At 41.5% G+C, this 121,896-nt stretch overlaps 9 protein-coding genes across 14 annotated transcripts; all 9 read right to left on the minus strand.

Moving 5' to 3' along the window:
• Positions 1 to 52,358: 52,358 nt before the first annotated feature.
• Positions 52,359 to 54,371, minus strand: hoxa1a (homeobox A1a). Its single transcript, XM_026156389.1, has 2 exons — positions 53,699 to 54,371; positions 52,359 to 53,303 (listed from the first exon to the last, which is right to left on the minus strand). The coding sequence occupies exons 1-2, from the start codon at positions 54,303 to 54,305 to the stop codon at positions 52,933 to 52,935; spliced, it is 978 nt and encodes a 325-aa protein (XP_026012174.1). The 5' UTR covers positions 54,306 to 54,371; the 3' UTR covers positions 52,359 to 52,932.
• A 3,587-nt stretch (positions 54,372 to 57,958) lies between these two features.
• On the minus strand, positions 57,959 to 60,513 carry LOC113014086 (homeobox protein Hox-A2a). The gene is made up of 2 exons (XM_026155381.1): positions 59,632 to 60,513; positions 57,959 to 59,012 (listed from the first exon to the last, which is right to left on the minus strand). The coding sequence occupies exons 1-2, from the start codon at positions 59,993 to 59,995 to the stop codon at positions 58,300 to 58,302; spliced, it is 1,077 nt and encodes a 358-aa protein (XP_026011166.1). The 5' UTR covers positions 59,996 to 60,513; the 3' UTR covers positions 57,959 to 58,299.
• Positions 60,514 to 63,509: 2,996 nt separating this feature from the next.
• Positions 63,510 to 95,423, minus strand: hoxa3a (homeobox A3a). 4 transcript variants are annotated; one of them, XM_026155377.1, is made up of 6 exons: positions 94,626 to 95,423; positions 88,196 to 88,292; positions 82,257 to 82,397; positions 72,210 to 72,270; positions 67,775 to 68,357; positions 63,510 to 65,271 (listed from the first exon to the last, which is right to left on the minus strand). In XM_026155377.1, exons 5-6 carry the CDS (start codon positions 68,238 to 68,240, stop codon positions 64,478 to 64,480), a joined length of 1,260 nt encoding a protein of 419 aa, XP_026011162.1. In that variant the 5' UTR covers positions 68,241 to 68,357; positions 72,210 to 72,270; positions 82,257 to 82,397; positions 88,196 to 88,292; positions 94,626 to 95,423; the 3' UTR covers positions 63,510 to 64,477. The 4 variants fall into 4 exon arrangements, with proteins under 4 accessions (XP_026011162.1, XP_026011163.1, XP_026011164.1 ...); XM_026155378.1 differs by lacking the exons at positions 82,257 to 82,397; positions 88,196 to 88,292; positions 94,626 to 95,423 and adding an exon at positions 77,111 to 78,353; XM_026155379.1 differs by lacking the exons at positions 82,257 to 82,397; positions 88,196 to 88,292; positions 94,626 to 95,423 and adding an exon at positions 73,654 to 75,999.
• On the minus strand, positions 78,751 to 81,534 carry hoxa4a (homeobox A4a). Its single transcript, XM_026155383.1, has 2 exons — positions 80,455 to 81,534; positions 78,751 to 79,929 (listed from the first exon to the last, which is right to left on the minus strand). The coding sequence occupies exons 1-2, from the start codon at positions 80,864 to 80,866 to the stop codon at positions 79,595 to 79,597; spliced, it is 747 nt and encodes a 248-aa protein (XP_026011168.1). The 5' UTR covers positions 80,867 to 81,534; the 3' UTR covers positions 78,751 to 79,594.
• On the minus strand, positions 89,190 to 91,861 carry hoxa5a (homeobox A5a). Its single transcript, XM_026155382.1, has 2 exons — positions 90,795 to 91,861; positions 89,190 to 90,124 (listed from the first exon to the last, which is right to left on the minus strand). The coding sequence occupies exons 1-2, from the start codon at positions 91,387 to 91,389 to the stop codon at positions 89,874 to 89,876; spliced, it is 846 nt and encodes a 281-aa protein (XP_026011167.1). The 5' UTR covers positions 91,390 to 91,861; the 3' UTR covers positions 89,190 to 89,873.
• Positions 95,424 to 95,488: 65 nt separating the features above from the next.
• On the minus strand, positions 95,489 to 100,134 carry LOC113014089 (homeobox protein Hox-A7-like). 2 transcript variants are annotated; one of them, XM_026155385.1, is made up of 3 exons: positions 99,008 to 100,134; positions 97,447 to 98,007; positions 95,489 to 96,656 (listed from the first exon to the last, which is right to left on the minus strand). In XM_026155385.1, exons 2-3 carry the CDS (start codon positions 97,811 to 97,813, stop codon positions 96,349 to 96,351), a joined length of 675 nt encoding a protein of 224 aa, XP_026011170.1. In that variant the 5' UTR covers positions 97,814 to 98,007; positions 99,008 to 100,134; the 3' UTR covers positions 95,489 to 96,348. The 2 variants fall into 2 exon arrangements, with proteins under 2 accessions (XP_026011170.1, XP_026011171.1); XM_026155386.1 differs by lacking the exon at positions 99,008 to 100,134 and having other exon boundaries at positions 97,447 to 98,204.
• An 805-nt stretch (positions 100,135 to 100,939) lies between these two features.
• On the minus strand, positions 100,940 to 104,343 carry hoxa9a (homeobox A9a). Its single transcript, XM_026157029.1, has 2 exons — positions 102,522 to 104,343; positions 100,940 to 102,065 (listed from the first exon to the last, which is right to left on the minus strand). Exons 1-2 carry the CDS (start codon positions 103,072 to 103,074, stop codon positions 101,824 to 101,826), a joined length of 795 nt encoding a protein of 264 aa, XP_026012814.1. The 5' UTR covers positions 103,075 to 104,343; the 3' UTR covers positions 100,940 to 101,823.
• Positions 104,344 to 106,610: 2,267 nt separating this feature from the next.
• LOC113015064 (homeobox protein Hox-A10) lies at positions 106,611 to 113,204 on the minus strand. 2 transcript variants are annotated; one of them, XM_026156980.1, is made up of 3 exons: positions 113,006 to 113,204; positions 108,860 to 109,854; positions 106,611 to 107,694 (listed from the first exon to the last, which is right to left on the minus strand). In XM_026156980.1, exons 2-3 carry the CDS (start codon positions 109,719 to 109,721, stop codon positions 107,420 to 107,422), a joined length of 1,137 nt encoding a protein of 378 aa, XP_026012765.1. In that variant the 5' UTR covers positions 109,722 to 109,854; positions 113,006 to 113,204; the 3' UTR covers positions 106,611 to 107,419. The 2 variants fall into 2 exon arrangements, with proteins under 2 accessions (XP_026012765.1, XP_026012764.1); XM_026156979.1 differs by lacking the exon at positions 113,006 to 113,204 and having other exon boundaries at positions 108,860 to 110,394.
• Positions 113,205 to 114,235: 1,031 nt separating this feature from the next.
• On the minus strand, positions 114,236 to 117,604 carry hoxa11a (homeobox A11a). The gene is made up of 2 exons (XM_026157248.1): positions 116,591 to 117,604; positions 114,236 to 115,662 (listed from the first exon to the last, which is right to left on the minus strand). The coding sequence occupies exons 1-2, from the start codon at positions 117,249 to 117,251 to the stop codon at positions 115,430 to 115,432; spliced, it is 894 nt and encodes a 297-aa protein (XP_026013033.1). The 5' UTR covers positions 117,252 to 117,604; the 3' UTR covers positions 114,236 to 115,429.
• Between the last annotated feature and the right edge of the window lie 4,292 nt (positions 117,605 to 121,896).

Genomic DNA, 121,896 nt, shown 5'->3' on the forward strand with positions numbered 1-121,896 from the left:
GAGACTGCCTTCAGAGGACCTTTGTATGTGTGTGTGTGTGTGTGTGTGTGTGTGTGTGTGTGTGTGTGTGACACTTTTATATAGGCTGCAGTGCATCCTGTGTGTGGGAGCGTGTGAGTGTGTGTGTTGATGATAAGGCAGGCTATAGGCTATCAGCGTTCACTGATGCATGCCTATTAACACAGCTCTAATCATCATTTTATCTTTGCTATCGCTGTGTAGTCTAATCTGACTTGTTCATTTGTTGTGCTAAATGTTATTACCAAGTTTAGGTTCCTAAAAGTGACATTAAGGCATGGTTAATGCGCGTGGAACTTTGGTCACAACACACGCACACATACCTTCCTGCCAGTTGGATGTGACCAGCAGCCACTGTTTGTCTTCTACTGCCATCTAGAGGCGGGTGATCAGAATAGTCAAATCCTTCACTAAACAGTAGGAAAAAAGAAGAAAAAAAATTAGTTTCATCTTTTCCCTTTACCCCTATCCACATGATCTTATACTATAGATCATGATCTGTCCACCACGCTTTTAACTTCCTCTCGTCCTTTACTTGCCAGCCATAAGTTTCTCAAAGCACACCTGTTGCCCTTTCTTCTGTTTCATTTTATTTTAGCAGTGCCATTATTGTTAATTGACATTCTGCGTCTCCTTTTGCCTTAACTTCCGAAGGAAACACTTCACATAGCATTCTCAACTTGAGAATGCGTGTTTTTGGTTTTCAATGCCACAAATAGAAGAAAAAAGCCAAAGGCAAAAACGACTGACACATTTTCTGTAAAAATTTACAAGCCTTCTTAGTTAGGTTCTGGGCAAAAAGTATTCTTCTGTGTTGTCTGTGCACTTTGACCTCATGCAAGTGGGGAAATTCAGAGAAAATACGGCAAAGGGACTGACCTGTTCAAACCTGAATGTAAATTTTCAGAAGTGCAAAGAGTTTGAAACCATTAAGTTGCAAGATAAGAGATAACGTTTGACCATCAAAGAGCATTATAACTCATCACAGAACACAACACAACACACACTGCTTACATAACCTTCATTACTGCAACGTGATATCAGGATGAAACAATGCGGTGATGTTCAGATGTCCTTTCAAAGATTTTGACTTGGGTCCAATAACGAGGATTAAGTCTTTGTTTGGCTGCATCATAAACAAATTACATAAATATTCCAGCATAAAATGCATCTCAGGCCACCTGGGGATCTCTCAGGAGACTTTATGGAGTGTGCGTGCGAGCTGCTGATCCACAGAACTGCAAATAAACTCCAAAAGACACACAAGTGAGTGCGTTACAGTAACACTCGTGTTAAAAAGGTGTGTAAATATTGTGAAGTTGGAGCGTGAGGAAAAAGCTCATGTCAAACCTTTTGTTGAGCTCAACAGAAGGAAGTGATAACCCCAACCCTGCTTCTCTGTTTGCTCTGAAAGCTTCAGTCTTCTGCTCTTCCATTCTGATATTAAAGTCAGAAAGTGCTTCACGCAACATTAAGAGTGAATTACATATAATGGTTAAATCCTTCAGTGCAAGATGAAATACTACCACCGCAGATTAAACTGTAACTGCCCACCTCTTTTCGCATTAAGTAGACAGTAACACAGTCTTTGGCCAAAATTACTGTGTTCAACTCAGTCCAACATAATGTGGCCTTGGCCTACATGTACAACCATCAGTAATGGGCAGTAACCCCCACCTCCTCTGCTCCCTTCTCTTTCAATCTGTCTCTCTCTCTCTCAAACACACACACTCTCTCTCTCACATACATACACTTAAACCCTTTTGCCTTTAGCCCTTTTAAAGTCAGGATAAGAGACCTGAGTGAGAGCAATAAAACTGGTCTAATAAAACACCCTTCTGTTTCTTCCTTTTTCCCGCTGCTCCTTCTCTTCTGTTGTATGCATGTGTACTGTATGCCCATTCTTATGTACTGGGCACTTTTTATGACCAGGCTATGACTTGTAAATGGTGTAAAAATTACTGAGATAACCACATTATGGGAATATTAGTTCACTTTCAGTTTATTAGCTGTGTTATTGTACCAGAATGTAAGTATACTCACTGCTCACCTACATGCAGATATTATAGCTGAAGGGTTTGTAATGAAACTAGTGGCCAAGGAGGTGACAAAAGATTTCAGGGGGGTTTTTTTGGTGCTTTTTTTTTCTCTTTCATTTAGCTAAATGATTTCAGACCTCATGCCTTAAAGCAGCTTGGGTACTGCTGGATTATACAGTCATGAAAAAGACCTAAGCTTTTGAATACCCCTTTTAGGGAGTTTTTCTTTTTAAAGAGGGCACTTTATGACTCACAATGTGAACATGAACGTTACAGACTCCAAATACAACATATTTACAAGCTATCAGTTAATATTCAGCATAATTGTAGGCCTGCAACTATACATAAAAACGTCAGGCAGCATCATTATAACCGGTTTCATATGAATATTATATTGACACGTATTGTACCAAAGAGGGCGTACGCCAACGTTTTCTGAATTCGCCATTGCGCTTTCCCGTCGGTAGATGGCAGGCTTGAATGTGTAATTCTTTCAGGAAAGGAGGCGCGCGCCCTGTCGCTCCAGGGAGCGCGCGGCCCGCACGCCTCCTTCCTGTTTGGATCCTCGCGTCTTCTCGCCGCCGTGCCGTTCCCCGGTGAAGAGTTCACGGTGCGGGCTTGTCGCTGGATGATGCGGAGCTCATGTCAGAGTTTAATCTCATTTCGCAGCGCGGTGAGAGCGAGCGACATGTTATATTACTGGGAATCAGGAGGGATACCCAAAGAAGGCATGCCAATAAGCAAAAGTAGCGGGCAGCCTGTCATTTATAACTATTAGGAACACTTAACTTTATGGTCGAGTTATGATTATAAATAAATCCAGTTGCCATTTACTGCCGCGTTTTATTGAGAGGCTAGCTACTGAATCATCAGTATTAGATTTGAGGAATAACAGATATTTTATTGGGCGTATTTGCATCTTTTTACTGTCCACTGCGACCTATGATGAAATAGACGTGCTCACCCTGTGACTGCACGCAAACACGCACGCGTATACAGACCCGTGCAAACGTTGAAGTGCACCGAATTGTTTCACGGTTAATGGCACTGATCAGACAGTTCAGAACTTATTCTGCAGTGTTGAGTGCACCTGTTCCCCGTGTCTTCTGAGAGAGAGCGAGCGAAAAAAGCTTGAATATTCCTCAATTTCGCACAGACACACACACATACACACGCGCATACAAAAAGCCACAAATTGTCCCACAGTGCCCAAACAGGCTTTGCTGTGTCCTTCAGTGTAAAGATGCACTTGAATGATAATGGCCAGCAGGGAGCACTCTGTGTAATCATAACGACCCATCTTCAATGAGTTATATCAGCATTGGTCCATATGAATCATGTTTCGACATCATATACATACATTTAGAATGATAAAGTTTACTCTTTGTGTTGCCACCGAGGTGGTTTTTTTGTGTGGGATATCTTGTTGTGCAGTAGAGAGAGATGAAATTGCCTCTGATATGAGTTGCACTAGTAACTGTGTTTGTAAAAGTTTTATTTCCACCAGCAAACTGTGCATATAAACAAGCTGTATCTTGGATATGCTTTGGGTAAATATAATTTGGTAGAGACAAAGAACAATAAACTGAAGAATTGCTGGTCAGGGGGATATTTAGTGGCATTTAATATGTTGGATTCTCCTATTGTCAAAAGAAAATATTTCTATTCTTTGAAAATATGATGGACAGAATCACTATAATATACAGCTGAGCCATGCTGCATTTATAACAAATCACTTTCTGGATGTTAAACTGCGCTATACAGTAAAGACTGTTTGGAATTTAAAACAAAAATCTTTGAACCGTCGGGGAATTTAAAGGAAAACATTACAATCAACGACTTACAATGACTGACCCCTAGAAGTCCTTGACAAAGCCCTCCACTATTAAATGTGATGCTTTGCCTTTTTAAATTAATATTTGACTGGAAGCACAGAGGTTTTCTGGCAATATGAACGCATTGGAACAACGTGCTTATTTTCTCTCCACAGTGGCTAAGAAAAGAGCAAAATGGAGAGGTCCCACAAGTGAGAAGATCATGAAAGGAGGATCTTTCATATTCACTGTGAGTTTCTGCTGTTCCTCATTTTCTCCAGTTGTTGGCAGCAGAGGACTAAAGCTGTGATTCATGTTCTTATCCCAGCACTCACTTATAACACCTCTGCTGCTGCGTCCTCACTTCTTTAAGTGCATCCTACCTGCAACTATGCAGCGTATAATTTTTCTCTAACTAATTTAATCGAGATACAGGGCAACATTTTTATTCTGACAACTTGCTGCAATTGTACTGCTTCATCACTTAACCAATTGTTCAAACTGAAGATATAAAAGACTAATACTCTACTGTGTGAAAGGCTCAAAAGCCTTGCTGTGAGCAGACTGATAGGGACTAATTGCAACTTGAATATTTTAAATACAAAGTCTGTTTTTCTGCTTCTGTGCTGACTGCACGACTGTTCTGTCACACATACACACACATCCAAATCAAATGCAAAAGAGAACTGGAAAGACACTAAAGGCTGCTCTGCATGTGTCACCAGTTTGACCCAGACTGCACTTCCTTCTCACCAGACAACTATCGACCTGCACAGACAAATGCACCCACACACACAGACACACACCCACTGCTAAGAGAGCCAACGCCAGATGGAGGTGCTGATACAGACAGAGCTGATAACGGGGTTACCCTCATCATTCCCACTTACACCCTGACGACTGTGGGCCTCACACGCACACGTACCCACACAGCCACACGAGCGAGTGTGTTATCTGTGGTCATCGGCCCCCCGCTCGCGTCACACTCCTGTCGCCTTATCGGCACTTCTTTGCCCTGAGCTGTAATGCTCATTCTCCTGAGGGAAACACGGAGACAGTGAGACACCGGGAGTGTGTGGATATGTGTGTGTCTGTGTGAGTGTGCATACAGTATGTGTGTGTTGAAAAAAGTATAGTTTCACTGGATGGAGGAAATGTGTAAAGATAGCATGGGTGCAGAGGGCAGCAGACAGACACCCAGCCTGGCAAAAGAGTTGGTGTGAGTGAGGAGGATGTGTGCTCTGATTACTGAGGTGAAAGTGTTGCCAGCCAGATGTGCTACACCTCTGTTGCTCTCGCTCGTTTCTCCTGCAGTTTTGCTCCAATTCTGTCTCCCCACAGCCGTCTCTACTCCTCTCCCTAGCTTTGACTCTGAGCCCTTTGCTCGCCTGTATCCTTCCTGCCGCAGGGCCCCACATTTCTTCATTCCCGACCAGAGCTGCTCTCACTCATCTGCTGTGTTCACATCCGTTTTTCTTTAACTGTAAAGAGAAGCTGTAAGCTGCATGAGCATCTACTACGTCTTTGTTGCTCTTTTTACTACTTCTTACACCTTTTAGAGCTTGTCTTGCTCTCCAGTCTCCACCTCCCACCTCTCTCTGACCATTTAGCTCTAACAAGTGCTCTCATAGTTAATGAAATTTCCCTGTCTCTGCTCAAATTTCTGCTATTAATCTTACTGTCCCTTCTTCCACTTTTCATCCTCTCACCTCTTAATAACACTCCTTCCCCTCCTCTCCACAGAGAGTCACGGATTCCTGCCCGCCGTCCCTCCTCTTGCTTTTCGTCTCTGCTTCTCCCTCTTCCTCCTCACTGATTCAGCCCTATATTTTAATTTGCTAGTGTTTAATCATATGCAGAAAAGAGGAGGGCAAGGAGGAGAACAAGGAAGAGGAGGAAGGAGGAGAGCTCGGCCAACATTTGCCTAAGGCTCTGCAGGCTGGATCAATAAGTGGTCTTAAGTTTATCTGATTTTTATCAGCGGAGCTGACAGAGGGGCAGGTCAATGGGCTGTGCCCGCGTCAAGTTGACCTTTTCAGGGACGATGGTGAGAGAGCTCCCCCCGGGACCCACACGGTCCCCTGTCACAGTCTGACTGGCACAAGTCTGTTGCGCTCAACGACAAAGTCTGCAGAGACGTCTATATCAGCGCTTGGTGCGGCTGACAGGGCCTGGCTGTTGTATTTATAAACTGTCCTTTGGCCGTGACACTTTGCCAATGATCGGGTCCTAATTTATGCAGGCAAATCTCCTCGGTGCAAAAATGAAAGCTAATAGAGTCATTAGCCGCTAATTCGTGCAGGGATACCTTGTATAAATTGGCTTACTTTGTAAAGCCCTCCCCTGATAATACCTCACCTCCTCAACCCACCCTCTCCCACCTTCTCTCTCTCTCTCTCTCTCTCTTTCGTCTCTCACTCAGACCATAGCATACCATCATACACACGCTGAGCACGCGTACATTATTTTAGTGCCTAAATGGTTGATGGTGTGTGTTTGTTTAATGGTGTGTGAGGCAAGACATTTAATGTGTGTGTGTGTGGGTATGGCGCAGAGCGGCAGTTCGTTCCACCTCCGTGGCTTTGTTACATAAAATATACATACTCAATGTACCAGAGATGTAACACTAAAGCTGTGCACTCTGTGCATGCATTAGTGGACGAACGTGTGCGTTGCCATCCTGCTGTCGCTGCCCAAAGCTGCTGATGTGTTATTGTGCCGCCTGATGGCTGATTATGACATTAAATGTTTATGAGCATTGATCAGCGATAGCCCCAAAGTGAGAGCCATTTCATATCCTCACTGGCCAATGCTTAACGGCATACTGATGGATGCACAATGATCTCCGATACGACGCAACAGGGAGACCTGCGCACGTTGCATACAGACACAGTCACACATACTCATAGTCAAACACACACTGGCTAATACACACACAAGATGTATGCATGGTCATGCTGTAATGCACAGACATTAGAGGATCCATTTTTGCCATTACCTTCATTATAAAAATTTGTAATATTATTTTATTTGCGTGGCAATTATGGGGATAAAATCATTCTAGGAAAAAATGATAGGAGGGCAAAACTAGCGGGACACTTGATGAAGAATAAATGCACATTACATGATGTGTTTACAACTCTTAACCTTTTAAAAGACTAATTTAAAAGTTACGCATTCAGTGGATTCTGCACATTCATCATCAAACACAAATGTGGCATACCACTACTTTCTTTGATTTCCTTTCCCACTACAAGACGTTTATTAGTATTGGAAGGCAGTGTGCCTTCATGTAGTAAGTATAAAATATTAAGGTGAGTATCCAACAAGTCTCACTTTCCCGTAGGAGTTTGAATTCCATTTCCTTTCACCAATTTGTTTATTGTAAGTGTTTCCCAAACTTTAACCAGGTGTTCAAGATGCCTGAAGATAATCAGAGTTTATTTTGCATAATTCCTAATGTTAATTGTTGTGTAACTGCAGTGCAAAGATAATGCAATGAAAAGCAGAATCTGAATATGAACTGCATGCAAGTAAAATGTATTTATATAGCACTTTTCTAAGTGCTTGACAACAATAATCAACAAATAAAAATACAAATAATAAATCAAAACAATAATATCCACTAGTTCAAAGCAAGCCTATTCAAATCAGTCTTGAGTTGATTTTTGTTACTTTAAGTGGAGTGCTCAGATCTCAAAATGCAAATGCAGTGTTTCCATAGTTTTAGGAGCAACACAACCTTTAATGCCTACTTTAGTTTTTAGTCTTGAATGAGGAACCACCAACAGGTGTGATCAGAAGATCTCAATGACCTGCATGGTATACGTGAATGCAGGAGTTTGCTAAAGTAAGCAGGCATTTGACCGTGGAGAGCTCTGAAAGTGATCACCAGAATCTTAAACTGAAGTCTGAACTTCATCTGGAGCCAGTGCAGTGCAAAGATGAAAAAATAAGCGTCACACGAGACCAGTTAGAGGACTTAGTAAATCTTCGCAGCTACTGGGCTTCTAGATTTTTTAGTTAAAAAACACAGGATTGCTCAGGGCTATAAATATGTTTATCAAAATTAGAAGCCTGGTCAAATGTAACACTGAGGCATTTAGGTGTGGACATGTTTCCACTGTGCAGAATCTTCTGGTATCAATGTTTTGGAGTGGCAGTAGTTATTTTGTACATTAGTTTATGTAACTTGTCCTTGACGTTGTGTATTTTGATGTGATCCAGTTTGCACTAATTAGGTCCAAAAGTCAACACAGCGACAGACAGAAGACAGACTGGAGCGATTTTAACAGCTACTGATTTCACAGGAAAATGTTTTAACTCTTGCACACTGTCTGCAGAAATGGGAGACAGTGACTCTGTGTTATTTCTGCCACAATAATGGCCAGTTGTGAAATACTGTTATGGCAGCCTGTAGCTCCCAGGTGTAAGTATGGTGGTGAAAAAAACACACAAAGAAATAAAAGGTTGTGACTTATTTTATTAGTGTTTCAGCAGACCTAGATAAAGTGATGATATGTAGCAGGAGACCTCGGACTGGGATTTGCAGACATGTTCGCGAGTGCTATACATCATTAGCAGAATGATCTCCAGTGATTTCCAATAACTACAAATTTAAGGTTTTGCTTAAAAAGCTGGCCAAAAAGAACCAACATATTATTCTTTCTGTAAAGTTATGGGAAGTCTGAACAGGTTTTCCGTATAACATATGCAGGAGCTTGTGAAGGGTGACAGCTTTGTGAGAGAAAATCCAAAATTGCTGCATGTTTTACCTGGACAAGCTCCCATTCCTTCCAGCAGGTCCAGGAAACCTCCCACACACCCTCTTTACAGAAGGCAGCAGATGGATAGGACAATGTGGAATCAGAAATTTTTAAATTCCCAGATGTTCTGGGAGTCATATGTGGGAATAGGATCACAGGCTTAACTCGCCATTAAGATAGTTAATCATCTATATTGTTATTAACAAAATGAAAAACAGAAACAATTGTGTTTGGTTCTCTTAGAGCTCTTAGACATGCCACCCAGATGGTCATAAATCTGATCATCTAAATAACAAATCATCCCGCACTTTCATTTCATCACATGGAGAGATTTTCTTTCTGTGACTGGAAAAAGCTTCCATGAAATGTGCCAAAAAGAAGTAAATTATCAGTTTATATGATCTGGATGAGAGATAATTTCTCACTCGTACTGGGATGCCTGCTCCAGTTCGCACTGACTGAGAATGAAAACACAGCTCACCTCATCACCGACACCCCCCCCACTTCCTCGGCCCCCAATTTCAAAATGTAATCAAACTTTTCTCCGACTTCAAGGATTGAGAAATAAATAATTAATTCAGCCCAATTACTTAATTAATTATTTCATTAATCACGGGCTCACAAATTTCCTTCCCCTCCATTCGTCATGCGGCTCAATGGCTTCATTATGGATCAATGTGGAGCTGTCCCCATCAAGAGTCGCACTGTCATCGTCAAGATTAATCAAGATGCCGCCTGCATGCAGAATGGGCCTCAAAGCCATCTCTATGGTAACTAGCATTTAACACTGGGTGCAATCTGAAATTGCTGAGAGATGACAGGGACTAAATGTTTACGTGAACCTGATGATGTTTAAACGGAAAAAAAAAAATCCACTTTTTCCCTCCTTGTTCCAGGTCTGTGTATTTTGGGATTTTCAAAAGTAAATGACGATGATTTTTATTCTTTGTTTCATATGAATAACAAAAATGAGAAACTGACAAAAGAGTCCTTTTAGCTTTCTACCTGATAGTTAATGGTGAATAAAAGCTGCACCACAAAGCAAAATAGGATAAATACGTAAATAAAACCAACTAACAGCGACAAACAGACACACACACACAAAAAGAATCACGTGTCATTTTGTAGGCAGCATAAATGCTCACAGCATAATCCAGTTCAGAGAGGAAACCTGAAAGGAAGCGAGCTGGCTGGAGCAAATGTTTGCCACTAAAAGCTGGATGGTAGTTTGCATTCCTGACTGCAGTGAGAAAATTGCTCCATGACTGGAAAATGGGAGAGTGCATTGGAAATTATTTAAAAAAAAGAAAAGAAAAAAAACATTAAATACCACCCTTATTAAGTGCTTGCAATTTGGTCTTCCAAGAAGACAGACATCTTTAACCAGAGAACTTTGAGAACAATTTTGGGCTCCAATATAAAAACATAATAGACATAGGTGCTCTAAAAATGTCCTTCCTAAAACAAAAACTTAATCGTACTTAACAGTCTTCATGGACCAGTTTTATTGCTGAGGGAGTTCATGATCCACTGTCTATATGCACTCATTCAATGTTTAATCACAGAGGAAAAATTTACCACTAATGCCAACTGTAGATGGTTATTTGCTTGAATTATAGAAAAATAACAAGAAATAGCAGAAAAAGTCCTACTGGGGAGAGCAGGTGAACAAATAATAAAGTGAAGACAAAACAAAAATTACATCTCCTACAGACACATATAGACACATGGGTATTGTAGAGTGTAGACTATTGCAGTGTCTGCATGCTTTTCCTCTAAACATCCTTTTGAAAAATTTCAGTAAAGTAAGTTGGGTTTGAAAGAAGCTCAGAAGTTCAAATGACAATTTCATGATGTTGATGCTTTCTGATGTTGTTGTTTATGTTCTTGTCAACTAGCTAACATTTTCATTAACACCAGTTAATGGACTTGTTAGCTAGTTGAAGAGATCCATGCCTCCATTAGTGAAGAAAAAAAATCGGAGCAGCAATGAGCAGAATACAGGGTGAACAGCAAGTTCATTAGTCACACTACAATTTCAAAGCTGTAGCTGGTACTGCTGAAAGAGTAGGCTTCGAACTGTGTGAAGTTTAATGGGAAACAGGTTGCTTGACTAATATTTGGATATAAATATTTAAATTATGTCATGTATTTCATGGTTTAAAGCTTTACTTTTCATTACTCGAGTTCCAGGAGACATCTGGTCCAGAGGAAAAAAAAAAGACTTTCTCACTGTGAAGAAGTTAAAGCTTTGGAACTATTCACAGTGTCACAAAATAAAAAGTCAGTGGCTGAATCTCAAAGCAGGTCTGAGTTTGATGGACTTTGCCATATGACTGTGCAGGTAGCTGCTATCTTTGCACTAATGCTTTTGTACATGCATAATTGGACTTTTGTGTGTGCTTTTTGTCTGAAAGCGTCTGTGTCCCAGAGAGGGCAAACACGGGAGCTGCAAGACAAGAGAAGAGACAAGAGAGGAAGGGGGAGATCTTCCCTGTTTAAGTCTAAATTCCTCGTTTATTTGTTTGATTAATTTGCGCGACGGCGTGCTGTAACCTCGTTCTGTCACACGCCTCCTTCACAAGGGTTTATTTTAGCAGGGCGGTAAGTGGCCCCATAATGTCACCGTAATACTGGGTCAGGCTTTTCCAAATGGAGGGATGGGACTGAGTGGGGGAAAGACAGAACAAGGGATTTGAAAGTGTGAGATGAGAAGAGGAGGAGGAAAACGTCCCTCGTTCATCTTCCGGAAAGTGAGTGCTAAAATAACACCTGGCCTGAGTGAATTCACTGTGGGTGTGCTGGAAGTATCTGCACATCAGGATAAAAGGAGGTGTCAGTGGATTTTCATGCACACACGCACATACGCACACTCACTTATTGAGGAGGAATGCATGGAGGAATGCAAAACTGGAGTTTACGCTAGACGTTAGTGGCGAGAATTCGTCTCGCTAGCACACATGTGAGGGAGCTGAATCTGCAAGTCTTCATCTGTCAATATCCTTGGAGGTCAACGCCGCTTTGTGAAAATGCAAATGGGTGAAATTGTACCATTTCACAAGGCTGTATGTGTTTTGTGAGGGCATGTGTGTGTGTCCATTTAAGGTAGCCCTGACAGGGTTCACAGCTATTAGATGGTAGAGGGATAGAGGGAGAGACAGCTTGCATATTCAACGCTCTGTCGCCTGGCTGTCATCGGCCAAGTGAGCGCAGAGGAGATAGGGAACTAGTCAAATTACCGGCCGTGCTCGATTCTGTCTTCTGCACTGACAAGTCTGTCAGAGACGGGATTTAATCTCTTAATAACCAACAGGGCCGGGGATGTTCTTTTTCCATTTCCCCCTCCTCTAACTCTTTATCCTCTGACCGTTTTCTGATCATATCTGGTTATGTCGACAAATCACACACGTTTCAGAAAGAGAAATATCCATGTCTGAATATCTTAAAATCCCTACTCTCTCTCGCTCTCTCTCTAACTCTCTGCATCCATTCCTCCATCTCTAAAACAAGCTGTCATTCTAGATCATGATTGATCAGGGCCTTAGTGGCCAACACCAGCTCGCTCTCTCTCCCGTGGAAATGAATAGGGATCAGATGCGCTCCAGCTATGAAGTTGGAAGCTGAGTTATTGGTGACACAAGCTGGAGAGAGGGGAAGAGGGAGAGATGGAAACGAGGATGCCTCGGATGACACTAGTTAAAAAAAAGTCTATTTGTCTTCATTCTTACAAGTTTTAGAACTTTCAAATAGCTTGAAAATCATACCTTGTGATAAAAATAACCATTTTAATGTCTCTCTCTCATAATATTTTTGTGCTTCTTTTCCTTAAAACTGCTAGTTATAAAACAGTATTACACCCCTGTGAGGGATATGGTCTCATTCCAGAGCATCCAAAACTGCTCCTAGCATCTGAGAGATATGCACAAAGTCCCCTCTGGCATTGGTGCCGCGACCAACCGGTAACCAATGCATCTTGGCACTGACACCAAAGACAACTTTAATTAATGGGTAGTATTTGATGAGCTGGGATTGAGAATGGGCTCTGCTAGAGTAACTGTACATTTAACAGTAGACATAAAATTAAATAAAGTGAAACTTAATTTTTAAATATAGTTGTTGAAAAAAAACAAGTTGACTAATTAGCTATTAAATATTAAAAAAAACACCTTTAAATAGCAAAAGAAAAAAACACACACTTTTAAGATTTTAGCATGTAAAATACACTGGGGAGGTAGAGCATTGTGGGTTGGTGGTTTGATTCCTAGCTCATCTGCATGTCAAAGTTTCCATGAGTTGACAATGTCTTTCATTTCTTTACCATCTTGTTACCTACGAACATGTAGTGAGGTCTTCTTGGGATCACATGTGAACATAGTAGGACCATTGAGAGTTTTTTTCTGTGGCTTTTTTTGTATCGTAAATCGAATCAAACTGCAAGTGAAATAAAAAACACAAAAACCTCAACGAGGACATTAACCATCTTTCAGCCACTGACACCTCATTCATATCGTTGGATTCTTAACATATGACAGAATGATAATTTTACAGTTTGCCTTTGTTTTCCTGTTTAGCTCGCATAAAAGTCATATTCACTAGTGCAACAAAAAGAACAACATCCTTGCTTTCTTTTGAGCCAATTAGCTTGAGTTATGCGTTCACCTTGTTTTATTACTAGCTGTTGGATAATAATCATGTTTTTGTCGCATACTTTCCACGTTCTTCAGAAAAACCGTGGCACATGTTTCCAGTCCCTCCCTGCCATACCTGCCGGCTGCTAACTCACACCTCTCACCCTGAGGGTTGCAGCCTGTTCCTCTACTCATTCTTACATGGCAGTCACTATGGTGACAGTTGTAACTCCGATGATTAATGCCGCAGGAAATGAAAGTGTTGCCAGGGACGATGTGGGAGCATTGTAAGTTCCTGTGTTATGCTGGAGCTGGAATGCTTTGGTGTTCGACATCGAGCCTTTAGCTAATTAGCTAAATCAGCTCGCTGGGGCTTAATTAGAACCAGCTCGCAGACACACCCGTGTCCTGGGGCTCTTTAATTACCCTCAGGTTCATTAGGAGAGAAGGGCTTCAAGCTCTAATTAACTGGCTCTGCGCACCTATAGGTGTTTGTGTGTGTGTGTGTGCTTTTGCTATGTGTGTATGATAGCATGTTTGTCACCCATATGAAAACTAAAATTTAGGCCCACAGGGTATGCTAATACCTTGTTAAACTGTGCAGCAAATATAGAAAACACAGTACAACTTTTCATTTAGAGCCAGAAGGAGTGTGGGTATGAAATAAGAAAATGAAAAAGGGTGAGGAAGAGGAGTGAAAGAGAGGTTAGATAACTGGATAAGAGATGTGATAAACCTTTCTGCAGCTAGTGAGTGACAACTTTGTGGAGGAGCAGAAGGAGAGTGGTGAGGCAGAGTGAAGGAGCGTAACAGAGTGTGTGAGATGATGGGATGAAGATGGAAGGACAGAGATGGTGCCAGCCCTGAGTATTTTATCTGTTTATTTTATCAGTCATGGTGGTTGCCAGCCAGAGACACCAAATGTGCCCACTTCGTCTCACCATGGGTGTACAGCATTAATTAGAGAGGTGGAAGGATGAAGAGTGTGCAGTGCACGTGCAAAAAAACATATGCCATAACAAAAAAGATTTCAATCAAAGGACCTGAATGAATTTCAAAGTGTTTTTTTTTTAAAGGACCCTTTTGATGCCAGACATAAAAGTGCAGCAGATTTAAAGTTTTAGCTCTGTTTTGTGTTGGAGTTTTAGTGTTACTCTTCACAAATCCTATCATTTATTTAATATTACAACAGTGTATGCTTAAACATGACCAACATTTTCACTAATGTAAATAGTTTTGACTATTGGCTCTTTGATAACAAAGAGAAGGGTTAGTACAATAACTTTTATAGCAATATTAATATGAAAAGAGAACTGGTCCACAGACAGAGCCTTGAGGTACCACACATGGGAGAGAAGCAGATGTGACTTACGTGCTATGATGACAACCTTTTGCAAGCAGTTACAGAATACGAAAAAGGCAAAATTTTGTCAACGAACCTTCGACGTTTTACTGTGGACCCACTGTAAAAAAACCCCCAAAAGAAATCAGTCATAATTGTTTATCTTTTACTTTATTACTTTGGTGTAGCATGAATGGCCAGGACTTTATCAGCAGGAAAAGCTGCAAAATGTATAAAAATACAATTAAAAGTCCAAAATGTATGCCCTCCTTTTTATTTTCCAAAGCCTTCCAGTGGGCCGGTTTAGAGTCTTTGACAGGCTGATTCTGGGCCTCGAACCTCATGTTTGACACTCCTGGCTTAGAATATGATCATCACAGACACACAGATCTTTATGTGAGAACAGGAGCGCTATTCAACAGTTGTTCAAGCCTTCTCTTTGGGAGGGACAGGCAATCAGAGGGGTTCTTCTGAGGCTGTAAGCATGAGGGTCGCTTTTACAGCGAGGACAGCTAAGCTTGTTCTAGACAGTTAAAGAACTGACAAGCTGCACAATAAGACGAGCTGGGATACATTTGAGTTGTAAATTGTGCAAATTCTGCTTCTCTTTAAGTATCCCAGTAAGCCATGACAGCGTGACAGTAGCTGAAAAATCTCAATTTAATGCAGCAATAATTAATGCAATTATTTACATTTGCTATTTTTCTACTGTGACATAATATGATGGCAGCTGTGAAAGAAGTCTTGAATACAATCTAGCATTTAACTGACACTGGCATTTAAATTAAATAATTGCTCCCATGTGCCACCATGGAAAAAACACCTTCTTAGCACATAAATTCCTGGAGAAATACAAATGCTGTTTTTTCGTCCAGAGTGTTTTTGCGGTTGCAGAAGCGTTTCCTGCCAGGAGTGAGGATAAACTGTGCCAGGGGCAAAACCAGTCAAAGCGCTTTGAAGGTAGCATGCAGAGCTGGTTCTTGTTTGTTGTTTGTCATTTTTTTCTGAAAAGCTGCACACAGTTTGAGGAAATGTTGATAGCTGTGTAAGGAGTGCCGGGAGTAAGAGCGAGACAGATTCAACAGGAAGCTGTCCTTTTTTCGTCTCTACGCTCCGTCTATGTCTGAACAGACAGACATAATTTTTTCCCAACAGTTCAGTTTGGCTAATTCGCTGTCAGCTGCAAAGCTAGTGGTTTTGGCTTTTTTTGTGTTTTTAAAAAGCTCCACTTTCAAGTGTGAAAAACACATGCTCGGTGTTGATGGAGGACCAAAACAGAGAGAAAAAGCAGGTGTTGCTTCATGTGGAAATCATCTTTGTCTTAAACATGAAAAACCTTTTTTAGTCTCTGTTTTCTCAACAGTGATTTCGGTCATTAGATGGAGAGTACTGTGCAAAAGTCTTGGGCCGACCCTCAATTTTTTGTAATTTGCTAGGAAAATGGGAAACAGGTGCAAATGTGTAAACATATATGGAACTACAATATATAGAGCAAAACCATTGTTTATGGAATTCTAACGAGTTTAAAAGTCAATATTTGGTATTACATTTATTCTTCATTACAGTCTGATCTCTCAAGCTTTCTTGGAATTTCTTTTAATAGTCCTCAGGAGTAGCTCTCCAGACCTTTGGAAGGACATGTAAAGCTCTTGTTTGAATGTTGGCTGCCTTTTTTGTCTGTTCTTGGTCAGGATGATCCTACACTGCTTTAGAAATCTTGAGTTCCAGGCTCCAAGGAGGCTAATCCTTGACCGATAGCGTTCCATTGTATGTTTTTCTCTCCATGTATGCTTTTAACACATTGGCAGTGTGTTTGTGATCATTGTCATGCTGAAAAATTAAGCCTCAACACTTTCCAGATGGTATTGCGTGGTGGATCAAAACGTCTTTTCTGCATTCATAATTCTGACAACATCCCCACCTCGATTGGGTGAAATGCAGTTCCAAACCATGACAGAACCTCCACCGTTATAGAGGGTGGCAGACACGCTCTGCTCTGCTTCTGTCAATTCGATACATAAATTTTAAGTTGGATTCATCACTCTATGAGATCTGTTGCTGTTCCTGTGTAATTTTGCATACCTCATACATTAGTGAACTGCTTGTGATGTGCAGTGAACAGAAGCTAGACCAACTAAAGGGTCAAAAGGTCTTGACTCAATTTTTCCCTCTTCCTTAAGGACATGACTTTCAGCATTAATTACTTTATCTGGTGTAGATTTTTAGGCCTGTCACTTCTTCTTTGTCTGCCACTTTTTGTTTTTTTTCAATTTTTTTAAGGATACACTCCTCAGCATGTCCAGATATGTTAGGTTTTCTGCTAATACCATGGTGGGAATCACCTTGTATCAGACTGTGTTGTGTTTGGCCTTTTTCACAAGCTGAAACTGAAATGGAAACAAAATTATGTTTTTTGTGACAGGCTGCTAGTAGCAAAGTACCTACATATACAAAGTTCTTTGCTAAGTTATCTGTTATGTGTAAACACAACACTGGTTCATCTCTTACCTTCAGTTAGGTGCCTGAATGAGTCATAGGTCAGTCTTAGGTGGTTAAACAAACAAAAAATATTCCTCTGAAAAGTTTACAACGTACAAGGACAGTTAGTGAAAATGCAGCCAAGAAAAACTTTTAAAGGCCTCCAGAAAGCCTGGAGAATTACTTCTCAAGATCATTTAAAAATATGATTGAGGGGAGGCTAAAGACTTTTTAACATGGTTTGGATTTGAAAAATGGACTAATGACTTTTATTATGGAATAATAGGGTTTCAAATATTTAACTGAGCAATGTTGACCCATAACATTCTGGTATCTGGTGAGAAAGTCCCTTTTCAGGGTTAGGGTCATCCAACTAAAACGGGTTGATTGAAGCCATTAATGTCAGTGTCTTGGTGAATGTATTGTGCACCTTTTAAGAAAGATGTCAGTACAAAAGCAAAAAACTGGAGCCGGTAACAGCAGGTACGGGCAGTTGTGGCTTCAGAAATTTGATGGGGAAAAAGAGAAAGGAACAAAACTAAACTAAAACAAAACTAAGCCAACTTTCAGATGTTTGTGTGACATATATTTTCTACTCAAAAAAGGTCCTTGATGAAATATTCCTGGAAGTCAAATTTTCATTTTGCAGATTTACTTCCAGTAAATCCCAGCTTCATATGTTTTCCACAGTAGCTTCCCCAGTTTGGTGAGAAGTTAGTCAAACTTGCTGTCAAATTGCTGCCACAGTGTTGTGTATGATGTATACGTAGCTTTCAATGCTCTTCACAAACTGCTGTGCCATACTCTGTCAGGCCAGGCTGAGACAAGCTTCGTATGGATTCACTGATTGACAAGATGACTGGAAGCTGCCAGGCTTGAAGCATTGAGTTGGCTCAGTCGATTTGTCCTTGGCTGACTGTGATGACACACGGAAAGCATGCTATTCAAACACAGAGCCAGTGTAACAGAGTACAGCACTGGAGAGAGAATGCATACAGCACGATGAGGAGAAGAAGTCGGATGTTTGACAATGGTGACGACAGGGATGATTAAGTTAAATGTAATGATTTTCAATTTTGCTTGTAGTAATGACGATGACGATGATGATAACGATGATAATATTGATAAAACGTTGAAGACAATGTGGATGACAGTTACTTTGTTAATGTTTTTGGATCATTTCATTCGTGGAAGAGACAAGATTGTTATCAGATAGTTGACACATAAGAAGTTTTGCACCATTGCTATGAAGAACTGCATGAAAGTGAAAATGCTGCGCGTAATGAAAAACTATGGCACCATAGCTGAATTCTATAAAAACTGCCAAACCTTAAAAATAAACAAATGTAAGTGTTTTCACCTCTCTCGGCTCTGTCATCTTTAGCCCTTGTGTGTCGTTATCAGATTTAAAATCTTTCAACTCGATTTCTTCTTTTCTTTCTTGCCACAATTACGTGAAACTTCAGTGTTCACAGTCTGCATCTTTGGCTTTTCGCTGAAGTAGCTAATGTCTTGTACCAGTATTCAGCTAATATACAGACAGTCTGTTTATCATCAATTAACAGTCTTGGTGAAAAAATGAATATTACTCCTGGAATCTTGGGCAATTCAGTAGGTGGTGAAGGTATAAAGAGCAGTGAGAAAATATGTTAAACCAAAGTCCTGGTCCAGAAGCAAAATTTTGTTTCGTCCCTCTAACATTTGTAACTGAGGTAGAATATTGGGTATAGTAGTCGCAGCTACTTAACATGTCACCAGGACAGAAAGGACTAAATGCTGTAGTTGTTTTAGACAGCAATGCCTAGAAAGTTATTAAAGGTTCAGGGGAGAGTCTATTTGGATATGGATCAAACCAAATTGTAGCTATATTTCAATGAAGCACCTGTTTGTTTACCAAAGTTTTATCTTAATGAAGATTTCTGTGAACACAGAAAGTAAAGCCGGTTTATCAAAAGCCATTATTGTTTTTTTAACAAATAAAAGAAACGCTAAGTGAGAGATTGCAATGGATTGCAGAATCTATTGGAACTGTGATTTTAATATATAGTTTAATATGTAGTTTGATAATTGTAATTGTGATTTTGATAAAATGATAATAATGACAAAAGTGATGAATTTAATGATGAATAGAAGGATATATATACCTGTGGTTGTAATGTTAATGATGGCGTGGTAACAATGGAAACGTTCAAAAGCACATTCAGCAGAACAGCGATGCTACAGTGATAGTTGTTGTCCGCGGTGTTTTGTGTTAATAAAATGTGGATAATGAGGTGACAAGGATCATGTCGTAAATGTGTAGGGTGACGTGGATATTGACTGTAATGATGATTATAAATACAGTAATGATTTTGATGAAGTGAGTGTTTAAGACTGTAGCCACTTTTCCAGTAATAATGATTATGATGGTGATAATGATAACAAAGCTGATGGGGAAGCTGGTGCTTGTATCCACATGTTTTTTTTGTGAAGAGTAGTAATTACATATTAGATGGTAATGCTATTTATGCTCCCACTGTGTGATCTAGCAGATCTGTGTGACTGATTAAACGCACACACAGCGCACTGTGGCAGCCTGACAGTCCTCGCTCTCCTTCCAACTGTAGAGAACGCACCTTCAGCCATTCATCAGTGTCACCCTGTCGCTGTCGGTTACAGCCCGGGGCCCGTCGCGTCTTCATTACGGTCCAAATAAATCTGAAATAAAACCACAGATGATTTATTAGCTTCCAATGGCGTCGCGCTGGTTAGCATGGTCTGCCGCCACTATGGCCTAGAGAGACAGTTTTCAGACATGAGCAGCAGAAATCGGATGTGACAAGGAGACGTTGGCGTGATGATATCAGTCTGTGATCACAAGTTCTGCCTGATGAGAGGAAGAGGGCATCCGGGAAACTGTCACAGACCAGTGACGATTTGCTGCATGTCTATGTGATACACAAGGTGCCTTTCAGAGAAAAGCATACAGCGATGCTGTTCCTCTGTGATTTTTATGCAAACCCTGAACATCTTTTTTCTTTTTTTAAACTTACCTTCGGGGCTCATAAATTATCTTAGTGAACAATAAAGAAGTGATAGTTCTTTTCGCAAACATGAAGTATGAGAAAGATCAGTTGACATAAGTTGATTTCTTTCTCCCACAAATGCTGCTAGATAAATTGCACTGGGCTAAGCTCATAATCATCATTTTAATCTACAAATAAAGTAGAAGTAGCACTTTGTAGTTGAATGCCTTCCAACAGCAAGTTCAGTCTCCTCGGATAAAAAATGTAATCACTTCATCATTTTATCTTAAGACATTCTTATAAAATTTTGCTATAATTCACATGTAAATCCACGAGTTAAGACCCTATAAATACTCTCAGAGGTCACAACATTGACTTTTGGCTGCTAAATTATTAGCAGGTCACCCTCGAGTCTAACTGGACTTTTGCGCCAAGTGTAATGATTCACAAGAAAAGGGCAGACATGAGATACTTGACCTTTGACGTTTTACTGCTAAGATGTAACCAGTTCGTGCTCAAGTCCAAGTAACATTTTTTCCAAATTCAAAGAAAGAGAGAGATATGTTTCACAAGAATGGGACGTACAGTACATACACGATAAGAAGACAAAAAATTAATTGTCCACTGTGTTCTCCTGCATAAGGATGCATTACTTTCAGTTCTCTCTGAATCAACAAGTTTAGAAAAAAATAGCAGTTACAAAAAAACCCAAAACTGCACAGAAATTGGTCAATTTCACTTGTGTCATTTCCAGCATTTTTTCCCACCAGTGGCTCAGCGGACCTCACAATCATCAGCACGATTTGCTGATTTTCTCCATTTTTGCCTACACAAAAACAACAACAATTGTCTCTTGATGACTGTTACAATGCATGCAACACATCATACTGGTAGTTTTCTTAGTAAATCCTTTTTCCACTCTGGAAAGAAAGCAAAACAAAACAAATAACATAAAAAGAAATCATGGCAACAAGATTCAACATCTTTTTTCTTTTTTTAAACTTACCTTTGGGGCTCATAAATTATCTTAAGGGAGGGAACAATAAAGAAGTGATAGTTCTTTTCGCAAACATGAAGTATGAGAAAGATCAGTTGACATAAGTTGATTTCTTTCTCTTACAAATGCTGCTAGATAAATTGCACTGGGCTAAGCTCATAATGTATTTCTACTTTCAAAAGACACTGAAATTCCTGTTAAGTGAACAAAAGAACTTCTAGCATCAGTAACACAAAACTTTACAGTTGCAACTTTTGGCTCCTCCCGTATTTCCTGCAGCAGATCAATCTGCCCTCCCATTTATCTCCCCCACCCCTTAGAAGCCTCCCAGCTGCAAACAGGGACCTTTCACTTTTGAGGTGATTGTGCTAACCCCTACACTATGGAAACACATAATATTTTGGTTAAGTTTCAGCTGTGTCCTCTTAGTTTATTTATTCAGTATTCCATATAGGCACAATTATAGCAACATAAATATCCTTGAACATTTAAAGCGTTTCAGTAATGTCAGGAGTAGCATGTTTGCTCTACACATTAAAAGGCCCAAGTTCACAACTAGAAGGAAATAAAAAACCCTGCATTGTGCACAAAGGGGATCACAGGCGTACTCCCACTGCCATTCCCAAGCCAAGATAAATGGGAAGGTTGGGTCAGAAAGGGCATAAAAATCAGTGCCAAACTAAAACTTTTATGGTTTAAAATTCCTCACTGAGATATTGTATTTTGTTGAAAAAGAAAATTAAAGTTGCCAGAACTATTGTAAAGTTGACAAAAACTGTCAAAAGTCAAAATGTCTCAAAAAGCTTTGAATTTTGCCTTGAAATGTTGCATTTCTCAACCTTTTCTTTTTTTGTTACAGTATATTATTCATATACATTTGGTTTACATTTGATTAAATCAGATATATATTTATATTATTTAAAACCAAATAATCAGAATCAGAATACTTGGTTAATCTCTAAGGAAATTATGTAAAACCAAATATTTATTTTAAAAGTGACAATTGTGCTGCCCCTGCTCAGTTTGTCAGACTTACCAAACTAAGTGCTGAATCCCAAACTATATTTATGCAGCCTATTTTTCTAGCTGCTCCACTTTATTATTTTAGGAGTTACTCTGAAAAGGAAAATAACCGAAACTGCCACAATGGGGTTTTTTTCTTAAGAGATTTGTTTGCCACCATTTCTGAATACCCTAGGATGGACGTCACATAATCTCTTTTGCTGTCCTTCACTGGGGCTTCATGTCAGGCTAAAAAGACAAAAGCTTAGGGATTTAGACTGATATGTGTGTTGTGCTCAGCCGAGCCTCTAACCTGGGATCAGTCCCAGAATGGCCATTTTAGCGGAGTCCAGTCCAGATGACAAAGCTCCAGCTGACTCCAGGCCAGTTCAGCAGGGAGAGGCACAGCTGAGACCTGCAGGTGTCACATTGTCCTGGTTGTCACTAACCCAATTACACCTGGATCACTGAGGACACACACGCACGCTCCAGTATGCAACAAGACAGTGCAGAAACACACACAAGACCCGTAATACATGCAGATGGGAGCGGTGTGAGGGAGCAATGAGGTAAGCCTATCCAAAATAAAATAAAAAAGCCTTCCAGGAAATTAATTTCTCCACTTGTTGTTAATTAATTATGCATTAGAAAAGGCAAATAGAGAAGATGATAGAATGAAAAATGAGACATTAAAGTAAAAGTGAATTTTCAATGCTCTCCCACATCTTCCATCCTTTCTTTGTTATTCTTTCCTTCCTGCTTTCTTGTACACCCAGGTTGAAGCAGTCCTCTAGCACTGATTCTTCGTCTTTTCTAGAGTGTGTCTGCCTGTGTGTGTGTCAAGGTGTAGTGAGTCGCCAGGTATAACTTATATTGTGGGGACCTAAACGTGTTTACATAGTGATATTACGGGGACTTGTGTCCTTGTGGTGTCCCCATAAATCAGTTTTAAGTAGACAACATTTTTTTAAGGTTAAATTTAGGCAACTGGCAATGGTTATGGTATGGTAGAGGTAAGCAATATTGTGGTTAGCGTTTGAGTAAGTCTCGAGAAAATTAACGTAAGTCAGTGTAATGTCCTTTGAAGTCAGGCATACATGAATGTGTGTGCACGTGCACGCTTGTGTGCTCTAATGGTGTTTAATGCCCAGACTAATGGTTTCAGCAGGGAATCCTTGTGCAGAGCTTTGGTCCAGGCCTGGGCTGATCGCTGGCAGGACCATTCCTCATCCTGATACCGCATGGAGGTGAGAGCCAGGGGAACAGACAAACACACACACACACACACACACACACACACACACACACACACACACACACACACACACACACACACACACACACACACACACTGTCTCTGTTTCCTACTAGCTTGCTTGATCACACACACAGTTTCTCTTCCTTTGTTTCCTCCTGACTTTAATCCTGCATGTCTTACATTCACACATATTCTGTTTTCTCACCTTTATCACATTTCTCACATCTGTGTGTGTAGAAATCCTTTGCTCATTAGTGGTTGTAATTTGATTTCTTTTGTATGTTATATTTTCATTTTCTCCTTTTTTTCATTAACAATGAACTGTATACTCTGCATGAACCTAATGTCTGATTAGGCCATAGAGGGTCACCCAAATGTAAAAACAAACAAACAAAAAAACATTGCCATAAAGAAATTGTACTCTGTAGTTAATTCTGTGGTAATTCGGATAGCTACATTACCACGTTTATTAAGATTTTTAAAAATGAAACTAAGGTCATCGTATCCTTCGTAGAGATTTTCATTATTTTGTCCCATTAGAAGAAAATTGACTTGTAGTATAATTGGCCCTTCGGCACTTTCCAGGTGTAATATCAGGTACCTAAGCAAATGTAATGTTGAGTTTGCGGTCTTTCGGATGAGCACTAGTCAAATTTTTGTGGGGAGGGGCATCTCCTTGTTGCTAAGCAACATCATTTGGTACTATGACATCATCTGTGGTTGTTTCACACCTCTTTGTGGCCTAATAATTATGTTACGAACTCAGGTAAAATCAGAGATATACTGGATATACATGTGATAACTAAAGTAGCAAAGAGGCAAAACTGATAGAGGCAAAATTGAAACTGTAAGGCAATGGAGTGCAGGGGAGAAAGTGAGATGAAGGCAGTGGCTATCTGTGTGTATGTGTGGTTGTCTGTAGAGAGGTGTAGGCGGTATAGGCATACAGTTGCTCAGGGCAGTAAGGGTAGGGGGGTGTGTCAGTACAGATGCTCTGTGACCGGGTGTCACAATTCGGGCCAGGAAGCTGAATCCAACGATTAATCACCGGGCCCCTCCGCTTGTAATCAAACGGGCTCTGGCCATGATGTATGAGCCATGTCACAATTACTGACTCACATTCTCATGCTTGCACGCACACACAGAACACTCAGAGTTGATCATGTGCACACATGTATGAGGACGTACGGACATGCACACGTACGCACACACAAACGGCGCGCAGAACAACCACCGGCCGCGCACTAGGATTATGGCTGTCTTCCAAAAGGCCACTGGGGCAGTCTTCAAAGACACAAACATAAACATCCTAACAAAGCCAACACATTATAATCTTAGTCAGCAACACAGGGGTAGCAGAGGGGAGAATGTCAGCACGCAGTGAGAAAGAGGAAAAGAAAAAAAAAAATAGAAACCGAGTCAGTGGGAGTTCAGGACTAATGAGTAAGACAGATATACTGAATAATGGGAGTAGAAGAGAGACAGATGAAACGAGCGGAGGGGTAAGAAGGACTGAAAGTAGGAGTGAGGGTGAAAGATGCTGTAGAAGAACGAGTCAGGGAAGAGCTAATGAGCGAGCGAGAGCAAGAAAAGGAAGTGAGGGCTGAGGAGGGGATGAAGAGGTGAATCCGCAGGGATGGAGGTAAAGCTCTTGGTCAGCGGTTTCCACAGAGATGGTGGACAGGCCAGCTGACAGAATGAATAATTTAGGACAAGGTGTGGACATCGATCCCACAATGCACTTCTGCCTGACCACACTGTCCAAGGCATACATTCTCAATAGCTGCCTATCTTTCTCTCTGTCTCTCTCTCTCTTTCTCCCTCACACACACGCATAAATTAACCTCAGTAGTTCCTCAGATTCCAGCTGACCGCCTCCAAACAAATGACCACTACTCACACACACTGCGTTAGTTACAGTATCGTTGTGTTAATATTGTTATATCTTTACTGTGATTTTTTTTTTACTTTGATAAAAAAAAATTGTCAAAAACAAACAAAAAAAAGTTATAGTGATATTTAATCTCGAACACAGACAAATAATACTTGGGCCTACATGCTGGCCTGTGCTAACAGACAATGATGGCTTTCAGTAGCCTCCTCTGTGTAAAGTCCTTCCTGTTTGGTTCACTAACTTCCTGTCTACTGCAACCTGATTCTTCCTTGTTGAATGAGATGTCTTTGACCCTGCTGGCCTCCTGTCCAAACCAAACACAGCCATTTCCACTTGAATTTTCCTGCAGGAAAGAATCAATGGACATATGACATATAGTGGGAGCAAATTTTGGATACTTTGTTTACTTGCAAAACCTCTCGTTGAGCAAATCTGCATAATCAAATGGCTAATATGAATATTTTATTAGTTTATTACTTTGCCAAGATTGATATTAAATGCTGGATATGATGAACATCCACTTTAATTGCAGTCTTACATTTTTTTTAGTAATGTTTCCCCAGCCTCTGGCATAACACAAGACCATTTTTAACCCCGTGGAACAATGTTTCTCCCAAATCTCTCTGGCTTTGCAGGCACCTCTCCTCTTCATTCATCACACAGCCTGAACAAGTGACCGGGGAATGACCTCGCAAGTGCGCAGACGCACATGTTGTACACACTCACACACACACACACACACACACACACACACACACACACACACACACACACACAAGCTGTTAGACACACAAGTCCGCAAACACAGATTCAGCTCACACACAAAAGCATGATTCATTTTTCACAAACGACGGATACCTTGGAAGCCATGCTCAAACATGCACATGCGTACACTTGCACATAGACACACCCCTAAATGTGCACGCTCATGCGTAGAGGTTCCTATCACATCCGTTACAGATGGGTTCTCCTCCTCCTCAGTCCTAAATGAATATAAATATGTCTGTTTGACATCATTCATCTGCCAGAGACAAACACATTTACCACATCTGGCCAAAAGAGGCAGTGTTACTCTCTACTTCGCTGGGGAGAGACGCATGCAGAAAATAGAAACTGAAAAGGAGAGTGGGAGCAGGGATGTAAAGGTTTCTAAAAATACACATGAAATCTAATAAGGTTTTTTCACAGCAGGGAATTAGTACATATACGTAATGCACTTTCTCTTTTCTTTTGTCTCTCACGTGCAGCCGTGCGGAAAAACAAACTTCCCTCGCTTTTTAAAATACATTTTATTCTGTTGCCGTCGCCCCCTAATCAAATCTGATCCTATCTCTCCCCTCTTGACAGGTTGCATTCACAATGAAGCATTTGAAAGCCCATTAGCTCCACTTTCCAGCATCGTAAAGCCAACAGCAACCTGATATCATCAGTAACAGTCCACGAGAAGATGACAGCCAGACGACAAGTGAGATGTGGACAGACTAAAGGAGCTGAGAGAACGAAGAGATATCGGTGATGGGAACAAATTGAAACAAAATGGCGGGCGATACGGTGCAAGGAGATGCTTGGGGAGATGTCATGTGGGCCAGTGGTGAGAATTTACGGCATGAGACGCATCATCATGGGTCGTCTTAGATAATGATCGCTTTTGAGAAGCAATCCTTGACATTTTACTTCTGCTGTTTCGGCAACGGGAAAAGAACAGCAATACACCTGTTGAGAGTCATTTACAGTGACATTTAAAGATCTTTCAGCTCATGAAAAGCTCCTTTTCAGTTATAATTTGAAAACCATTAAAGTTCACCAGACGTGACCTGTGTCCTCAGTCTCCACGTCTTCATAATGTTCTGCCCGCGAAGCCCTGAGGGAGGCGACAGCGGTTTCAAAGTGAAACGGCTCCTGCTGCAATCTGTGCTCCATATGTCATTAAGCCCATTAGGGAAACACTTGGTTAACATTAGAGCCAGAGTACCAGCCTTTGCTATGGGAACAGTCGTGGGTCGACATAAAAGCGGCGTCTCACTTGGTCTCGCTTCCTCTCGCTTCCTCTCTTTGTCTGGCTGCCTGTATTAACTAGCCATTGTCTTGTTTTTCACCCTCACCACTATGCTTTCTGAAATGCATCCTCCATTTCCTCACTATGAGTCATTTCTCTTTCACTCAGCTCTTTTTTTTCTGCCTTCAACCTTCACTGGTTATACATTTTGCCACTGGGGGCAGTAGAAGAAAAGATGTTGGTTTTGTTTGAACAGCATTTAGACCGTACTCTTTGTCAGTGTGGAGTAATGACAGCCTGTGTAAATGACCTTCCTTTTGCTGGCATGGAATGTTTTGTTGCTCCCTTTCCATTGTATCCCTGCATGATACTTCAAATAGAAAGATTTTGACTTTCGTGACACTGAGTAGTCTTCGTGGTCAACAAATCATAAATTTTGCTGGACTCAGGTGATGGAAGTAATCAAAAAAAGAAAGAAAAAGAAAAACAGCCTATCATAATGTTCTCTTGAGGAAACCAGGAAACCGATATGGCATTTTCACCTAGAGGTCAGGTGGAGGTCAGCATTGAGTGTCATGCCCCTGCTCTACACCCCCCCCCCCCCCCCCCCACACACACACACACACGCCCCTCCCTTCCCTTCTCTGCCTCCTTCTCCATTCCTGTGACAAAGAGAGCCAGTTCGGTTGCCAAGGAAACAGGCTTTTTCAATGGCGATGCTGGAACACGTGGGAAGGGCAGGGCGGCTTTGTTTCGCCCCTGTGATGAAGGATTCTCCCCATGCATGTTTAATCGCCAGACTTATGGTCCCAAACCCAACAGCCGAGCCCATCCACTACCGCCTGATTATGTTCAATGGAGCTTCTGACACCACCATTTTGCCAGCTTTATCATGCTGTGCAGCTCCCACCACGGGTACCTTAGCCATTGTTGCACAGCGTTCTTGACGAGTACAGCTGAGACCACAGATAGTCAGATCAAACAAGGAAGGCACACATGCGACGCAAACAGCAACCGAAAATACGCCTGGCCAAATAAACACACTTACTTTGCATACACACTTTGAAAAATACATAAGGCCGAGCACACAATCCTTTTTGTCCTTTTTCCGTATCTTGGCAGCCACCCACCACTGTTTGGCTTAGCACAGCAAGGGGGAGAAAAAAAATGGCTGATCACCATGGCAACTGTGTGTGCCGTTCTGCTACAGCTGTGATGTATGTGGTGACACTTTTGACCCTGTGGTGAACTCTATGAGCCGTAGAATGTCCGGATAGGCCGGCCTTGACTGTCCTGCCTCTATGTGTACCATATAGGTTCAGTTAATGCCCTGGTCAACATCCACCACCAAACACATTTTTAAACCCAGTCAGACAAGGTCAGGGCTGCATACCTTTGTCGTGGAAACAACATTTCTATGAAGTCTTAATCATCATCTGTGATCCGAGATTATATTTTTAATAGTCAGTGTTGTGTGAGCTCACAGATATAATATTTTGCAGCAAAACACCGCACTAGCAGAAAGATTTTGCAGATTTCGACATCAGATACAGGCAGATATCTGCTACATTCACTGTCTTCAAATCCACTTCAAAGACAAAGGCAGCCTGTGTTAGACCCTGATAGAATTCAAGGTTTGTTGCCCCTCATGTGTTTGCTTCCTGCCTGTCAGTTATGTGTGTCCTTTATTGTCACACAACAAAACACATCTTCAGATCTTCCGCTGGCTCTCCGCTGACATTTACAGATCAAGCACGCTGTTTCATATATATGAAAAAAAGGTCAAACACAAACAGCCTGTGCACAGATATCAAAGTGTCACAGAGTTTTCTCCAGCATTGCACACACACTCAGGAAGACACACATATTTTTGTGTGATGAGACAGACAGAAAAGTCACGTAGGCTTGCAATGCAATGCAGTACTTATCAACACAAATTCCCTCAGTCAGCAGTTGTCTCCTTCTGTCTGGTTGGTTTTGCAGAAATGTAGCACCTGTTCTGTGTTTCCACCACTAGGGGTGCTGCAGCTTTGCACAAAACCAGAGCTCCTAAATCTACCACAGCTGCTGCTGCTGCTTCACACTGAGCTGCTGTGGAGCAGAAGAAGGGGAGCTGACACCCAGAAAATGCCATCGAGCAGAGCAGCTTTTTTTTTCCTTTAAGGAACAATTGATTCTTCATTGTACCAGTGAACATATATAATGGGGCAAGCACGTTAAAAAAGCAGACCAGTAGATGTGGATAAAAACACTGAAAACATTTTGTTTAATGTGTTCTTTATAATAAATTACACCCAGTCAGAAAGCTGATAATCACAAAGAGAAAAGAGACAGTGCATATGAAAATAGCAACACAGAGCTGTTCTTGAGCTTTTACAGGTTTTACTGTTATCGTGTAATGTTTCTTATATAAACCCTTCTTCATTCTTTGCCAAGAAGTTTGGGGGGGGGGGGGGGGGGGGGGGGGGGGTTGTGTTGTTTCATTTTCTGCGCTCCTACCTGCAACTGCAGCAGGAGAAATTTACCTCCTTTTTACCAAAAACTGAAACTAAGCAAAAACAAAAGAGACATTCCATGTGCTGTTACAGCTCCTCAGCCCTGTTTGTCCAGGTCACACCCTCAGAGGGTCGTGACCTCCTTAGATGCACTTAGACCTGCCATACCACTGAGAAGTCAACTTGCATGTCTTAAAGACACAGATAACAGAAAGAAGCTTTGCTACTTGTAAAACACGTAAAGCTGCACCTATATGGTTCAATTTGAGCAACATTTAAAGCTGCGTTCATGCACCTGATTAATATTTTTTTCCATATCAGTGCATAGTTTATGTCTCTTATACGATCAGTTCTCTTCCATAATTTAAACTGGATTTGAAAGTTATGGATTCTGCACCAGTGGGGGATGTAATGTGTTCCAAAGTAATGCTACATTGTAAGTTGGTAATGCAACGTATTACCGGACGCAATTCAGTCATCACATTGCATTTACTAAGCAAACAATTATGTCATTAATTTCATTATATTGTTCTTTAATTTGCTGCATAGTGAGTAGAGAAGGCAAGGAGGGGGAAATGGTAGTGCAGTCTACAACTTCTAAAGAGTTGTCATGCTCTCCGGACAAGAGTCTTACAGTAAAGTGCCCACAGCAGAATTCCCAACTGCAAAACACAACACAGAGTCAGGCCTTTACCACTGTAGATTCCATTTCCACCCATACATGTGGCCACAAAATCTTCATGTAAAGTGCCTTTTAGGCTTTTTATTTATTTTTTACTAATTTTGCTGGCAACTTTGTATTAAGGCTTAAACAACAAGGCAAAGATTATGTGTGTGTCCTCATTACAATAGGGATTAGTGTCAGTGTGTGGGACTGCAGCCTAAAGTTTATATTGTTAACTGGTAATTATGTGACAGTTCATGCAGTGAGTAACACAGAAGTAATGTAAAGAATTACTCTATTCAGGGATTAACTATGTAACACAATTCATTAGCGTTGTCAGGCTTTCTATGTGAAATTTCTTCTCTTAAGATTTAAATGTACAAATTGCAAAACCCTTGAAGGTGAATTTGTTTTTTTGTGATTTTGAGCTATAGATAAAAAGTGACTTGTTGGAAAGTTCATTCAGTTCATCTGCACGCATTACTTTTCCAAGTAACGTCTTCTATCACACACTTGTACTGCAGGTTTGCATTGACCCAGGTGTGCCAACTTGGGTCACTCTGGCAGGAAGCTATCTGCTGGCCTTCATAGCTAATTTGAGTCACTGAACTGGAGTTCTAACTCGTATTTTTGGTGTTTGGTGCTTTTTAGCTAAATTATCTTGCAAACATTGTGGCCTGTTGTAAAGTGCTGCTCTTCCAAAGAGTGGTAATTGGTAAATGGTGAATGGACTGGTTTTTCTACTCTACTTAAGTAAGCAAAGCGCTTGATACAACATACCACATTCAACCATCCACACCCATTTATACATGAACTATGCTTTTTTGCAATGCAAATATAACCCAAACTCTTTAAAACCCAAAGTCCATACACACCGACTGGTTGAACTTTATTTGCTGTAGAAAACAACCTGATTAAATTTGTAAGAGAGATTATTATAATTAATACTATTTATAGATATTTTGTATAACTCTCAATAGTACTGTATCCCCATATCTCTTGTATTACTTCAGTTTTAACAGTGTTTTCACCACAAATCAAAAGGACAGAGAAAAAATGACCAAATTTAGATGAGCCTGTCAGCCTATCTCTGCATCTGTAGGTACATGGCCCTGTCAATCATGGTCATCACATTTGGGGACAGTCCCCTTCGTCTGTCCACCCCTCCCTCTCTCTCTGGTTGTGGTCCTGCCACTGATGTTGAGTGGGTGACCTTTTCTTTCAGCTAATCCACACCAAAAAGCCCTAATTACTGCTGCCGCTCCACCAGCCTCCCTGGCCCAATAATCAATACGGCCGATTGGCCGGCGGATCACCCCATCAGACACCAGCGCTTTACATGTGACTCAGAGTGCATATGTGTGTGTTTGTTAGAGTTATTTAGTGATGGTATTTTTATGGGAAAATGCATAGAACAAGAAAGATTGCACCAAAGGGCTGAAAAGACCTTATTTGGAAAGACTCCACAAGCAAAAGAAAGAAAAGAAAAGCAACCACACACACACACACTTGTATTTACACACATTCCTCACACCAAGCTGAATGTTGTGACACTAGTTGACCTTATTGAGCTGCTGTTGTGTAAAGAGTCCCTGATTAAAATATCTTCCCTTTAACCTTTAACAGAGTGACGCACCGCCCAAAAGCAAAGGAATATGCCACGGGTTTATGCAGGGAGGTAAATGTTTTGTGTCCTAATTTCATTAAGCTGTGGCATTTCACTAAAAGTCCTGAATGCATTGCTAAAAATGTTGCTTTTCAAAAACACTTCTTTTTCTTTACAGGTGTGTGCTTATGCTATGATGAGCTGACACTATAGCATGTATGCTGCCGTGAGCATTTCTCACCTCTATATTTGTGTGTATGTGATGCATCTGTCTGAGCAAAAACGCCTGAGGACGTTGAAGAGCAACCAAAGGCAGGATGCAGTGTTATCAGAAAGAAAGAACGAGTTTAATTTTAGGCAGTCATATCTGTGGAAAGAAGTAAGCGATCTCTCTTTCTCTCTTCTCGTCTTCTCTTTCTCTTTCCTTCTTTCACTCTTGCTGACAGTCTTTGATTGCATTAGACAAGTTAATGAAAAGCAACAATGAAGAAACGACTGGCAGCCCTTCCTGCAGCCCGCACCTGCCAGAGTGTACGTCTGTGTGCGCATACCTGCCAGTGCTTATGTCAAGTTGTCTCTTGGCCTCCGGCGTGCCAGTCACCACGATGATGAGATGGTAAGAGAGTGATGAGAACCTTGTTCATACCCTCAGGGTGAAGCTCTGCAGACGTGAAATGGTTATCAATATAAACTCCTGTTCCCACACCAGAAGTCATGAGAAAGTTGGAGAGAAATCTTTCTGAAGCGTTAAAAACTCAGCTATGTTTCAGAACCCATCATCACAGGCTTTAGTTAAAAGATGAGATACATTATTTGCTTTAATGAGGCTTGCTGAATCACTTGATTGACATTGCATACCTTTCGTTAAAAATTGTTGCAACAAGATGATCTCTTAATAGAGCTGCTGGCATATTAATGTCATTAACAGCCATTAACAGCAAATAGATTCTGCAGTCAACTCAAAAGGCTCTAAGTAACACGCAGCCACAATATTGTAATTTCAATATGCGAATTCAATCCTTTAGGAACTTACTTAATACCAAGAATCATTTCCAATGGCACTTTGAATTAGATATTAGATGATGCTGCACCTGAAGGTAAAGGCCCTACAATAACACAGAGAAAACTCCAACAATCAGAAATGACTGCCTAAAATTAACCTTGTTCTTTCAGGGATCACTGAATAATTTAAAATGATGCCCTATGAGCAAGCGGAAAGGAAAAACTCCCTTTTGGCAGGAAGAACCAGAACTCTGGCAGAACCAGGCTCAGGAATGGGCAGCTATCTGTCGTGATTAGTTGGGGGTGAGGGGAGGAAGACAGGACAAAACCATGCTGTGGAAGAGAGCCAGAGATTAATAATAGAAGATTAAATGCAAAGTGGTGTATAAACACACAGTGAATGAAAGAAGAAAGAAGAAACACTCAGTACATCCTGGGAAGCCCCCAGGAGCATTGCAGTGTAACTAAGGGAAGGTTCAAAGTCACCTGATCCAGCTCTAACTATATACTTTATCAAAAAGGAACATTTTCATGCAGGTAAATAAAACTGTATTGAAGATATTTTCCTAAAAAATAAACTAAAAATATACAAAATAGTTGCCAAATTTAACTTAACTTACAATAAGTTTTCCCTTACATACACCATAGTTTCCTTGATCTTATTTAAAAAAAAACCAAACTATACTACCCGTATTGATCAGCACTGATGCTCGTGTCTGGTGTCTGGGTTTTAGGATCTGCAGTGTTGTACTTTGTATTATGCCCTGAAATGGGCACAGGAAAAGTAATGGTGTTCATTGACTCAAATAAGTAACTAAATAATTTAATAAATGAAAATGTCCTTGATTAAAACAGACTTCCCTATCATGACACTGGGACTAATCATACAACTGAAAGAACAGTGATATCTACTTTATGCTGGCCCATTAGCAAAGACTAAAATTGTCCTTTAAATAGTGATGGTTCTATTGAGTAGAATTTTGCCACAAGCAATCTCTGAATAAATGATCTTTCCCAGTGTGCGACAACAATAGGCATCATAGTTTCTTTGTCAGTAAGTAATAGCTGCAGTTTGTTCGTCCATCACCAGAAGCCGATGACATGAAACCATTACAGAGACCTGCGGTCAGTTGCAGATAATCTATCATCTCTGGCTGGAATACAGGTCAGAAGGAGTCAATAACTTTTAAGTATCCACAGTTATGACACGCTATATCATATAAAGGAAAAACCTGAACTCTTGACCTCTACAGTGAGGGTATCCAGCAGTTTTTTAATGCTATGGGGCGCATTTTGCTGACATGGATTGGATCCACTTATCCCTTTAGCGGAAAGGGTCACTCCAGTCAATACAAAGTTGTTCTGAGTGATCACTTTTATCTGATCATGAAGCATTTTTATCTTGATGGAAGTGTTCCCCGTCCTTAAAGTGTGAGGGATCACTGAATAATTTAAAAAGTATGAAAATGATGTGAATCGTACTATATAGCTTACCACAAGCCAAACTGAGTGTTAACAGGAGACTTTGGTCTGAGGTAGGCAGAGTCGTCTACTAACATCATCAAAACATCCAATGGGGGGATATTTCAAGAAGACTGACGTTCCTTCCTTCTGGTAAAGATCCAGATTTTAGAGAATCAGTCGTTACAGATCTTGGTGAGGTGTTTCATATTGGCTTTTCCTTTAATTTATCACCTGTTTTTAGTTTTTTTTTTGATATGTAGTGTTTAATCTTGGTCGTTTGCTGTAATTAGGAAGTAGTTGTGAACAGTTGAAATGGTAGCTCAAATCCCAGCTCACTGAGGCCTGTATATAAAATTTGATGGGTGCATCAGAAGAAGGAAATGAGCGCTCTATATTTAAACTTCACAAAACAAAGGTTTTACTGTCCAACAGCACAAAATTACTGTAAAAAAATATGTGAATGTAAATACAAGCAATAGTGACATAGTGAATAGTGCAATTACATTTCCTGATTATCTTAACTTTAATTATACAATTTTAACTTCTTGGGCATTCCACGTGTGCAAGAGCCGTATTTGTGGGAGCTCATTTGTTTTACTTCTTTAAAACTGTGTATCATTTCCTACGTGTACGTCTGCCTGTGCAAACCTCTGTGCAAACATTGTATATGCAGTGACTGCATGTGTGTCTGAATGTGAATGCATGTCGGTGAACTGAAGACAAATGCAGTCCCACAGAGAGCTGCCCCAGTCAGCCTGGCCTGCTGAGTGAAAATCTGCGGTAATGTTTAGCTAAAGGGGTGAAAAAGAAGGTGAGTGGGGGAGAAGGAAGGGGGAAAGATGAGAGAATGACAGGCTAGGGTTCTGTGGGTAGAGAGTGAGTAGAGAGAGTGAAGAGGGTAGCGTCTGAACGAAGGGAAAGATGGGTCATGGTGCGGAGCGACGGGGAGAGGGAGGGAAGGAAGGATAAAAGGCCCAATCAGGATGGACTGTAGAGAGGTCCCGCTTGGCCTTGTCAGTCAGTCGTCTCCCTGACACCTGAACCTCTGCTGACCGGGTCGTGACTGCCTCTCTGGCACAGGAGATATCACTAGGGGAGCTGACCTTTGACCTTGCACCTCCTCATCTCCACCACAGCACTCACCCTGCTTTCTTAACAATCCCTTTACTTGCTTCCTTGCCTTCATTTGTTTTCAGCGCTTCCTCCAGTCTTTCACTAACAGTTTGGTTATCATTTACCAATTCACCATTAGTGGACATAGGGATAAAATACAGCATAAACAAGTAAAGACAGGCAGTTATAAAATACGTTATGGGAATTACACAGGAAGAAACACAGGATTAACCTGCAAACAAAGTACAGCTGTTTATTGAACTGGGGTTTCACTGGTAGCGGGTTGCCTCTAAATATGAAATGTGTTCCTACTCTCTGGGTGCGTCTAATCGAGGTTTTGGTAAGGAGCAGTGACTTCCTTGGATGTCTGTTGCCTGGAAATTTCACACGAACCACAAAAGGAGGAAGTTTCTGCACCTGGCCAAAACAAAATCTGGTATTTAACAATCCATTAAACCACTATGTGTGGTTTTGGTTATCAAGATATGATACAACAAAGCAGTGTGCTCAGCCTCAAGTCTTAAACCATGTATTGGGTGCTCAGTGTTGACAAATACAAAAATAAACAGAATAGTGGCATGTGGGACTATGTGAATGCGCAGTTTCAGCCAAAATACATTCATGTTTATCGTAATAATTAAAAAAAAAAATGCTAAAAACATACATTTATCATTGAGCTCAAGTGGTCGTGTTGATTTTTTTTATTATTTTTAGTCACTTGGTGGTTTCTTTCATAAATCAGTAGTCTGATTTTATTTATCTTTTATTTGCCTTGTCACAAAGCAGCCACCTCAAAGCACTCCAGTTCATAACAATATCAGAGCCACTGCGACCTTTTCAAAATGATAAAATTCTTCAGTGCAACAACTACTAATACCTTATGCATTCTGACAGGAGGCCTTTTGTAGCTGGCAAGCTGAATCAAACACACAAGCATGCGTGCATGTATCCCTGGAGATAGGTCTAATCCTGGGTTTACATTGTTAGGACAACAGGGATAATCCTGCTAACAGGGTGTTTATCTAGAAACTGCAACTGCTGAATCCCCAGCACGCACAGTATTGACCCGAAACAAAAAAGACAACAAGAGGGTGAGAAGGCACAGTAAAAAAAAAAAAAAAAAAAAGTTCAACAGGACAACAAAAAATCTGAATAAAGAAAACATGCAAGTCATGAGGAAATGGAAAATGGCTTTAAAAGGTTGCACTGGAGTAAGCAAAGAGGCAGATGAAAGAAAGGTCTGTGCTGTCAGGTATGCAGATGAGAGTGTGATGGCATCGATACAGAGGTGGACACAACCAATCCCTCAGGACTGCACTCCAGCCAGAACAAACACACACAGAGGAACAAAAAACCTTTATTTTAGGTGAATGTGCAGACACATAAACAGAACAAACGTGCCTATACAATAAGTTAATTGGGATCATTTTTATGGTTAAACACACAGTATACAACATAATCAATGAAATGTTAAATGACTGCAAACTTTGTCCATTTAATCCTATTTTACTCGCTTTTTACATATCAAGTATGTATTTTTATGGCAGATTTAACCTGGATATGGATGATATCTCATGAAACTCTACAGAGATGTTCTGTTACGCTTCACAAATCTTTTATGGGAGACTTTAAGTAAACCTGGGTGCAATTTGATGTAAATTTGGAGAAGATGACAAAAGATAAAGGAAAGGCTGATTGTGAATTAATCAGCGTGCCAAATAGCAAACAATAAGAGGCTAGGACATAGTCATACTGTCTTGTTGCGGGGACTACAACTGATAGAGTTCTTAAAAGGGAGGCAGTAAGGTGGCTGTAGTTGCCATTAGAAATTTGCAAACTTCAGAAAGATCTGTAACCACATCAGATTAGTGGGAGCTGGCTATCCTGTGCCTGACTTGGCTTCGATGTGACTCCTTTGCCTCTTGTCTGCTTGGCGTACGACTCGAGTGGGAGCAGGCTGAGCTGTAAAAGAAAGAGAACTAGTTGAGTCAAGAGAAGCAGGCAATTATCAAAGGTTATGGTTAGTGACAATCAACTATTTTGTCTGAAATGTTATACTTTTGCTCTAATTATTTGGATGAGGTACCCATAATGGTCAAAATTGTGGAATACAACTAACTCTTAATGGTCACCATCTTAGCTATGCAATGTAACGGGGAGGGGTCACCAATTACATCTACTAACAGTACAAGTATTTGAATTGAGACACAATGTACAATCTGGCAGAGGTATTGTGGTAGAGCTGATCTCAGTGAGATGGGATGACATGAGATGTTTGTAACTAATGTAATTACACTTCTAGGTTAAAGCTGCTACAACAAAACCAAGCGGGGACTGAAGAAAATTGATTGGTAAGAACAGACTACCTCTCAGACCCTAGCAGCCTCTTGCACTGGCAGAAAGTGAAACACTGGGATAATCTTACTGATAAGTTTGGACATTTGCACCCCTACTTTGTGCAATTTGTACTATGCCTGGCGTCATTTTGTCAAAGAAAGCCACTGTACCTTCTACAGGGAGTGCAGAATTATTAGGCAAATGAGTATTTTGTCCACATCATCCTCTTCATGCATGTTGTCTTACTCCAAGCTGTATAGGCTCGAAAGCCTACTACCAATTAAGCATATTAGGTGATGTGCATCTCTGTGATGAGAAGGGGTGTGGTCTAATGACATCAACACCCTATATCAGGTGTGCAGAATTATTAGGCAACTTCCTTTCCTTTGGCAAAACGGGTCAAAAGAAGGACTTGACAGGCTCAGAAAAGTCAAAAACAGTGAGATATCTTGCAGAGGGATGCAGCAGTCTCAAAATTGCAAAGCTTCTGAAGCGTGATCATCGAACAATCAAGCGTTTCATTCAAAATAGTCAACAGGGTCGCAAGAAGCGTGTGGAAAAACCAAGGCGCAAAATAACTGCCCATGAACTGAGAAAAGTCAAGCGTGCAGCTGCCAAGATGCCACTTGCCACCAGTTTGGCCATATTTCAGAGCTGCAACATCACTGGAGTGCCCAAAAGCACAAGGTGTGCAATACTCAGAGACATGGCCAAGGTAAGAAAGGCTGAAAGATGACCACCACTGAACAAGACACACAAGCTGAAACGTCAAGACTGGGCCAAGAAATATCTCAAGACTGGTTTTTCTAAGGTTTTATGGACTGATGAAATGAGAGTGAGTCTTGATGGGCCAGATGGATGGGCCCGTGGCTGGATTGGTAAAGGGCAGAGAGCTCCAGTCCGACTCAGACGCCAGCAAGGTGGAGGTGGAGTACTGGTTTGGGCTGGTATCATCAAAGATGAGCTTATGGGGCCTTTTCGGGTTGAGGATGGAGTCAAGCTCAACTCCCAGTCCTACTGCCAGTTTCTGGAAGACTCCTTCTTCAAGCAGTGGTACAGGAAGAAGTCTGCATCCTTCAAGAAAAACATGATTTTTATGCAGGACAATGCTCCATCACACGCGTCCAAGTACTCCACAGCGTGGCTGGCAAGAAAGGGTATAAAAGAAGAAAAACTAATGACATGGCCACCTCGTTCACCTGATCTGAACCCCATTGAGAACCTGTGGTCCATCATCAAATGTGAGATTTACAAGGAGGGAAAACAGTACACCTCTCTGAACAGTGTCTGGGAGGCTGTGGTTGCTGCTGCACGCAATGTTGATGGTGAACAGATCAAAACACTGACAGAATCCATGGATGGCAGGCTTTTGAGTGTCCTTGCAAAGAAAGGTGGCTATATTGGTCGCTGATTTGTTTTTGTTTTGTTTTTGAATGTCAGAAATGTATATTTGTGAATGTGGAGATGTTATATTGGTGTCACTGGTAAAAATAAATAATTGAAATGGGTATATATTTGTTTTTTGTTAAGTTGCCTAATAATTATGCACAGTAATAGTCACCTGCACACACAGATATCCCCCTAAAATAGCTAAAACTAAAACCAAACTAAAAACTAATTCCAAAAACATTCAGCTTTGATATTAATGAGTATTTTGGTTTCGTTGAGAACATGGTTGTTGTTCAATAATAAAATTATTCCTCAAAAATACAACTTGCCTAATAATTCTGCACTCCCTGTATTATTATTCATCATAATTTTTTTCTTTCAAAACTAACAAGAAATGGTTTTATAGTTTTATTTGCAGTAATAAAAGTATAAGAAGGAGCTTCCTGTTGTTGCTCCTGTCTCAAAGTAAATGAAAAAATACCACACAAATACTGCATGCTAATGCTAATTTAGCGTGCGATAGCACTCTGCCATGTAGGCTGCACCGTCTAGTGTTGGGGGTGGTTCTATCAACAAATGAACACCATAATTTTAATTTCAGAACAAACTGACAGTATTTTGATGGGCTGTCTACTGTGGTAACACTATTCCCCAACCTCAGATTGACTTATCAGGCCAAGAACAAGCATCTACATGTTAGCATATCCAGCTAACATTTACAGATATGCTACCATCACAGACTTTGATTCCTTTACACAAGCAGTCTTTAAGGTCACAGCCTCATCAGGTGCAGCAAACCTGCATTGTTGTGGGAAACAGTTTATTGACTGTAAGCAGAAAATCTCAATAATTAAGCAAATCACTTTAATGCTATCAGCTTCATTAAAACTTAAAGATGAAAAGGCATTTCCATGACATGCAACTGAAATCACTTACATTTTATACTTAAATGCTCAAACTTTAGTAACAAACTGCCACTCCAGTATCTAATATTGCCCTGGCTGGTGTTAACTTCCTGTCTGTGGAAGGTTAGGCGGGCAGGGTTGGGGGCTGGGGATATCGGCAAAACGGCTGCAAGCTTTAGCATGCATGTCAGGGCCGGGGGACGCTCTCTGAGCCAAATGCCAGTCTATAGATCGCAGAGGGGACTAAAGATCACATCATCGTCCACCCGGACATCGGTGACACCGGACAGCGGACGTGGGAGAGACGGAGGACCAAATGATCCCTGCCAGGACCAGGCATTATAGACAGCCGCTGTCATTACAGGGCAAACATGCACTAGTTTGAGTGCACAAATGTAAACAAACACACACACAGGGTAACACACACGTACACGAGCTGTGACAACGACATTATAGACAAGTGCTGTCATTAGAAGAGTCTCTGCGGAGCTCAAATGATAACGAGCACGGGGGAAGAAGAGCGGGGGGTTGACGAGGATGACTGTCCAGCTGTCTGCAGGTAAGCTTGGGGTGTTGGATGTTGCAGTCTTATTAGCTCAATATACACAAAGCATTTGGGTGTCTGATGAGTTTTCACTTTTTAATTCTTAATCAGCTAATGTCTGTTCAGCTTACTCTGTTCCTGCTTCAGTTATTCACCTAAGAGTGTACAGTAGCTTAAACTCGACAACTCTCAAAAGACTAATGACTTGTTGAATTATATATACAAATCTTCAACTGTAACGTTTATTTTTCCAGTTTTAATATTAACAATGTGAAATTGTATAGCTAAGTTTCTGGGCTTCTGTTAAAATAAACAAATACTACAGATTCAGGGGATTTTTGAAGTAGGAACTACAGTACTTGGCACTTACAACACATGCACCAAGGAATTATAAACACTGAAACTAAGGGCAAATGATTTTCTGCATCATTTTCTTTAACAAACAGAGTGAAAGCAGGAAAGCAAATCTGGTGTGCTTTGATCAGGTATATCCTATTGACAGACTTTACCCTTAAGCATAAATTAAGATCGGATCAAGTGATGACAGTTTGTGGGAGCTTCCAAAGGGAGTTCATGGCCAACAGGTATGTCTGGGTCATCAAAGCACTCCTATGTATCTATTAAACTAATTGTCAGGACTGAAGAATTCACATCAAGTATGTTGTGTGGGCCACATGACACCACAGAAAGCAAGGGTAGTAAAGACAATTTTTGTGCATCAAAGGGCAAATCGCCAATAAATGGATTACCTGATAACTTAATTGTATGAGATGACATTGACAACAAATGTCATCAGAATAACTTGTTGCTAACCCCAAGGCATTCTCTAAAAAAAGAAAAAAAATGCCAAAGAGGAAATGCTAGAAACCGCAGTTCCTCTAATGGCCACTTGTGGCTGGTCCCAAAAGTGAGCAAATCTCTATAGATTCTATGTAAAAATGCCCAGGTTTGCTAGGCTTTACTTCAGCTGAATCAAACCCCTGAACTCTACCTCTCATCTGTATTTGTGTTATTGGCACTGTAAGGAGTTTTTTAATTCAATTATCTTTTAATATTTTAGATTTATGTTTGGTTTATTGCAGAGCAGTGAGTCGCTGTTTCTTTTAAAATAAAACCTAATAGCAAAAATAGACAAAATTACAAGTGAATCAATGCAATGATTCATTTGTATATAGCCACTTGTTTGCGCCCAATTTACTGTAAATGACATAGAAAACTGAAAAGCACTTTTACCAGTCTGTGCAATGTACAGTCCACATTATACCACAACTGGATATGGAAATGCTCAAAGTGGTTCCATTGCCAAAAACACTGGGTATGCTTGAAAATGGGTTACTCATGACAAACTATATACAGTAAGCAGTTACATCAGATAAGCCAGGAAGGTCTTGAACCTGGAATACGAAAAAGGGAGGCTGCCCACTTCTGCTGTCAACATCTCAACACCAAAAGTGTTGTAAAGAAAAAGCAAAGCAAGTACTCTGTGCTTACACACAGTGTGTTAGAGATTTAACTGAACATTAATTTGTCTCACTAAGCTTACAGTTGGAAGTCTGAAATGTAAATTGCTCTTTGCCTGAAGGGGACAAGTCTATCAGTGCTCAGTTTCAATCCTGCTCTTCAACTCCCACAGTGTTATGCGCTTCAGGGTGTGTACATACTAGAGGCTCAGAGTTACCCTATGCCTCACATCTGTCACTTAAACATCTTCACATTAACAATCTTCTGTATTGCTGCTGCCTATTTTAACACCAATGCTTGCTTTACTGCTGTGTCTCTTTCTGGCTTCAAAACAGCACACTAACACTGTCGTGTAGTTGGGATCAACTCATCTTTGAGGGTATTGTCTGGCTCAAAAATATCAAAATATGGTGATTTCCCCTTAAAAAATGTAAGAGGAGAAATCTAAAAAACTCCAACAGCTGGGTCAAAGCATGCTGAAAAATGTCTTTGGTGTGACCTGATCTAGTAACTTATATCAGTAACTGTCAAAGAAGCTGAATACTCTAATTTGTGTCAGTTAACGCACAAATGGTTCCCTAATCTTCCTCATATTGTGTTACCAATGGTCTTCTATCACAGTGTACATGACTGCGATTGGGCTTCCTGTGGGCAAGACTGACAGGTGGTTTTCAGGTAGAATGGTGTCAGGTGAGCTCAAACATCCCGACAGTTGCTGACACAGCGGTGTTGAAACTTGTCTTGTGCCTTGAAGCTGTGTGTGTTCATATCTGTTTGTGAAAACTATGACTATAGCTCTGTGTTTTTTTGCTTTGATATGTTAGCAATTACCTGCTTGAGGCCGTTTCAGCATTTGCTACTTCATCTGTCTACTTATTCATGAAACCAAAGGCTCAAAGACCTTAATATCAAAGGCCTGGCTCAGGCTCTACTTTGTTATTGACAAGTGCTGCTGGCCATGCAGTTTAGATTATGGGATTATATTTTGGCTCTGTTAACCTTACAGTAACTCTTTGGCTCAGTAGGAAAACTATAAGATGCATAACAAAAGGCATGGGTACGCACAACATGTACAAAGAAAATGCATTTAAAATACATGTTTGGGTGATTGAGCTGAGCAAATAGGCCTAATAATTTCACATAGCCTACCTTGTGGTCTTACACTTGATTGGACTTTACATAATATTAAAAGTATGAGAATAATAAGTAGTAAAAGTAATTCCATTTTTCTAGGTTTAGAAATTCTAAAAGAATGTGGTGTCGCCTGATCACAGTAAGTATAGAAAACGTTTTGCCAGACATGAAATTTTGGCTGAATTATTTTCTTGTTTTCATCTTATTTCAGAATATCATTATTGCAAAATGTGTCTTCGGCAGATGTTTATCTTTTTCTGTGTGGGCAGATTTTGTCACCATACAGTGGACACAATGCAGTGACTGAACTTTAAATGTATACCTTCATGCATATAGTTGACACCAAAATGAAGAGCAGGTTCTAAAGTAGTTATAGTAAAACTCACATATCATTTCAGTTTTTGGAGTCTGCCATAATGAAAAAAATAGCAAACAAAAAAACAACTTCCAAGCAATCAGTTTTACAGTCTAGTTTGGCAGGTTCTGTCATGGGAAAAAGGTCTCTGCGCAGTCTTGTAAAAAAACTAAGTGCACCCTCACTTATTTTTATTTTTAGAAATTGAGAGTGTAATTAGCAGCCAGGTGCTGCTAATCAAATGCACTTGATAACTGATCAACAAGTATGACCGCCTCCATGAAAGCAGAGGTTTTGGCAGTTTGCTGGTCTGGAGTATTTAGATGTATGTTTGTACAATACCAAAAAGAAAATGCATCAGCAATGACTTTAGATCCTAACAGTTATAGGATCATTTTCAATCAATTCCAAAATGATTGGTCATTCTGCAGTGAGAAAGAGTGGAAAATGTTTCAAGATTGTCATCAGTCCTCTCAGGAGTGGATGTCCCAAAAACTTCACGCCAATGTAAGACTGCAGTTCTCAGAGAAATTGTAAAAAAAAACCTTCTCACTCAAAAAAACATGGCAGCATGGCTTAGGTTTGCAAAACTGCATCTAAAGAAACCTCAAGACGAAGAATGTCCTTTGAACACAAGATCAAAGTAGGGATGTTTGACCATAACACACAGTGCCACAATTGTAGAAAACCAAACTTAGCATATTTGCACAAACATCTCATACAAACTGTCTAGACCTGTGGTTGAGGGGTGATGATCTGGGCTTGTTTTGCAGGGTACCTTGTCGTTATCGTGTCGAGCATGAATCCATCTTTATGCTAGAGTAGCATTTGTGATATTCTAGAGTCAAATGTGAGGCTATCTATCTGAGAGCTAAACTTGGGTCCAAATTGGGTTGTGCAAAAGGACTATGATCCTGAGCACAGCAGCAAATCAACAGAATTACTGAAGAAAACAAAAGTTAAGGTGTTTCAAAGGTACAGTCAAAGTCCAGACCTCAACCTTACTGAAATGCTTTGGCATTATGGCAAAATGCAGTCAGACCAACTGTAGTGGGATCCACCACAAAGGCAGCTTTGACTATTTGGCAGGTGTTAACATGTCTCTCTATCTGTGGACAGATTTTGTCAGCAGAGTAGTGTCACAATCATCCTTTAATTGTATGACATCAAAAGATTTTGAAGATGACTAGTGTGAGAACTCGTGGTCTATGGCTCTCCATGGTCTATATATATGTACATTTTCAAGGTTCAAGGTTCAAGGTTCTTTATTTGTCACATGCATAGTTATACAAGTATAACACACAGTGAAATGTAGCCTGACACGCTCCTCGACATGTGCAAAAATGGGGGGGGGGGGGGGGTAGGGGAAGAACATATATATATATATATATATATACATTGGGTGAATGGTGAATGTGCAGTAGTAGCAGCAAGCAGGTGAATTCTGTACATTAATATGATTAGACATCTGACTATTTTACAGGATAGACAATATAAACATATTTAAAATTAAAGGAATTTGGAATGTACATTGTGCCTTGGTTTAGAGTGTCTGTAAGAGTCCTGTCTCAGTCAATTATAGATGATGTGAGAGGGCGGGTGTGTGTGTTTGTTTAGGGCCCGGATGGCTTGGGGATAGAATCTCCTCTTGAGTCTCTCTGTCCTTGCCCGGATGATGCGGAACCTTCTACCAGATTGCAGAAGTTGGAACAGTTTGTTGCCAGGATGGGACGGGTCCTTCAGTATCTGCGCTGCTCTAGTCCGGCATCTCCTGGTGTAGGTTTCCTGAAGCGGGGGGAGAGCAATCCTGCAGCAGTGTTCTGCTGTACGGATCACTCTCTGGAGAGCTTTTTGGTCCTTCACACAGCTGTTCCCAAACCACGATATCATGTTCTGTGTGAGGATGCTCTCCACAGCGCCTGTATAGAAAATCCTGAGGATCTTTGGAGAGACCCTGAACTTCCTCAGTTGTCGTAGGAACCTTGAACCTTGAATCCTGTGGGTATGTTGAACTTTCCAGTGCATGGCTCAGGAGAGCTGAGGGTCATATAGTCTTTTACAGAATAATACTTCTTTCTGAAACCAGAAGAATCGCCTCCTAATGGACATTAAATAAAATCCAAGTTTAAGACATCTCCATCGGCTTGATTTTTCAGACCCGAAAGCTACGTTCATCTTTGATATGCAGCCTATGCTTTTCCCATTCAAGACTCACCAGATGCCCACAAGATTACAACGCTTGTGTTCATTCAAAGTATTCCTGAAGAATTCCAAGTATGCTTTTACAGCCATAATATGAAGACCACAGGAATGTCCTCTCTTTTAATTTGAACATGACTACAGGCAACACAGTGATTGCTCACTGGTTTCAGGCTGAAGCCTGAGAAATTGTAAGGCTGGAGTTTCCAGTTCTGGCATGGCAAACACACAGACCATGACTTACCAGCCAATCCATCTGCTTTCAACCACAAATTCTTGCAACAACAGGACTGCAAAAAACCCAACAGTCCACATCATTTTCATATCTGCTCCCCATTTTTACCTGACTGACTCACAAAGCAATGACGAATTACTGGTCAGAATCACTGGGTTGAAGCAGTGCATGATCCTGTTATTAGCAAACAGAAAGATTTTCACTTTTTGCAGGTTTCATCTAGCCATTTCAGACATCAATACCCCAAATTTTGTGACAAAAATAAACCCATGTGTGACAGCACACGGTGTGATCAGATGGTGGCAGCAGCACAGTTTATCTGACCTTTGACATCAAGTGTGCATGACTGATGTGCATGACTGATTTTCAACTATTCTGTAGACTAAATAAACCTCTGTACTTAATTTTTAAAGGACCTAATATTTTGTACATTCGGCATGACTGTCCTTGAGCCAAGTCTCTTATTTGTAAGACACACAGCTACTGTAACTGACAGTTTTCAGCCAGAATGTTTCTCTGTGGTTATTCCTGTTTGATCTGAAGTGTGTGTGTGTGTGTGTGTGTGTGTGTGTGTGTGTGTGTGTGTGTGTGTGTGTGTGTGTGTGTGTGTGTGTGTGTGTGTGTGTGTGTGTTCACACTCCCTTTCAAAGGGGAGTGCGAGAGAGAAAGAGGGAGAGACAGACAGGATGAACAGCCTGTCTGTCAGGTGTTGGTACTCACATTAGTCATGTTTAAAACAAAGGATTCTGGGAAGAGATGATGGCCAACACAAAGAGCATCAAGGCTCCTCAGTGACACCCGATCTCCTATTTTTGTGTGTGTGTCTGAATGTGTGTGTGTGTGTCTAGATAAGTGTGTGCGTATGTGTGGTGGGGGGCTTTCTTTAGGGGGTTTGGGGGTGCCTCATTGGCTGCCATGCTGAGGTCAACCTGGGGTCAGGACTTGTGTGATGGATGGACCACTGTCTCTAGACTACTAGCTAGTCCTCACTCCTCCTGTGGGCCTCAGACCTGCTGAAGTATCCTAGCTGTGCTCTTCTATTTTCACATCTCTTTGTATAACTCCATTTGGCACTCGAAGTAGGAGTGCTTCATCAAACAAAAGGGGCTCAGCGAAAACTGCAGACATCTCTTTGAGGTGAGTTCTGTTGTCAAGATGTGGCTGTGCACCACTTTACCCAGCCTTTGTTACTCATGTAACCTCTACTTTTCCTACCTCTAATCATTACAATACACATTCTGCCTTCCCTAAACTACCCTAGCGACCATGGTCTAACATGCCTGGCATGACAGACTGTTACTAACCACATGATGTCACCTCTCTTCTTGTTCCCCTCCTTCTCTTCCACCATCATTCTGTCAATCCCTCCATCGGCTCCGTCCCTTTATCGGCACATGGTAATGCACATCTGTCGATGGAGGAATTCATTTTGGCTGCCAATCACACCAGGGGAGTGGTCAATGAGCGCAGACGTGCCAATACCTCGACTACCCTGATGAGTGACTTCTGTCTCTCTGTCTCTCAGTCTCTCTGGGTTTCCAACACTTTATGTCTGAGAGAGGCTCTCTGCTTCATTTGTTTTTTACTCTGTTGTGCCCTGTGTGTGTGTTTGTGTGTTTATCCACAGCTGACCATAAACAAACTCGACAAACTTGCTTGAATATGTAATAGCACAGTCTGCTTATTTCATTCATATGTAAAGCTCTGCAATCATCTTCACTGACCTTGAAAAGAATATTACTGTTTGTGGTCATATCCCCGCATCATTGTTTGCAATGCCTAGCTGATGTTTACTCTTTTTAATTTCCTGATTCTATAATGTATTTGATGTGTGCATGCAGGTGCACAACCACATGCACCCACTCTCACTCACACACATATACGCACACGCACACGCACACACACACGAACACACACACACACACACACACACACACACACATACACACACACACACACATTGTAAAAATGTGAAGATGAAATGAACTTTGCAGAGTGTGAGGACATGACAATTATTTCTGCAGTTATCTGCCTTCACCTTGTATTTGCATAGGCTACTCAGCAGTTTCTCTGACACACTGGAGGAATGGAACTTAATTACAAAGGTTTTGAGCAACAAATTTTTATATCAGTGTCCAATTAAAATTTGCAATGGATGGTGTAATGACCCAGATTTTGAACTTTCTATAGTGTGCTTATTTTGAAACCCCATCCCTCTATTTTCCCGATTTTATCAGGTTTATCATAAATTAATAGTCTTTTAAGACTAAGACTAAGTAGAGATGCAATCTTTGGAGTTATATTTCCATCTTTCGTTTGTGTTTGCCTATGTGTGTGTGTGTGTGTGTGTGTGTGTGTGTGTGTGTGTGTGTGTGTGTGTGTGTGTGTGTGTGTGTGTGTGTGTGTGTGCGCGTATGTGCTTGCACGTGCAAAATCATTCCTTAATGCTTTCAAACTGTCACATTTAGATTTCTTATATGTGGTACTGTGTTTCCAGGCGGATGTGTGTATAGACTTACAGATTTGTTTGTTCTCAGGTTTGTAGCCTGTGGGTCTTTTTTCATCAACTGCTTCTCTTTTGGCTCTCATAAATCATGCAGGAGGAAAGACACCGCCACAAATTATTTTTTATGCAACAATATAATGTAAAGTGAAAGCTTCAACAAGTATTTCAAAAGTATTTGTCAGTCACCACCAGGCAGTGTACTTGAGCCTTTAAACTAAATCACCTTTTAGAAATGGTCTGTTTCATAATTTATTTACAGTGTAAAAATGTAAAACATTTTTAAAAAATCCGAAGTGTTTAATTGGTTGCCGAAACAGTCTAAAATACACACTAATCACTAATTAAGAATCGCTCTCAATATGCTGCAGTAGAAGGCCATTAATACAGTTATTGTTAGTGAGAGAAGAAAACGTAAACAAAACAGAAAAAATGCATATTTCAAAATAAAATAGAAAAATATCTTTCAAATATTTTAATTCGGTTAAAATATAGTAAAATAATTAATTTTACTTTGATTTGAAACTGAATAAAAACGTAGACACTTTATTATTATTGTTGTCATGCAGTTTGCTTTAGAAGTTTATCATTTCTTGCTTATGTAGACTTTGGAGGGCTTCTTCATTGTTTTCCAAATTCACTTTAAATTTAAATATTGGTGAATGTTTGAGCTGATATTAATAACATTTTATTATTCTATTATTCTATCTCTTTTTTAAATGTTATGGTTTAATTTAATTATAAAATAAGTTAATCTTTTTCACAATTGGTGGATTATGTTTTGCAATGATAGTATTTCCCAAGTGCCTCTTCGTATTCGTTTACATTTATTTTTATTTATTTACTTATTTATTTTTTGTTTGCTTCGCAGTTTTCACAAAAATAAATTTAAAATTTGCGTTTATGTAGTTAGGAAGACACGCCAGATATTTCAGTTGAAATTCAAACTTATTTTTGTTTCTACTGTTATTTGAAAAGCTAAAAAAAAAAAAATGCTGTAATTAACTCAGTATACTGGCACAAATATGCTTGGTCGCATACAAGACGTCTGTTTCAGTCACTTAATAGGAATAGGAATCCAATTCCTGCATCAGTTTGTTAAGTCATAAGCTTTAAACCTTTAGTCATCCGCACCAAAGCCCTAATGGTTTGAGTTAAACATCTGTCATCGTCCACGTGTTTATCTCAGGTCCTTAATGGGAAACATCAGCCGCGCAGTGCTGGATTCTGACGGTCGGACCAGTGAAATCGCTCTATCTCGCTGCGCTGAGGTCATTTTTTTAACAGTTTAACACGGAGTCTGAAAGTGTTTTGGTCAAACAGGCCGTCGTAGTTGAACTGTGAATGCATTGTTAAGGTGCTTGTTTACCCAGTAAACTGTTGTTTAGCTTTGGGTGGTGCTGTGACAACAAAAGTCAAACCGTGACCGAGGATTGACCCTTTTTTTCCAGTGTTTCCCCCCACTCTGCATGGCTTCTAGAGCGCACGGGGTCGTATAGGGAGCTTCAGAGAACCTAAAAACTGGGGTCCAGGGACACCCAAGGGTCCTTGAAGGGATTTAAAGGTCTGCTTTAACATAGATACTTTTCTTTCAGTGACGACATGGAGGTAAATTGCGTAAGACAAAAAGTATATAAAAAGTAAAGTTTCTTCACCATTAACTTACAACATAAACTAATTTTAGCACTAAAGTCACACTTTTCACCCAAAACAAAAATATTTTAGGTAAAATAAATGGAGGTCAAACGTAAAGAATCACCGTGGAAAATCTGAGTAAGATAGCTTTTAAAAACGGCAACTAAACGACATTAGACATACTTATTAAAACCCTCCGTACATTCGTAATATTTTGGAACACATAGTGAATAAAGAAAGAAAATTAATTTAAGGTAAATAATACATTAATCTAAAGTCCGTTACAAGTTTTGGTGTTTCATAAATTGCAATTGAAATGTGTATTTCTATCTTATAAATAGTAGATCAGAAATATTATTTGTTTAGTGATTCGACCTTTTCCTCTAAACCTTCTCAGTATCAATAATAAAATATTTATTTTTAAAAATGTGTTCGCTTAAGCCATTTAACAAAAAAGCAGAATTGCGCGCATAATAAGGCACTGTAACTAACTACTTTTTAATTTAGTGTTATATGTTTCTTTGCGATCTCCAGTTAAAATCCTGGAAAGGGGGGGGGGGGGGGGCTGTCATTAGCGTTCATTTAAATGAATACTGAACGCTTGTATGCGGTTTTGGTAAATCTATTTTTTTTTTTTTTTGATAATAAAAATAAAATGAATATTTCCAGAGGTTCGACATTTTCCCTCCAGCCCTTCTGTTCTCGATTACACTGGTCTCCAAAGCAGGCCCCGAGCAACAAGTCTGTGTACGGATTATTTATACCGAAACAACTTCTCGAAAAGCAAAATGAGGGTACCTGTAGTTACCAAAATAACCTTGTTAGGTTTTACACAAAACATCCTTTGTCCTCTGTAGGAAAACGCGACGCACCGCCTGCCGACAATAAATAGACGAATAAAAGACAGATTGTCCACATAACTTACGCTCCTTCTCCGTGTTTGTTAGGGCTGAATTGGACAGAGTAGTCTGCGCTGCTGCCTCAGCAGGTCCCCGCAGCTCAAATATAGCAGCTCCCGCAGGTGGATCCGAAGGTAAAGGAGAATGTTGCTCATTAATCATGGCTCTTTTGGCGCTTCTTTGCCCTTTTATGGTACGATGGCCTCGCATCGTGCACACCAGGAATTAAAACAACAAAAGAACCAAAAGAACCCTCTTTTAGTTTGAAAATGGGGATATAGGTTAGCTTGAATAGAGCAGTTTAAAAAAATGCATCCAGTTTTGCTCCCACTTAAAATGCATCATTGCACGGGTCGTTTATTGCACTCATAGCGTGAGTTTATTTTCCAAAGCAACATAATCGATATCAGATTAAAACTCAAATGACCAAATAGCATATTTTTAAATAAGATGAGCCTGTCTCTCTCTTCCTCTGACAGCTGACATAAGCTTGAAATATAAATACTCTGGTCAAAGCAGTGTTGTGCACACACAATTATGACATGCGATGCTGCAAGTTGTCACAGTTCGGCTTGTCATCAGGTGGGGATGATGACACCGCCGTGTAACTTGTGGTGGTGGTGGGGGGGTGACAGGACCAGCGGGGGCACCATGCTTGTCAATACCCTAACCTCGATGTTTTAATCAATAGTTTCTTTTTGTCCCTTCAATAAGCCAAGTGCTCGATAAGGTTGTCATCACAGATGACGCTGACGTCCTCGCTCTCATCTTTGCCCTGGATAAACATGCCTTTCTTATGCCAGTAAATCTTTACCCCGGGGACAGTGGCGCGCATGGCTGCATACATTTAGAGACTTTGGGGTTGAGTCAAGCAGACGCGTGCAGCTTCTCAGCGGTTGGAAATGAACATAGGTTTGCTTTTCTGTCTGCTGGGTTTAGGAAAATTTTAACCCTATATGACAACGAATCGAAAGTCTGCAGCACACTCTCCCCCTTAGAAATGACACATAGGAAAAAAACTTTAGAGGTAAACGCACTTTAATACGCATGATTGACCCGTAAACGTCTCTCTGGACCAAACAGTTGTGTGCTTCACTCGATTTAACAGCTAGCAGGTTAAAGCTTCAAACGTACAAAGCCATAAAATGACTGATTCTGCAACTGATAAAACTCAGCTCCTCAATAATACATGAAAGCATTACGCATCATGCAAACCTCACGCAACAGACAAACAGTTGACACACACAGACCTGAAACACAGAAGAGACAGTGTTTAAGTGGCTACTGGAACAGTGTACTCATTAACGATTTGATAACCGAGGTTATCTCGTTGATTGTGTGATGCCTAATTGATGGCATCCGGTGCAATCAGACTGGCTGAGGTGCACAAGTTTGGCAAATCTGAGGTATTTGTGAGTGCAGATTTGTGACACTTGCCTCTTCAGAGGCAGACTTAAAGATGGCGCTGAGTGTCCCTTGAACAGCATAATTTTGGCGAATTGCAATTTCAAAAGCGAATGGACAGAATTTAACCAATGCACAGGGCGGCAAGGCTATAGATCTTGCAAACACAACACACAATATAAAACGAATATGGTCCAGAAGTGGTCCGTGAGTTCCCCAATAGTGCATTGTTCACATCATGTATGGGCACAACTGTCATCCATTAACAAATTTTTGCCTTTGATACACTTGTATGGAATTTGGTATACACAGGCTGCCTTGACCCATAGAAGTAAAGGGGTCACTTGACCCTCAGTTGGAGGCGAAAGGATCAGGCCCCGTGGAAGACACAGTGGAGGATGTGGGAGAAGGAGTAGATGGAGCTGAGATAGATTTCTCGGATGCTGCATCGTCCATTTTCTCCTGACTGCTGTCCGAGGATGTAAGTTTGGCTGGCAACAGCCCTTCTTTCTCTCGCTTTTTTTGCTTCATCCTCCGGTTCTGGAACCAAATTTTCACCTGAGTCTCATTGAGTTGCAGCGCGGCTGCAATTTCTACACGGCGCGCCCGGGTCAGGTACTTGTTGAAGTGGAATTCCTTCTCTAGTTCCGTCAGCTGTTTGGTTGTGAAGTTGGTCCGGACCGTATTCGGCTGACCAGCATAGCCATACTCACCAGACCTCCCTGCAAAGAGGAAAACAAATCACTGTAACTCTGAAGAAGAGGGTTTTTTTCTTCTCTGATCAGAGTACACATATGCCTTGAGACTATACTGTGTCTGTGCAACAAGGCTCAACTTTTAGGTACGAGCCAAATAGCATTAGCTACTCGAAAAAACATCCAACAAGGGCCTTAGAAGAGATTCAAATATTATACAACACATGTGTTATCACACAGGTGGATTACGTTAAAGTGAAAGGATCTAAAGTACTACATTAAAAGTTAAGTTCATATATTAGTGTTTCGTGTGCTTATTTTATTTTTTGAAAAACTTCCCAGTTTAAAGATTTTGGATCATTTATAAGACAGCATTTTTGTGCATCCGCACTTTCACCCACTATAGGCTACTTGGCACCAACCTGTTTTTGGTGGATTCCTCTTAACTTTCATCCAGTCAAAAGTCTGTGCAGACGATGCGCCCTCAGACAGAGGTGAACAGCAAGCCTCCAGATGAGCTGCATGCAGAGGTGACAGCGGATTTGAACACCCTGGATAAGGGGGCGCTTGCTCGTGCCCGCCGCTGTAGGCAGTGTGGCTATACTGCAGTTGACCCAGGGGGGCGGCACTGTAACCATGGCGATGCTGAGAAACCATGGAGGAGGAAATGTTACCAGAGTACATCAGTGGGCCGCACTGAGGGAACGCAGCTGCGGTGTCTACTTCCTGGGCGAGGGCATGGTGGTTATATGTAGTGCAGAAACTTTGGGGTCCATAGTTAGAGCTGCAGGCCGGGTGGGCCCCATAGGGGAGACTTAGAGAGCTGGCATTAGATTGGTACGACCCCGTCTGGTGAGAGACGCAGTCAGGAGAAGCTCTGCTCACCATGAAATGGTCATCCACCCCGCAGTTGTTAACAGTGGCCCCGCACGACTGGAAAGTTGTAATCCCGTGGTCCGAGTGAAAAGCCCTAACAGTGCATGAGCCACCTTCCCCGCTCATCACCGTGTAGTCTAAGAAACTGCTCATTGTAGCATTTTTTCTAACCGGAACGAGGGACCGTCCTCTGCACAGACAACCCCCTGATGTCTTCCTTTCTCCCCTCTTACCCCGAGTGACCGTGCCAATCTTTACCTATACTAGGTCTTATCAGAGAAGGGAGGGGGTCGCACGGGCCGATATCAATGAACGGGTTCTGTCACGTGGGCCCGGGTCAGCCAGTGAGGTACTTGTCCTTATCCCTTTAGCTGGTGACAGATTGGTGTTTGAGGGGCTATTTAAATTCCAAGCACTCGTCGATCAAGGTGACGCGCGTCGCCACTAATGTATTGGCCGAGCAAACAATGAGCTGCGAGGCAGACAGCGGTGGACAGCTTCGGGGTCGCATGAAGAGCGGGGCCACTGTTAAAACTGTTTCTTCTAAGCTCCACTGTGCGCTCTTCCACGACCACAGAGGGAGATTAACGTTTGTCCCTCTGCACCCTCGCCATGAGGACGACCTAGCACTCTGACCTCAGGTAGGTATTTTTGGAACAGAGACGAGAATAGGTGTGTGTGTGTGTGTGTGTGTGTGTGTGTGTGTGTGTGTGTGTGTGTGTGTGTGTGTGTGTGTGTGTGTGTGTGTGTGTGTATGTGTGTGTGTGTGTGTGTGTGTGTGTGTGTGTGTGTGTGTGTGTGTGTGTGTGTGTGTGGTGACACGTGCGCATAACAGTTACGATTTCATGTGTATAACGGTGTCATTATCTTCTAGTTGGATGGATGGGTGGATGGATGGGTGCGTGTCACTGCCACGGGCTATCTGTGGGCTATTAATGTCACATTCCCTTGCGAAATGTTTCACTTCATGCGTGAACATTGAGAAAAATATTGTTACAGAGTGACGGTGAAGGGAAGCAAAAGACAGAAAACGTATCTCCCGTCACAGACCGCCTTTTTATTTTGCACAACTTTGTTTCCCCATCAAGGTCGCATTAGACGTATATGACTGCTCGCTTTGCCGGGAGGTCACAGGTGATGAAGCGACAAGACAACACATAGAACATTAAGATGATGTGGTATTAATTTCTTTCCACCCTCTGCTCCGGTCATAGGGTCTGCTATCCACCCTGATTTCACTCCCACATGTATTCATTATGCATGTATAGTGATCAAATGATCTCATAACGCCAGGCCAGTCGTGGAGCTAATGCATCCACATAGCCCGAGGTGCAAGTGTGGGCTGATTATCCTGTTAAGTTCATCAAATAAAGCTGTTGGCGAAATTAATGCCCACGACAAGCGGCGTTGAGAAGGGGTAGAGCTTGTGCGTGGGAGACTGGCGGCAGCGGCAGCAGATGCCCAACCTCTCACTGAGGAAGCAAAAGGAATGAAGCGGGAAGAAGGGAGGGAGGGAGCGAGTGAGAGAGAGAGGCTCACACGGAGGGATGAGCGCCCCCAAAGGTCGCATGTGGTCATGCACTCGAAATCTCCAAATGTTTTTAACCTCTGGAGAAAATATATGATCGTATTCTTGGAGATATTTCATCGCTATACATTCCAGGGAACACTTTACGCAGCGGTGGTTATGGATCAAAGACAGCTGGTGTTTTTGTCACTGTATCAATTATTTACAATTCTTTGCGCTGCTTTGACTCCACTACATGTCAGAGGGGACTACTAGAGCCCACTGTTTACGCCTCACTTTTAATTAAATAATACAACAGTGTGTAAAGGCGCCCCACGTGGACAAGCACATCATTCAGATGATGCTTACTCGTTGTTAATAATAAGGATCGTGCAATAATGTGAGATGTTATGCAGCAATACCACATAATTACTTTTTTGGAGGTGTTCATTCACTGAAGTTGTTCTAGTTAAGAATTTGACTGTAGTCTGATATTGTGAATTTTAACACAAGTAAATGATGCGGATGCTTCTACCACTAGTATGGCAAATGAAATAGAAATGCATACCGGTAATCGCATAACGATGATACTTCAAAGTGTTTAAAAGATAAGAGGTGCAAACTTCCCACCAGTTGGAGGGAGGGGGGAGTAGGGTCAATACCCTCCACCCATCACTCCCCTCCCTTTCCTCCGTCTTCCCAGCTGCCTGTGAAAAAGTAGTGAGTGGGCGCAGTGGATCTTGCCTTGCCTGATTATGGAAACTTCGCCAGGCCTCGGAGCTTTCTTGGCTCTTTGTGTGTGAACGCATGTGCGCAGACAAGGCGCGCTCTCTTGGAATGATTTGGTTAAACTGGCCCTGTGGTTAGTCAGAGTGCAGGAGTGCAAGATCTGCCCCCGCTTTTACCCATACATCCCCTCCTCTCCTCCTCCTTAAACTCAAACACAGACCACTTGCTCAGTAAGACTAATGTCCAGCCAGTCAATGAGCTGCTTATGGCTTCCAGATTATTCGATAAACGTTGGAGCCTCTGAATGTCGCGCGTGTAGATGAGTTTCTGGATCGATCCGTGCAGGCAGGCTGCCTATGCGGCTTTCCCTTCTTTCCTTCTTTCTTTTTAAGCATGTTGCAGATAAACCTGTTTAAGTGGACTATAACTTTTTTTTTAGTTGAGCTCATAAGTGTTTCCCAAAGTGAAATCAGGTGCAATACAGCACAACAAGACACTTTATAAGCCCTTTAAAACAAGTGCAAAAGTGATTGTAAAATCCCCCCCAAAGTACAGATACTTTCTTAATAAAGTACGCCGTGATGGCCGACTCTGTTCAATGCAGCAAGCAGGCTCTTACTGGTAATTATTTATCTGATGAATCGCATTTAGTCCACGAGTAGTCTGTTTTGAGTTTAGTCTACTTTTAACACACGAGGGAAAGTGTGCGACTCATAACCTGAGCAGGCTGCTACCGCTGCTGCTGTCGCCGAGCCAGAGCCGTGTTTAAACAAGCTATAAAAATGAATTATTACCAAACGCATGCAGAGAATCAGCCCCTTTTAGCCCAGGAATTGGGGAGTCCCATATGAAAATGTAAGTGGGGTTTTATTTGTGCACATTACGCCACAATTGGTCTCCTTAATGTCCGTCTCATTCATGCCACGGAGTGATTTATGAGCTCCTGAAGGCAAACATGGCTCGCGTATTTGCCTGCAACATGCATACAATGTTAAGAGCTCTGTCATGCCTAGATTCGTGTTGCCATATTTGCTGCTTTTCCCCCCTCTCCCACTCTCTCTCTCTGCAAAATAGTTTGAAGGAGAAAATAAAAAAAATCCGTGTTGGTGCTTAATCAAACAGTGTAAAACCATCGTTTTATGTTTAAGTGTAAATGCGAATTATCCAAAAGATTTAAAGAAATGCTGCAATTTTTCAGTGTTTTTCTTTTCAGTTTGTGTACAATTATACGTCATTTGACTTAATAAAAAGTGTAACCTCCAAAGTTTTAAGATTTCAGGAAACTGATTTAATTTTTTTATGGTTCGGCAAACTTTTCAAAGAAATTTTAGTCCTAGGGAAAAAAAATTACACCGTGTGTGCCTTCAACGACACTTCGAAGTCTAGCCTATTTATATTCATTGCCAACCTGTTGTTAAATTTGCATAACGTCTCTATCTCTCCATGTCCTACTTCTTAAAAATTATTTTTATTTTGTATATTTTTCTACATGAATAATTCAAGCAAAAAGAAAAAGAAAAAAAGGAAAGTCTGGAAAATGGATAATAAATCACTCAAACACCAGAAAAAAGAAGATTGTAGCAAGTTAATTGTATTCTAACAAAAATATCCAAGACATTGGAAGCTATACAAAAATAAAAAGGACCAGGTTCCATAGGCCTAATATTGTATAATTATTCACAAACACTCATAATTTCCATTCCAAGAGAACAAGTTGTTATGGTAATTACAAGCCACGTTTAAGCTGCTTCAGTGATTTAATCTCATCCTTACCTTGTATTAATCGTCAAGTCAAATATCAACAGAATAAATGTGCCGAATATACAAATAACATCGGGGTTAATGTTGTTGTAGCCTGATATTTATTGTCCCGAAAGAAAGAAGGAAAAATGGTTATTTGATTGATTCTAGTTAATAGTTCAGATGCTGCAAGTCGATTGTAGTTAGAGACTCCGAGAAAAAATAGAAACTGTCCGTAGAAATGTCCACGGGGCTGTCCAGAGACTCTGACAAGCTCGGCGAGGCTGCATCGGAGAGCTGCAGGCAGGAATCCGAGGAGAAAGGTTGAAAATCGTGTAAAGAAACATCCAGGGCCGGGGGACTGTCGCCATTGTCCGGGCCAGATGCCGAGCCGGGGCCCATTGTTGACATGCAGCCCGGAACAGTGGGTGACGGGTTGGGAAAATGTTTCAGATTTTTGTCATTGCTGTTCAGCGGCGCAGCAGCAAAGCTCATCGACTCTCCATTGTGGAGCTGCTGTGTGTTGTTTTGAAAGGAGCAGGTATCTCTTTCCAGTAGGGCCCCGCTCTGCTCGTACTGGGGGGCCTCGTCCTCTTCCTCGCTGTGAATGCCGTCCTCGGCGCTCAGCCCCTTGCCGTCCCCGTTGTGGTTCTCCTTGCTCTGGGTCTGCCGCTTGTGCTTCATGCGTCGGTTTTGGAACCAGACTTTAACCTGCCTCTCGGTCAGGTCCAGCAGGGCCGCTATTTCCACCCTCCTGGGCCGGCACAGATACTTGTTGAAGTGGAACTCCTTCTCCAGCTCCAGAAGCTGTGTGTTAGTGTACGCTGTTCTCAGCCGACGGGAGCCCCCTCCTCCCCCACCGCTCTCCACGATCTCAGGCGAGCCTAGAAAATAAGCGGCACAGTAGCATGGGATTAAAAACGCAGGACCCAGCAGTTACATAACCCTGCTGCTCATAAATCTAACGTTATGGCTATCACAGTCCACCAGAGAGTGGCTCACAGCACGCTGCAGCAAAATGGCCGCTGGAGCTATACTGAACCAAACTTATACAGCGTTCACCACCCCCCTAAAAAAATCGTCGCTCTGTAAAGATCTTCATCAGATTGTTTTATAGATAAAATAAGGCTCAGCGTGAGCGTGAACTAAACTCAGTGCACTTTAGAAGCAGTGAGGTCCAGGCTGGTGTGGGATACTAATGAATGCTCCAGCTGCCCTCCTCGGCAAAGGCACTCCATCACTCTTCATTACTGTCACACATCAAAACTCTGCCTCGGCTAGGGGAATAAATCATCTTACATCACCAAACTTTACCCAAACTTTTTTTCGCTTCCTTTTATTGCTTCACACACAATAACTGCAAAGCAACAACCATAAATCTGCCACAATGAACCGACTTAAAGCCTATTTGTTGTTTTGAGGAAGGGCCTTTGCAGGTCTTCAATTTAGCACCAGAGAGTGAAGATAGATCACAGCAGCTCTTTCTGCTTTGAAATAACCCACCTTTCGGAGAGAAGCACACGGGTCCGTTGGAGATGGTAGTAGCAGTGGAAGTCGGCAGGTGGTTCCTCTTGGAGGCTTTCTTCTCCCGCATCCATGGGTACTCCGGGGGTAAGGAGGCGGTAGGCAGCGGGCTACATCCGTCGGGGCTGTGTCTAGGCCGGCCATGCCGCGGATGGCTGCCCGGGTTGAGGCTGGGAATGGTCTGCTCAAAGGGAGGAGGAATCAGTGTCGGGCGTGAAAGCGTCGAGCTCTTGATTGATGAACTTTGAAATGAATCAGCGACAGGGGGGAAAGATGTCAGGCACTCAGCAAGCGACGGCTGACTATTGATAAAACCGCTCTCTCGCTCGAATTCGTAATTCATCTCCTCTCCCTGAGAGCCGAGGAAAGTTTGCACGCGTATTTCTTAAAAAATATTGCAGCTCAGTGATGACGAAAAATTTAAAAAATCATCAAAAAAATCTCCTTGTGGTGTTTTTTTTTCTATTTCACTGATTACGGCCGTATGGGGACCGAGCTGCTATTAAACTATTGAATTCATGGAGACAAGGTTGAAATTGGACCGAATTGCCTGTCACATGATTACCTCTGCCCAATGACAATTTGGGGTTTAATCAAAAGAAGCCACTGTCTGCCTGATTGATCCAAAACTCTGGTGAAGAACGCCTCGCTCAGCTGGGGGGGACGACTGTTTATATTTACATCTTTGTCTGCTGAGTTTATCCTCCTCTCGCCCTGCAGTCCACTCCACTAAGCTACAAAATGTGTTTTTTAAGAATGGCTGACGCGCTCACTATTACAGGGAAAGAGCACAGCCTGGGTGCGCGGATTCGTGCACTCCTCTTTCTCGTCTTTCTCGTATTGTTTGAGGATGTCAGTGGAGAACGCCCCCACCACACACCGCACACACACACCGCACACACACACACACACACACTTCACGCCAGTAGCCCAGCTATTCATACAATCAAGAGTCAGCCTTCAGAGGTGGAAAAAAAAATGAAACGCTCAAAACTGATTTTGAGATTTCTCGACAGAAACAAACCACAACAATGAAGTCTGTTCACTGTGAGGTGAGTTTGGACACCAGGATGAATGTGATTCTTTAAAGGTTTCATAATAATGACATATGCAGTGCATCCGCTGGCATGTGCTGCAATAAAAAGGCCCATCCATAAAGTTAATACTGACAGATATGGCACGTTCAGACCATTTCACCAACCCATAACAGTGGATGAACATTTACAGCTATTGTGCAGAAATTTGCGCAGGGACACACAGGCATGTGTTATGCATATGCGCTCGCAAACAGTGTTATTTTTGTTATTATTATTATTATTATTATTACTATTATAGGCTTTTTATGCTGACTTGACAGATATGATATTAAGGCACATGGCAGTTTCGTTTATTCCACAAAAAGGTATTATAACGAGGTCATGCACGCCCGTGTACGTGCAGCTACTAACAAATATTATAGTAAACCCACAGGAGCTTTTTCTTTTATTATCATTGTTGGTGTTGGTCACAATTTTCGATAACTAAAATCTACCATAATTACTGCCTTTGCACATCTTTGAAACGGTTCCTTTTTCATATTAAGCAGGAAGCCACTCCACAGGCTAAGCCTGGATTTACTGGAAGGGCACTGGTTACAGTGCTGAGAAAGCCTCTCATTGTATTCCCATTATCATTTCTACCTGAAATTGCAATGAAGCAAACACAGTTACAATCGACCACTTACAACGAATCCATTTGCAGCGTTATTATGCGGATGGAAATGTTATTGAATTGCCCTTCCCCGCCGTGTTTGGTTTCATGCCTCTTCCAGAATAATCTGTGAAAACCATGTTTGAGATATTTTTTTCGTTAGGCAGCACATACCGTATTTTCATTTTTAAAAAAGTGGCTCGGTGAGTAGGAGATGGAAGAAGAGAAGTGGTAGGCTTCTCTCAGTTTGTTGCTTATATACCAAACAAAGAGTCCTGGAAGCCTGCGCGCGATCAATCTTACTCGCCAAAAGGTCTGACAGCTCGGTGCCCTCACAACACATTTAAGGCTTCTAACTCTCTGCCGGATCAAATGCAGGCAGGAAGCCGGTGAGAAACACTGGCCCCTCAGATTAGAACCAGTTTCTGTTCACAGACATAGTCTAGCTGTCGCTGGAGGGATATTTTTAAAGATAAATACAAATCCAGCTACACGAGATGCCACCATTTCCTTTTTTATGAGGAGGCGGTAACGCGCCAGCGGTGAGTAGGGCGAAGCAGCGTATTCACCTGGCTTTTATCTTTGAATTCTCAATGCGTTTTAAACTACATTCACTTTTCGTTTAAGTAGCATCTGAGAAAGCGGGGTGACGGACGGAGTTGCTAGGAGCAAAGACGGATGACTTTTTTCGGGGGAATTACGCACAGGCTTTGTGTGAAAGAAAAGGAGTGGGTGGCTGCATTTTAGTGGACCCCAGCCTGTCCTACACACTTATCTTTATAGCAGGACTGATTTAGAACCACTTTCCCACGGATGTAAGATGCCCAAGTCTTCTCTTTCACTTAAAACTATATCAGCGTGCTACCTATGGGTTAAATCTTTGCCTTGTTGTTAAAGCGCGTGCACGCGTGTGCGTGGATGTCTCTGTGTGTGTGGCTGTGTTGGATGCAGAAATACTCAATCCATCAGCTTTTTTTTTTTTTGCAGTGACACACCATGGTTCAATTGTTCTAGTTTTGCCTGCTAGCCATATGTCAGGGCCAGTAATGTTCATGCCCACTTAAATCAATCAGTTTGGCCTGAAATTATAATAATAATAATTATTATTATTATTTAGTGCAAAATTAAAGAGAGCAAATAATGTAGCAAGTGTAGAAAAAAGTAGGCTTGTAAACATTGGTTTCGAAATAAAAGGAGCATGTTAAACATAATGATGTATACACTGTCCACATTTAGTTAATTGCACACCCAAAGTGTAGTCTTTTAGCTCCAGCTGTGTCTCTGTTGTATACTGGAAATTTATAAATACTGAAAATGCCTGCAAAAATTCTAGGACAGATATTAAAATGATAATACTAACAATAATTCTTGTAGCACCTTTTTAATTTTATAAAAGTAAAAAAAAGAATATAATGTCCTGTCTTTGAAAAAAAAAACCTTTTAAATTGATAATTCCTTTTGTTGTAGCCATCTTCACAACGGAGCTGCTTCGTACCGAGCTGGCTTTACCACTCTGGCATCTGCAAATCTGTAGAATAATGAGACCAATAAGCCGCGTTATGATTCTAGTTCAGACTATATCCTCTCTGACCGCATTTGACTGACTGAAAATATCAGCGGATTATTTTTTAAACGATTTCTCATTTAGCTTGTTGTCTTCTTGCAGATTCTCCAGAAGGGCCCCGGTGACATTTTTATTATTATGGATGTGCCCACGCAGATGAGAGGAGGGGAGAGGGCCACCCTGGAGTTTTCTTCACCTCGAATCAAGTGAAGGGGAGGAAAATAAAATAAAATAAAACAAAAAAGAATGCATCGTTTATTACGCATTTTTACTATATCTGCCAATATTTGCCTGCATGTTATTGGATAATATTTATGGCCAATATTCCACGTTATGTTGTATGAAAAAATAGAAATATATTGCCACTTTATATGTGTGATAGGCTACTCTATGATTTATTATTGTTAAAACATTTTTGTTTCTTTTCTTTTACGTCTATTTGCCTGACTATATATTTGGAAACTGATTCGATTTTTTTTTCACCTCCATTTTATTGCAGAGAAACCTAAAGATGTGTATTTATACTTTTTAGTCCACTTCGTGATTTGTGATCGTGTGCAATGCTTCTGCCAAGTCTAAATTAAAATCGAAGGCTATGCTTTCGGTATATTTCAATTCTTTTATTTATTTGTTCTAACTGGAGCAGCATGGAATGTATGACATCGAAAAAAAAGTTTGTTTCTTATTACTTCAATAAAGAAACAGCTAACGTAATATGTCCTTCTTTTCCACCCTTATTGCATGACTGATTGACTTTTACATTCGCTGAGAAAAATAAAACACCTCCTTCGAAGAAGAAAAAAATGGAAACATAGCCTCTAACAGGAACATGGGTTTTCTGCTGCTGAGGAGCTAATACAGACTAACATGTATGGGCTGAAAAAGGGCCGAGACGCAAATTTTCCACCAACCTTCTACCCACACAAAGATGGAGGGGGTGTCAAATAATACTAAAGGACTCTTTCATCTTTCACACCAAACAAAATAAATAACATTAGAAAGTCCAAAAAATGGAAAAAAACACAAGCAAGGGGGAGGGGTTGCCTGTAAGCTTATGACCCTTGCTTTTGAAAACGTATTTTCCCTCTTAATTCCAACTCGTGGCTCTTGAAGGACGCTTACACATAAGTGCAACAAAATGCAAAATGCAACAAAAAAAAAAAGAGAGAGAGAAACATAATTCTTCAATTGCGGATAAATAAGAGGACGGACAAATTCACATTGAAAATTGATAACATGTGTTCATAATACCCTGTTTGAGTTTTTGATTAGAAAACATTTAAAAAAAGATTAAATAAGTCTATGCATATACTGCGCCCCCCTCCCTCCCCTCCCGCGTACAGCCCAGATAAAGGTCTCTGTGAGACAATGACACGAGCAAATTCAAGCAAGTCGTGATTATTTTTCCTACGCTACTTCACACACCAAAAAAATTAAAAAGGGGAAAAAACTATAGGGAACATAAACAAAAGTAGAGAGATTGTGGGAGCCGTGAGGAGGCGCATAAACAAAGCAGTAATATGTCTGGAGGTGGATAAGACAATGGGCGGAGTGATCCAGGCAGCGCCACTGCTACAGATGCGTCAGTTTGGGCGCTTCCTGGATTCTTCCCTGAGAGTAGTGCGGCGTTAGGTCTGTGTACGTCGGTGTTGGATCACACACTCCGTGATGCTGACTGTTACCCATTGTGATTGCTCCATTATACTCCATGTTTGCGGACGGTGGGTGCGTAAGGTGGGCCAGACCGAAAACAGAGGCCCCAGAACTAGGCATTGAGTCGATGTAACCTCCGCCGACATAAACAGGGCTGCCTTGCATGTGCGTCCCGTAACTGCCATTGCCTTGGAGGGGATGCGCGTCATACTCGGGCGTGGCAGAGTCGTTCCCGGGATACCTCTTCTGGGAGGGCGGGCAGTTGTTGAGGGAGTTGTTTAAAGGAGGGGGGTATGACGTAGGCATACCATATGCGTTTTGATGAGGTTTACTGTAAGAATTCGGCGACTGGGATTCATATGGAACACTGTTTACGAGAGAATGCATAGAGTTGAGGTATCCGCCTCCCACACCGCCAGCACCAGAAGCTGGGCCCACGGGACTGCGCGGGGACTGTCCACCGGGAGAAGGCATCATTCCGACGCCTTTCTGATCCTTCTTGTATTTCATCCTGCGGTTCTGGAACCAGATTTTGATCTGTCTCTCTGTGAGGTTGAGCAGGTTCGCCATCTCTACCCTCCGGGGTCTGCAGAGGTACCGGTTAAAGTGGAACTCCTTCTCCAATTCCACAAGCTGAGCGCTAGTGTAAGCTGTCCGGGCCCTCTTTGATGCTGCTGACCCCGGAGGGCTTTTGTCTCCGGGGCAACTCTCCACTGTCAGGATGAAGGAGAGGATGTCAGTCAGTAATTCGTTATACAGAGAGAGGTACAGAGGCAAAGACAGGAGAGTGAAGGCGACATCATGTGACAACACATAGCTGTTAGCAAACTCTGCGATCAGGAGGGGGCGGTGGTGTTGACTGGGGAGTTTACTAAATAAGTTTGCCCACTTAAATATGTATCATAATGATCACTAACACTAATAACGTGCGTATGTGCGTATGTTCCAAACATCTCAATATTTCTAATAAACCCATTCCCCTATGGCAAATCACAGGAGTTATCATCAAGGCTCCATGAGCCATGCTAGTTACATGCACAGCTTCACAGACTTCCAAAAATAAAAGTGCAACTGGACAATAATGGCTCAGTATCTGATATGGAATCAGGTAACCTCAGGTTTACTACTAAAACATCTTGACCCTAATTTCCCCCCACAGTTGCAGGGTAGCTCACACATAATGCAAACACAAGCATTATGTATTCCTCAGGGTGTATGTAAAACAGTTCGCCTTGCCCTCACTGATAAGCTTAAGAGGCTGGATCTTGGCTGCAGAATTGCAAGGTGCTAGTCTACTTACTGTTATGGCAGGCGGCCAACATTTAATAACTATCACTGCCTTTCGCCCAAATCTAAAGTAATAGCAATGCAGGATGACATAATCTGATCCATTGTGTTATGTTATGGATGAGAAATAAGTGATCACGTGGATTTGACGTAATGCCTTAGAATCACACGATTATTACCGGATCGGTTTAGTTTTACTTTTTTGACGACTTGATTGTCAAAAGGCCACTTAGTTTAGGTCATGCAAGATCCTAACTGTAACGTATGTGTCAAGCACTATGCATCTTTCCTACGTGAGTAACAGGTGCGTATAAATAATTTTCATGATAAATACTGGGCGTTCTTCGAACTCATTAACGCACCCTACCAAGCACAATTCAGGCTGAAACCAGTCTGCTTTGCATTTTAACTAAAAAAAAAACAAAAAACAGAGCCCTGATCCACCCGATCCGGCCTGAGTTGTCCAGGGAACAAAGAAGTTTCTGGAATTAGTATATGCGTAAAATGTAAAGGACTTTCCAAAGTTGTTCATAAAGCCTGGGCTTTTATATGTTGTATACGTCATGAAGACTTCTTAACAGCGTAACAAAGTTATGAACATTACGCATTAACTGAAGACTGCTGCTTAATTTATTAAGAAAATCCTCCAGCTCGCAAAAGGTCTTTGAAAGCAATTCTGAAATTAACTCTTCGTTATGGAAGTAAAAATAAGACTCTTCAAACCACTACAGTGTCTTCATCTTGACAATGAGATCTCAATAATAAGATTTGCCGTTCTTATAAACCTTGAACGTGCATCAAGGGTTTCCATAAATCGGCTATGTGATGCTGAAAACAAATTAAAAAAAAAACCTTTGGTGCACTTGAAATAACTAAACTTAATGAAAAGCGCCACACTGCCTTGCAGTTCAGCGATTGCACTTGGTAAGATCCTGGAATGTCATTAGATTATTACCCATTTATTTTTACAGAAAGGAAGAAGAGTTGACTACCCAGAGCTAAACTCAGAACCCCTGACCCCGAATTTCCCTGGCGCCAAAACAGCAGGTTCTACCTTGCGTGCATGAACGTGCGTAAAGGGTTGGGACTTGTTAAAAAACACACAAAAAAAACACCTCTCCTGATACTCATGAGCCACGCGCCTTTGCTTCTATTAGTGCACTATAACCTGCACACCGAAATTAAAGCATATAGCCACTGAATTTACAAAATAAGAAGTTCGTGGGAAGATGTGCATTTCGAAATGTTTAGCTTTCCTCTAAGTAAATACGGACCATCTCCCACACATGCACACTGACCCACAGAGTTTTTCGCTAATCAAAACAGCAGGACAAACTGAAACAACTGTTGTGTGTATTTGTTGTCTGTCCAGGACCATTATGAGATCAGAGGAGAGGTGTGTTTACAGTAGGGACAGGTCAGCTGCAGGGCAAAAGAGACAACAAATGGTGATATCTACTGTTAATGTGGCATACAGTTTTTCCGCAGTCTAAAACGTCATATTGCGCAAATAATTTGTAACAATCCTTACAGATTTTGACCAGGATGCAGTGTAGCCAGTCTGTCAGTTTACACTGCACTTCACTACAACTGCAGTGTAGAATAAATAAATGTAATAGTAAAGGGTATGTGTGGGATTATGGTAATTATACATTACAGCAATAGCAATGTAATTCAATGACACACTGATTATTAATGATTTAAAACATTTAACAACTTCCTGTCCCCGATGCAGAAAACACACCATTGTGACCTTCCCAGGGGAAGTATTGTTCTGTTGTGGGCCCACCCCCCTTTCCTCGTAAGCCCTTACCTGCTCACCCCCTTGTGCATTGCATCCTCTCTAAACCAAACTTGAGCAACTTTCTGGTTGCAGACCAACAAAGAGTGTGGATATTAGAGGAGCAGTCATGTTAATGCAGTGAGTACCTGAACTGGAGCTACTGGTGGGTTTCTGCTTGGTGTTCTGACGGGATTCCTTCATCCAGGGGAAGATCTGCTTGCTGCGAGCGGTAGAGGTCGGGGAGTCGTTCTTGGCACTGACTGGTTGGTTGGATCCGTTGCTTGTGTTTTGGCTGATAGCACCGGGGGACTGTGAGGGAGGGGGTGGGCCTGATACCGGCACCTGCGGTTGATTGCTTTCGGGATGAACCTTGGACTGCGCCGCCTGAATGGCTGTGGTCCTGTCGCAGCTCTCCGCCATCTCCCCGGGCTTTTGCAAAGCCACGGAGCCGTCAGGAGACTGCAGGGAGCAGGCAGGTCGATGGTACTCACTTTCCACATGAGAGGCCCGGGGATATTGGACCTGATTGGCATCATAACTGAAGCCATTTGCGCTTTGATATGGATAGCCACTGTAAATTGCGGAGCTGTCGTAGTAGGTTGCCTTTTGCATCTCGCCGTTTCCCAATATTTATTTCAGAAACTGACAGGGTCTTGACACCCTTGTAGAATAACATTGGCACCCCGTGGTCACGTGACGCCTCTCCGCCAATGGCCTCCTTGGGTGAACCTAGGGTTACAAGAAGCACTGTGAGGAGAAGAAATGGTGGCGATCCATCTTACTTTTCAATGCAGCCCTGACACAGGAGACTATGGAGGCAAGATAGGGCCAACAATTCTGTGGACTATTACCGTTTACCTTATGGCTTACACGGGGCACAGAGGCACGCACTAACCTTGTATTACCATCTGTGGCGAACATAAAACCATTTTAAAAGCATTTCAGACTGTCAAATCATTTAGAAACGCGAAAAGACGACGGGTGGCGTTTTAAAATATTTGATTCTAACTAACAGTGAAGCAGAATATAGTTAGAGTAGGCCTTATGGAGAAATGCGCTGTGGAAATAGCTTGTTAGAGGGTTACCACACAGGAAAATAATATTTCTTTTACACTGTTATTCTACCAACAGGGCTGTCAACGGTGTATCTAATTTCCTGTATAGCGAGTGAAAAACATACCGTCGGATCCACAAACCTTCAACCTTTTATTTTTTACTTTTAGAAAAAATTCATAATTTTTAAGAGAATAAAATATCCCTGAGCTTGCCACATAGTCTGTCTCTTTTTTTTATCCCCCCCCCCCCCTTTTTTTTTTTTCTACGTTTCCTCATAATAGTAGAAAAATTGTAAAGGCCCAGAGGAAACCTGAAAAACCGGCCGGCGTCCGTGCATCTCCATGCCCATGGTTTGAACTTTGTTCCATAGTAGGCCCATAATAATGGCTGCTGTCGCTGTCTGAGCGGCGGCCGGTCGCGGTGATATATGAGGGCGGGGGGGTCAGTGAGCCGGGACTGCCCGCTCGGAATGAGCGGCCCGGTGAGCAGCCAAGCCCTAACAAAGCAAGTATTAAGCAGACAGAAACCCGGGGATGGTACAGCTAGAGGCTGCTGCTGGAGCACCATAATTCATGTAGGTAACCTCGGGGAGAGACTATAAACTATGATAGACAAACATCACTGCTCTTTTGGGGGAAATCTTTTTATAATGGGACATTAATGGGACATTAACAATGAGACAGTGGATTGAACAGCTATTATTATTATTATTATTATTATTATTATTATTATTATTATTATTATTATTATTATAAAGCTAATGATTTTCAGTAGAAATAAAATATTCCCATTCATTTTCGCATTTGCTGTCTACTCTGTAGATTCTATAGATTTAGCCATTATACATCGTTTGAATAAAGCAAATAAATACATTAAATTATATATATATATATATATATATATATATATATATATATATATATATATATATATATATATATATATTGCATTTAACACAGTTGAGATTTTAACTGATGAGTCGGGTTGTTTTATGTCTGATAGCAAAAGTTACCCGGGCAATAAAAATGATTTAAAAACAGGGTTTAAAACAAAAAGGAAGCCCTCTTGCATGTTTCATAATCCATAGCCCCGAAGCAGACACATAACTATGCGATGCATCATCATAAAATGAGCACACGGAAAATGTAAATGTCGAGCAATTCTGGCCTGTGCCGTTCTGCATACAATAACAAAAAGCAAATCAGTTTCAAAATGCCCTCAGCGCTGTTAAACCGCAGACTGAAAGGACGTGTCTTCACCGTGTCTGCACTCGTGATGACCGGGAAAAGATATCACGAAGCTCTGTGGTGTGTATCTCCAGGCGAACCATTGCGATAGTCATAAACGGCAGAGAAAAGAGAGACAAAAGACAGACTTGAGCTCTCTGCGCAGCCCCTCCGCTCCACGCTGGAGAAATCCGGCCGCCTGACTGTGTGTGTGTGTGTGAACTCTTCCTGAACCGAGATCTAAGTCATACGGTGATAAATCACCGCGCGACATACAAACTCAGCCATTTACAACCGAGGGAGCCTATTCCTGGCCTGCTTACCTTATCCTCTTACGACGAATGCAGAGCACCAAGCAATATTTTCTCATTCAGCGACGAAATCGATCAAAGCAGTAATCCAGAGAAAAGTTTAAAGACAGGGCTGACTGGGTGAAGCAGCGGTAGCAGACTGCGCCCTGCCATACACCGAGCATTAGCAGCCACAACAACAAAAAAAAAAAAAAAAAAAAAAGGAAGAGCCAAGAGAAGCCCCCTTTTTTTCCTCTTTTCCTTTTTTCCTACTCGACGTGGACGGGTAAACCGAGATTACGAAAGCAGGCGTGAGCTGTCGGGTCAACGAGATAAGACTTATCTGGCCCCAAGATTGAATGTATCGTCCTGCTATAGAGCTATGACCAGGGCTTCATAGCAATATTAAAGTCGGCCAAGGCTATGCTGGTGTATGTGATCCTTCACTAGTACCATGCAGTCACCAGTGAACTGCCCCGAACCAGAGCGTCACCATAGACAAGAAAAATTATGCAAATGAAGTAGCGCCTTGGAAAGCCTGTTCAAATCAAGTGGTTGCCTCTCCTCCTCCCCCAACCAAATGAGGTAGTGCGTCTAGAAGAAAAAATATATACATATATATATTTATATCTCTACAAAAATAGCACAGTCCTTCCCTAAAGTGTTTTAAATCTTTTCTGTTATTATGTACTCCGTGGCCTGCAGTGGAATTATGAACCCAGTGAATGAGATGGGGGGAGAGAGAGAGAGAGAGAGAGCTGGAATACAAAGGAATAATCAGGCCCCGACCATGCTGCATTTCCATTTCCATGGGACATAAAGGGCTTCTATCCACGGCTTAATCATTAACCCGCATTTCTGCACATTTTGGCGAAAAAAAAGGAGACAACAGTGCGTTTTCATTTTCTGTGCCAGGTACGCCCTTTATGGCTTTTTAACACGAGAATAAAATAAATACCGAAATACACCGAAATACTGCGCACACGCCGAGACGCTCTCACACACGCACACACAAATATCTGTACATATAGTTGTGCTTTCAAATAGCTGAGATTTATGAAAGCATGGCTGATCAAAGCTGTATTCGATTTATATCAACCCCCTCCAGTAGCATGGTGTGAAAAATGGGCACAAGTTTCATCACCAAAAGGCAAAGTGGAGGACATGCAGCGAGGACCAGGGGAGAAGAGAGCGGCAGCAGGGGGAATCCCTCAGCATATTAATGCTGTCTTTTGCAGCCAAAAAGAAAGCCTGAGAAAAGTAGATTTATGTCCTCTCAGCTTCCCCGGGCTGTAAACACGTCCAGAGCTGCAGCTTCTCTGCTGGTTTCAGGCTCTGGGACAAAATTCAGTGACACAATTAGAAACTGTAGAACACACGGACGGCGTGGGAGGTTGAGTGGGACCCAAAAATTCACATGTGAGGGTTTTTTAAGCTAACTGCGCTTTTTTTGCCCCCCCCCCCCCCCCAACCAAAAGTAGCCAGTCTGTATAATTATTTACTTCTTTGTGTTGTGCTAAAATGCTGATTCGACTTTCTCTTTAATGTGGCCCTGAGGAGAGGGTTAAAAGTCAGCGGGGCTCGTATACTGCCGGACATAATAAGGCGCAAAATGTGGGAAGGAAAAAGAAAAGAGGAAAAAGAAAGAAAGGAATTTTGATAAAAGAAAAAAATATTTTCAAAAACTTCAGTTCTGTAAACTGTGGCAGCTAGAAGCAGATGGCTTTCACAGAAAGTGGTTTTTGAAATGAGTAAGGCACCGCTCCAAGAGCTGCGATTCCTCTCGTCACTTTTATAGTGACAAATTGCACCACAAAGACAAGTGGAAGAGAAGGAATTATTGCTCTCGGGCTGGTCATATTGCTGCTACAAGGAAATGTACAAGCCATAGGCTGCTTCTCTATCCCTGCGAGTGCTTCGGTGGGCGTGTGTGGTGCTTATTAGAAACTGAATAAGGATATCACCATCAAGCATTCATAACACAAATCAATAAAGATATATGGACTTACCGAAGGCAGTTCAAGGTGTCGGGGAGACCGTGCGTTGGCCAGAATTTACTAAGCTGGAATTCTGCAACGAGGAGTAGAACAAATATTAACATTTTCTCGGAGAATGATCCAACATTTCAACGATTTTGTAAATTAAATTAGTGTGGGTTTTATTTTAAATCCAGGGCTCCAATATACTGTTAAGATCGAATGTAATTATAAATAATAAGGCAATTGTTGTTATGCGTGCGTTGTTTAGGCCCGCGCGTCATGACTTAAAAAATTAAAGTCAAACATAAATCTTTAAAAATAAATAAATAAAAAAGAACAAATGAAATTAAGTCATCTTTTATTTGGGATTATTTGATTAAACTGCAAGATCCAATGAGACGGGGTTTTTTTTGTTTTTTTTAAACAAACTATTTTTAGTCAAGTAAAGATATCTTTACAGTTTAAAGGAAGCAGTCAATTTTAATTCATTTTAACATAAAAACACAGACTTACACACAGACAACGTCAGTCTATGAAAAACAAATACACAAAATAGAAAACAGAAAGTAAAAGGCCAAATTCTGATATTCTTCGTGGACAAACAGCGTTACAGCCACAAACGGCTGGTTATCAGCACAAAATCATAATAACATAAAAATTGGCCTATATGCAAATAACGCATTTGTTGTTTCCCTGCTGGCCGGCAAGCAATTTCTCCACAAATGGATCGAATAGTCATTAGCTCTGGCGCACCATCTTCCCCAAGTCCCCGCGCCCATAAATCAAGCAGGAGCGCCGTGACCTCAGAGCGGCCGCCCGGTCCTGGATGGCACTCCGTCTTCCATTATATCCTCGTTTCCCTGGCGGAGCGACACAACCCCACCGCTTTCCTATACTTTTTTCTTTCTTTCACGGATCTCATTTTGATGTATGATTTACGCACAAAAACGTAAAGCAACGAGATGTTTTGTTTTACAGAGGTGCCGAGCGCTTTGACTATTATTATTTATTTATTTAGCTTTTGCTTGGAAGCCGATATTTAAATGGCTGCTTTATTAACACAGGCCTCTTAATCCAAATGGTATAGCTCACGCTGTTAAAGCAGCAATTAATACTGAAATCTCCCCCCCCCCCCTTTTTTTTCGCGCTTCTGTTTAAAGTTTTGGACTGAAATTTAAGCTGCATTTATCACAGCGTTGGGCAAACAAGCATAAACTGGAACAATGTCTCAACCTTAATGACCCAGACAAATCCTTAAATGGTTATGCATACAATCTGTATAAATCGCTCTGGTCTAAGGTATTTGCTTCGCTCTGTTAGCTGTGATAACTGAGATATTAATACATAAATGAAGCTTCTTGATATGTGTCAATTTGATCTCCCTGCAAAAAGAAGAAGCCCTGGACCCTTTGTTACTGACCTCTGCCTCGCGCAGCAATAACTCACGACAGTAATGAACAATCAGCGGAAATACCTCAAAATAAAATCCATCCTCCCAAAGCTCGAGCTCTGACTCCGTCCGCGTGGAAAAACATATCCGTCCGTGACAGCAGAATACATCCACAAACCCGGAATCCTCTTTCTCTCAGACTGCCTCTACTTTCTTTTTTCCTCCCCTGGATAAACAAACTACAAAGCCAGGACTCCCCTCGCGGAAAGTGGGGGTAACCCGCATATAATCTGCATCATATGGCCAGACCGGGGCTCCGGTTTTCTTCCCAGTGCCATAACACCGCGCAGTATTATGCGCCGCGCTCACGTGACGCAACGTCAACTTAAATCCCTTTTATTTGAGCCCGTGAATCATTAATGGAGGCAGTCATTGCCCCCGAGGAGAAACGGATCAGTTTGGAGGGAGAAAAAAGAGGGGTATGTGACACTGCAATGTATCTGGCAGAGGAGCAAGCCTCTCGCAGGGCAAGCAGCTTCTTTTTTTTTCCACGTGTCGCCCATTCAGGGGTAAAGACTGTTCTGTCAGTTTTAAAGTGCCATATATTTGGTGCCTGTTAGCAGCTGAAAGAGCTAATCCTGCCGTATTATGCTGAGCTTCGAGTGCACAGTAGCCCCGAGCCACACTGTAACGAGAGTGTTTTGCGGAGTAATAATTCGCGTTATGTATGGGGATGGCACCCCCACTTCTAACACACACACACACACCTTACTAAAAATAATTTAAGAGTGGAATAATAATTACTCCTCGCTGGCAGTGAATGTGCTTTTTTTCCTTCTCTGTAACAACACAGTCAGGTTTGAGAGGAGCCTTGCAGAAAACTCAACTCAATATCGCCCCCCAAGTCCTAATTGTCAGACTCGTGCTTTGGCACCACTTAGTCAGCCTCTGGTCCTCCATCAGCAAAGTCTGCACAAATACAAACACGTTACACGTTTACCTGTCCTACATGAAGGAGGCTGAGCGTCTTGGTGGATGTGAGGGCTGCCTGTCAGTCAGCAGAGAGCGGAAAGCGGAGCTGAGGTGACCAAAGCGCGGCTGCTCGACCCCGCTGATCAGTACATGGACCCCCATTAGACCTACATGCACTTACGCGTTTCCTATGAACAGCTGAGTGATGGTTGAAATTACAAGCTGGCGCAAAGGTTAAGGGTTGTGGGGGGATTTTTTTAAATTATCATTCCACCATGTCTGCCTTGATATGAAGCAGTTTCTATATAAATAGTGTACCACCGTGAAATACATCCGCCTTCAAACATTCCAGGTACTGCCAAAAATCCCAGCCTGGAAGAGCTTTTGTACTTCACGGCACCGTTTGGCGCTTGTTTTCCGTCAACACTGAAGCAGCAGCGGGCGTGGAAAAAATTCCACTACAACTATTAATCATTTGGGGCGGACATAGAAAGCATCCCCACTCCCACATCAGCTTTTGTCCTCTCAAACTACAACTTGAGCGGTAAACTTTTAAAAGGCAGGAGCAGAGGAAGAGCCCCTCTTATTAGCTCACCTTCCTCACATTTAACATTTATTTTTTTAAAGAAAAATAAGGATAAGAGTTAAGAGAAAGAAGGCTAAATTTGCACTTTAGGCTTTGGAAGCATGAATGTGAAGAGATGGGCTCTCTTTCCTTTGTTAAAGCAAATGCTAATTTTGTTTAATGTCTTCTGTAGATTTGAAGCTGTCAGCGGATTTATGGCTTGACACGGCCCTGCTCTGGAAGACAACCCCTACGCCAGCTTTTGCCATCGCACCTGAACTTTTCCCTGACCCAGGACAGAGGCATGGAGTCTTGAGTGGAAAGTTATTTGGAGTTCAAAAACAAGGAGAAGTTGGAAATCAAAAGTCCTCAGCTGGTAGCCTACTGATTTCACTTTTTTTCCCCTAACCTACTACTTTCCAGATTTGCATTTAGTTCCGGAGAAGAAGAAGCAGCAGAAGAAAACAAAGCATAATAAAGCAGTTAAAACTTTCTCCTTGAGCCAAAAGTAGCTGATTGATTATGTTTTAAATCTCGGGCTGTTTTCGCATTAAACAACTGTATCAGAGGTATTTACACAAATCAAGGCTCCTTATCACTGTCAGCGAAGAGGAGTTAGAGGCAGAGACCTCTGGATATTAGCCAGACGGCGGTCCATATCTTCCCACAATGTTGACACTGGGAGCTCTTAACAGCCAGGCTTGGGTTACCGACACTCTCAGACCAAGATAACTCTTTCTGCGAGGTTTACACAGCCCAACATCAAGGCTAAAGCAAAATTCAACGCCTGAAGCTGAGGGGAGCCACCTCTGATGAGCCCACACCAACACTGTGGCGGATTAGGACGACTGACATGTTTTTGCATGAGATTGTTGTAATAAAGATATTTTAATTTACATGTTGAACAGACTCCTGGCTTTTTTTTTTTTTTATTGGAAATGACCCAGCAAGCTTTAGTTGCAAGTAAATTTTGGAAATAGCCTTATGTCCACAACAACAACAATAATAATAATAATAATAATAATAATAATAATAATAATAATAATAATAATAATAATAATAATAATAATAATAATAATAATAATACTATTGTGTTCACTCTCACTGAACTGTCCATTTATTTCTTACACTTAAGGGTTTAAAGCAATATAATCATAACGCTGTTTAATAATTGCTATCATCATTCCAGATTGCTATTAATATTATTTTACTTTTATTTATTTTTATTGGGATGCGTGGTTTAGTGCATGCAGTTATTTGGAGCTGAACGTTGCCAACATAAATACTGACTGTTTATTTTGGTTCATTAAAATTGTATTGCATAGAAGCGTCTCAGTTGCCACACACAGAGAGAGACACAGAAACACACGCAGTAGATTTTACCTCTGCACTTATATGTGTATTACTTATTTTAAAACAGATTTGTGTTCAGTATTTAAAAGCAAAGTTTAGACTGAATGTGACCATCGTAATGCTCTTGTTCTTGTTGTCCATAGGAGGTCCAGTAAGCAGGCTAAATAGTCTACACTTACGTAGCACTTGGTAAACTAAGCGCTTTTCATTGTCTTTGCAATTTGGCACCTAAGCTCCAATGCACGGTGCTAGCCTTCAACTGGAAGCAGTTTGGGATTAGGTGTCTTGCCTAAGGACACCTCGGCACGTGTGGAGGGGTCGGGAGATCGAACTTCTAACACTACGATTAGTAGCCCGTCTGCTCGAATACCTGAGCTACGGCAACCCTGTATGCCAAAGGCGTATATATGTATATTTTCCAAACAATACAAATTTATATGGATCCGATTTTAGAATTGATTTGAGGACCATAGAGAGCAAAACGCGATATTAACAGGAAAGGTTTGTTTGCATTGGAAAATGCAGTGACATGCACAAAAAGATCATGGCGCAAACTGCACTTCCGGGATATTGTATGCAAAATTGTGATATCACTGCAAAGCTAAAAAATAAATAAATAAAATAAAATAAGAAGCAACCATGTCTACTCACAAGTCATGCCGGTCTGTGTCCAGCGGACAGAGTTTTGTCAGAGGAGAAGAGATCTGACTCGCACCCTGCGGATCACTTCAAATGAAAATAAGTCAGAATTTCACATCTATTTCTGACCCCGGGGCATTCATTATTCAGCGAGTCACGTGAACGGGCGAATTAAAATTTCAGTACATTGGAAGTGACCTCTATTCGCGACTCAAATGACTTGAAATCTGTAATTTATGCAGAATTGGACTTCTTGGAGTCTGCGCAAAATTGGTGCCAATCAGCCTCAGCGTCATCTCCTGCACAGTTTCCATATCTGAAGCAACTGCTGCACAGTAATGGGGAGCTTCAGGATGTCTGCGGCAACATACAACACATTTTTTTTAATTGTGGTAACATTCAATAAGCAATGCATACACGAAAATGTACAACTATCTATTTCTCACTCTGAGGATTAAAAAAGAAAAACACTCCAATCAATTTTGCATTTATTTCATTGCAGACCCATCCTGTGTGCAGTTAGTGGCATAATCAGTGGGCTAAAACCATCAGTGCCAGCATACTAAATAACATCTATCCGTTTCTGCTCATATCTGCTCCCTTTCTTCGTCCACTGACAGGCACGTTTCAGTTATTATTTGCAGGAGAGCTGTCTCATGCCTCCGATTCACACTTACAATCACAGTTTTTGTTTCCGCGCCCTCTTTGGGTATCCCGTAAATGAGAAGAAAAAGCTCTTGGAGTTCTCGGTGCTGATATATGGTCTTAACATTGTGTGTGTCGAAAGGTCAAGGGTCAGAAGAAGTGCTCTAAGCCGGTGATTGGCCAGTGCCGGCCGTGTCCCCCAGCTGAACTCTCTATTGTTTGGATGTAGCAGGTAGTGACCAACACTCACACTCTGGTGCACAGCGCGTAATGGCAAGTAAGAACAATATGTGTTGCCGGATACATTTAACAGTTTGGGTTTGGTCTGATTCCCGTGTCAGTACAGCCTATAAAGCTTTGGAGCTATCAGCTGATACCTGCCTGATATACTCTGTCACAGCTCAGCCTAATCCACGAAAACGCGCACGGCGTTCAGAACACTCAGGAGTAACAAAAAGACATAAGACATGCCTTCACTTTGTCAAAGTTTGTGCATGGCATTGCATTTCTTAGGTTTCACTCTAAAGCGATTTTGCGCATTGGTAATGTGAAAATATCTTTTCGGATCAACCGTGAATGTATTAAAACGGAGGTGCGCAATACTATCAAATGAAACATTTCTGTAAAAAAAATTTATCGCAAATATTTTCTTTCTACTCTGGCAAAGTGTTAAAAAGTGCAAGAAAACGCAGCCACAATGTTGCCAACATGTTGCAAGGCAAATTGTTCGGGACTGCAACACAATGTGACCACTTTAAGTACGCATCTCAAATGGCTGGATTTCTTACCAAAAGCTTCAGAGCGCAATAGTCCACACACCGAATAGAAATTCAGTGTAAACCAAAATAAACAATGTGAGTTCAAAGTTTTAATTTCTGCAAAAAAAAAATAAACAAAAATATAAATGAACAAATGAGAATCAGTTTTTAAAAAAATGGCACCTTGAATGTCGTGAAAGTGAAATCCGTATTTGCGGTGACAAAACATCCGAAGCCATGTCAGCCTTATAAGTGAAGCACACATTTATTTCACAAGGACAGATTTATTCTAAACTAGCCTACATCACAACGGCCATTACTGAGACAACATATACAAATATTCACAGTTTAGAACACAGCACAACATGGACGCACTATAGCACAAATAAAACTAGACCATATGACACCAACAAACATAAACTTACTTTGACGAAACGCTTTTCTTATTGTGCCATCATTGTGATTTGTCTATGTACATTAGATGTGAAAGTCACCTGGACTACATTCAACAGTAAACCAACCCACTCGAACACACACATACTACACTGCTATACTCTGACTGATGCCATGCCTAAAAAAAAATTAAAAATTAAAAAATTGAGAAATAAAATGCCGTGTGGTTTTCTAACTGGCATCTATAGAGTCTCGCTAAATATCTTTCAAGTATATTAAAACTTTTCCATGAGCAACAATAAAGAAAAGAAAAGGAAATATCAAAGAGAACATTGAAAAGAAAAAATGAGGTCAAACTTACTTTTTTACCTCACTCACTTTTAACTGCAATTATACATTTCATCCAAGTTTGATGTGCATTATCCTTCTTTCATAATAATAAACAAATATATAAACACTTCAGTTGCCACCGTGGCAATTAAAGGTGAATTTCAAGCTTATATGATGAGGGCGAGGACGACCGGAGAGAGGGGTAAGGGCACAAAGGACGTGACAGGGGCCCAATAGCAGAGGCAAGGTGAAAGAGATAACACCATGTGTGTGTGTAAAATACTGAGAATCGGTCCATCAAATTCCACTTGTGTTATTTGCCATCTCAGTCTGGATTGGGGTTTTCAGGGATGGGGGGTTCGTTCATGCACTATAGACCTGCGGTGCACGGCGTGGGGACAAGCTGCTGGCCTGTTTTGATCTGCTGCTGCTGCTGCTGGGCCCCCGAGGCTGAAGCTGAGGCCGAGCTTGAGGATCGAATCTTAGTGTTGGGAAGCTTGTGCTCCTTTTTCCATTTCATCCTCCGGTTCTGGAACCAGATCTTGACCTGGCGCTCGGACAGGCACATGGTGTGAGCAATCTCCACCCGCCTGCGCCGGGTCAGGTACCGGTTGAAGTGGAACTCCTTCTCCAGCTCCAAAGCCTGCTGGCGGGTGTAGGCAGTGCGGGACCTCTTGGGCACTCCTCCATTGTAACTGGCATTGACTGGGAGGGGGGGGAAAGCCATAGACAGGGAGGCAAGCAGGTGTTACATGCAGGTTGATTGCGTTTACTCCAAAACCCTTAAATCCGCCACTGGACACATTCTAGCTTCGAAAATCGTGCAAGAATTTGTGGGTTTGGTGGAAATTTGCAGTCGCTTGTTCTACACTCTGTCTTGTTTCAGTTTACGGACATGACCTTAATGTGGAGATGCCGAGTGCACAAGTACTCGCATCCAGGGACAGATCAAGCTTAGGAAATGATTAACAAAAACAGCGGGGCTGAATATTACTTTGGCTCGGCTCCAGTGGTGGAGGTAGTTTGGGTTAAAAAGCAACAAAGGCACATGGCCCCGACAGACGAACACAGGCAATAAAATTTACGAGGGTCCTTAATTACCGACCCTGCTGCTCGATAGTCGTAAATTGCTGTTGTAAGGGCTGCTACTAGTGTTGCCTCAATAGGCTTGCGTGTGTTCCAGTGGTTGTTTCTCAGTGGTTCAGTTATTTAACCGTGATGATAACTCACCGGTGCTAACGTGGACCTTTTTCATCCAAGGATAGACCACCGGCTCCTTGCCCTTCGCTACGCCGGGATAGACTTCAGTGGCGAGGCTGCAGTCTTTGCTGGCGTTTGCGCCACCGTCTGGGGCCGCCGTGAGGCGAGGACCGTGGCTCTGTGGAACCGGTTGCGGTTGCGCGTGATGCCCATCGTTGAAATCGTCGAGTCCGGTGGCGGGGACGTTACCGTAATCGTATCCCGATTCTGTGTAGTTTGACCTCGGATAGGATGGCTCTTCGTGATGGGGGAAACCCGTATCTTTTGGCCGCTCGTAATAATCACCGGGGTTAGGGATGTATCCGCTCTGCTGATATTCGTCGCATGGAGGAAAGGAAGGCTCGATATAGTTGGAGTTTATCAAGTAGGAACTCATGGTCATTAATTTGTGAAGTGCAACAATACTAATTTTTATCGCGCTGTCGTTTTTCTGATCTCCACAAAACCCTCCTACTCCCTGTCAAATGTACAAAGTTGCCTGGTCACGTGTGAAGAGCCACCAATCACGGCGTGTCCTGTGGGCATCATGTAAACAGGAACCAATGGAAAGCATGGCACTGGTACCACCAACACTGCTTGGACTGGCTTACGTTAGTGTTTTCCTTATTAAATCACGGTATATAAAGCAAAACCAATCAACTAACTTGTTTACTGCACGGGACCAAACTTATGCGGGCGAGGCTTCCTGCGTTTAAAACAATCCGCCTCCCCTGAAACAGAAAGTGGATATGAAATTCAAACCCTTAAGGTTTTTTTCGTAAACAAAACGCCATTTCCAACAAACAGGGAAAGAGGTTGTTGGAGTTTTAATCTGTTGCATCCTAATAAAGAGAAACTGCAGTGGGGGTTAAAAAAAGAAAAGAAGGCCAGCACAGCAATGCAAACTGTAGTGTTGTGTAATATAACAGCCTTCAAATTACTGACAAAGGCACGGTGAATGCAGAAGCTTTACACCCAGCACTGACGAGCCGCTTCTATGCGAGCATCAAAGCCTGCGCATAAAGCTTGCTTGTCTATAAAAACCTAGAAGATCACACATAAGCTGCAAATTAAAAAAAAAAAAAAAAAAAAGCACGGGCTGCTCAAGTTGCACAAATGTGTATAAATGCACGACACCTCCTTTGGCAAGTGCTGTTACATTAAAAACTCGAAATTGCACCTTTCCCCTTATTTGCCAGCACATGGCAATGATCTGAAGCTATTCCTGGTCTGTTTGTTTGATAATATCACGTTGCAAACTTGGTAAGTGTTAATTGCACGCATTCTGTGGCTTAACAGCCTCTGCGCGTTACATGTCAGGGAAAAGCTCGTCCAAACAGCGGACAAACACGTGAAGGCACCTGTCTTGCATTACAGCCAGGTGCCAAAATAAAACATTGTGATTTTAAACCTCCACGTACAGTAAGACCTGCCAGCTCCAACTAGTCTGCACAACAAAAATGACTTATATCTGCGCATTTTTCTCTAATTCTGAATAAATTTGGAAGTATTTAAAACCGTTATAAGGAGCAGTTTGCACAGATTTCAGTGCAGTCCCGCGTTGTAACAGTAACAGGTAAAGAAAAGTCCAGTGTGCCCAGTATTACTAAGAAAGCTATAATAATAATAATAATAATAATAATAATAATAATAATAATAATAATAATAATAATAATAATAATAATAATAATAATAATAATAATAATAACCACACGATCTGGAATCATAGAACGTAAAGTATAATTTCTTGTTTTTTTCCTGACTGCATGTTAGATGATATAAAAGTCTCTGACCGTTCATCTCGCCGGCAGCCATCACGTCCAGGCCCAGTTTCCTCTCCACGTCCGAGGTGACTTCCACACTTTATCTGTGTTTCTTGAAGATGCAGCAGCTCTTCATAAAGCTGATCCACGCTGTCCACATCAACAAGGCCTCTGCATGGAGAAACCAGAGGCCAAATTTTCGGAAATATTTTAAGCTTTCTTTTCTCCCCCATTTTCTTTATCTTCTTCTTTCTCTCTCTCTCTCTCTCTCTCTCTCTCTCGTCCCCCCTCTATTCTATTCGCTCCCCTAAACAGAGATAACTTCTGCCTGACCCCATAGTGACACCGTTTCCATTTTGTTTCTGATTAATCTTGCCCATTGACAGTCTTTGTTAAACAACAAGGCGTGCCCTTTTTCCAAAGAGGCGACATTTTCATATCTGTTAGACGCAGTGACCCGGGGTTCACCCCGGACTTGGACTTCAGTTTTGCGGGCTCTGTTCAGCTTTGGGTAGTTGGGGTGGGGGGAGCACTTAGCGCGGGTCAGCGCCCAGGATGGTCCCCCAAAAGAGTTTTAAATGTGTAAAATTACCTAGAGCTATTTAAGAAGCTCACACGTCCAACTACTACTGCATTGCATGACATAGATCAGAAGATAGAAGTTTGCATTTAAAAGAGGGACCTCAAAACTAAAGAGATCAACTGCGGATCGACTGAAGTAGTATATGTTTTACTTTCTTTTAGGACTTTTTTTCTCAGCTTTTCTCAATAACTAAACTTCTAGATTTTGGATATGCTCTTGCCGAGGACTGAAAACTCGAAGGCCTTTTTTCTCTCTCGAAACAAATTGCCATTCTTTTCTTGTTAGCACACTGTTGCTGCAAGGCAAAGCTGCTACTTTATGAATCTCACAGGCTCTCCTGCACCTAACTCATTGTAAATGGCAGCTGCTGTACTTTACGCCAAAGATCCACTGTATCCTTATGGCCAAGAGACCACCTGAGAGGCAATATGTCAACATAATGTCAACGGGTAAGACGACTTCACATGATATCTAAATTTACAGTCCACTACCATTCTATTATATACATATATATATATATATATATATATATACCTTGTATAAATATGGGCCAGGTCAGATCGGCTATTATCCACTTACTGTAAGTTATTCTTGTGTGAAAAACGACTTCTGATGGACAGTTCATTCTACTTGTTGCTATATGTATTTTTATATTACTCTATGAAAGCCTTTTTGCATATTAAAGTGAATCAAAGTTTTGAGAGCTAACTCTTCATTCATTCACCAGTGGTCATAATGTTAGGCGTAATTGGTGTGTGTGTGTGAGTGATATATATATATATATATATATATATATATATATATATATATATATATATATATACATATATACATACATACATACATACATACATACATACATACATACATACATACATGCATACATACATACATGCATGCATACATACATGCATGCATACATACATGCATACATACATACATACATACATACATATATTGTAAGGTCCTGCTACTGTATAGTGTCAAAGTATTCAGTGGACAGTAGACTAATGGACAGTATTTGGATTACGTGATACTGACTTACATTGTACACATAATTTTGCATTTAAACTCCATTCTGTTTCAGAAATCTTTCCTTAATTTTATTCTCGGACAAAATAAGCTTTGTACAAGGGCAGGATGCTTTCAGAGCATATTCACGGAACTGAAGGCCTATTTGACCAATAGACATCTTTGCTGACAGTTTACTGTAAATTTAGATTATCAGAGAAGTGCCGTGACAATGGTGACAGATTGCAGATGGCTCTCACAAGGTTTCTTGTCTATATGGAGCTCTAAATGACGATGGAGTAAAAAAATCATTTCTACGTGCACGATGGGATACAGATTCGGGCAAAAAAACACATTTTTGCCTTTATGGAAACATTTGGATATGGGTAAACGCTCATAATAAAATATATCCTTAAGCACAGTGTGCCGTGTGCATAGCGTCCAAAGCCATAGCACAGAAAAAAAGAAAGAATTGGTTTTCCAAAATGCAAGGAACAGTCACTAACCTCTGTCTACCGTTGCTAATTTTGATTAGACTTAATCAGAGCTTAAACTATTGGAGGATTAATGGCTAAACGAGCAACTACATATTCCTTATTCCTCTGCGTGAAGGGGGGTTTGCAGTTGGGAGTAGAATTTCAGAACCTGAAAGCCAAGAAATATAATCCACGGACTCACTGCAGCAAAAAATGTTCAAGCAATTACATTTTTAAAGGTTAATTTATTAGACATGCATTTCAAGGAGAGCCACAGCAGCAAGGAATATACAGATAACCAATGTCTAACACTGAGTGTAGATATTTGCATAAAACAAACTGAAGACATTTTTAAAAAAAAGTTCAGTGCATGTTGTCATTTATGAGAATAAAACGTGTGTACAATCAGCATATGTTGTTTGTGTTTTTAATGCGAACGAATTCGCTGTCTGTCCGTCATTAATGACTTTTTAGTTTTCAATGAAATTATTAAAAAAAGACTTTGAATCAAAGAAATGTGGAACGGAGCTCATCCAATTGTTTTTGGACATTTAAACGCTCCTATCCTTTGCAAGGCGCAGATTTTTTTTAAGTAGATAAGCGACACATAAGCGTAATGTGTTGATTTTCTACCAGTCAGAATACGCAGGCCTGCAATTGTGTAGATTTTCCACTGATGAATTTTAATTCATTTTTAAATATTTGTGCCTTCAAATGTTTATCTTCTTTTCCCCCTCTTTTTAACACGTTAAAAAGGCACAAATATTTAAAAATGAATTAAAATTCTTTTTAACGTGTTAAAAAGAGGTTCCAGAGAAAACGAAAATGGTGATACATTCAGATTTTGTTAGTTCTTTTAAGAAGAATTGTTTTTTACACTGATTTTATGCTCATGTAATTGATTTATTTATTTATTTAACCTTTTTCTCTGCAATTATTGCTGACTGTGTATAATCAGTATTAAGATTAAAGGAAGAAGCAAGACCTTAATGTATTTTTTAAATTAAAAAATCGACATTTATTGTTATATGTTATTATTCTTGTCAATTGTCGCGTTCCCATTGTGCCCTTACAACTTTCACAAACCGTTCACTATTTGAACTTGCTTAAAATAGCGTTATTTCATTGAATGCCACTAAGTAGACCTTATGAAAAAAACCACTCAAAACTACAATATATTGATACTATATATCTATATATATATTAAGCCGGTCTATTTATGAGGCGCAACATCTGTGCCATTTCAGTTTTTTTAAAGGCTTCTATTCAGTTGATCAGGAAGAGTGGAGCTAAATGTTTTTTAAGGGATCCGGGGGCTCATGTTGGGGGCCGAGGGCCTTCGCATTACCCTGTGACCGGGTCGAGAGTATCAATCCTCAAAATGCTAATTTTGCCCTCGTCCCCAAACATATCAAATGCAATTTATTCAAAGGAAATTCACCAATCAGCCGCCCTAATAAAACGCCAACCACTCAATCTTGTTGCTGGGGACGGGTGGGGGGTCTCCTCCCCCGGTTTCAAACGCGAGGTCACTGCGCATCCAGGGTTCACCTGGAGTGCACCATGCAACATATGTAATGCAAAGCTATTCTGTCTTTTGTGTGGAGAGTCAAGATCGCTATTATAAGGCTGGCATCAGGCTCCGAGTGAACAGATGACGGAGAGTTGTTCAGCGCGTAAACTTTTGACCCCAATTTTTCCTCCTCTTCTGCAGCTATCTCGCTCTCATCAGCCCCAGCCCAGTGAGATACCCCCCCCCCCCCGCCCCCGCGCATCACTCCATACCGTTTGAAACGAAAAAGCTGATTTTAACAATGTCTACATTTCATGCCATCACAATGATCATTGTCAAAAAAATTTATAAGCAGCAAAGATGCCATCACAAGATCTAAAATGCAATTGTAGCTTTGTGATGTTCCCAAAGACGTAAGATAAATCCGGCGGGCTCCCACTCAAGACTAATAGGGCCGTAAAATATGCAAATCACTCATTAGTGTTAGAGCAACCACAGCAGCCAAAAGTCTTTGTTGAAGGCAACACTGCAAGTTTTCCTCCCACTATTCTTGTCTAGTCTTTTCCTCTCGTGCAGGATATTACCACAGGCTCTCCATCCTTTGGTAATTTCATTTTTACGCATTATGCTTATAGGCAACGCCAAGCAAACGTGTCATTAACGTGAGTGTGTGCATGTGCGCGCTACCGCGGATGTGCCACTGTGGGTTTTTCCTCTCTCTATGCAGCAGGGTGACAGTGAACTTGGCCTAAAGCGAGCTCTGCTGGTGGCTCAGAGAGGATGCAGATTTATCTTGGTGCTGTGGCTGACCTCCAGATGAACCTGCTGCGCTCCCCTCTTTCTCTCTCTCTCTCTCTTTCTCTGCCTGGCAGTATGCCGCACATGGGGCCCTGTCGAAGTATCTCCTTTTGAAATATTGGCAAGGATTTTAATTTCCAAACAGCCTTCCTCCACCCCGTCCTGCTTTATTTTCAATATGTCTCAAATCAAACTGGAAAAAGTATAAATTCGTGTTTCTGTTAGGCTGGCGTTTACTTTACACACGCGTGCAAAATACTCGCAAAGCACTGCTTCAAGGATTGGGAGAACAAAATGCAAATGCCGAATTTTTGGATTTCTTGATGATAATGATGAGAAGAAATCAAAACGATTTAAGCAATTCAAGACACTTTTTAAAGGTGCCAAGATTTTAAATACCTACCAGCACTGGTGAACATATACTAAAGTATAAACGATTTGAAGTCATTTGACGATATAAATATTTGTTTTCGTGTCATAAGGTTCAGAACTCACCGATGAATAAAAAACATGATGAAGGCCTCTGCACAAAAACAGAGAAACTTTGATATTTAAATTATTCAGACTGGCGGACAGCATGACCTTTGAAAACCCGCTGAATCAACAAATTCACCAAAGTTCATTCAGACATTCAGCAAGTTTTTTGGCTGGCAAAACATGATAAGACTTATAAAATCAAAATATTTTCAGTTTTATTCGATTTCGTGCGTATTTGCACCGGAAGTTTCAACGAAGAGAAGGCGCAGTAACACATCCTGTAGTGCGGGATAGGAAAAAAATGAATTAAATGAAAAAAAAAACAACAATATACAGTTTACACTTTCATTTTCAGATCATGTTTCTGTGAATCTGTGTCCACTAGTGACCCGTTTGGCCCCGACTCTGCTCGGACAAAAGATCACCACAAAGCGAGAGTGACTTTTAAGAGGTCATCTGAACTTTTCAACCAACTTGGTTGACACAAAACGGAATTCCTTTTAAACGTGTCCCTGCTGTTGTTTCTTCCCTTGTTGTGTTTACTTGACAGTTTACAGCCTGCCCTAAAGCCAAATACCGTGCCAACATGTGGCGCGCATGCAGCGCTCAGCATAACAACTGCAACTTTTGTTTTAGCGATGGACCCACAAGTTTCAGAAGTCATCAGCACATACAGAATCCAATCAAGCGAGCTGTAAATCTGTAGGCCTGCATTAACCCTTAACTTTATCAAGGAAATCTACACGCTCCACGAGCCCCCTGGAAACTTTCTGGCGCACGCTCTGTGACTTCTCCAATGTAATAAAACGACAACAAGTTGAAGTTTGTGGGGGTGGAAATGGACACAGATAATTATCCAAGATGTAAAAATGGATTATGAGTTACACCACAGATGGAGGGAAACAAGTTACACAGGGAAGGAAGCAATTAAATAGCCATGAGCTGGACCCAACCCTGCGCAACATCTGCCGAGACCAGTATTCAGCACTCCACAACTGACAAATTAGTGTAATGGACTAATAGGGACGAATAGAGGGAGCGAATACAATAATAAGGCTGTTTAACACAGACTGGCTGTTCTCAAGCTACCGTCTAGTCTGGTGAAACTTACCCACAGACGCGGTCCCCATCCTGGAGAACGTCCGGTCCATACTGAGGCAAGACTGAGCAATAGAGCTGGTCTGTACCGGTCAAGTAACACTTACAGCCTGCAAAGAGAGAGTCAGACGAAGCCTCGCCGTCAGTGCGATTATATGTTATGTGCAATATACTGTCAACTCCCCAAAACCATAAAACTTACTTTAATGGCTACCACGTGACCGTTTATGGCCAGTGAGCCTATCTGGCCGCTCTCCGGATGATTTTTACGATCGAATTCATAGACAAACCCCCCATTCATTTAGCACCCAAATGTCAGAGAACCAGAAACGGCCCTAATAAAGTTTACAGCAAGAAAAGTCGAGCTAATTCTCTGGGAATAGCTCGGGAGTCTGTGCGCAAAGGGGACCCACGGCCCCTGAAGTCAGTTAAGGACCCCAGCGCCTGAGCAAGGTGAGTAAAACTGGATGCTTTAATACGAGAGGACCTGTTGAATTCAAAGAGATTTGAGGAAACTTTGCCAGCTTGGTTTTTTCCTGAGAGCTCATACAAGTGGCTTTAAGATTTTTAGATCAACCAGCAAAACTCCCCAAATCTTCTCCGCCATAAAACAGCAGCCCTGAATCTGAAAGATTTGACAAAAACGTACACTCAGTGAGGTGTTGCCATTCCAGTACAAAGTTTATTATTCTGGCCATCATCGTCGTCATCATGAACATCATTATTATTATCATACTATAGTTTGACTTCCAGTCTTTTGAAAAACATTTACAAAAAAAAAAAAAGCTTATCACGATGGAGATAATACACATTGCGATAAGATTTACGGTGGGACCCTAAAAACAGCTAAAACACGCTTTTACTCGGATATTGCGCCCAGATGAAGAACGCAAAAAGAAAAAAATATAATAATAAAATAGTAAGGAAAGAAGGAGAATAAAAGCAGCTCCTGCAAAAAAAAAAAGAAAAAGAAAAGAAAAGAAAAGAAAAGAAAAGAAAAGAAAAGAAAAGAAAAGAAAAGAAAAGAAAAGAAAAGAAAAGAAAGATACAAGGCACAGCTAATGTACATACAAGGGTGAGTCGGCACCTTTGTCCACGTGTGTTCACAACACATACAATAACCACACAAGGCTTTTACTGCTGGTTCTACTTTTGGAAGCAAGTTATCTGACAACTCGGTACAATACACCAAACAAATAAATACATACATATACAGTACATACAGAGAAAAGAAAGGTCAAACACAAATGTAGCTCAACCTGAACCTTCTACTTATTAAGCTGTTATTGTTGAGTGCATCACACAGAAAATATGGATTTATTTGCGCTAGGCGGGTAGCATTTCAAGCTTTTATTTATTTAACTTTTTTTTCCGTCTGAACAAGAAATAATTTAAGCAAACATTTATTTTCATGTCTCTTTTTTTCATTTTCTAAATCTAGACAGAACTGTACATAATGCATTTTACTCACATAAGCATAACCACGGTAGGGATAAAAATGAAATTATATTGTTGGACATAAAGAAGGTTTATAGATAGGGTGACCCACTCCTCTGTCCCTTCTCTCACACAGCCCGCTAAGTCTCTGCGCTTTTTTGGAATAGGAGGAGAAGTTGATATGACAATCTTTGTTTTGTTTTTTTGTTTGTTTTTTGAAGTGCTCTTTTTTTCAGGATTAAAAGGTGTAAAAATCAGGGCCTATAGGCTCCTCCGCCTGCAGCCGCCATGCTCATGCTTTTCAGTTTGTTGTCCTTCTTCCACTTCATCCTTCGGTTCTGAAACCAGATTTTGATCTGTCTCTCTGAGAGGCAGAGGGCATGGGCTATCTCGATCCTCCGCCTGCGGGTCAGGTACCGGTTGAAGTGGAACTCCTTCTCCAGCTCGAGGGTCTGGTACCGAGTGTATGCAGTTCTGGCCCGCTTCCCCTCTGGCCCAGACAAATCTTGTACACACACACAAAAAGAGAAAACAGATCAGACGCAGAAGAATTAAATAATAATTTTACTTTTGCGCCAACTTTCCTGAACACGTTTCTTTCAATTTTACAATACTGTGTTTGGTAATATTATAGGTATGAATGTCTTAATCGCTGCCACACGACTGGCACCTTGTAGAGCTTGAATGGTTAAAACTTACAAGTAACAAGGTACCACACACTTTTACTACTGAGTCCATAGAAAGAGGGTTAATAGCAAAAAATATTTGAAGTATCCTCTTTTTATTTAAAGCCATTTTAAAACGCACATTTAGTAAATATCAAGTGTAGAAAAGGGTCAGATACATTTAACTAGTCTAACCTCGCATCTGTTGCTACACTATCCCGTACCTGATAGTCTAGCTAACCAAATATAAACCAAACAGGTGAGAGGTGCACATAGCGCCACATGCCCCTTTTCCAAAACTACGTTTATTTGTGCTCTTTCTATCACTTTAACGCCACAATGGCCAAAATTTGGCTTGTGCTCATAAAATGTCCTAAATAAGATGATACCACGTCCCTTTTCTTTCTTTCTTTCTTTCTGTCTTTCTTTTAAACAAACAGTCAGACAACAGCTTTTTGTTTTTTGCAAAAGATCAAAATCAGTACGATGTCATTAAACAAAGCAGTTTACCGTGACTTATGTGTAGTTTTCTCATCCACGGGTATATCTGAGGCTGTGTTGAGTCGGTTACATTTTGAGGAGTTGTCGGTGCACTTCCCGCGGGCTTCTCTTCCTCCAGAGGGGAAGCTTTGGACACACAGTCCCGGCTGAGCAGCAGCGTGGCTCCATTCGAGTTTGAGCACGGGGTTGAGCACGGGGTCGTTATGGAGTTTTTCACAGCTCTGTGCTGAGACTGTGTCTCGGTCACTGGGGACGAGCTGGCGACCGAGGAGCACGGTAGAGAGTCAGGTGGAGGCGATAGAGACGAGTTCCCGGTGCTGTTTGCGGACTGGTTGTACCTGACAGGCTCCACCGCGGGTGTTGTCGCCGCTGAGTGACTCGGGGAGTAGCCCGGTGTCCGCTCGCTTCCCACAAAGTGTCCGGTACTGGTCCGGCCGACTGTTAGGTCCATCCCGTTGTAGCCGTAGCCATACCTGCTGGAATGCATGGCTGTTGAGTCTCTATATTGCTCGTTTGCCGTACTGTGGTCTCCATAATTATGTAACTGGAAGTCCGCGCCATTGGGATAGCGACCGCAGAATGAGTTCACAAAATAGGAGCTCATTTGTTGACAGTTCCACCGTTTGCTTGTTGTAGGTATTGCTCTTGTTTTTTATGGTTATTTTTAGAGGTAAAATAGCATAACCTGTGTTCTTGATTTGTGGCTCTTATGCTTTAGCGCGTCCTATAGCACCCTTGCACAATTTATGATGAATTATGGAAATGAGTGGGACATGGACTTGATTCTCTCTTACGTAGGCACCCAAATATGGGGTATGGCGAAGAATCACGTGCTTTTGTTGACCAGTCGTAAATCCTGCTCGGTGACCTCCAGAGGTAAACTCGTGCACGCAGGAAATACTGGGTGGGATATAAAGGGTGCGCGCTTTCCCTGCGCTCGTGGCTAGGGCAAACTCTGAGCCGGGGCTTTGGGTGTTTTGGATTGTCGTGGTGCGCCATCCTCTGGTTCAACAGTTGCACTGCGTGTCTGCGGCGCTTTCCGAGGCGTGGGCTGCACACGGGGTCATTCGGAGGTTAACGACCATTGCGGCAAAAAAAAAAAAAAAAAAAAAAAAAAAGCTCCTGAACAATACAACAAGTGACATGCTGAGAGTGCAATCTCGGCGGTGATAGTGTACAGAAATAATTCGATCAGAATCTGTTATGCATGTTATGATGGGCTATGAGTGTAAACAGTCTGCGCACTTAATAGAATAAAAGCCCATTCGCAACAGAGCTGCGTTTTCTCTCATATGATATAGCCCTATTGTGAAATATTTGAACGACTTCAAGAGCAAAAAAAAAGACTAATGAATAAATGTTTGGGGGAAGAATAAAAGCTAAACATCACTTTATCGAATAAAGCCACAGAATGTGCTATCCGAGGCCTGATTTTTACGCCACTTTGAAAAATTAATAACTATAAATATGGGCTTTATATGAACACACGAATGTCGTTTATAAGCAGGTTAAAATATATAACTATGGGCCTCCATGGAACAGATGCTCAGATGATAGCTATTACAATCCTTTTGCGCCAAACCCGATGTTATTTTGCTCTTATTTAACGGCGACTCCTCTGCTATATTGACCTTTAAACAGTCAATCATGCCAAGCTGCAGTTTCTCGTGTTTTTATTTGTTTACATATAAGCTAAAGATTGATTATTTCTTCTTTTTTATAACATGAGAAACTACAAAGCCCGGGGCTTTGCTAAGTATGACTTTTGAATTTAATGAAATTAGTGGAGGGGTGGAAAAAATAGACTTTATTGCAAAAATGACACGGTGAAAGGATTTGCTGCTTAGGAGTGAATTTGATGCTTTTTAAGTCCTCGAAATGTAGAATACTCAATCAAACTTTAACATTATTTTGCGAGTGTGGTGAAAGCTGAACTGCATATTTATATTTTTAGGGGTTAATACAAAAAGCACATACGTATTTACGATGACAGAGAAAAGGCGATCTTGAGATTTTCTCGTCATTTGTGCCACTGTGATCATTAAAAAAATTCCCAAAACAATTTCTCAACACAACTCTGCAATCGATCAGTTAAACCGTCAAAAATATTATTGATAATAAACAATAATGTTATTTTTAGATATGTTAGAAGCTATTCCCTGCAGCAGTTATGTATCATTGCTTAATAAACCCCAGCCGATTCACCATTTGAAAACGGTTCGTCAGCTTTGGACTTTCTTTCAAATTAATTCACGAAGGAAATCACAAATTTTAAAAGAAGCGTAGCAGGCATGGCGCAGTCAGGCGCTTCCCGTTTGTTTTACTCCCTGTGGAATTTTTATGGCACCTTCGTCTCTCAAAGGCAGTGACTTGTCCTAAGGTTTCCTCCACATGCCGTTTCCCCGGAGCAGAGCGTTTGACCAGCACAAGCCCATTCCTGTGTTAGGATTGACAGGAACAGTGAGATGGATTTATTCAGTCCCAGGTATGTGTGTGGAAGAGAGAGTGCGTTAACACACTCCCAGAAGGCACGACTTTAGGAAGGGTGAATACCGGGCTCCTACACACCCAGTGTGGGCCCACAAGGAGAGGAGCGCTATGCGCGGAGTTTGTGTTGGTTAAACAGTCGAGCAACAACAGCTGATTTATGGTTGGCCAATGGCAACAAAGTTCCCACGAAAATTACTTCTCTGAGTTGAGCCAGGGACACACCCAGGAACTAAAACACAGGCATCGAAAAGAAAGGAGAGCAACGGAGTGAGTGCGCGCTGGTGTCTGACTTGTCGGGTTGAGAGAGGGGTGAAGGGGGTACGATGGTCACTGGTGAAGGGAGGGGGCGGTGCTATCCGACTTTGCAGACACACACACGCACTCGTAGTAGCTTTTGAGAAAACATTTAAAATCACTTTCTTTTTCGTGGCCTATAATCCACGTGTTACCCCAAGAAATTACGGTAGTTCAAGCAAAAAAAAAAAAAAAATCGAAAGGAAAGTAAAATCATACTCTTTATGCAGAAATGACTTACAACAGGGAGATTTATCACTGCATTTGATGCATTTAAATCACCCTGTTAGGACTGATTGGGGGATACATTGCATGCTTTTTTTGCATCGATGCATTTTATTAAATATTAATTGCAGTCTAGCAACATACATGACTCTCTGATTTTACTTTCGGCAATACCGCTAACAAGAGCATCTATGCAAAGAAACATTTTGCAATTAAAATATCTGATCATTTAAAAAAGCATTTTTAAGTTTAATAACGTTTAGTGGTTGTCATCCTGTTCATTAATTCCATGCACATCACGCTGAGGCCTAAATGCACACATACAAGGCAATAGAATAAAACACGTGGATGCACAGATGTCGACCTTTCTCATTTGCAGCAAAAAAAACAAAACAAACCACGACGAGCTGCAAGCGCGATAGCCCCACTGCCTCCACAGGAGGGCGTCAAAGAGCGCTTACTTTGCCCATCATCCACCCACCCGAAAGCACATCCCCATTTAAATCCAACAACAAATACAATCCAGACAGCCTACAACAACACTAAGATCACTGCAAAAATGAATAACCATGTTAAAATATTAGTAACGATAATAATTATCATCATCAAATAAGAGCTTGTAAATCTGATAAATCAGATTTAACACGAAGCATCAGTGATGGGAATCCTGATGAAGATCAAGTGTAACACGAAACCATTTCTTTCCAAGATTTCAGTCTCTAACCAAAATCAAAGCAGGAGAAACCATAAAGTAAGTTGCTTGCTTTAAGAAGATGCAAATAAGTACATTGTCAACCACATGCACTGGCTGACGAGCGTAAACTGCCTTACCTTGAGAAGGTCTCTGCATGTAAACACAGGGGGGGTGACTGGAGGGAGTGGGCAGGTGCAGTGACAGAGAAAAGTCTCCCGGCTGAGACCCCTTACTTGTTTCTCCATGGGGGTCGGTTCCTTCGTCTCATTTTTCCGTTACCTAGGCACCCAAATGATCCAGGCATGTCTTACTATAAGCTCCTTGCTCGTCGAGGTTCTGCCTAACATCTCACCCCCGACCCCTTAAAAAAATCCCCAAAAGCAGATGTGAGAGATGGTAAAATGTCGAAGGTCGACTGTGAAAAGGTTCCCGTGGAAGTCCGAGACCGTTAAATGAAAGGCTCCTCTATCCCGCAATTGAAAATTAAATATAAAAAAACGGGGCGAAAAAAAAAGTTCATGTTCATGGCTCCCCGCCACGTGACAAGCTGCGGCCAATAGGAACCCGGGCCGCGTCGTAAACTTGTATGGCTATGTTGTAAATTTTCATAAACAACAACGGATTTATGGCCCAGAGCTGGAGGGAGAGGGACGAGGGGAGAGAAAGAGACAGAAAAAGGAGGGAGGGAGGAGGGCAGGTCAGCGTCAGGCGCCATCTTACCCAGCGAGGAGGGAAAGCAGAGTTCAACAGTAATTTCCCTTCATCTGCAGCCTGTCCCATCTCGCATCCTCATAGCTCACATTCCCCAACTTCACTGTTTACCTAACCCCCATTATGGACTGTAACATGTCTCATTACATGCAACCCAATACTGGTCACACTGAAGGTCACATAATGGTAACTGTGAACACAATATTACTCGACCCAGGGCGCGATTACAATCCTTTTCTTGGATGGATATTTTTAATAACACGGTAAATATGGAATGAAACCAAATAGAGAGGGTAAAATCATTTTTATTAAATGATTGCGCGTTCACTTCATTTACAGGACAGACTACAAGCCTAGCAGACTTTGATTGAAAGCCAGCAGCATTTGCTCACTGTACTGGAATATTTCTCTGATTATAAAATGATGGATATTGCCAGCTGGATAACGGTACATGTATTTAAAAGACTAATCTGTAAAGCTAGATATCCACAGTAGCCTACGGCACAATCGCTGACGGTATAGTGAGCGGGTGAGGAATCTGAGGTAGGTTACATGCAAAACTAAACAAATATTTAGGTCGATAGTTAAATCCTCACCCCTAGCAGGCGGATTAAAATCCATGTTAATTAAAAGGGGGGAGGGAGAAGAAGAAACTCAGGAATTCTTTTATCAAAATCAGTCAAATAAAACATTTGCCTTTACCGGTTCAAAATAAGGCACATCAATTGTATGGTAGAAAACAGGAAACCATCAATTAAATCACCAGCTCAGTTCGTGTTTACATTTCCGTGTCAGTTTTTGAAAATTATAAGGTAAATACTAGGTCGTTTTTTGCTGAAGGAATGTTAACTCAGTAGTAGTTTTCTGTAGTCCAAAATGTGCCATATTTGTAGTACTCCTATGGGATATATGCGGAGGATATAAAAATACAGGCTAGTTAGGGTAGGTAGTTAGTATTTGTCACGTGAAGCATTTTTAGTGCTGGTTTAAATATGAAATCCAGAAGAGCAGTGTAGTGTTTTAATGTGGATTACTGTCAAAAGAAGACTTAGTGCCTAAATGTTATGTCAGAAGTTATATTCGATGCATACCAACACAATATTTAACACATTATATTTCTTTATTTTGATTTTCTGTCCGTCTCTTCTGTTACTTTTCAGTTGTTCCTGAGTCAACACGGCCGCTTTGGGTCTCTTCACTTTTGGGTTCCCTGCCTTCCGACGGTGCCTGACTATCACGGTGCTGTTCCTCGTTGCTCGGCTCGTCCTTGTGGTCCTTCTTCCACTTCATCCTGCGGTTCTGAAACCAGATTTTGATCTGTCTCTCTGAGAGGCAGAGGGCATGGGCTATCTCGATCCTGCGTCTGCGGGTCAGGTAGCGGTTAAAGTGGAACTCCTTCTCCAGCTCCAGCGTCTGGTGTCGGGAGTAGGTCTGCCGTCCTCGCTTTCGATTTGGATCTGTGGAAGATGAGATGCGTGAACAGAAATAACGTTATTGTAATGTGGGACTGTATTTGTATTTTTTTAATTAAAATGTACTTAAAATTGGATCTTACAATAAAAACCAGCAGATTTAAATGTCTATAATTCATTTGTAAGTGCATATTTAATTGCAGCCTGTAATTACTCAATTACCACCTGCACACACGCATTCGCTAACACAACTTTTTTTTTAAAGCATCTTTGCAACAATTTAAAGTGGCCCTGCTGGGGTGTTTGGTTCATGCCTCCTTTGATACTCTGCATGCCTTTCCAATTAAAAGCCAGCCAGGCTCTACACACCGAAGAAACTACTTACAGCTCCCACTTCAAAAAATATTACTATGTTTCATTTTCATCTGACTTCCCCGTGTAGCGGCCAGTAGTGGCGCATATTGATCCAGGTTTCTGAAAATACCAGAGCCTCTGCAATGCAGAACCAATTAGAAAGGGGCTGCAGAGTGCAGGAGAGCTGATTTACACAACAGGCCGGTCTTTTTTTACAACCACAAAGGGGAGAAGAGGCTGTAAGAGTAATAGGAGTGCAGAGAAAACCCCCAGCGGCAAGGTCTCTGCGTACTGAACACACGCAAGCGCTGGCCAAATGAATTTATGGCTGCAGAACTCATTAGTTGCGCAATAAAAGTTTTACGATTCTTTCCATGCAACACCAATGGCTTCACGAAATTAATTGAACCACTAACGGCCAGTCTAAGTATCACAATGTTTTGTAAGCGCACTGACCCGGGGGCTTTGAAACAGCACATACCTGATACTCGCATCCAGGGGTACATCCGGTGTTGTTTGTCCGGCGACGAGGTTAGGGGTTCAGTCCCAGGGTGACAGCAGCTGTCGCTGAACAGGCGGCTCTGGTCAAACGGGCTGCAGTTTGACGAGTGTGCGTCCTGCCCCTGGCCATAGCCGCAGGTAAACACAGTATGGCTCTGGTACACTGTATTATTAACGCTGTAAACTCCAGAGAGGGATGGTGCAAATGCAATGGCCGCAGAAGTCCGAGTAGAGCTATGGTCGTCCCCACGGGGTCCGATGCCGCAAGAAGCTCGTTCCACGTTTGGGAACAGGGAACTGCCCGTCGTAGATTTGCTAAGAAGACCATCCACATAATAAGAACTCATATTTTTTTCTCTCTGATTTGTTGGCCCAGAATCCTCAGTGTCGTTTTTACGAGGTAGTGTGATAGATGACAGCAATACACCCTAGATTTACACCAAACCCCATTTTTACTCTGGACCAAAGAACTCACCCATGTGACCCCGGCCTGGTCGCTCTCGTCCAATCAGCAGAGACGTGGTTTTATTATGGCACAGGACTGCGGAGTAGGATTAACACTTCAGACACATAAACACGCACACAGATATAAACACACATGCAAGAAATTCACACGGTCCCGATAAGCCGAGGGTAACTGGCTGAATTTAATTCTCATGGGTTTGTTTCGCCATATCATCACTAATCATCATTTTATAAGCTTTCTGCTTCCTATTTCAAGTACCTCAGTGAATCTATCTATCTATCTATCTATCTATCTATCTATCTATCTATCTATCTATCTATCTATCTATCTATCTATCTATCTATCTATCTATCTAGTAGTACTTAAAGAAATATTTCTATAAGTATACTATACTTATAGAAATAGTTTTTGATTATCTACCACATAAAAACATCTGTATATTTTCTTTTGATCTTACAAAATGGCTCGTGCCATTAAAACATATTTTCACAAGTTAGTTTTCATTATATTTGTCTATCCGTGCAATATAACCGGTTATTATTATTATTATTATCGTTGTTGTTGCTGTTGTTTTGTTATTGTTGGTAAAATTAGATTATATTGTTACCATAAATGGGCAATAAATTACCACAAATCATGCTTGAAAAAATATTAATAATACTAAATTGAAAATATTTAGATTTCACTACTTTACCTTAAATAATTACGATTACCGTCTATAATAATGATCAGTAGTAGTATTAGTAATATTACGTTTTTAATTATTTAACTTTACTAATATCATAATGTAATTATTAACTAATATTGTTTTAAGGTAATAGTTTTGTTATTTTTAGTAATATTTTAAGTAATAATAATAATAATAATAATAATAATAATAATAATAATAATAATAATAATAATAATAATAATAATACGGATTGTAAATTTAATTATTCCGTGTGGAAAAAATCACATATTATATCTTATTTTAAACATATGCATTTTTGAAATAATTAATGAACAATTGAGCGGGAGGATGCAGATTTTAGCAAAGTCTTGCTGTTAAACTAATTATTTAATTTAAGGCGTTTACCTTTAAATACGACAACAGGATGACAAGAGTGAACACAGCGACTACTTGGGTGTGCAAGCAGTAATCCAGCAGCCACAGGCTTTTTCATTCCTCCCCGCAGAGCTGCAGGTTCATGAAGCAGCTTCTACACTGAGACTGTAAAAAGGTGTGAAATTATTCCTCTGGACTCTTAAAATGTTGCTACAGTTTGTTCCCAGTGCAGGCTCATTAGGGAGGGGGTGTTACAAAAAGCAGAGGGGTGATGTAGAACAGTGTCGCCACCCTCTGGTGATTCGTGGGGATTGCAGCGTTGGGGAGGCAGCACTGCGCAGGCGTTGTTATTTTAATGCTGAATCCGATAGAATGCAGCAGATTAAGGAAAGGAGGATGTCACGGAGGTGACGTTTCGTTTATGTTGGGTATGATTTGGAGAAATGCTCCGGTGTTGCAACATACTCGTGTTTATAGACACAAGTCTCACTGCTGTGTCTGAAACTAGCTGTTCACTTTATTGCTACCTTTTCCTTTAGGAAGGCCCGGCAAAGGAGCAAGGGGCGGAAGGTTCCCAGGTAGAAACAAAGGATCCCTCCAAATGACCGTGAGTCCTGCGCGTCCCCGTCGAGGAGAATCCAATAAAACTGATCATTTCCGCTCGGGCCTTTTGTCCAGACCACAGTCTCACAGAAAGAGAAGAAAAAAACAAATGGGTGCCATTCTGGAAGCGGCCTAATTGTGTCTGGACGGCCATAAAGCCATTAAAACTGGAATGCCAGACAGTATAGCAGACCAGGCGTTTTATTGCACTGTCTCTGGCCGAGTCTTTGAAGTTTGGGTCCATCTGCGTCCCCCCCCCAACGCGTCACAACAGCACTCCAGTTGTGGACTAAAGGACGACTTAGCCTCCAAGCAGCATAATCGATAGTTTCTGTACAGCCCCTTAATGAAAGCTGAATTACCTGCTCCTCCTGTCTTTGATCGATCAGGACACCATGCAACTGTAGCTCAGATCGGATTTGCTGGTCTCTTTGTGTCAAATATTTTCTCCAGCATGCAGAGACTTGAACCAGTCTTAACACTAAAATGAAGGGGCCATATTTTAAACTAGACCTACACCATTACTCCAAAGCCAGTTGGACAGTTTGACCTCAAAATGTGTGTGTGTGTGTGTGTGTGTGTGTGTGTGTGTGTGTGTGTGTGTGTGTGTGTGTGTGTGTGTGTGTGTGTTTAAACAAATTCCTAAATTTCCAAAATACATTTAAAAAGATGCGGGGTTTTTCCTCTTCTTGTAAATTGTTTAGCGCCGTCTGTGATGGCTCATGACAGATTAGCCTAAGCGCCCTTGTCAAATCTGAGCTGAGGAGAAACACATCGGCTGTATTATTTTGGGCTTCAGCAGTCGAAGCCCACGGTGTCTTTTTTGTTTTGTGTCCTCTCGCCTCGCAGCGCTTTGCACCCCATAAAAGGTTATAGCGGTAATTGTCTTTTATGGCTGTATACAGCTAACAACATCCTCTGCCAAGATGCAGCTATGTCCCCAACACACACACACACACACACACACACACACACACACACACACACACACACACACACACACACAGTGTTCTAGGTGTGTTAGGTTTCACTGGTGTGTGTGGGGGTACACACTCTTTTTTTTGGGTGGGGGGGGGGATTGTTTTTTGTTTTTTTGCTTTTTACAAATTAAAAACATTTAAGCAAACAAAAAGCTCATTTTCACTAAGTATGCAATCATCCAAATATAACTGATTATCATTACTCTATTTTTTGTTTCTGTATTTTCACGTGTCATAACTTTTGGCAGCGCAAACCAGCGCCAGCTCAGGCTTTTTTGTTTGTTTGTTTTTGCGTACCAAGAATTCAGAATTTCAAATATTATGAAAGCATGAAATGCAGACTGGCGTGGGGGTGCAGTGAGATATGAATGTAAGATACTTGTAGTCGCAGATATAATTTGTTTTATTCAATAAATAAAGTACAAATTACATTTGTGAACCAAAAGTCAGACGGTCAGCACGACCGCGAGGTATTAAAAATGAGTAGCTAGCCTACAGTGTTTTCTTCCATTTGCACTCACTAACAAATATTACGCTCTTTGAAAATGACTCCCTGAAATTCAGTCACACGAATCCAGTAATGCAAACAAATCTACTACAATCCACCACTGCAAAACAAAGGTCAATGTAGGTATGTAGGTAGTTGAAAGACATAGGTAGTCAATCATGTTATGTAATACAACTTCTAGCCTATCATATATATACTGAAATTTCGTGAGAGTTCTCAGGAGGTTCCTTGTATTTATGCGCCTATTTTACTCTGTTTTTCCCTACAGTTTCTAACGTTAGATTCAAATTCAGTCAAAGGCTTATCCTAATAGTAAGAGAGAAACAACAATAAAATACTTTTTTTTTTACAAACTATACGCTCAGTTGGCTCTGAGACAGACAACAAATATAGCTACAATCCGGAACACAGAGAGCTAGAAACAGTCGTACACAAACAAGCACAGGGGCAAGGCCAACTAATACACTTTAACGAGGTATTAATTCAAAGCAGCACGAGAAAAGAACAAGTTAAAAAAAAAAACGAGGGTGCACTGTTAAAACTGTGCAATATAATGGTAGTTGCAAAAAACTAAAGCCCAACATGCTGTTTTTTGTTTGTTTGTTTGTTTGTTTGTTTTTTACAAGACAAATAACCCTATAGCTGTTATTAAGAACAATATGACAATGTTGTTTAAAAACAGGGTCCAGCAGAGTTAAGAGCTCTTACACATCAAGCTCGCTATCAGTCTAATGCTGCTTTTGTCTAAGGTTCAGTCACTCGTCTTTCGGTGCGCCGTCTTTATTGAACTTCTTCATCTTCATCCTGCGGTTCTGAAACCAAATTTTAACCTGTCTTTCGGTGAGGTTTAGCAGCCTCGCCACCTCGTACCTACGGTCTCTGGTCAGGTAGGTGTTAAAGAGGAACTCTTTCTCCAGCTCCAGGATCTGGTGCTTGGTGTACGGACAGCGCTTTTTTCTTGTGGCACTCGCGTGGAGCCAGTTGGACACTGGGTTATCTGAAAAGAGTGGGGTGCGACACTGGTGTGAGGTCCTGAACTTCTGACTAACCATATATATATATATATATATATATATATATATATATATATATATATATATATATATATATATATATATATATATATATATATATATATATATATATATATATATATATTACAAATAAGGTAAAAGCGTAAAAGCGAATGTGCGCCTCTAAATTCTGCTATATCCACAGCTCTACAGCTCCCCGTCCATGTTTTGTCCCTTCTGCCTCCCTCGCTGCTCACGCTCACTTTAAAGGCTGCAAGAGGTTATCTAATACAGCAATGTGAGCTGGGCTATTAACAGCCCCCCATAAGGAAATGGCACGTTCAGAATGGCATCTGTTAGGACGCGCACCCCCATAAGGCACCCCAATCCTCACAGCTTCATGTTGTGCAAATGACATAAAAGACTCTGCTTTGACTTACTTGGATCCAGGCCCGGTTTCTCTTCCCCCTCTCCGCTCAAATCCCCTGCCTGGACGGAGAGTTCGTCCTTTTCCACCGGTGATGCTGACGCCACGGTGCCATTGGCGTATTCAGAGAGCAGCAGAGCCGTGTGGGATCCGGGCAGCCCTCCTTCAGCCCGCGCCCCCAGTCCCTCCGGTTTGATCCCGTAGTGATGGGTCGTCGGTAATCCGGTCAACGGCAGGGAACCGGACATGGGCTCCAGAAGCCAGGATTGATACCGGCCATCTGTATCTCCACCTACTGGGCCTTGGGGATGCCCGTAGTGGGAATGATACACAGAGGAGACGGTGGCTGGAAACTGAGCCGGGACGTGGCTCCAAGACGGCCCGAATACCTGGGGCTTGGATGGGAAGGTGCAAGTCCCGACCTCGCTGTGGTCGCTGATGGAGGCATGCTGCCTGGCGTGCTGGAGCCCAGGACCGGAGGTGTACCTCGGCACAGAGAGCTCCTCGCTCTCGGGGAGAATGAGGGAATCGACGTAGTAACTAGTGAGCGTTCCAGATGTCGACATGGCAGAAAAATTACACTTTCACATGTACACAGTCATACAGCGGATGCATGCAAAAGCGAGACGCGCACACACACCACACACACACACATACACACGCAGTAAACCCAGCCTCACAAAATAACAATGTGGAGAAATCAAGTAGCAACTTCGCTCCACGGAGAACTACAGTGGGAAAGTAATGGGGAGACAGGCTGCCATGCCATTGGGTAGCAGACACACGTGATCATAAGGCTGAACAATAAAGGATAAATCAATCCCTACGGTCATTAAATACTCACCCTCTCTCCTATAACAACTTCGACTTTTTAAGAATTATCAAGATTTGAGCAGGAACCACTATGCGAGATGAAAAATATGAATGAATAAAATAAATGACACCGGGCTCCTTCTTATTGGCACTTGCTGCCGTTCCAATCCCCTCTCGGTTATCCAAAACGATACAAAATGTATTTGGAAGCCTTCTTTTACGAGACATTTTATAGGACACGTAAGCACCCTACGATCGCTGCTCACCAAAACGCATTTTAAACAGCACCACATCACAGAAACTTTGCAGCTCAATGATCTGAATAAGACTATCTAGTGAATTATGAATCGTTTTTTATAACACTTTATAACAGTTTTTCTCCCCTCACAGGCCATACGCTTTCCTCTGCAGGTTTTTCTTTGCTACAGCTTAAAGCATTAAATACATATCATAGGCGCAAAAAGCTAGCCAATAATGAAACATACTTAAGTCTATTATGAGGCTGAGTAGTTTTCAGTTAAACGTTGTATTCCTATGTGAGTTAAACCTTAAGCGCAGGCTACATGGAGAATTCTCGTATAGGGTTATTTTTCTACCACAATCAAGCTTCCTGCCTACGTCAGGTCACTGTACACGCTGGAACTAAGTCTCTGGCGCCTAATTAACCTCATTACAATACACGAAGTTTCCATGAAATGAACGCTTCTGCAGGAGTTTGAGTATTTTTTCTCAACAAAGCTATAGTGTTAAATTAACTATGTAAAACTACATCAATAAACGTGTCGTTATTTCTGGAGAATTGAAAGAATGTTTTGTTTTTCAATTTTTTTTTTGTAAATTACATTTTTTTAAAAGAATAATAACAGGGTTTCTTATTTATTTTAGTGGATTTATCAGTTACGCTGTAATAGAATTTAATAATATATTAATTTAATAATATATAAATAATATATATATTTGTTTCTTGACAAATATAAACATATCGTGCCGTGAAGCAGTGTGTGTGTGTGTGTGTGTGTGTGTGTGTGTGTGTGTGTGTGTGTGTGTGTGTGTGTTTTGGTTTTTAAGAAGAACAGCGAAAATAAAAATAAATTAAATGCATATTTTTTTGCTAATTTGAAATAATCCGCTGGATTCAAACACGCTGGCCAAAACTTTAGAAATTATAGAAGTGGTTAACTAATAAATAATATATGTAATTATTATTTTAAAAAATACCAGAGCCTCATTCTAACCCGTTTATTATTTACACCGCCGTTATCACTTAGTATACGCCTGTATCATCACTAACATCAACAAATTATCTGTAATACCAGCTAGGTGCCAGGGCGTCGGTGTAACGTTACTCTTATATGCAGCTAAGAATAAATGCAATGTGGTGTTTGTGGTTTCCCCCTTTTAAAAAGAAATGGCGCGGGGAATGTCCTGCACCAGGATACATTTAATATGCTGTATTTTCAGGTTTTTTTCCCATATAGAGCTTAACACAGAATTTATTTGTGTTTTTAAAAACATGGTGCTGTAAGCCTAAGCTTGTCGTGTCCAGTAAATCCTAAATCTGCGAATTTAACTACTGCAGGTTTCAAAGTAGCAACCTTGAGTTTTCACATACTGCATGCCCGTTTTTTTTTTTATTACCCGCAAATAAAGTGAGAGCTTGGCCAACTCCCCCACAAGGCCACAGGCAATTCAACACGTAGAAATTATCTGCTCTCTGCTGATGCATCTAAAAGAGGAACACAAAAGAATGCACAAGGTGTCCATAATTTGCTTTCTAGATGCGGGCTATCACTTCGCTGGTACTTGCACAATATTTGGCTAGACATCAAACAAGCCGAAGGGGGAAAGGAGCGGCTGTGCGCCTATTTGTGCACTAAAAGTTCGAATAGACAAACACCTTCAGAGCAGGAAAAGACGGCACTATGCCAATGGCTCTAAGGCTGTAAACCTAAATCAGGGTGTTTTTTCACTCAGTTTACCGCAGGGGCTATTCACTTCTTTTGCCTCTGCAGATAACAGCCTGTCTGGCGGATCTAAATATCACCATAAAGCCCTTCCCCTCCTTTTGTCTGAGCCACTATTGCGCAGTGGAAGCATCCGGTCTCATTGCCCACGGAGGTCGCTGTTGCCCCATTCACCTTCCCCTTCCCCTCCACTGCAGTGGTCGTAACCGAGGCCTTGTCTGGCGTGTCTGCGTCACTACTACTCACGAAAAACACTCACGGCTTTACCCTTAATCCCAAGTCCACAATGTATAATGCAACTCAGCTTTGATCACGTTGATATTCAGCACACGTGCCCATTCAGACGTATTCTAGCAAGAGAAAGAAAGAAGAAGGAAAGCAAAGCAAGTGGGGGACTCCAAAGAAAGCACTACGGAAGACAGGTTGAGCTTGTACACAACTGTCAGCCACCCCTCCCTGATTTCCACATAGGAAGGTTTGTAACGTGTCACCAACACACCGCTCCCCACTTTTAAAAAAAGAAAATCTCACCCTCTTTATCACCCAGATTTGCTTCACTTTCGGTTTCGATGTATGTAACTGGGGCAATTAAGACAGTTTCATGTTGCAGAGTTAGAAATGGACCCCAACAACATGAAACTACCTAAACCACTCGACAGTCGATCCGGGCCTCGAGAGAAAGCACAGCCAGCCAGTTCATAATGCACCGTGGTCGTCGTTTCGGTCATCATGTGTTCAAAAAAATGTACTGAGAAAGCCACAACAGTGTTTGATGGGCTGTATGCACTCCAGTGAACCCGCTGCAACAAGGCGCAAAATGGACAAATTTACAGCAATGAATGAACTTACCGCGATCCTCGCGTTAATCCCAGTTATTCCCAGACTTGAGCAGAAATCGTGTTTTATCCACAGTGTGTTTGCATAGTTCAGTTTTCTAGCTGTGAGCCGGGCCTCCTCTCCGTCCGAAAGACTCTCTCACGACTGAAGCAGCTCTTAGAGGAGAGGGAGAAAGCTCATATACCAGCCAGTCATAAAACTCTACAATAGCCGGCTGGGTATGCAGCTAGACGGCTTATAGCCTAATATCTTAATTATTTCCGATGGCCAGTGCAGTAGTGCTTAGAAACAGTTTGTTGCTCAGCTGCTACAAACACACACACACACTAAAAAAAAAATTAATAAAGAAGGAATATCAAGTGTAGGAGCCTCTGTTATTTTTGAACTTTACATTTTAAAGGCTTATTTCCCCCTCCAGCCTCTCTCTGTCCCTGTCTCCTTCTATAGAAAAACATACACGAACACAGAAAAAATTCAAACGGCTTCGGTTCAGTGCGAGCTGATAATTTATTAAGCATTACACAAAAAACACATTGTCATATGTACACAGAAATATACAAAAAGGAACATTCCTCCTTCACTTTGCAAACTGTTTTCGTGTAAACGCCCTCAACGCGAACGGAGTTCCAATTTATACATTCAGCTCATACATAGTTTAGACTTATAGTACTACATTTAATGGTCACAGGGTGAAGGATTTTTTTTGTCATTTCTCCCTGGTTATATAAGGGCATTATATTCCAGATTGGTTTAAATTTGCTTCGAAAAAATAAAAATATATAAAATAAAAACTTCTTATCATGCAGTTTGAAAATTAAATATTTTTTCAAAATTATTTCTAAAAATTTAGATGAAAAAGATGATTTGCCCCGTCACTTTCCAAGGCGCAGGTCCATGTGTGTGTGCATGTATGCGTGCGTGTGTGTGTGTGTGTGGGAGGGGGGGGGGGGGTGTTCACTGCACTGATTTAACTGCACTGAGGACACTACCCAAACATACGACGGAGGTGTCGGATCAACAATATAAAAAGAAAATATAAAAAGAAAAACACAATCAGGGGTAAAAACAGAGTCAAAAACATTCAGATGATCCTTTTTTCCTTTTTCTCAGTAGCTCACAGAGGACGTTTCATTGACATTAAGCGTGTTTGGAAATTAAAGGACGCTGCACCCCACGGTAAAACGAGTCTTTGTGTGGACAAGGAGGTGTGGGGTGGCGAATGTAATTTATTTCACCTATATATCTTGTTTTTACATTTTATTTTACTTCTCCTGTGTCATCGTGATTCTCTCGTTCATCACGAAAATCCATAGTTGGAGGTGAGTTCCCGGATCCTGTTTTCCCTCGTCATTTTCTTCAGCTTCATCCTGCGGTTCTGGAACCAGATTTTGACCTGTCTGTCCGTCAGGTGGACGCTTTTACTGATCTCTAGGCGGCGCTCTCGGGTCAGGTACATGTTGAAGAGGAATTCCTTCTCCAGCTCTAGTGTCTGGTGCTTGGTGTATGGACAACGTTTCTTACGGCCGCTTTTTGCTGTCAGCCAGTTGGCCGTGCTTTCACTTTTTGTGTCTCCTAAAGAAAATGGTAAATAAACGGGTTTACGCACTGTAAACATGAGAAACTCCACTGTGTGTAAGAGAGAAAGGCAGACAAAGAGCATAGTTTTTTTTTTAATCTATATGTTTGCATTGCGCTCATATTAAAACAACAGGCAACACTTTACCTTAAATTCCCTATATTTGGTAAGCAGTGCATTTAATAAATGTTTTATGACGTGTTAAAATGTGGATGTAAGAGTTTACTGATGAACTGCATTTGAAAACTTGACATTATCTAAATAGATAATGAGTGACCTTATAATAAAACACGTGGAGAGTAAAACAGACTTAACATTAGCTGCATATTAACAGAGTATAAGAGTGTTATAAACCAAGTCATAAATGTTTCTGATTATAAGTACGAAATGAAAGGATTACTCTGTGTGTGTGTGTGTGTGTGTGTGTGTGTGTGTGTGTGTGTGTGTGTGTGTGTGTGTGTGTGTGTGTGTGTGTGTGTGTGTGTGTGTGTGTGTGTGTTTGATGCGGAAAGTATAGTTTCTTTGTTAGATTCATCAGACTTGCAGTTGACGTTATAGCAACATATGCAAAATTTTCCGCCAATCGTAAACAGGGACACAAACATTATGCTGCTATCATAGATGGATGCAAATTACAGAAACGTTATAGCACTGGAAAAACATAAAAGCCTAAATAATAAATTTAGGCCCTTTTTTATGCAGCAGCCAACAACAAAAAAACAACACTGGATAAAGCTGCAGGTATTTAACGTGCATCGTATAATAAGTACTTCATTTCATATTACTCTGTAGGTTTGTATTATTAAATTTGTTGTGCTTGTTTAACGACAATAAAGAGTTTCATGTCACTCTGTAGGTTTGTATAATCAGGCAAAATTAAATTTGCCTTCATAATCACTGCTTCTCTCTTTTAATTTTACGCAGTACAATTTCTGTCTATTCATGAAAAAATGCACGCTTATTTAAGGGCGTTCCTCCCGCAGAATCTTGTCTTTATAGCATAAGAAACAACGAGATATGCAAAAGCAGTGTTTACAGACCTGTGTCTTCACTGTCACCTCACCCTGACCAGTAAAATAAAACTTGACAGGTGTCATTAAAAAGCCCCACTCTAACTGAACGCTAACAAAACAAAAGTGCGCAGACGAACCGTGACATTACCTTTATTAGACTGTACTGCTCTCTCTTTGTCGTTCTCCTCTGTTTCTTCAGCTGACGAGGCGTCTCCATCCGAGGAGTCGCGTGCCTCCTCGGTCCCAGTCGCAGCGTGAGGCTGCAGGTCTGCGTTTCCCGAGGACACGGGCCCCTCGGTGTTCCTCCCCTCCTGTGCCGTGGCTGGAGCAGAAGTCGAGGTTGGAGGTGTGTGGAAGCGAGCTGGAGCAGTGGGGTGTAGGCCAAAATGGGAATGGGAAGGGTTCGACTGGGGGCCGCTGGAGTTGTAAAGTTTATGAGAATGTGCGTGCGTCTGAGACAAGCGGAAGTAGCCCGGCACAGGCACTGAGCCCCCGCCGCCGCCATCGGTAACTGTACAAGAACTCGACCCTTGGCCGGCTCCAGTTAACCTTGAATATGTGAGATCTTCTGCGGTGGAGGCTTTAGGACACTTCGCCTGCTCGTACAGGCAGTAGGTGCTCTCTTCCTTTATATTTTGCGGGAACGAGCAGGGCGCGACCTGAGGACCTACCGGGTGATCTTGGTCCATCCGACATGACCTCTGTGCGTCCATCCACATTTCCATGGTGGACATGTAAGCGCCCGAGGCGGAAACCACGTTTTGTGGACCCACCTCGCTCCGCTTACCCATACCTGGGAAGTATCCATAGTTGTGTAGTCCGTAAGGCACTTCTGTGGCAGTGCTGTGAGGCACGCACAGTGCGCTCCCGGTGTAGTGACCTCCGCCGCTCTCATTGCGGCCACTGATCAGAGAATCCACTAGAAACGCATTTCCTGACGGGCTGTCCGAACATGACATTATTGTGGTGTATTTTGGCGAAGAGAGAAGGTAGCCCTTTCTGGCTGACATTTCTTGTGCAAAACATGCTGGATATGATTAGAGGCACCCCCTCTCCGCCGAGCAGACTGTGAAACCAATGGAAAAGCTGGAAGATGGGCAGTCCCTCCCACTCTGGGGCTACGTAACGATATCCATCTTGGAGCTGAGGCAGAGAAAGAAGACAGCACAGCAATCAGTGCCTCACCTCTCCTTATGCGCTACCTTGAAGTGACGAGGTGCAACACGATTCAGAAGTTTTAAAACATCTGTCTTTGAATTGTGTAATTCGTGCATGTGTTCTTTAGAAAAGCTTTGGAAGCATTATTTCCATTGCACAAGTACACAAAGGCCTGAAGCACTGACTTCCACTTTCCAACAAATGCAATGCAAATCAAATGTTAGCACAACGCTTAGCTATACAGGACAGTAGGACGTACTATATGTATAACCTGCCAAGCCCCTGAACGATAAAAGTGATGTAAGTGGGAAAATATAAGCAAATAATACAATTTATTATACAATTTCGCTTTAAGCCGGTGTGGCTTTAAGGTGTCAGATCAATTTAAAACGTGTGAGCCTTCTGAAACCCATCAACAAAGACACAAGACAAAGCTTAACGGTAATAAAGTCTTTTTGACTGTAGGGAGAATGCGCCTTTGGCAAAATGTCTTGTTTTATGTTGTCCATCCTGCAGCCCAAAGCAAGTCTGAGCTCCTCTGCAATAAAAACAGAAGTGTTTGGAATATTGTTGCCTACAGATATAGTGATTGCTATCAAACATGCGGAAGATAATGCCTCTGAAAAGTTCATATTTTCATTTTAGTCCGGATCGTTTAGTTGTACTGTTCTAAGTCACTTTGTACATGTTTGTAGCAAAATCACTTTTCACTTGAGAGTTTGGGCAAATATTAAATTCTTGGAAAATTCGCGAAGATTAACAAAGCAGTGCTGCGTGACAAAGAAAACACATTGTCGATGGGTCTGAACGCAACTGAAGAATGCACAAATACATAGAAAATTAATTAAAATAATTAAATCATTTAAAAACCAAATTTCTAAAATTCCCTGTCATTCTACTTTCCATCCAACAAAGCCTCTGAAGGCACTTTCTTAATTTTATATAAATCCTGTGTCCATATAATTTTAAATTTTACACTAAGAACATGAACACGTTTTTTCAATCTATCAATTTCAAATTAGACAACGCAATAACTATGCTCTTTGTCTGTTTTTTTTTTTCCAAAAACGCAAAATATAGAATGTATTTAATTGTATCCAAGCAATCATTACGGGCAACATGTAAAAAGGTCAAGCCTGCGTGTGCTTTTGCTCAAACGCTACAAATGATATCACCATGCAGCACTACGCTGTTTGGATTCCTTTCTTACAAACATTCAAAAAAAAAAACCTCAAAGCGGACTTCAATACGCAAATTTACATTCGTTAATCTGCCAAAATATTGATCACGTTGTTGTGAGGGAAAAGTCCCTTTGCGCCACAGTAAAGCCGACATAAAGCTTCCACATTCACAAGCCATCCAGTTTGTCCAATTTGGGGCAATAAGGTCCACAATAAAACTCTCCTTCCATCTTGTCGTGTCCTTGGCCATGTGCACTCCATTGCTCTGTCTCCAGGTTGAAGTTAATCTTGGCCAGCTTTGCCATTACCAGGCCCAGGTGGCCCTTACACCCCCCCAGTTTGTTTTGCAAAAAAATAAAAAAACAGAGAGAAAGAAAGAAAGAAAGAAAAAAAAGAGGAAATTCGGGAGTTATTCATAAATTGAGCCCATTTAGGTTTTCTGTCATTTATATGTACACTGACTTGGAGTTTTACCGAGTCACGGCGGACGTTTGTCAATCGCTGCTGCTCAGTGCGAGCATACTTCAAATTACTTAAATGACTGAGGCTGGATGCGGGTTATTTATGCGCATGAGAATATAATGCAATGGCCAATTTGAGAAGAAAATGATCTATTATGGAATTGTGTTTTTTTTAAAGGCGTTTTGAGATTTCAGAATAAAGGCCGTGAGCGGCCGGAGCGTTTGTGTCCGTTTGTAAAATTTCCCCCAAAACATAAAATGAACCACAACACTGTTAGCCCAGTGACACAGATAAACGAACAACAATAGGTTTAAAATCATGTGCGCTTGTCCCCACAGTGGCCTGTTGCACGTGGGACACATGAGCCAACAGGGAAACCAAATACCTCAATTAATTATGTGTGCCTGGTATTAAAGTGTTTTGGCCCGCACACTTCATGATGTTGTAGTGGCATGGGGGCCTATCGATACCGTTGTGTTGCAGTTATTAATTGTAGCTATTAAATCTTCATTTTCACAGCTGCCCGGCTATTATATCCTGAACACAGTTTAGTCTGACCACTGGCTTTGATCAGGCCCATATAATCGTGGCCGAAGAGGCCGTTTGAATCGTATCATGTTCGTCCCGAGTGCAGTTATGAACAATAACGCGGCGTTTTATTACGTCCAAGCGGAAGCATTTATTTTTCACGAGAGACAAAGGAGAGAGAGAGAGAGAGAGAGAGAGAGAGAGAGAGAGAGAAAAGAGACTGGGTCCAAACGCATTAGGGTTTAGAATAGCCACTCGCCACTTGGACTGATACAGAATAGCCTCAAACCTCAGCCCTATAGTGTCTGTTACAGGAAGGAAAAGGAGACGCGATTGCTGCCCTATCGCAATCAAATCGACCTTTTTAATCACAGCTTTGGCACGTAGACAGGGAATTGTGTGTTTTGGAACGACGTCAAATGATTTTAATGGATTCCTTTAAGAGGAAGAGCACGGAGAAGAATGATCACAGAGGCGACTACTGTGATTTAAGATGAGCTGCATTAGTATGTGAAAAATAAAACCGTTTGTTTTCCTTCCAGCACCCACTGCCTAGTTTGTGTCATTAACGTACGAGCTGTGTCCACCTTTGTCTAATAATTAAGGCAGAGTTTCCCGAAATACAAAACATTTGTGGTTAGACTTGGGAGGGGTTGCAGATCTCTCCAGGTACAAGGCGGCTATGCTACACTCCAACCATTAAAAAGCTCTAGCCCAGCAAAATGAATAGCACATGCAGCATGAAGCCTTGGCACAGATGTGCTGCCTTATTAGGGCCCCCAGGAAGACTTTCTCTAGCGCGTAAGCCTTTGGGCACCAGAGGAAAAATGTGGAAACTAAACTAAAAAAAAAAGAGGCTCTTATCTCGGACTAACAGGGCTTGCATGCAAGGCAAGAATTCAAGCAATGAACAATTGGGGTTTTTTTTAGTGCAGAGCAAAACTATTCAAGGTCCAGACTTTTACCTGTTTGCTTTTAAGGTGAGTTTGGAGATCAAAAGATCCAGGGCCGTGACATTGGTCCCAATAGCGCCGCCCGGTGGTAGGAGAGTCCAATCCCAAGTGCAGCCTTTTCCTCAGGAATGATTTGAAGTGGATAAACCACGCTACAGGGAAAAGCCTCTCAAATGAAGCCGGTGCAGCGAGCGAGCAGAAGCTTTTCCTATCCGTCCTCTGCCTGTCGTTGCTGTCGCCTCCTTGGTAACACAGTTAATAACCTTGGGTCTCAGACGGTTTATTGCACTGCACTCCAATTGTACAAATGCTCCAGACTCTCAGACAGCTTTTATGGCCGCGTTGCTGCGGCAACGGGGAGGATGTCCCGTAATTAGGGACGGAATTCCAGCGCGCAGTAAAGGATGCGCAAGGCAAGGCCGGACTATGGCAGCGAGAGGCAACCATAAACTTCAGCCTCTCTCCCTGAGTTTATGGCCCTTTTGACTGTCATATATGAACGCCAATGCGCTGCGGCTAGCTCCCATAAACACAGCGATAACAACAGCAAATATGGCGACCCTCGCCAAAGGAGACTCCAGTTGGAGAGGGTTCCCAAAGCCAATCAGCAAAATGACAGTTTGCGCACACGGACAGACACAAGCAGAGAGAAAAGATTCGAGAATAAAGTACACATGGTGCAATATGCTGGCAACAATAAATATGACTGTGACAGATAAAAGGTGACCTATAAGCTATCTGCAAAGATTCAGTAACAATGATTTCCTTTAGATGGAATGCAAGAATTGCAAAATATGTTATATAACTCAAAATACAGCAAGGGAGACTGAAAAATGTTTGGAGAGCACAGCAGCACAAACATAATTTAAGTATCGATTCAGGTTTATTATTGTTTTTATATTTGTATAACCTATCTAAGCACACAGCTGGCAAAGACTCTGAATTGTTGGGTATTTATTTAATGATTTATTGATTTTGCTTCATTCACACAGGAGGAGTTTAATCTGCAGTAGTGTGGTAGAGAGTGCGACTGTTTGGTTAATATTTCGTATTTCAGCCTTTAAATTCACTGAAAGTCATTGTTTCCGTTGTTTTGTTTCATACCTGTAGGTAGCTCACTGTGATTGCGCTGTAAGTGTGAGATATATACATATATACATACATATATATATATATATATATACATATATACATACACACACACATTGAAAAAGCAAAGTCACTGACAAAATACAAGTCAAGTTGATTTTCGGTAATATTCCACTTTTTATTATTTGGAAATATAATGATATAATGATGATACACAATATTTCGGGCAGACCAAGCAGTTAAATTCAGTGTGATCATCCTGGCCAGCCTCGCCCTGACGGTAAAAATTAAGATGAAAAATTAATCTTTTTAAATCTTCATCTTTCTTTTTCTCTTCTTTTTTTCTGTTTTATTTAAACGACAATTGTCAAGATTCAAGAATCGTGAACTGAAAATCTTGTTTAAAACGAAGGGGCCCACCGCGTAAGGTTACCTGTTGTGAACATCTCGGGGCGTGTACCTCAGTGCAAATCCACACGGACCCATAGACCTGGATTATTAATACTGGATTGATAAAATCAAAAGAGACATCTTAGAATTGATTTGGAAATTGAAAGATACGCAAAATACAAAATTAGTCTGCTAATCCTTGGTTTGCAGGGCACAGAAAATACGACAAAAGCTCGTTTTGAGGTCAGCTCAGACTACAACATGGGATCCCAGTAGTCAGCGTGTATTAACCGATTTTAGCTTGGATAGCCGTGGCATCAAAGTAAGATGGTAAACGAGAGGCTACAAAATAAATAAGCACACAAAACAAGAAAAAACCCACATCATTGTCATCCGTCGGATTCATTTTTTTGGTCACACCAATATAGATTCGGTTGGCAAGATATTCACCATCAGCCTAAATCCACAAGTTTTCTGATTTGAAAAACAGGAGAAAAAAAATCAGATCTTTTGAATACAAAATACACTAGATCAGTCAATTCATTACGTCTTTTTTTCTTTTCTTTTTTTTTTCTCGCGCGAAAGGAAAATGAAGCGTCTTAGGTCACATTATGAACAAGGCCTTCGCAAACACAGTCTTGGCGATGTCAAAAAATCTACATTTTCAAAAGTGAGACAATGAGGAGCGAAATCAAAGTCCGCGGACCGCCTCTGTTCGTACTCCCTCTTTGTTTGAGTATTGCAGATCACAAGATACTGTTGTCCTCGAACTTGAAATTAACCATCGAGCAGTGTTGCTGCTGCTGCTGCTGCTGCTGCTGCTGCTGCTGCGGCCAATGTGGTACACAATGTACACGGGGAGAGACACAGCCAGGCGAGTCAGTCTCAGTCTGTAAACGTAACCAGTCCCACAAGCAGAGGACTAATGGAGCTGTGGCCGTCTTCTCCCCGACCCCCCTAAAGCAGAGGATTGGACGTATAATATTGTAATCTGTCTCTGTTTAGTTTCTTCTCCTTCATGCGACGGTTCTGAAACCAGATCTTTACTTGTCGGTCGGTCAGGTTGAGCATCCGAGACAGTTGCAGCCGCTTCTCCTTGTTTATGTACACACTGAAAAAGAATTCTCTTTCAAGTTCTCTGATTTGATATTTGGAATAAGGGCATCTTTTCTTCCGGGTCCTCTGTCCACCTGAAAGCCACAGAAATAGAAGAGGGAGAAGAAGAAATACAGGCGTCACAGAAAATCTAAACACTTCAAATTAGCCGTGACTATTTTACAGAAAGAGATTTATACGGGTGGGATGTCGCCCAGATTACGCATGAGAGGATTTCCTGAACATGAAGCATTAATAACATATTTCCCATTTCAACCTTTCAAGTGTCATATATACTGATATTATATTACACTGGAAAGATTACCAAGCCATTCGCTGCTGGCTCGCTAGACAATACACTTGGGCTTTGACCTTTACTAGCAAGTGAAAACAACAAGTTCACTTTAAAGTAGACGCCTCTGGTAGACGCAGGTAAATGAGACTCTGCTGCATTGAGTTTTACGTGAAAGCTTTTTTGGTTTGTTTGTTTTTTGTTTTTTACAGAGCAAATAAAGGGGAAATGTACAAGTAGGAACAGCAGCTCCATGCTAGCTTTAACATAAGACCTCGTGTGTGCTAAACCTTAAACCAGAGGCACCACCCTCAATTACATGCAAGGGGTCTTTTTAACGCTAAGAACCCGTGAAACAAGCACGGTCATAATAAGTGGATATAATCAACGCGGATCTGTATAGCAACTCATTGCTGGGCATTACTGGGTATATATATATATTGGTAATATATTATATATATTATATATATAGGCTATTATATATATTGGTAAACATCGGGGAGTTTTACAGAAAAATATCCGCCTTGGTGTCTTTCACGGCCAATTTCAACTCCAAACACGTGATCCTGCAGTTTATAACAAAGTTTTGTTGGGGGGTGGGAAGGGGGTGGGGGGTCTGCAGGCCCTCTATAAACCTTATATGCTTATAAAACAGCATATAAAATTTTTAACAGCGGCGCGCAAGATTGCAAACTTTCTCTCATAACCGAGGCGCTGACTTTAATACGTACTGCTGCCGCCGGTTTTCTCCTCATTGTTGCCGGAAGACAACTCCGGGCTGCTCGTTTCATCCCGCTGCTCCTTCGACTCGCTGTCCGGGCACGATGGCGCTTCCTCCTGCACGGAGCCGGGAGGCTTGGTCGCCGTTTTGTCCCCTGAGTAGCCATTCGCGGAGGAGCTCTCCGACGCGTTCCCGTACGCCGTCTCGTAAAACTGGTCGAAAGCTTGCGGCAGCACTCCATTTCTGCCCACATTCCCATAGAAATTGGTAGCAGCGGAGCCAGCACTCGCGTGGTGGTGGTGGTGGTGGTATGCGGCAGCGGCGGCTGCTGGGCTGCTTTTACCGAACATGTCCCCTACGACGGCGGATTGAGCTGACAGGCAGTCCCGGTGTACCATGTCCTCCGCGCTGGGGTAGCACTGAGGCAAGTTCCCCCGGTGCGGCCATTTACCGGATGCATCAATGGCTGCATAGTCCCTGAATGTCACTTCTCTGACGGGTTGAACCTGCGGGAGGTTAGAGGAGTAGGAGTATGTCATGGGGCGGGTGGACGGGGTCTGGGACAAAAACGATGGAAGACCGGAGAAATCAGCGCCCGCCGACACATAATACGTGCAGCTGGGCAGATACATGTTCGATCCGACGGGGACCCTTTCGTCAAAATCCATCATCGTATTCACCCACTTCTACAACTCTCTGCTGGGCTACGATTCCTCTATAACCGCCCTGAACATGGCTCTGAAGCGCCGTGCCTCTTGCCTCTTTGAAGCAGGTTCGCTAAGCAGAAATTGGGAGACGTAGGCTGACGTGAGAGTCATCTCCATCCACTCCACGGAGGAGGAGGTCACGTGACCGACCACACGGCAGAAATTGACAGATTTTCAGGCCCCACTTGTGTGTGCGTGCAGTGTGTGCGCGCGTATAGTGTGTGAGCGCGCGCCATGTCGCGCGTGCGCTTGCAGGAAAGAGTGTGTGCGTGTAGGAGTGTAAGAGACATGACTGCTGTGTGTCCTAAAGCTTGACATTGGTGCTTTTATCGCCATGTTTGCTTAAAAATAAATTCCTTAACATGCAACCGTGTCAGGAGAATGATGAACCATAAATGGATGCTGCCTGTTGCAGTCAAAGTTTTATGCAGTCTATTTACACCTCAGATGCTGAAATCACTTTTCAGTCTTTCGGGGGGAAATGTGCATGAAGACTTGTTTAATAGCAAAATGAAAAAAAAAGAAGGATCATGAACACTACATTGTCCAAACTATCTAATATGAACTATATAACTCGAACAACACATTATCAGAGGAAGAAAACAGCTTATTTGTAAAGTCCGCTTTTAGAAATGTCTGAGTGGTCATCATTAGGTGGCTTTTACGGCACAGCATTTGGCTGAGTGGGCATTTGGTTATCAGGGTCATGTTCAAAGTAGCGGCTAATGTTTCAGCTGGCCACAGCCTTGTCTTAGAACCATTATAAGACCAAACTGGAATTTTGACAGGATAAATTCAAAACGTCTTTAAAATAGGTAGCTCGAGGAACAGTTTCTAACTTCAAGACATAAAACACACAGTGTGTGTACAAAACCTTGTGCCATTAATGGATTATCAAATAATAATATTAAGACGTTTACTTGAAATTATTGTGATAGTTAATACGTACCCTCAACATTAGAAGAAACTGACAGATATTCCGCAAGCAACAGCGATCAATTGTTGAGAAAAATACTCATCAGCTGAAAGGTACAGTCTGTTGCCTAAATATAGAATGCTTCAATGTCCATATTTAATTAGCTTGTTGCTGAATAACAACATTGTTCCATTTTTAACGGGTTTCGCCTCGCTCTTCTGCTTTGCTTCAAGTTAACAAGTTTATGCATCTGCTGGCAGCTTTTAAAGTTGCAACAGTCAAGCTTGCTCCACTTTTACGCATGGCGATCTCGCAGCATTTTGGTCCAAATATGTATCCAAATGTTCACTGTTAAGCAAGAAGACGGCGTCCAGAAATTTACATGACATTTAGATATCATTATGTACTGACAAATAATAACTTCCACCAGTTCCGTGATATTTTTACTCAGATGAACAACGAAAAACATTTACGTAAATCTCACCACAGTTTAAAATCGTTTCTAAACACATATTAATGGATTATTTTAAAATAACAGCGCTGTCAGTATTTTTACAATTATAGCTCGGAACATGTTAGCAACTAATGTACTCTATGAATATTTTTAAGTATTGGATGTAGATAATCCAAATGGTTAAGATTGTCATATGGTCATATGGAGTCTATTCCTCACAGAAACTAAAGTAAAACAAGATAAGAAATGTGTTGAATCCTGTGAAATAAATTTCTGCTATTTGAATTGGGGAAACACGCCACAGTGCACATTCCCCGGCTCCCTGCTCTGAGGCCACCGTGGAGCTTGTTTTGGAGAGGCTGCAACTTGACTCTAATGTGCTGTGAATGAGAGACCTGAGCTCGGATTAAGACCGCCGCGGCTGGTCTGCCCCCACTGCCCAATGTGCATATAGGGATTCGAGGGGCTCTTGGTGGCACATGTGAAACATGACCTTGAAATATCATACATACTAATAATACTGTGCGAGAACCAACTAATACTAGAACCCAGCGATTGTGTCAAAAAGAAAAACGGAAAAAACCTGATATGAATCGTTCCAGACCCTTACAGGCAGTTTAATGTGGATAAATTGCAGGGACACAAACAACTCGAGTGTCTTTGCGGTCACACGCTCCGCCTCTCGGTCAATCCAGACAAATTCTAAGAGTTGTGCCGAAGCTTTTAAGCTGTAATTGAGGACAGGATGCCCAGGAAAACCAAAGCCAGCACTGCACAGACCTGGATTTTTATAGCTGCTATAGTATTCTTGTGCGCCTTTCCCCTCAAGCCAGACAGACACCACAAAATCGGTCAAGCGTGATAGGAAGTCACCACCTACACTGACTCAAAGTCAGCAGCTGGGGAATTTCAGCAACATAGAAACATGTGTCTGTACACAGCTAAGGTAAGAGTTCTCCTTTGAATAAATCGGTATTTCTCTAAGAAATGTCTAGAAATATTACAATTTTTGTTAATTTTAACAAAGACAGTGATCATAAAACAGTTGATACAAGTGAGCCGAGAGCCAGATTTATGTCAAATGTGCTTTCGTCAAAGGAAGTCGTTCTGTGGATCCTCAGTCCGCCTTTCGTGTGTTGTTTTTGGTCAGAAAAAAAACTGCTGTCTGGCGCTGCGTAAAAGCTCTCAAAGCCAAAGCTTTGTCTCTTCGGTCGACTTCAAGTTCGGGGAGAGAGGGGGTCCTTCACAAAGAGCAAAGGGCTCCATTTGCCCCGGATGGAGTTCCATTTAATTGCCTTTGCATCCACTCATGCCTTGAGTCGCAAGATTGCCTGATAACGTGAATTTATAATTGCAAGCAGCTAATAGTATTTCTGTTATTAGAGTTGTGGGCCCTAACCGTCTGCTGTGGTTTTTATCCAAATTATTAATAGAAGAGAAAACAACACACTCCTTGTGTGACTTCGTGCTCAAAGCGACCCCTTAGAGTTCAGCTTTGTCTTGTGCCTAGTATCCACAGTCAGCATCTAGCTGATAAGTTTTATGATAATAATAATAACAATAATAGTAATAATAAAGGGGGTTGGGGTATAAGACATAACCACGCGAGACTATTCAATAGATTTGACACCAAGACAGACAAATAAGTGACTTTACTCAAGGGCACTCGTTTTTATGACCTTAAAGTTTCCTTGTTGTGTTTTCTTTAACGCACACAGCACGCATAAACACACATTGGATTTGCTTTTTTAGAACAAACACGCAATTAAAGAAAATTGTGCATAAAATAGCAACACTTCAAAATAAGAGTCCTTGGTTTGGCATAGTGGCATAGTTTGGCATTGTTTTTCCGTTTTTTTTTCTTTTTTTGTAGTCAGGACGAGAATGCGACGTGTAGATTGCCCAATCCTTGTGCCATAAAACCTTGTCAGACAACAAGTAAACAATCAAGTGTGGGGAGGATCTGAAAGTACAGTTTAACGCCCTGTCAGGTAGGCCCTATAGGCCGTAAAGGGGGCTAAATAGGAGTATTCAATCTCCTGCAGTGAAACCTCCTGTAGTTTCAGTCTTCAAGGAAAAGAAAAAGCTCAGAGCTTTACTACAGGCTGTTTTTTGTTTTCATTCTGTGGCTGAGAAATAGGCCACCACACCTGCACCTCAGAGGATCTATTGACTAGATTCTTCATCTCAAAATCTTCCTTAGTCTAAACAAATACACAAACAGTCGACCAACACAAAAAGAACACAGGTGTTTGATTGTGCCTTTTAATGAGCGTGTTCCTATATTTTCAATAAAACACAATTTTACTAAACACTTTGCTTTATTGCGCATAAACCAGCCGGGAACTGCACTACCAAAATAGCCAACAGATTAGCCTAGAGTAGACTAATCATGGCTTCCTTTATTTCTGTTTCGCCAAAGCAGTTCTTCAAACTGCAAATTCGTCTGCTTGTGTGTCCTAAAAAATCGCACTACATTAATATATAAAGTGTTTTTGAACTTGAATTGTACATGGGCTTGCTCAGCCGCCACCATCTTACTGGGGGATTATAAAACCATCAGACTGAAACATGAAACAATCAGAGCTCGCACTTGGTTGCTACAAACGAACGAGCTGGAATATATCAGCAAACGTGAACCCGATTAAGCGAACATCTGTTGATTTATCCACAGGTGACAGAAACGAGGGCGATGACAGAGAGGCCTGGCGGACCACACAAGGGCTCCAAGGCGAAACTGACCAACTCCACGGTCAACGGGAGCGCCTCCGGCTAGTCAGGGGAGAATCACAAGGCTGGATTAGCCTGCAGAGGGTGTCATGAGAAACAAGGCGCCAGGAGGAGCGGGACTGGACAAAAGGACATAAAGTGGTGTGGGGAATAAAAGAATATTTACAAAGAGGTCATTTGAAAGAATAACAAGGAATACGAGAAAGAACCAAGACGCGAGTAAAGCGAAATTAAAGGATTTCATCTTCATTAATAAAAATAAAACTCCTCACAAAGTACAAAATAGAATAATGAAATAGAAAATTCATTTTTTTTTACATAAAAAGCGTTCGGCAAATAAACCCAGAAATTGTGAGTATTCTTAGAAGATCTTAGTTATTTTATTTCTTATAGGTAACCAGTTGGATTTCAGTCCTCTAATAAATAAAACTAGAAGCCTACATGCGCCAGATCTTTGGTTGAGTTCCAGTGTTTAGTTGCGATCTCCCACAACATGAAAAAAACGATCG

Source organism: Astatotilapia calliptera, chromosome 22 (assembly GCF_900246225.1).
Source record: "Astatotilapia calliptera chromosome 22, fAstCal1.2, whole genome shotgun sequence".
Classification (NCBI taxonomy): domain Eukaryota; kingdom Metazoa; phylum Chordata; class Actinopteri; order Cichliformes; family Cichlidae; genus Astatotilapia; species Astatotilapia calliptera.

What these genes read in the sequence shown, in the direction of transcription:
- hoxa11a (XM_026157248.1), bottom strand. Translation starts at nt 117,251, where the DNA reads ATGATGGATTTTGACGAAAGGGTCCCCGTCGGATCGAACATGTATCTG. An exon ending in GGAGAAAACCGGCGGCAGCA is followed by an intron (nt 115,663 to 116,590) that starts GTACGTATTAAA and finishes TGTGGCTTTCAG; the next exon opens with GTGGACAGAGGACCCGGAAG.
- hoxa5a (XM_026155382.1), bottom strand. Translation starts at nt 91,389, where the DNA reads ATGAGCTCCTATTTTGTGAACTCATTCTGCGGTCGCTATCCCAATGGC. An exon ending in AAAACTACACATAAGTCACG is followed by an intron (nt 90,125 to 90,794) that starts GTAAACTGCTTT and finishes TGTGTGTACAAG; the next exon opens with ATTTGTCTGGGCCAGAGGGG.
- hoxa4a (XM_026155383.1), bottom strand. Translation starts at nt 80,866, where the DNA reads ATGACCATGAGTTCCTACTTGATAAACTCCAACTATATCGAGCCTTCC. An exon ending in AAAGGTCCACGTTAGCACCG is followed by an intron (nt 79,930 to 80,454) that starts GTGAGTTATCAT and finishes CCCCCCTCCCAG; the next exon opens with TCAATGCCAGTTACAATGGA.
- hoxa3a (XM_026155377.1), bottom strand. Translation starts at nt 68,240, where the DNA reads ATGCAAAAGGCAACCTACTACGACAGCTCCGCAATTTACAGTGGCTAT. An exon ending in CACCAGTAGCTCCAGTTCAG is followed by an intron (nt 65,272 to 67,774) that starts GTACTCACTGCA and finishes TCATCCTGACAG; the next exon opens with TGGAGAGTTGCCCCGGAGAC.
- LOC113015064 (XM_026156980.1), bottom strand. Translation starts at nt 109,721, where the DNA reads ATGTCAGCCAGAAAGGGCTACCTTCTCTCTTCGCCAAAATACACCACA. An exon ending in AGCAGTACAGTCTAATAAAG is followed by an intron (nt 107,695 to 108,859) that starts GTAATGTCACGG and finishes CATTTTCTTTAG; the next exon opens with GAGACACAAAAAGTGAAAGC.
- hoxa1a (XM_026156389.1), bottom strand. Translation starts at nt 54,305, where the DNA reads ATGAGCAGTTTCTTAGACTACACGGTGATGAGCGGGGAAGGTGGCTCA. An exon ending in GAGGAATCCACCAAAAACAG is followed by an intron (nt 53,304 to 53,698) that starts GTTGGTGCCAAG and finishes TCCTCTTTGCAG; the next exon opens with GGAGGTCTGGTGAGTATGGC.
- LOC113014089 (XM_026155385.1), bottom strand. Translation starts at nt 97,813, where the DNA reads ATGAGTTCTTATTATGTGGATGGTCTTCTTAGCAAATCTACGACGGGC. An exon ending in CCCCTGGATGCGAGTATCAG is followed by an intron (nt 96,657 to 97,446) that starts GTATGTGCTGTT and finishes CATCTTCCACAG; the next exon opens with ATCCAAATCGAAAGCGAGGA.
- LOC113014086 (XM_026155381.1), bottom strand. Translation starts at nt 59,995, where the DNA reads ATGAATTACGAATTCGAGCGAGAGAGCGGTTTTATCAATAGTCAGCCG. An exon ending in CGTGTGCTTCTCTCCGAAAG is followed by an intron (nt 59,013 to 59,631) that starts GTGGGTTATTTC and finishes CTTATTTTCTAG; the next exon opens with GCTCGCCTGAGATCGTGGAG.
- hoxa9a (XM_026157029.1), bottom strand. Translation starts at nt 103,074, where the DNA reads ATGTCGACATCTGGAACGCTCACTAGTTACTACGTCGATTCCCTCATT. An exon ending in GAAACCGGGCCTGGATCCAA is followed by an intron (nt 102,066 to 102,521) that starts GTAAGTCAAAGC and finishes CACTCTTTTCAG; the next exon opens with ATAACCCAGTGTCCAACTGG.